This window comes from Rhinolophus ferrumequinum, chromosome 24, assembly GCF_004115265.2.
Source record: "Rhinolophus ferrumequinum isolate MPI-CBG mRhiFer1 chromosome 24, mRhiFer1_v1.p, whole genome shotgun sequence".
In the NCBI taxonomy this organism is placed as follows: domain Eukaryota; kingdom Metazoa; phylum Chordata; class Mammalia; order Chiroptera; family Rhinolophidae; genus Rhinolophus; species Rhinolophus ferrumequinum.
Window position 1 is genome coordinate 13,277,010 of NC_046307.1, and position 103,064 is coordinate 13,380,073.

Below are 103,064 nucleotides of genomic sequence, written 5' to 3' on the forward strand. Positions count from 1 at the left end.
CAGTTTAAGTATATACTCTTTTTTTTTTTTTTAATTGGGGAAGGGGAACAGGACTTATTGGGGAACAGTGTGTACTTCCAGGCCTTTTTTCCAAGTCAAGTTGTTGTCCTTTCAATCACATTCAGCTTCAAGTTGTTGTCCTTTCAGTCTTAATTGTGGAGGGCGCAGCTCAGCTCCAGGTCCAGTTGCCGTTTTTTCTAGTTGCAGGGGGCGCAGCCCACCATCCCTTGGGGGAGTCGAAACGGCAACTTTGTGGTTGAGAGGAAGAGCTCCAACCAACTGAACCATCCCGGAGCTCAGCAGCAGCTCACAGCTCAAGGTGCTGTGTTCAATTTTAGTTGCAGGGGGCGCTGCCCACCATCCCTTGCGGAAGTTGAGGAATCAAACTGCCAACCTTGTGGTTGAGAGGATGCACTACAACCAACTGAGCCATCCGGGAGCTCAGCGGCAGCTCAGCTCAAGATGCCATCCGTGTTCAATCTTAGTTGCAGGGGGCGGAGCCCACCATCCCTTGCGGGACTCGAGGAGTTGAACTGGCAACCTTGTGGTTGAGAGCCCACTGGCCCATGTGGGAATCAAACCGGCAGCCTTTGGAGTTAGGAGCATGGAGCTCTAACCGCCTTAACCACCGGGCCAGCCCAAGTATATATGCTTAATAAAAGTGCTTTACAACCTGGATTTTTTTAAAGAAAGTCAATTAAAATTTCTTTAAGAAATGATCATTTTACAACATTTTTTTTTTAACTAGTACCTCGTCACAAAAACATAATCGGGAAACACTAACCTCTGGACTATTTGGTAGAGTGACCATGTTGCTCAGGGCTGAGGGGGTTCCCGGGATACAGGATTTTCAGTGACAGAACCAGGAAAGCCCCAGGCAATCCAGGATCAGTAACTGGTCACCCTTGGAGGGCTCTTATTAAAGTTGAGGAAATAGTTATGTAAGTGGTTGATTAAAATCATAACCTGGTTCTGCCCATTTTCATTGTCAAATAATTATTTATATACTAATATATTTCAAACTAAACTGTCTGAACTGTGCATTAATTACACATCTAGACATAGGATACATGCTTGGGAAAATATCTTAACTAAAATTCCATGTCTTACTCCTCAAACTTAAAGCAAAATATCATGTGCATTCTTTGTGCAAACTTGCTGGGAGGAACACAAGAAAAAGCACCCAGCTGCTTCAATCATCTTCTCAGTTTTCCAAAAAGTTCTGAGAGATGGAAGACCATCTCTGCTAGAGAAAGGAAACTTTTAAGATACAGCAAAGCAGACAAGGCCCGTTATAAAAGAGATGAAAACTTATATTCCTCCTCAAGGGCAAACAAAAAAGAAGTTCAAGGATCCCAATGCATCCAAGAGGCCTCCTTCAGTCTTTTTATTGTTCTAAATATTGACCCCAAATCAAAGAACATCCCAGCCTATCCATTGGTGATGCTGCAAAGAAACTGGGAGAGATGTGGAATAACACTGCTGGTAAGCTGAAGGAAAAATATTAAAAAGGTATTCTTGCATAAGGATATGCGGCAAAAAAGGGAGTCATTGAGGCTGAAAAAAAGCAAGAAAAAGGAGGAAGAGAAGGAAGATGGAGAGGATGATAAGTAAGTTGGTTCTAGTTGTCTATAAAGTATTTAACCTCCGTGTATACAACTTGCTCCTTTTAAAGAAAAAAAAAGAAATATAAGGCTGTGTAAGACTTGTTTTTAAACTGTACAGTGTCTTTTTTTGTATAGTTAACATACTATCAAATGTGTTAAATGCTAGCCCTGTCCTGTTGGTATTTTCGATAGTCACTAACCTTGCCTGGTACAATATGGGAGTTGTAAATTGGCATAGAAGTTTAAACCAGACTCTTGGTACATAGGACAAATTAGTTATATATGAGGATGGTAGTTTTTTCACCTTCATTTGTCTCTGATGCATCTTATATGAATTCAGTGCTGTTCTATTAACTGAATACCACTTTGCAATCACACACAAAAAAATTGCAATTGTTCTGTTGACATTCTAAATGCCTCTAAGTAAACATAATTTTCTTATTAGAAAAAACTCATTCCCTAAACCTGCATTTTAACATAGAAAATGTTATCTACTGCACAAAACACAGTTATTCTTTTAAAACTTATTTTTAAGAAATCATTTATTTCACATGTAGTTACTTAAACCCTTAGGAATTATGGTTTGTTTGTTTGTTTAAGTAGAAGCATGCCTTTTACAATGAGATCATTCACGATTTGTTCTTTGGAGGCTTTATTTTAATTAAGTTCTTCTTCAATTGGATGGTAACAAAGTTTAGGTTTGTTAGGGTTATTTTTCAACAGCCAATCAGCTAGCCAAATCTATGGACAAAAGAAATAAACTTCAGTTAATAAATGTTAAATATTTTCTATTATACATATTACATCAATTTAAAACTTAAAACTGTTTTCAAAATCAGTTTATAAATAAAAGAAAATGACCGTTAAAAAGTTAAACAGTAAGTTTTACATTATGCAAATCAGAAAGGAAGAAGTAAGTCCATTCACAGATATGCTCCTATATATAAAAAAATCCCAAAGAATTCACAAGAAAGCTAATAGAGCTAATAAATGAATTTGGCAAAGTTGTAGGTTACAAGATCAACACATGAAAAATCAGTTGTGTTTCTATTCTATACAACAGCAATAAACAGCTAATAAATGAATTTGGCAAAGTTGTAGGTTACAAGATCAACACATAAAAATCAGTTGTGTTTCTATTCTATACAACAGCAATGAACAAATCACCCAAAAAGGAAATTAAGAAATCACTTTCATTTACAATAGCACTGAAAAAAAAGTATCTAGGAATACATTTAACTAGCTTGTATATTGAAAACTATAAAACATTGCTGAAATAAATGTAAAGATCTAAATAAATGGGAAGACATCTGTGCTAATGGATAGAAAGACCTAATATTTTTAAGAGGTTAAGATGTCAATACTACCCAAAGTGATATGCAGATTCAACACAATCCCTATGAAATTTCGAACATTTTGGCAGAAATGGGAAAGTCAATCCTCAAGTTTCTATGGAATTTCAAGGGGCTCTGAATAGACAAAACCATCATGAAAAAAAAGAACAAAGTTGGAGGATCTTCTAGGATCAAAATCTTCTACAAAGCTACAGCAATCGAAACAGTATGGTACTGGCATACAGACAGACATATAAACCAATGGAACAAAATTGAGAGTCCAGAAATAAACCCTGACACATAGAAAAATTCAAAATGGATCAACAACTGAAACATACGAGCTAAAATCATTAAAATCTTAAAAGAAAACATAGGAGTAAATCTTCATAACCTTGGATTTGACAATAGATTCTTAAATATGACACCAAAAGCATGAGTAACAAAATACAAAATAGATAAATTGGTTTTCATCAAAATTTTAAAACTTTTGTGCATCAAATGGCATTATCAAGAAAGTGAAAAAACAACCTACAGAGGGGGATAAAATATTTGCTAATCATATCTCATAAACATATAAAGAACCCCTACAACTCAACAAAAACAAATAAAACAATTAAAAAATGGGCAAAAAAACTTTAATTTGAATAGACCTTTTTCCAAGAAAATATACAAACGGCCAATAAGCATATGAAAAAATGCTCAACATCATTAGTCATTAGAGAAAAGCAAATCAAAACCACAATGACAAACTGTTTCACATCTACTATAATAATAAAAACGAAAATAGAAAAGAACAAGTGTTGGCCAGGATGTAGAGAAATTGGAACTCTCATACATTGCTAGTGGAAATGTAAAAAGCAGTCACTGTGGAAAACAGTTTGGTGGTTCCTCAGAAAGCTAAACACAGCAATTCCACTCTTAGGTATATACCCCCAAAGAACTGAAAACAGATGTTGTACACCAATTTTCATGCAACACTATGCACAATAGCCAAAAGGCAAAAACAACCCAAGTGTCCATCAACAGCTGCATCGATAAACAAAATATGATATTCATATATACATACATGGAATAATCAGCCATAAAAGGAATGAAATTCTGATGAATGCTACAACATGAATGAACTTTGAAAACATTATGCTACATGAAATAAGCCAGACACAAAAGAACAAATATTCTATAGTTCCACTTAAATAAGATATCTACAATAGGCAAATTCATAGAAACAGAAAGTAGATTAGAGGTCACTAGGGCTTGGAGGAAGGCAGTAATGGGGTGTCATTGTTTAATGGTTACAGAGTTTCTATTTGGGGTGATGAAAAAGTTTTGAAAATAAGTAGTGATGATGGTTGCACATTGTGACTACCAAGCCACTAAATCGTACACTTATAAATTGTTAAAATGGCAACATTTATCTCATATATATATTACCACAAAAAACTAAAGATTAAGTAAATACAGAAGTATCGAAAATAACATTAAAAGCAATCATTTATTGTGGTACTGTTGTTAGAACACACAGATCCATGTATTATAATACATGCTCAGATATAGAATTTAATACTGATAAACAAGGCTTCATAAATCAATATACAAGGACAACTGGTCAGAAAAAAATTTAGCTCTTCATCTTGTGTTATATACAAAAATAAGTTCCAGATGCATGGGAGAGTCAAATATAAAAAAATCTAGAAGAAAACAAAAGTGAATGTTTAGCAAAACTTTTGCTGGGACAGGACTTCCTAAACTTTGATAAATGAAAACCCACAACAAGGGGGGGAAAAAGAATCAAGGTTTGACTTATTGAATATTTAAAAGGCAAAATTAAAAATTAAACAGAAAGGAAAGTATTTTTGCAGCAAATATGATCCAAGTTTGATGTAACTATTATATAAAGAATTCTTACAAAACTCCAAAGATAAGTGGACAAAAAATAAACATAACTCACAAAAGAGGAACTATAGGCCGGCCCGGTGGCTCAGGGGGTTGGAGCTCCGTGCTCCTAACACCGAAGGCTGCCGGTTCGATTCCCACATGGGCCAGTGGGCTCTCAACCACAAGGTTGCCGGTTCAATTTCTCAACTCCCGCAAGGGATGGTGGGCAGCACCCCCTGCAACTAAGATTGAACATGGCACTGAGCTGCCGCTGAGCTCCCAAATGGCTCAGTTGGTTGGAGCCGTCCTCTCAACCACAAAGGTTGCTGGTTCGACTCCCGCAAGGGATGGTGGGCTGCGCCCTCTGCAACTAATAACAGCAAATGGACCTGGAGCTGAGCTGCACCCTCCATAACCAAGATTGAAAGGACAACAACTTGAAGCTGAACAGCACCCTCCACGACTAAGATTGAAAGAACAACAACTTGGCTTGGAAAAAGACCTGGAAGTACACACTGTTCCCCAATAAAGTCCTGTTCCCCTTCCCCAGTAAAAAAATCTTAAAAAAAAAAAAAAGAAGAGGAACTATAACTAAACATAAGGGATAAATAGTTCAACCTTGCCAGTAAATATTCACATGGAAGTTGAAACAATTAAAATAGCACCTTTCTTGTGCCTGTTTTGCCTGTTAGCAAATCAGTTCCAGTCCCACTCCAGTGTTTTTAACTTACATCTAATACTAATGTGGGTGGGTTGAAGTGGGAATTATACACATCGGTGACCCCGATGTAAATTGACATGGCCCTTTAAGAAAGAAATATGATAGTATGTATGGTGACCTGAAAATATTCACAGTAGAAATGATAATGCAAAAAGAGGCAAGAAAATTCTGAAAAAGAAAGTAATTGGAAGGTTTAGAACTACCTGATTTAAAAATATATTATAAAGCTTTAGTAATTAAAGCCATGTGGTACTTTCAGTGAACAGAGATATAGATAAAAGAAACAGAAAAAAAAATACAGAAATAAACCCAAATGCATGCAGGAACTTTAGTATATGTTAACAATAGAATCTTAAATATGTGAAGAAAGCATGGATTGTTCAATAAATGATTTTGTTTAATTAAGTAACCAAGTGGAAAACAAAATAAAATGTGGCTCCCTACCTCATTCTCTACAGCAAAATAAACTCCAGATGGTCAAAGGATAAAGGAGAGATAAAAAGTACTAGAAGGCAACATGAGAGAATGTGATTTATAATCTTAGAGCAGAAAATCTTTAAATATGACCAGAAACCTAGAAGCCATAAAAGAGCTCAATTCAACTAAATTAAAATTAAAATATATCGTGAAAATAGTCAAAAGACAAGTGATAAATTGAGAAAAACTACTAAACCACAAAAGGTTAATTTCTTAAACATAGAGTTCCGACATCATAAGGAAAAGATCTAGGAACCAACCACCAGCAAAAAAAAAAAAAAAAAAAAAAGACAAAGGGCATGAGCTGGAAATTCATAGGAAAAGAAATGCAAATGTCTTTCAGTAGCATATATGAAAAGACACTCAGACTCACTCATAACAAAAGAAATACAAATTAAATAATGAGATACCATTTCTAACCTATCAGACTGGCAAAAACCACAAAGCTTGAAAAAAACATCAGGTGCTCTCAATTATTTTTGGTTAGAGTATAAAATGGTACAACCACTACAACAGGTAATTTGGCAATATTTATCCAAACTAAAAATGCACATATCAAAAACATAAAAATAAGATTATTTTTGACTCAGTATTTCCATTTGCACAAACTTATCATAAATGAAGATATTCACTGTAGCAGTTTATAATAACAAAAGAGTAGAAACACCTTAAACAACCATCTATATGTGATTAATAAATTGTAGAACATCCATACAACAGAATGCCATGAGCTGTTTTTTTAAAATAGAGCAATTTTGTTTGTGGGGCTATCTGATAATTTATTATATATCAAGTAAATAAGGTAAAAAGTATCAGATAGTTTAGGAGCTAGCATTTGCATGTGCATGTGCTTTTAAGTACATATAGCTAGATATAGATGCTTATATATGCATAGGTTTTCTGTGAAGGATATACTAGAGGCGGGTAACAGTGACTGACTCCAAAGAGTACAACAGGGTGGCTGAGGAACAGGATGGCAAGGACAATTACTTTTCACTATATATCCTTTTGTAACTTTTGAATTATACCATATTTAATGTTACTTATTCAAAACATTATTCACAATTAAAAATAAAGCGGGGCCGGCCCGGTGTCTCAGGCGGTTGGAGCTCCATGCTCCTAACTCCGAAGGCTGCCGGTTAGATTCCCACATGGACCAGTGGGCTCTCAACCACCAGGTTGCCAGTTCAACTCCTCGAGTCCCGCAAGGGATGGTGGGCTCCGCCCCCTGCAACTAGCAACTGGCAACTGGACCTGGAGTTGAGCTGCGCCCTCCACAACTAAGACTGAAAGGACAACAACTTGAATTGGAAAAAAAATCCTGGAAGTATACACTGTTCCCCAATAAAGTCCTGTTCCCCTTCCCCAATAAAACCTTTTAAATAAATAAATAAATAAATAAGTAAATAAAGCAAGTTCTTTAAGGGTCAAATTTTTAAAAATTTTAATGTTTTGAATTATAATTGTACTTTCTGGTCTCTTTCCAAATGAAATAATCTCAATATGTGAAAAGCTTTATGCTCAAAGATGTTTATTGTTACAGTATTTATAACAGCAAAAGAAGAATGGTAAAGGTAATATAAGAAAAATAATATAACTATTAAAATAATCTCTATAAAACATATATTTAAATATAGCAACATTTATGGGATATTTGTTTATGTATAGTCATACAAAAATAAAGCCTGAGCAAAGGATTAGAAAAAAAATAACAATAGCAAGTAATATTTGAGCACTTATGCACCAGACACTTTGACTAAGAATTTTACATGCATTTATACATTTAATCCTAACAATATCCCTACTAGGTAAATAGGTATTAATATATCCACCTTTTACTAATGAGAACAGAGAGACTCAGAGACAGGTTAGGTGTCTGGAGTGAGAGTTGAATCCTGGCAAAATGTCTTCAGAGATCATGTTTAAGAAATGGAACCAAGGGTATCTTTTTCTTCTCTTTACATTTTTCAGTAGTTTCATGTTTCTTATAAATAAACATATTATTTTCACAATGAAAAAAAGTTATTAAAGAAATAACCTATCTTTTCTTTTTGGTAAGTGACAAAGCAGGAGAGATTAAATCTTTTGTCTTCCTAAGGGGATTTCCTTTGAGAATGGTGGTAACAGAGGCTAGACATATTATTTTGGTTGAGCTGGTAGTGAAATAACCTTACCTGATTATCTCTGAGTCTTCAAAAGGGTGGGAGTACCTGTAAAGAAGGGCCCAGGATAACACTGGGCCCTGGACAACCATCCTAGGTCCTCCTACCTAACCATTCTCCCCCTAACTGAGCAACGTTGAGGCATCAAGGGATGTGAATAAATGTAACTTTTCTATTTAAAAACTTTAGATATCATGGCAAACAAAAATGTTGAACAACATTTAAGTATATATGTAATTTTATTATTTGATTATATAAACTATACACAAAAACAATGCTCAGCAATTAAAGGATGAATAAATGAAAATGCATTTAGAAACAATGTTTTTTAAGAGTCAAAACACAAGAAAATAAGTAGTCAAAAGGCATACATAAAGAAGTATATTAAAAAAAAGAAGTATATAAAATGAATACGTTTTAAAACGATTCTCAAAACTTTCAGTTTCAAAGAATACGATATTTTAGATATGAAAACTATAGATAATTCATTCTTTAGTATGAATAAAAAGATTTCTTACATAAGGATCCGCTGGTTTTTGCTTACAAAGCTCTGTAAGTCCTTCAAGTAGAGTTGGTGTTACATATAAATTTAAATAGTCCTTAGCAGCTTGTCCAACTGGAATGGGCTCAACAATCACTGAAAATACAAATGTATTTCCATTAAAGCTAACATAAATGATGAAATATTACACAGTCATTCAAAAGGATAGCTTCAAAGCAATTTTAATGGCATGAGAAATGCTTGAAGCTTTTAAGGGAACAGAAGTAGATACATAGCATAATAATTTGTTCAAAAATACACCGCATACACATAAAAAATAGTAAGACTACATAAGACTGGCAAGAAACATATCAAAATACTAATAATGGTCATATGCAAGATTCTGATTATTTTCTTTTTTTCTTTTATTAAAGTTTATTGGGGTGACAATTGTTAGTAGTTACATAGATTTCAGGTGTACAATTCTGTAATACATCATCTATGCATCACACTGTGTGTTCACCACCCAGAGTCAGTTCTCTTTCCATCACCATATATTTGATCGCCGTTACGCACAGCTGCCATCCCTCTCCCCCCTTACCCTCTGGTAACCACTAAACTCTCATCTGTGCCTATGAGTTATTATTTCTTCATTTGTTTGTCTTGTTCTTTTGTTGTTTTCAGTTTTACATGCCACATATCAGTGAAATCATATGGTTCTTGGATTCTGATTGTTTTCAACTATATTATTTTCTGCATTTCCATTTCCATGTTGTTTACAGTGAATATTATAACAATGTTATAAAAAAGGAAAATATTAATGAATACGTAAAATCAGAAATTAATTTCAACAATTCCTGCCAACAAAATGGCAGGCACTTTGCAAAGTGGTACAGATACAACAGTGAATAAGACATAGTTTTTGCTCTTCTAGACTACTGAATATACACATAAAATCTATGTCTGTCTATATAACATGTAGACATGTTATATATTCCTGCTCTTATTTTTCAGGGTTTTAAACAAATTATATAACACTTTGGGAAATTTTAGTCTTTTCAGCCTTATTTGAACTCAGTGTAGGTGAACCAGATTTGCAATACAACAAAAAATATATTTTATAAATATTTTATAAGTATTAGGTCTTTTGAGGTTGATCTCCATCAGTGTGTTGCCTTTGATAAAGATGAGAAAGGGAAACTACTGGTCCCAGATACAAATCCTCAATGGCCCAAGAGAAAGAAGGGTGGGAGGATAGATTTCTGTATGACTAGTGTACAGGCTCAGTCTCAATGAGACTAGGACTAGTAAGGGGAGTCCTTTGCCAGGACATCAGGAAAAACTGGAAGAAGCTATAGGTCTTCAGTAAAAGGTTTCTTTATCATTCTCAGTATAGCACACCCTTCATATAATAATTGTTTAATTTTGATTATATAAATGCGTCATCTGTCTCTTTTACTTCGTAAGTTCCATGAAAGTTAAGACCATGTTTATCATATTCACTGTTGCCTGTGCCCACGCCCTCTATAGTATTTTAAAAATGAAAATCTGATTATGTCACTCCCATTCTTAAAATGCTTCACTGGCTCTTCATTGCATTTATAGTCAAGACAGAATGCCACACCATAGCCCATAAGACCATGTAAATTCTACTTACCTCTATAGCCTCATCTTATGTTTCTTTTACCCCTGATCTTTTAGTTTATAGAATGTGCCAGGTTCTTTCTTGCTCATGACTTGAGCACATGCTGTTCCTTCTGCAAGAATGTTCTTTCTTCTCTTTGTTCTGTTTAACCACTACTTATCCCTTGGATCTCAGCTAAAAAGTCACTTCCTCAGTCACTTAGTCTATCATGATACCGTACAAGTGCCTCTTGCAGCACTTAACATACAACAACTATTCAATGATTTGGGTCATTACTGTTTACAGGCTACCTTTCAAACACTAGACTGTAAAATCCATGGGAGCACAGACCTGATCTATTTTTCGTAATTTATTTTTTAAGTTTTGAGGTATAATTTCCATATCATAAAATTCACCCATTGAAGTATACAATTGATTTTTAATAAACGTTTAGTTGTACAATCACCGTAATCCAGTTTTAAAACACTTCAATCACTCCAAAAATGTTTCCTTGTGCCCATTTGCAATTTCCTGCTCCCATATCCACTCCCTGGCAACCAATGAGCGTTTTTCTGTTTCTAAAAATTTGCCTTTTCTGGGCATTTCATATAAATGGATATTATATGTGGTCTTTTGTCCCTGGATTTTCACTTAGCATAATGTTTTGAGGTTCATCCATGTTGTAGCATGTATCAATAGTTTGTTCCTTTTAAGCAGTATTCCATTGTATGGCTATACTAAATTTTGTTTACCCACTGATGTGCAGTTGGATTGTTTTCAGTTTTTGGCTATATTAAATAGTGCTGCTATACAGGTTCACATGTGTCATTATGTAAATGGAGGTTTTTATTTCTCTTGAGTGAGCAGATTCCGCTAAGACTAGAACTGCTAGTGGAGTTACCTGGTAAGTTTAACATTTTAAGAAATCGCCAAACTTTTCCAAAATGACTAACATTTTACAGTAATATAAGAGGATCCCAGAATTGTTATATCCTTACTATTGATTACGACCATTCTAGTGGGTATGCCATGGTATCTCACTGTGGTTTTAATTTGCATTTATCCAATGATTACATTGAATACTTTTTCATGTGCAGATTAGCCATTCATATATCTTCTTTTACAAAATGCCTACTCAAAATTTTTGCCCAGCTTTCTTTTTTTAAGTCTTTTTTTTTAAATAAATTTTATTGGGAAATATTGGGGAACAGTGTGTTTCTCCAGGGCCCATCAGCTCCAAGTTGTTCTCCTTCAATCTAGTTGTGGAGGGCGCATCTCAGCTCTAAGTCCAGTTGCTGTTTTCAATATTAGCTGCAGGGGGAGCGGCCCACCATCCCATGCTCGAACTGGCAACCTTGTTGTTCAGAGCCCACACTCGAACCAACTAAGCCATCCAGCCACCCCTCCAGAAGTTCAGCAGCAGCTCATTGTCTTCAGTCTAGTTGTGGAGGGTGCCCAGCTCACTGGCCCACGTGGGAATCGAACTGCAACGCTGTTGGTCACAGCTCATGCTCTAACCCACTGAGCCACCCAGCAGCCCTTGCCCAGCTTTTAATTGAGTTGTATCTCTTATTACTGAGTTATAAGAGTTCTTTGTACTCTGGATACAAGTGCTTTATCTGATATATGATTTGCAAATATTTTCTCCCAGTCTGTGGCTTATAGCTTCATATTGATAATAATAGGTTTTGAAGCACAAAGGCTAACTGGTTTTTTTTTGGAGTTTTCTTTGGCATTTTAATGGAAACGATTCATACTAACATAGACTTCAATAAAATCAGTGATTGTATTTCAATCAAAACCTAATGAGTCCCCCCAAAAGGAAGAGAAATATAAAGAAGGAAGAAAAAAAGAAACCCTGTAAAATAGAAAATGGGGATAATAATTGGGAAAGTCCATATTTTAAAGCCACTAGGAAGCAAACTGTATATTGTGTTTTGCTCAAAAGGCTTCTAATTTTGATGTAGTCCAATTTATCAATATTTTCTTTTATGGATCATGCTTTTGGTGTCATATGTAAGAACTCTTTATTCAACTCAAGTTCATGAAGATTTTTTCCTGTTTTCTTCCACGCTTTTAGCTTTTATGCTTAGGTCTATGATATATGTTGAGTTAAATTTTGTGTATGGTATGAAACAAAAGTCTGAGTTCTTCTTCTTCTTCTTCTTCTTCTTTTTTGCATGTAGATATCTATAATTGTCCCAGCATCATTTGTTGAAAAGACCATCCTTTCCCATCAAATTGCCTAGGCACTTTTGTCAAAAATCAATTGACCATAAATTCAAGGATTTATTTCTAGATTCTCAATTCTGCTCCGTTGATTTACATGTCTATCCTTATGTCAGTACCACACAGTCTTACTTATTGTAGCTTCACAGCAAGTTTTGAAATCAGGTTAGTGGAAGTATCCCAACTTTGTCCTTCTTTTTAAAAATCGTTTTAGCTCTTCTAGGTCTTTTGCAGTTCCACACAAATTTTAGAATCAGCTTGTCAATTTCTACATAAATGCATGAATGAACTCTGTTAGGAACTGCATTAAATTTACTGATCAATTTAGAGAGAAATGCCATCTTTACAACATTGACTCTCCTGATCCATAAACATGGGATGCCTGCTTATTTAGATACTCTTTAATTTCTCTCAGCAATGTTTTGTGTTTTTCAGTGTAGAAGAACTGCTCTTCTTTTGTTAAATTTATTCTTAAATATTTTGTTTTTGATGCTACTGTGAATGAAATTATTTCCTTAACTTCATTTTTGAATTGTCTGCTTCTACCTCATTTATTTTTGCTAACCATTTGTTATTAGTCTCAGGCACCTAGGGCTACATAAATTAATGAGAGAATAATGAGTGTTTCCACATTTCTTACATAGCTGAATTTTCACTGCACTTTATTAATGCTTTTAATGATATTTATAATTTATATATTGCATTGTACATTTATTTTTATAGACTTTTAAAATATGAGCATCTTGATAGCAGGGACATCTTCTTGTCTTTATATTTATTAAGCTGGTAAATTTGTTGAATGATGGAATATAACAAAGCTTTGAATTAGCCAAACCTACTTAAAAAGGGAAGAGCACTACCTTTTTCAAGGGTTAGGAACATGTCTTTGAGTATCTTTATAACTTGCTTTAGCTACTCATCATATAGGATTTTGCACACAGTTCTTCACTGACTGCTAAACAAGACCGAGCTCATACCACAGGCTCTGAGAACTTACTCTAAATAACTTCATATGCCCACAGCAGTAGATAATTAATAGTTTATATGTATAGAGGATTAATTAATGAGTAAAATCAAAAGCAATCTAAAATAACAGTTTAGGGATATAACCCAATGAGTAAGAAGCTTCCAAATAGATCTTCTACTTAAGATAAAGTGAGTTTGTATCCTATTTTAGTTAAAAGCTAAAGAGGAAAAGTCTAATTCACTAGAAGAACTAAACTTAAAGCGCTACCACATTTAAAAGAATCTCATGTTTGAGATGTGCTTCAAACTGATATGGAAGCAGGAGAAGTAGGAGCAGGAGTTATTGATGAAATAAGACTGATCACAATTGTTGAAATTAGTTGATTAGAGATTTATTATACTACTCAGTCTACTTTTGTGTATATTTGAAATTTTCCACAGTAAACAGTCCTGAAGAAAAAGATACCTTAATGAAATGGATATGTGACAGAAAATAAGATCAGTAAAAATAAAATAAGTAGGCAAAGCCTTTTGTATACAAGTATCTACAAAACAGTTTTTGTTTGTTTAAGAATCAGGACTTTTAAATCTCCAAGACAGTTTTCAGTTTTGAGTACATCTTCAGTAGAAAATACTGAGGAATAGGTCTAAATGAGTTAGAGAAAAGTAACATGCAAAAAAAAAAAAAAAAAAATTTTATAGAATTGCACACCTGAAATCTATGTAATTTTAATAACAATTGTCACCCCAATAAATTTAAAAAAAAAATTCAAAACTACCCAATGCTTTCCATTTTTTTCTTTATAATGAAAATCCCCAAATTTTCTTTCTGCTCTAAAATACTGAAAACAAACTAAAAATCTCAGTGTTGTCCTTATTATGCCCACTTCTAAAAGATTTCCAACCTCTATAAAAGGATGGAAACAAAAAAAAGGCCTAAGAATTATTCATTTCACAAGTACTTGAGTGTTTGTCAGGAAATAGTAAACTGTTAGAGAAAATGGTAAATCAATCATAATTTCTGAGGGAGATTCTTTTTTCATGTGTAACAAACTTCACTGATGCATTTAGGATAACCAAAAGGAATTATGTAACACAGAAGAGAAACCCTAAATACATCTCGTCCAAGAGAAAAGGAAAAAAAGTAAACTCTCCTCAAAAGATTTCCTAGAAGGCACAGTTTAGTTGTGAGGGAAATGCTGAGTTTTCCATTCTTGGTTTCCAGTTTTTAAGTAACTACAACTTGAAAATATGAAAAAAATATTAGAGAAAAACCCTGTTATCTTTCTTCCAACCTACATCCCAAAATAAAAGAAAAAGCAAATAATAAGGAGATAAAATTGACTAATTAGTCATCTGTAACTCACCGCCAGGAAACATGAATCGAATTTCTCTTTCTGCTGCAGCAAAATCATTACTCCCATGAAGTGCATTCCTTAGGTCATCTGTGCCATAAACTGCCCTTAGACTGAAAAGCAAGTTAGAGATGATGACCATCCAATCTGAAATCCTTTTTTTACGTTTTACATATGCATTCTACTTAGGTATTTTACCGAAGCATTGCCACTTCTCACATATGGAGGTATTAAGCTATTTTGATTTTAAGTTTAAATCTACCTAGATGAGGGTCAAATATATTTGAATATACAGGAGGAATACACTGGGAAAATAGAAGTTGTCTCAGTGAAAAAAAAGGTGCTGCTTTGTGAGAAGTGAAAAAGCAAGGTATTCAAAAGTGCAAGAACTTAATGTCCTCTGGTTTCCAGACGTTAATGATAATGCTGAAAATCTGGATTTCTGGTCCTGTGTTAATATTCTTTTAAAATACCATACCAATTTTCCCATGAAAAATCCTACTGCAGCAGCAGTTTAATTCCAGGATGAGAGAACAAGGTTAACCAACCACAAAGCATTCTCTGAGGCCTTTTGTTGTACTGGTATTAAGATAGACATTTAATAGTTAAAACATGAAATGGACCTCCCCACCCCCTCACCCTGCCCCACATACAAAAACAGTGGATTTAGGAAAACTTTCAAATGAAAGGAAATTCCTATTACAATGAATTCAGATTTTTTTCATTTTCATAGTTGTATTCCATTTTTCCCCTAAAAAAGTTACCTGTCTGGATGTGTCTCCTTAGCTACTAAGCTATTACTTGGTCCCAAAAGTTCTTTCCAGTAAGAGATGGCTTTATGTCTAGCTAATATCATGGCAACAAGTGGTCCAGAACTCATGTAAGCTGTTAAATTGGGGAAAAACATTTTCCCGTACTCTTCCACATAAAAGTTACTACATTGCTCAGGGCTGAGATGTAGTTTTCTTCTCTATAAGAGAAACAAAAGCATTTAAAATGACAGTTCAATAATACCTCATTAAGTCATTAAAACTTGAAATTAGTGCCAATCTGATTATACATTTAAGATTAATTTTGTATTATAAGGAAAGGGTGAGATAAGAAAATTGCAGGCTAAAAATAAAATTATAAGAATTATTTAACCTATTTAAGAAAAACTATTCCTGTTTAGCAGCTTCCTTCAACATATGGTTTGTTAACGAGAAATTCATCATATCTCCTTTTTAAAGTAAAAAAACTCCAACCATCAATATTTTTTTGATATGTACATTAAAGTAACAAAATCAGACTTTAGAATATTCCAAATTCATCTTTTCCTATCTATTTGTGGCATTTTCCTATTTATTGCGAAATTTTCCTACATTATTTTAGGGAGCTGATCTCATTGTGGTACTGAGAAATAACATGCAGTATAATAATGCAGTAAACAAGATTTTCACTTGAACATGAAAGCTGTGTATTCTTTTCTCTTTTTTGTTTAAGGAGGACACAGCTCATAGTGGCCCATGTAGGGATTGAACCAGCAACCTTGGTGCTACCAGCACCACGCGCTAACCAACTGAGCTCACCGGCAACCCCAAAAGCTGTGTATTCTTTATTCTGTTTCTGCCATAAATATGTTGATTCACTGTGATCTTAAGAAAAATTAGGGGCCGGCCAGGTGGCTCAGGTGGTTGGAGCGCCGTGCTCCTAATGCCGAGGTCGCTGGTTCAATTCCCACATGGGCCAGTGAGCTGCGACCTCTACAGCTAAGATTGTGAACAATAGCTCTCCCTGGAGCTGGCTGCCACGAGCAGTCAGAGGTTGGCATGGGGTGCTGTGTGCTGCCGTGGGCTACCGTGTGCCACCATGAGTGGCCAGTGCCAGCTTGAGTGGCCGGCAGCCAGCGAGAGCTGCCGTGAGCTGCTATGAGTTGCCGACCGATAACCGACTGCCTCAGCTGGGGGAGCGCAAGGCTCATAATACCAGCATGGGCCAGGGAGCTGTGTCCCACACAACTGGACTGAGAAACAACAGCTTGAACCAGAGTGGAGTGGGGAGACGGAAGGGGGTAAAAAAAAAGAAAAAGAAAAATTAGTTGGCATTAAGTTTCTCAATTTGAAAGATTATGAAATGTTTTGGACAAATGTTATTTTCTTCACAAATGAGAGACTGTGAATGAATCATTAAATTTTAAAAATCATAGAAGCTAAGTCAGTCATTCTTCCAACTGGAAAGCATCATACTTTCCCTAAAAGCAGTTAAGTGAATGCTTTTTAAAAAATCATACATTACTACTGTTTTTTAATGCCACTAAAGATGGATCATGAGGATAAAGGCTCAAAATAGAATAGAGGGGTTCAAAGTACAAGGAGACATCAAGGAAGACTTTTGGTTTGGAATAAGGATGATGAGACATGGAGATAATAAGCCTCAAGATGAAGGCTAAATTTAATAGGCAGAAATTCATCTTTCTAAAATGGATTAGAATTGACCTCCCTCTTAATTAAAGTCCTTTCCGAAACTATCATTGTGTCCTCAGGTTTCAGAAACGGTAAAATTGCTTGGTTTGTAGCAAGCAATATAAATTGCCCAGAGCAAGAAGCTTGGAAAGATGCTTCCTTACCCAGGTGGGTCTGTCAAGAGCATTGCATGAACATTTCTATTGGACAAGCATAACACTCTCGCCAGTCAAGAACCAGTTACTATTAAAAAAAAAAACAACAGTTCCAACATCTGTTTTCATACTGAAATTCATATAGTCAAGAAATAGAACAAATTTGAGAAGTTACAATAGCACTGGGTTTAATATAATCGTTGATTTTATTATTTAAAATTAAGACATGCCAGTATTTGTGATTCTTAAGCATATTGGTGTGGGTTTTGTTGTTGTTGTTGTTGTTGTTGTTGCTGGGTTAAAAACTAAAAATCTCTTCTGTTGCAATATAAACCCTTATCTGACACATGCCTCTCCACAAACGGGAAGCTTCCTTCTCAGGTATGCTAGCTAATGCAGCACAATTATAAAAATTAAGGGCTCATATTAAACTAAAGTTAATACTGAATCAAGGATTTCCTTGGTTACTTTAAAATTAGATCAGGTAAAATTTCTTGGAATTTGGATGAAGAGTTTCACAAAGAGAAGCAATAACAGAAAGGAACAATTAGCTTGTAACAAAGTAAAGACTGCCACCTACTGAAAGGATATATCATTTTTCAGAAGGTTTTCCCTAGATGGGACAAGAAAGCCTCAAGTTCAATGGACTCCCAACTAAAATAAAGTCTACTTTAAAAGCATACTATACAAAGGACAAATATTATATGTTTCCACTTACATGAGATATCTGGAATACTCAAAATCATAGTGATAGAAAGAATACTGGTTACCAGGGGCTGGGAAGAGGGATAAACAGAGAGATAGTGTTTAATGGGTACAGAGTTTCAATCTGAGATGATGTAAAAGTTCTAGAAATGGATGGTGGTGATGGTTTCACAACTATGGGAATGTACTTAGTTCCACTGAACTCTACAACTAAAAATGGTTCAAATGGTTAAGCTGCATGTATTTTGCCACAATTAAAACCAAAAAAAAGCACACAATACAGCAAGGGCTTCTTGGTCTGAAATTCATTGCTCACTAGGTAAAATGCAAAATATTAGCATTTATATTAATTTTTCATTTATGATTAACACTACCACTTAATTAAGTTTGTTTGTCACTAATTCTTTTTAAAATATGGACTTTTAAAAAACATAAATAGTATATCTTTATCTTATTCATATACTTCATTTAATTTTTTTCTAAAATTAAGGAATAATACACTTATAGGGTTAAAAAGTTCAAAGCAATATAAAAAGATATGTGCTGAAAAATCTCATTCCCCTCCCTGTCCTAATGTACTGTTCTTGCTCTCAATAGGCAACCATTTTTTAATGCTTATTTATCCTAGTGTTTCATTTTGCAAATATTAGCAAACATGAATATATATTACTTTTTTTCTTTCTATCACAAAAGATTGCTACACATTACATTTGTTTTTCCATAACAGGGCACCAAAAGGTTCCTTATTCTTTTTACAGTTAGTTGCATAGTATTCAACTTGGTGTCTTTGCCAGAGTTGATTTAACCATTCTGCTAATACTGGACTGTTTTCAATCTTTTGCTGGTAAATAAACAATGCTGCAAAAAGTAACCTGTATATATGTCACTTGATATTAATACACAGATTATGGGTGGAATTCCCAGAAGTAGGACTGCTGGGTCTAAGGGTAAATAAATACATCTGTAATATTGATAAATAATTGTCAGGTTCCCTTCTATGGGGGTTGTGCCATTCACTTTTACATTTTTGCCATATACTGTAGTAGCTCAGTGTCACTTTAATTTGTTTTTTCCCCCACTTATTGAGAATCTTTTCATATTTTCAAGAAGCATCTGTTTTCTTTTTCTCTGATCCTCCGTATGTTCTGCCCATTTTCAACTGAATTTTTATCTTTTTCGAGTTCTTTATATATTAGGGAGATTAGCCCTCTGTCTGCAATATGAATTGCAAATCTTTTTTCTAAGTTTGTCATTTGTATTTTGACTTTGCTTATAGTTTTTATTTGGCCATGCAGAACTTTTTTAAATTTATAATCTTATTAATCTTTTCTTTCATATTTCCTAGACTAAGTCATAATAAAAAATGGCTGTCCATTCCAAGAGTAAAGAAACTCATCCATCTTTTCTTCTAGAATTTGTATGGTTTAATTTTTTAATATTTAAAATTCCAATCCATTTGAAGTTTATCCCGGTGTATACAGTATCATACTTGAATACAACTTTTTTTTTAATGGCTACCTAGTTTTCCTAACAACATTCATTAAAAAGTTCATTTTTACCTGGGTCTTTTAATTACTATATTAAATATTTTCTTATAATTTCCTGTACATCTTTCCTTACATTTTCTTGTACCATCCTTACCCTCAGCCTCCACCTATCCTAAATTCAACTAAAATCCCATCTTTCCTAAAGATTGAAGTTTTCTCTTTTTTATTTTTTAAAACACTGATTAAATAAGTAATATTACATAAGAGACTAAAAACTGAAATTTCAAATAAGGATGGTACAAAAAAGGAAGATTAAATATACTCAATTCTATTTGATAATCTTTATTCTTTTTACATTCATTTTCAAACCTCTAACAACTGCAGAGCAAGTGTAAGGCTTAAAACATTAAATGTTTGTAATAAAGGAAAAAAATCCAAAAGTCTTAAAGTCCATCCATAGAGGACCAAATAAACAAATTGTGATTCATCCACACAGGGGTATATGAAACAAAACTTAGGAAGAATGAGTTACATTCAGATGTAATAATCTGAAATTGCTATCTGAGGGACTTTGTAAACAGGATCAAAGGTGGGGCACTGTCCTATTTTATGGGGGAAAATGTCTGGGAATACATAGAAAAATCCTGGAAGAACAGAAAGTATTAAGTCGTTGCCTCTCTCTGGAGACTGGGATGTGGCGTGGGTGAGGACAGGTGGAGGGAAAAGGAATTTTACTTTGCATTTTATATACTTTTGAAGTGTGACAAAACTTAAATACTATCACATGTAACTTTTATAGTTAGAATAAACCTAAATTTAATGCTAAATTAATGCTAATACATAAACATTAAAAAAAAGGATCAATGAGAGAAAAGAACACAATGATCATGCCCAGAAGTTACCTGAACAATGGTGAATCCAGATCTGAGAATAATATCTTGTATCTCCTCCTCTTTGTCAACAATATCTGGTTTGATAATGGCCAGAGATTTTTCTACGTATATCTGAGGTGGGGGCATCGACAGCTCCATTGTGGGTTTTCAGGATATAATTTAAGAGTCTTGACAGGTATCAACTGCAATGATATGCAATCCCAACCTCAAATTTAATGTAATTATGATTAAGAACAGCATTGTTAGGCGCCTGATTTTATTAATTTATATAAACTTAGAAACTGCAATCTTTTTCTATAAGCAGTGTCTGAACACAGGCATACCTCGAAGACATTGCAGGTTGTCTTCGATCGCAGTAAAGCGAGTCGTTCTCTATTTGATGGTGGAGAGTCTTGCCTTCAGTTTGTAAAACACCCAATACCTGTGAATCGCCTAAAGCGCAATAAAATGAGGTATGACTGTAATACGATTTCTACTCTGCAGTTAAGCCGTGCCTTAGGCTTTCCTAAACATTTTCATCAAGGTGGAGAGGCCACAGGGCAATCCAAAGGCCTGGGACTCGCGCAGACTAAGGCAGCAGCTGGAGACCGGTTGGCAACTCTCCGCGATTCTCCAGCTGCAGGTTGAGCAGCCTCGCCCCACCCCGCCCCGCCTCGCCGGGACGGCTATGCATAGGGTCAGGTCTGGTTGGAAAGTAGCATCCCTAAGTCCCCGGACTTCTCCCGGCTGCACCCGCAGATTCCGAGTCCGACCTTCCGTCGTGTACTCACCTCAGCACTCACTCCTCAGGTGCGACCACAACTTATTGCTAGGAGACCCGAAGCCCAGCTGAGGGACGGTGGCTGCAGAGGGCCAATCCGAGCAGCGTCACTTCACAGCCTCTTACCGGTTCAATCATGAAAGGGAGCCAGCCACAGGTAGTTTTATCCCCCTTAAGAATCTTAGAGCACTAGGCGTTTTCTTACATTTTCCTCATAATTCATCCTATTTCACCCTCCTACTCATTTTAAGGCTGCTTCAATTATCTCCATTTTATAAACGATGAGACAAATCATAATCACCCCCTCCTCACCCCACCCCATCACTTTCCAGACAATGTAAGAAAACCCACGTCAAATAGCTTCATTTCACCAGATGATGCTATCCCCTCTATTCCCAGCTTCTGTAATCATTAAAAAGCAGTCTTCAACTTGTGGTATAACATTTATTTATAGAGCAGTAATAAGCGGTTTAAACTAGTTACCTCTAAATTAAGCCTATGGAACAAGATACGGGCAACATTTATGGTATAACCCCAAATCACAGCTTGCCCCTTTTCCCTTATATTTTGTCCACAGGTACCTTTGGTTGTGAGTTAAGGCCTTATTATTAGAAAAGACAACAGGGAAATGATAGACAAGTGCTGGGACCTTCTCTGGGTCAGAGTCTCAATGAGAGGTCCAAATTTCAGAAAGGGTCAGGGTAGCAGCTCCAGGTTAACCAAACAGGTTTTCCATCACGCACTGGGTTGGCTGATTCTCATTCTGGACTATTTAAGTCTCTTCTTTTGACTAACCAAGTACTCAGCACCTATAGGGTCAAGGCAGAAGCAAACTATGAGGCTTAAAAGCTACAGAGGTTTGAATGCAATTTTATTTTTCTGCAATGAGATCTGACTACGTTTTTTCCTTAAAAATATGATGCTACCCAGAAAAGAAACCTTCAGATGTTTTCTGATTACTGTGTCTTATCCCCGTATCGATGGGACAGTGTGAACATACATTAATATCAACAGGTGTAGCAACCAAAAAATGGACAGTGACTCCAGCCTCTGGTTTGCATGTTTAGCACTCTGGCTTGAGGCTCTGGAAGCAGGAGCTCCCATTACCATTACAGCCCTCTTCAGAGCTCTTCAGCTGCCTGCCTTCCTAGACTACTTTGCTTCACTATTAAGGCTGGTCCTACTGAGGCTCCAGGTTTTCCAAACCAGTACGTACAAGGTCAGTCCTTCAGGGCCTTGAATCACCTCTAAATATAAAATCTGGAAACACTTCAACATCACCCTTATTCTCACTTTCTAAATCAGGTTCCAGAGATTACACTCCTTTTTCAGGCAACTCTCTACATACAGTACCTGAATCTGCTCCAAGACTTCTCGCTGCATCTCCACAGCCATATGGTACACATGATGATCAGAGTCATTGTACATCACAGCATTTTGGAACATCAGCATCAGGTCCCGCTGGAACTGTGCCATGGTGCGAATCCGTCCCTTAGACAGATTCCTTTTCAGGGTCGTTAAGTCCATGGGTCTACAGGTGGCCAAGAGAAACCAGAGGAAATCAAACCTTCATGTAGAACATGTGGTAACCTAATATGCTGTCTTGGAGAACTAGCTCTTAATGAAAACAATCCCCAACAGTTAATATAAAAAGCAACAGCTTTTTTAAAAAAATATCATTGGACTGCTACTACTTACAATAGGCCAAGCACTATGTTAGGTAACTTTCTATATTAACTCCCATAAACCTCCCAATTAACCCATAAAACAGGTACCATTATTATCACCAATTGGCAGTGAGGGAACCGAGATCTAAAGAGGGTAAGTACTTGCTCAAGGTCACACAGCTTGGATTCCAATTCAAAGGCAGCCTGACTCCAAAATCCACAGGCCCAGCCATTGCATTCTACTACTGCAGGAGTAGTGGTGACCCCAGGTACTAAATTTGTAAAGAACTCCAACGATCAGTTTGTCATATGGTAGTTAACAACTGTTTACAATGTATAGCCATATACTAGGCATTAACATACTTCTCTTATTGCATAATCAAAAGCTAATAAGTTTTTTCTCCTTTCATGGAGATGAAGAGTGAGAATCAAGCAAATATTAAGACAATTTTTTTTTTTAAGATTTTATTGGGGAAGGGGAACAGGACTTTATTGGGGAACAGTGTGTACTTCCAGGACTTTTTTCCAAATCCAGTTGTTGTCCTTTCAATCTTAGTTGTGGAGGGTGCCGTTCAGCTTCAAGTTGTTGTCCTTTCAGACTTAGTTGTGGAGGGCGCAGCTCAGCCCCAGGTCCAGTTGCCGTTTCTAGTTGCAGGGGGCACAGCCCACCATCCCTTGGGGGAGTCGAACCGGCAACTTTGTGGTTGAGAGGAAGAGCTCCAACCAACTGAGCCATCTGGGAGCTCAGCAGCAGCTCACAGCTCAAGGTGCTGTGTTCAATTTTAGTTGCAGGGGGCGCTGACCACCATTCCTTGCGGAAGTTGAGGAATCAAACTGCCAACCTTGTGGTTGAGAGGATGCGCTCCAACTGAGCCATCCGGGAGGCAGCTCAGCTCAAGGTGCCATGTTCAATCTTAGTTGCAGGGGGCGCTGCCCACCATCCCTTGCGGGAATCGAGGAATTGAACTGGCAACCTTGTGGTTGAGAGCCCACTGGCCCATGTGGGAATCGAACCGGCAGCCTTCGGCGTTAGGAGCATGGAGCTCTAACCGCCTGAGCCACCGGGCCAGCCCTTAGTTTTTTCCTAAGTAGCAGGCAATTTCTTTTATTTTTTTTCAAGGAGGGCACAACTCACAGTGACCCATGCAGGGATCGAACCAGCAACCTCGGTGCAACCAGCACCACGCTCTAACTAACTGAGCTACCTAGCCACTCCAAGACAAATTATTAATGAGACCCAGACAGTGGGTATATAAGGGAAGGCACAGCAGTGTAGAAAGAGAACTGAATGGGGAGGTAAGAATCTGGGGGTCAGTTCCAGCTCTGCTAGGCACTGTTATCACAGACAAGTCATCATCACCTCTGAGCTTTAGTTTCCTCGTCTATAGAACAAGTCTGTCTCCAAACGTCTTTTCCTGACCTTTTATACAGTAACACACTGGTTTGTGACAGTATTTTAGATGAAATATGCTATAAAAATAAAAAATACTGCAATCAACCAATGTTGGTCACATCATTTGGATTATCATCTTTGCCTTAGCATATGAGTACCTATAACGACCAGAATGAATACAGCGTTCCTTTTAAAGTTTTGCTCCAAAAAACAGTGTCAAAAACTACCAAAGGCTAAGATTATAATGGATCACATTACTTAAAAATCAACACTGGGAAAAAAAGAGCCTGCATTATCCTTGTGTTCCCTGCATTCCTTCTCAAAAGCAGACTGAACACACCATAACTTTGCAAACTTGTTCAGCTGTAAAATACATCTTGAGTTTGTAAGTAATGTAAATGAAATAAGAAATAATCTAATATATGGGAAATAAAGTACAAAAAGACAGATATAAAAGCAAGAAGCCTTTCTTGACCCCTTTTCCACTGACCTTTTCACCACATCCTTGTATCCTGGGGCCTGCCTTTCTGACACAGGCTTCAGAAATGGACCACTGAACCTGTTAGGGGACAAACCCAGAATGTAAGAAGAAACCCTGGAAAGTCACTCTGAATAAGAAGAGTGGCTGTGAACACGAAGAATGGCTTGGAGACCTACCTGTGACTGGCAATCATCTTCCAGACTGACAGGACAGTCTTCTTAAATAGCAAGTGATCCTGAACAGGATCGCTCTGGCTTAAATCAGACCTATGGGATAACACGACAGAAAAGAAACAGTAACTTCGCAAAGGGCATTCTGCCTCCCCCAGGTGGACATGAGGCTTTCTCAAGACACACTGCTCCTAATTAACATCTGAAGGAAATGTAATACCGTAAGAATATGAAGATATTTAATGCTTCCATAAGGGACCCCAAACTCTATAAGTGTTCTCTTACTGATCACTATAACCCAATGAAGTGGTTACCTTTTATAAAATGTATTACAAATCTACAATTGCCTGGGCCTTTTGATCTCTTGCTGATTTTGCTCTTCAGCACCTGTGACTCTAAAGAACTGGTCTATGAAAGTAGTCTTTGTTCACTGATGTTTCCCAACTGCCTGGCACATAGTAGAAGCTCAATTAAGTTTTTGATAAATGAATCTGGTCCTGTTTTATGCAGAAATATGCCACATTAATAAGTATCTCTCTCACCCATATTTCCAGAGAAGGAAATATTTGATTACAGATTCCAAGGAATTCTCTTACGTTTCATCTGAATGCCACACAATTAAATATTTTTCCTTTTCGTTCTCCTCTGTATAGTAATCTTTAAAACACCTAAGTCATTTATCTTCATGGCACTTCCTTCTCTGGGCTAAACTGTCGAATTTAGTTCGTTTTTCTTCAGACATGCAATTGTTCAATATTTTATTTCATTTTGTAATTTTCCCAGTTGGCAAGTTTTCTATTTACTTCAAAGTTAAACATGAGGTTACACTTCCCACTTTATCCACTGTACTATTTTTTCTAAATGAGTTCTCTTCACACCTAAGGTTTCACATCCTCATTTTGCTTTATGTACCATATTGTGCATATCGATCTGAGCATAACTCACATATCATTTTATCTTTCTGCAATTTGAGCAGCTCCACATAACTATTCATTTTCACCATGCAATATCTCACCTGCATCTAAATTATATACCACAAAGATCAACTTTTCCTTCAACACAGAACCCTATCAGAACAAGAAACTTAAAGCGCCCCCCAAAACCTCTTCATTTCTGATTAGTCAACCAGAATGAACAATAACTCCTTGGTACTGGTGCAATTTAATTCACACATCCACGCAACAGATATTTAATAAGTTTCCATTTAAGAAAGAATCCCTTGCTTACCTTCATTTCCACCCACGTGGAAATGCATGCCAAGCAACTACAAGTAAAAGTGTGGGAGTGGAAAGGACCTGCAGAGTGGGAGTGATACTCCAAAGGCTCTACTTCCCTTTAGTGCTAAAGAATCAGTACAAACTAAGGGGAGCCAGAAAAGAGGGGCCTGGACAAAGTCTATGTTCCAAAGTAGTTTTAAGCTTCCCTGAGGATAACACAGGAACAAAGCTTTCTACCTTCCCTTAAACAATCTGGCCACGCAGACTCAATTACTAATATCGATTGCTTTATTTATAAAGATTTCATGTTTAAACTAAATTCTGAGATAAGAGTGTGGAGTATACCATTCAAGATACTGAAATGTCATGAGATAAAATGTCCCAGATTAGAGATTTCCTGTTTTATAGTCATCATATGCCATCTGCTCATACTTACACAGCGAGTTACAGAAATGCAAAGGAAGCAATTCTTCAACAACCGATGGTTTAAGCTGTTATTTCATTTGTGTAACAACAATTTGAAATCTGCTATTAAAAATATATATGTATTCATGGTTCAGTTGTAAACCTTGAACCAAAAAAGGCTAGAATAATTCTTGGTTTGCCTTCCCACAGATATGTGGGTGGACCTAGGATGTAAGGAAAGGAAAAAAACCAGTTCATGTTATCTTCTCTAGTAGATATAAGACCAGGCCCAGAAAAGGAACTATTTATCAAAACAAAAATAACTTTGTTTTCTGACTTATTAAAAAGAAATTCACTTTAAAAAAAAAAAAAATTAAGATTCTAAAATGTGCCCTTTAGCCTCATAATTACTTATAAAAAGATGAGACACCTACATAAACAATTTCCCAAGATCTGTGAAAAAGAAACAAGGGAGATCGTAACTTCAAAATAATTTTTAATTTCAAGTTAATTGGAGCTGTTTTATTATTTTTAAAATGAAGTATAGTTTGTATAATATTGGACATGAGGAACAATCTGACTCAGCAACATTTCCTAAGTAAATAAAGATAGTAATTAGAGAGAAGGATTATTTATGAAAGAGATTCTTATGTTGATGAAACAGACTTGTTTTATAAGAGGAAATCACATAGACTTCTATTTATACAATAAAATTCTATTTAGTTCTATTTCTAGTGTTTTCCAACTTTAATTTCCTCTTTCAATTTATAGAAGTAATTCACGGTAACAAATTTAAATAGGCATAAACAGATGTGCAAGTACAAATCGTAACACCCTTGGATAAATATCTGTACTTACGGCTTTGAGGGGGCATGGCTGTAAAGCATATCCACCAGAGGAGCAGCCTGGACGCTGAAGCCAGCGGCACACTCACCTGTGGAGGGCCGGTCTTCCATCTCTGACACATACCCTTCACCCTGGTCCTCCCCTTTGGATTCTTGCTGAACCTCTCCCTGGAGATACCAGGAAACAGAGGGAACTTTAGAAAGAGATTTACTATCGGTAAGGTTACTTTACTTGCATGGGGTAAATGAAGGCTGACCTTAAGGTAAGAAGAGGCCAATTGTATAAAGCTATAAAAGAAGTTAGAGAAAGGTGATTTAACTAGACATAAGTCAATGAATTCTTGCCAACAATCTTGCTGGAGAACTCTTAACATGGTACCCCCCACCAAAAATGAGAAAGCAATATACTCAATTCTACATGGATGCTGTATTCTTTTAAAACTGTTAAGTATCATTTGTGGCCCTGGAGCTAACTGGTCTAGCTGGTCAGGTAATATTAATGAAAATGGCATTCTAAATTTTACTGATTGCTTACTATGAGCTAGGGACTACACTAAGTGCTTTACATGAATTGTCTCATTTAAACCTCAAACCTTTAAGGTAGGGGCACTATTATTCCACTTCAGAGAAAACTGAGATTCTACAATGTTCACTAACATGCCTAAGGTCACACAACTAATTGGTGCTAAAACCAGGATTTGGATCCCAGTAGTTGAACTCTCTGGAGTCAGCCTACGTGCTTTAACCACTCTGCTCTGCCTCCCTGTGCAGAGGACCAATCAGACAGCTGGTTTGTTATTCACTAACCTCTTCATTCTCTGTGGGTTGTGCCTGAACTGCACAAGTATCTGAGGGAGTTGGGGCCACCTGTAGCCTTCCATTTTCTCCCAGTGACTTCTTCTCAGCTACCAAGGGGTCTGCCTTGGCTGAAAGTTCTTCAGGATCTCTGCAGGGCTCCCCTTCTCCTTCAATAGCTTCAATTTCCCTTCTTTCTTGTTGTCTGGTACCAGATGAAGGGCAGCAGCCTTCATGTGATTCTTTGCTGCTAATGCATAATGGCTCCATTAAATAAGCTACCTGCAACCATAGTCTATTGTTAGACACATAGGAACACCAAGGGAAATCATCATCTACGTATCAATAACGTCACGATTACAATGCCATTGTGACTAAGTCTGAGATGGCAAATAGGTTAATTCATTCCATCACTTAAATTTTATTAAATATCTTATACACACAGACTAGTTGCTAGGGACCTAACAATAAATAAGATAGGTATAGTTCTTGCCTCTTCCAGGAGCTTACGTTCTAATTTTTCATCTCAAGTGTCAACTCTGATCAATTGGGAGTGACTAGCAAACTGCTGAAAATTTTGTCTGTTACAATGCTGATAGAAGTGGCAACATTTGAACCGGATTCTTGCCGATCTTGGCCTAGGTTCTCCCAAATGTGTGCAGTTGCTTCATAAATATAAACCCTCTATCCTATTGTTTATTTCTGATACTCAGCCCTTAACCAGGGTAATAAGGACACTGTAAAATATTGCCTTGAAGTCATAAAATAATCTTCAAAGAGAGTTTGGGCAACCATCACCTCCCGTGACTCTGAAAGAATGAATTGCAAGACTACTCTTATAAGGCAGTTCTGAATACAGAAATTTCACTTCCTAATTTTAGAATATTTAGTCAAAAAGTACATATTTTGTGTTAGCACCAACTGCTGAAGACACAGCAGTGAACTCAGTCCCTGCCAGTGTGGAGCTTCTATTTCAGTCAATAGTATTAAGAATGGGAGAAATATGCACAGGTAAGCATTCTCTTCGAGCTTGAGACTCTCCCCACTTTGGAAATAATGGCTCCCATTACCTCAGAGAGAAAGTGGAGGAGATTCTGACTGCTGACTTGCTCTGCCTCTTCCTGAGACTCCTCACTGCCTCCGTCCCCCACAAGCAGCTCACTAGATGCTCTCCCTGGGCTGCTTTCCTCTAGTTTCTCAGCCCCTGGCTCCTCAGTTTCCCTCCAGCTGCCCATATCAAGATCCAGACTGGAGTCCCATGAGCTGAAGAGGGACCTGCAGTCGTTGCTCAACTCAGAGTCATTGGGATAGTCTTGTTCAGAATCCAACCATACCCATTCACGCCCCATCTGTAAATACACAGAAAAAAATGCATTAAATTCACTCGAATCAATATTTCTAAGGCATTTGCTTCTCACAGGCTCAGTAGAAAGACAAGGGGCCAGAAATTTCTTTCTACTCATCAAGAGTAAAAGCTAGCTGAAGGGAGACATCAAGAGACGAAATGATCTCGTCATTAGGAATAAAGAAAAAGCCTATGTCAAACAGTGTAATAAAGACATTACCCAGTATTTTTTTGATTTCTTCATACTCTAAAAGAAGGGAAAGAACTGGAGCATAAACAGAATCCTCCATCTCAAATCACCTTTAAACCCAACTGCAAAGCAATAAATTTGAGGGACAAGGGATATTTTCCTCAGCGTAGACAATCTTAACCTATCAACCATTAAATCTTCAAAACATACTTTAAGATTACGTGGTATCCTTCTGGTCATACTCAGCTCTCCCTTCTCAGAATGAGAACAACATCATCAAGTTTTGTAAATATCTTCAATGCCTTAATTATACTACACTATCCTGGTTTTCTTACCCCCTTGCCCTCTCCCTTTACACCTTTCAGTAAATCCATCATCTGTTTTTGCTTGGTCCTCTGCTTCATTAATACTTCCTTTAAAAAAATATATACTTTGTGGTTTCAAATTTAATTTCTATTCAGGTGGCACCCACATCTCTCCACCTTTACTTCTTATGTGCATTCTGGTCGCATTTCTCCATGTACCCAAAAGTCAATGCCCTTTTGGTGCCCTACCACCTGCTTCAACTCAACATTTCAAAAACTAAAATCACTTATCTCCAAAATAATTTGCTGTCCCCAATTTCCTTATCACCATCAACACTATTTTCTTGATCCTGTTTTGACTCCTTTTCTTGTATTCAGTAAGCAAGTCCACTTCTCAATTTTCTTCCACAATTTTTCTCAATGCCCATCCTTTGTTCCTGAATAAATACCATAGCCTCCTGTTCAGTTTCTCTCTTTAATTCAATCTACTCTCAACAAATAGTCTCCCTATTCAAGGCTTTATAATAGCGATCATCTCAATACAAATTTGTCTGCAAGTCCTCCATACTCAGCCCATTTCGTCCTCTTGGCCTGATATCTGTATTTCACAATTCCTCAATACGACCCCTATTCTAGTATTTGTCTCCTTATAGCCCCCACCATAGATGCCTACTTCAACTTCGCTTGCTAAGCTCCTTCAAATCACCTTCTCTACCAACCCCAAATCTGTCTTTTAATGGACCTCCTCTTCCATATGCTTCTCAAACTTTTAGGGCTTCATTGCTTATATCACATGCATGTTTATATATTGCCTGGAGAATATACTGTACTTAATTTTCTAACTCCTGGACTGAACCTTAATTTTCTAAATCCTGGACTGAACTCTTTTCTATCACCTCACAAAGACCATTTTCTAGTTCCTTAGCATCCTAACAAGCTTTTAAAGTTTTATCTAAATCAAAAAGATCTGACTTCTATTTATCTTTCTTAAACACATCTTTCTCAGGAAGATTCAAAGTATTAGACAATACCCTACTACAGTAATCTCCATCTCTTTATATTAAAAGGCTCGTAAGTAGTTCATTTCACTCAGTTAATTTTTATTTAGTAAGAGCAATTAGAACACAGGTGATAAATTTGGTAACTCTTAAACTGAGTTTAGCCTTCAAGTAACAATGTTATGAATTCTAAAATACACAAGAACCCTAATCATAGAAATAGGTAAGAAGGAAATAGTAATATACTGTGCTACAAATACCATCTGCAAAAACAGTATTAAGGACAAAAGTCCTAGATAAAGGCCAGTGCTACCTATGTCCATACTTTGATCTTCTTTAAGCAATGCCATGAACAGAGAACTCTGAAAACCTTTAAGTTTTCCCAAATATCCAAGAAAAGCTTAATAAGATAGTCTTTATTGCATAAGACATTACCAATTCAATCTTGGTTTACTTACCTTCTCTGAGCTGTAGTAGAACAGCTCATGTTTTAAGACCACTTTCCCTAACTGTATTTGCACAAATGATGAAAGTTATGCAGAAGAAGTCCCAAGTTACACACACACACACACACACACACACACACACACACACAGAACACACCAAAGGCCAGAGTTTTCTTTCCAAGTTTATTGTATACACACACACTTCACAGGTTTTTTAAAAAAGTCTGTACACTTCACAAGACAATACAAATTAGCTACAATCTGCTAGCTACACATTAGGACATTAACATAGCCCATGACTTGTGCCCTAAAACAGGCAATTGTGTTATTTCAACTCTCCGAGAGAGATTTTTCCAGCTCATGTTGCATGGCCCAGGTGCCTCTTCTTCTGTAACTTCCACGTCTGGAACTGGGCCCACAAGCCCAAGCTCTATCTTGTTTACTTCTTTTCCAGGTTCAGCTCAATGAGGGTACTCTGAGACTTCACTTTTTCATCTTCATATCTGCTTCAATGGCACAGCGGCGCCCTCTGGTACCCCCATCCTAAATGACAGGCAGACAAAGAAAGGACGTATGAGTGAATTGTTTTAAAAAGTGAGAGAAGGTATGGGGATTTGGTTTTTTGGGAGAGGGGAATCAGCAGAAAAATCCAGGAAATGAGGGATATGTATCTGTCTTCCCATACAGTGGGCTAAAAATCACCTGGTAGTAGTTTGTGAGAGGATACGTAGTACACAGTACCTTGCTCCTGCCCACCACAGAGGTCACTGGAGTTCACCTGGGGTCCCACAAAATGACTATTAGTCATCCCACCCAGCCCCCAAATTATATGCAAAGGAACAGGAAGAGTAGAAGGAAGGTGGGAGAGTCAGAAAGGGCAGTGGATAGTGAGATTCTTGGCTAACATACCTGTCCAGCTGTCGGTCCCTATAAGAAAGGCCTTTCCTGCAGACTGACCCTGGCACTAGTTCCCTAGCACCTCCTGACAGTTGTTTTCCATGAGATCTGGACAATCAGAAGGCTTCTTTCCATCTGCTGCTCTCTCCCTGTAGCCCAGCTCCTTCCTCTTGGGCAACACTTTGCTGTCTTCAATAGATAAAAGGTCCTATTAACCAGCTTTGCAACAGCCAGCCAGTAGCTTGGGAATCCAGAGTCACTGTTGCAGGCCAGTAAGAACGGAGATTATACTGTTCTGTCTGTGGTACAGGCTGAGGCCTGTAGGCAAGAGGAACTAGTGAACATTTTTGCTGGGCCAGGCCATTTTTACATTTCTAACATGCAAGGACTCTAGAATTTTTAGAGCTTACAAACACAAGTTGCCTTTGAGGCAACAGGAAGGACAAAGATACCACCTTACATTTGTAGAACACTTTAATGATTTTTCAAGCCAGTTCCATACCAATTATCTCATTTTATCCTCACAACATCCCTGTGAGGTAGGCTGGACAGGTACCTCATTGTATTAGTTCCATCACAAAGATGAAGAAAGCAAGGCTCCATGAAATAATCCAGTCAGTTTAAGGTCATGTGGTTTTCTAGCCTGAAGCCCTTTCCATTTGATCATGCCTCAGTGCCCCATAATGAACAACACAGAGTCAGAGGGTCGTTCAATTCATGAAGGAAAGAATAAGTGTCTTTAGTTAGCTTTACTAAGCTTATCTCTAACTCCATCAGCCACTACTGTATGCAGTGCTCATTTTTATGGACATCTTTATCTTACATTTTACTGAGTGCTTGTGCATCAGGAATCAGTCTTGCAGCTTCATGTTAGGGGAAAAGAAAAAAACTATGTGCTGTATCTGCCAGTACGATGAACACTTTTTGAAAGCCAGCTAGCTGCTGCTGCTCTGAACAATTTTCTATTTGTAAGAAAAGAATTGGCAAAAGGTGGAGTCAAGAAACGAGGAGCAGGTACATCCTACGTCCTTATCAATACCTCATTTCAGCCCAGTGAACTCGTAAAAAGTCCCTACCCAGCCCACACACACACACATGCAGAAAGACAGGAATGCAGAAGAGATAGTTTCTTACTCAATGACCTGAATAAACAGAAGTTCATTGCCATAGTCTGCATGTTGGATTTCCCTCTGCCACCCACCCCCAGCAGGAGCTGAGAATCTCTGTGGCAACACCACCGCTTGCAGCCATTCAATACTTACAAAGAGAGAGAGAAGGAAGGCGGGAGAGCCCATGGGGACACTGTCCTGTCAGAGGACAAACAAACACTGATCAGGTTCCACGGAAACTCTCAGCCGCAAGCACCCCAAACCTCAGGACAGAGACACAAGCACCACACACACCAAGACAAAATTTTAAAACTCAAGAATAAGAGGAAAGAGATTCAAAAGCAATCTGGCCATTATGCCTCTAGAACGGGAACTGATGGTCCCCAACTGCTGCAAGCTAAGACGTTTCCCCCACCTTGAGAGCACTCTCCCAGAGAAATTAGTAATTCGCTCACTCAGCTCACAATTTCTCCCATGTGACTAGGCCTTCCAGTCACAGCAGGTTTCTTCTGTTTGTATGGGAGCAAACAACCACCATTCTAAGATCTATATGTACACCATTGGAATATAGAAGCCTGGCAGTAACGTAAGGTTCTTTGGATGCTTCAGACTTCTAGCACTGGCACACAGGCCTTTCTTGGGCTCCTCACCTTCTCTGAAGCATCCTGTTTGCGGGTAGAATCTCTCCCTCGAAGACTTTTAGCACTGATCCCAGACTCAGATGTTTGCATAATCAACTGTGTGGCCAGGAATTGCTGCAGGGAGAAGAAACACAGTTGGCCCTAGACCTGATCCAGTGGGGAAGAATTAAAGACACCTTAGGTTTTGTAAACAGGACTTCATATAGTATCCTTCTGCAATTAGCATTTCAAATACTTCTTGACTGATTAGAAGTTTAGCATACTAAGCTTTAATTCTTGTTGTATATGCTCAAGAATTGGAAAATGCCTAATAGCTCAACTTTTTTTCCCCCCTTTTTTGCTATAATATAGGATCAAAATCTCTATGCTCTGAGAAAGAGAATAAAACTAGATGAATCGGGGGTGGACGGTTAGCTCAGTTGGTTAGAACGTAGTGCTAATAACACCAAGGTTGCTGGTTCGATCCCCACATGGGCCACTGTGAGCTGCGCCCTCAAGAAAAAAAAACAACTAGATGAATCAAAGATCATCAAGTAATTTAAGTAACTTGGCAAACTCTGCAGAGATAGACCACATCCCTTCAAATTCAATATCCCAAAGGGTACCTGGTAATGCAACTACATAACAGAAGCAGGTTATCTGTGATGAAAACGGAGAGGATATTTGTTGATTGTCTAATATGTACATACTTAACGTAATCAAAAATATACACTCACCATTTTATAAGAATTTTATTTAAAAAACTTCAGGAAACTTGCCCAAGAAAGGTAGACTATTCTCACAACTCTTTTACCAAACAAACCAACATGAGAAAACTAACATAAATCCAGCAAGAACAAAATTTATGTTCCTAACTATTCCAAGTAAAAGCCATAGCACCCCTTCCTGACAGCAATATGAATCTTTCCCTCGAGTATTTTCATTTCATCCTTGCTAAAACACTAAAGGTCCTCAAAGTACCTGGATCTGCTCCAGGACATCTCGCTGCATCTCTACGGCCATGTGATAGACATCATGGTCTGAGCTATTATACATTACAGCATTCTGGAACATCAGCATAATGTCACGCTGAAATTCAGCTGTGCTGCGTATCAGTCCATTTTCAATGTTTTTCTTAATAGTTGACAAATCCATAGGCCTGAAAAAAAAAGGATTGGTAAATGGCAGCGGAGAAAGGAAGAGGACTCAACTGGATCCCTGAATATGTTATTACCATATATAGGCCTTCTAATATATCCCTTCAGTCCCAACTGCCAGGATTCAAATACCAACCCCTCACCCTGAAACATGCACTTAACCCAAAAATCAAAGTCAGTCTGTATAATAAGCACTGAGAACGGTAATAAAAGAGGTTAATTCTTTTAGACTATTATTGGTCATCCAGCCACTGAAATGGTCAGTTTAGTACTTGGTCACCTTCACTAAACTGATCTTCAAATCAAAAACATTTGCTTTAAACTTACTGTCTAAAGCAAAATCCACTAAGACTGGACAATTTACAATCCAGAGACGTCAGCATGCTGAATGGATTATGGCTTACCTCTGCACAATGCTGTGGTAGCCAGGTGCTATGTCATCTGTAACTGGCTGCAGGAAGACATTGGCATACCTGTCCAAAGAGAATAAGGTGCTATTACTGGCTTATCCTTCAAAAGCACAGGTGAGGGAACTTGACCTAAATAGCTAAAGGTTGTAAGAGCCACTGCCACCAGTCCAATATAAGCCTACTCAGACTTTTTTCTAGTTACCAACAATGAGGAGGAGCAGGAGAAAATGTTCCTACTAACTGGTAAAGCCCCCACTCACCTGTGATTAGCTGCAGCTCTCCATACAAGCATGATGGCTTTCTTCCAGATTTTCTGTGCCTGAATAGCCTCCTGGTCCTCACTACAGACAGAACTGAAATAAAAGAAATACGTAAGTATTTCTACCTGTTTGACTAGGCATAAGTCAAAAACAAAAAGAAAAAGCCCTAAATATTTCTTGTCAGCTACAGGCATATCTTGTTTTATTGAGCTTCACTTCACTGTGCTTCATAGATATTTCGTTTTTTACAAATTGAGGGCAAGACCCTCCTCCACCAGCAAAAAGATCATGACTCGCTTTATTGCAATACTCAGTTTATTGCAGTGGCCTGGAACTAAACCCGCAATATCTCCGAGGTATGCCTGCATTTGTTCCAAGCCAAGAAAGGGAAAATGAAAAAGTAAGATTTAAAAAAAAGATCCTCTCCTACTTCTCACCTTCACTGCCTTGACCTCAAAAAATTTCAGATACTCACAACTGTGAAGAAGCAGGGCTGCTGGGGATGGAGTCTGCCAGTGTGTGGGACTGCAGCGTAGCATTGTGTATGCTAAAGCCATCATCACTCTCGCTCACAGGGGGTTCATTATCCATCTCTGACAAATAGCCTTCTCCTTGATCTTCTTCCTTAGGCTCCTCTAGGCTGGCCGCTTCACTGACTCCATCTTCCTCCTCATCCTCACCTGGGGCATCCTTAGACACAGTGTGCTCCAGTTAACAAATGTAAGCAAAGCTATCCAGCAAAGCGTCATTATAACATGATCTGGCTCTTGGGTCAGATCAGTTCTAGAAAATGGCCTCACACTGCTTCCTGACTGAGCCCTCTATCACTTATACTACCATCTACTTACAGACACTGATCAATGAAGTAATTGAGAACCTGGACAAAGAAAAGACCAGGATCCTTTCAAAAGGAAGGGAAAAAAAAAGCTACTTAAGACTAAGCTAAGAGGCGTTCCTTCTTTCCCCTGCTCTTGAGAGGAACTCTGACCCTGAGTACAAAGTTATCAAAAATAGTTTTTATTTGGTGTCTTATCTGATGGAGCAAGCTCACATCGCATTGTTTTAAATCTGTTTGTTACTACTGCTTTAGTAATTCTAAAAAGAAAATTTTGGATGATTTTCTCTGGATAGTATAATTAATAACCTGATTTCTTATGTTTCCCTGGCTCTGATATCCCTATTCATTTCAAATCACTCTGAATGTATCAAAGCTTTTTTGTGCAGTATATGCAAAGAAAGGTCTGTGATGTTCACAAACTCTTTCAGACGGGAAGCACATGTTGCCATCGATTGTTCTCCCACTGTGCCTGACTATCCACTGCAGCTTTTCCCCATGCAACTCCTTAACCAGTCTCATCTCAGAGAATAAAGATGCCAATTTACTGAAATTCATTAAAAAGGTCGTGCTATAGGGAAATCTAGTCACACAGCAAGAGGAATAAAGAAAAGTCTGAAATACCTTTATCTGGCTTCCAAAAATAGTCCCTGATTCTTCTTTCAATGAGTCTGCAGAGGAGAGAAAGACTACCTGAAGATTTTTCCACCTTAGCCTTCCCCTTCCTATGGACATTAATTCCCTGCAGCTCTCCTTTCCATGCTGACCTATTCTACCTCTTCTACTTGCCCACAACCCACAATCCCTCAGCAGCCAAAGCAAATGATTTCAACTTAGTTACAGAATACAGATTTCCTGGCCTTACTATTTACCTGACATTTCAAATTTGTGCTGAGACTCTCCCTCCAAAGGATCTTCAATGGGATTTGAGCCTTGTGATGGAGACAGCATGCTTTCCGGGGATGCCTGAAGACCAAAAAGAACAAATAAATACCTTAAGTACTGGTAAATCACCACATCTTACACAATTTTATTCTTCAATGATAATAAGGCTATAGAAGAAATTCTACGTCCTACCCATGTAATATTCTAACATATACCGTAACAGAAAGGGGATATGTATATACCTATGCTAAGAATCGGGTCTTATATTAATTTTTGCTACAAAAGACGCATTAGAGCTGATCGTCCAGCTAGGTCTTATTTTCGGGGAAACACGGTACGTATAGCACTGATCACACCAATGGGCTTTAGATACATTAAACATGTTAGAACTCAGGAATGCAACAAACAAAACCAAAGGCCTAAACTGCCACTTCTTTCCTAAAGTATAACCCTCCATCCTCCCAGCCCTGATCTTAAATACCTCGGTCTTCACAGTTGTAAGTGGAGTCTCATCGCCTTTCCCACTGGAAACTTCTGCTTCAGCAATCTCTCCATTTACAGAACTTCTGGGTTCCTCGTCTAAGTCCTGACTCCTGAGTTCTGGTGGCTCCATACTTGTGCCTGGAACAACTCCAGCTACTATTTCAGCCCCTGAAATGCCTTGTTCTGGTTCTGTAGGTTCCATTTTGATCTCAACACTGGGTTCCCTGATGTCCACCAGTTCATGGATTCCTTTGTTTTCTGATTCCTCAAAGTCCAGCCTCTCTTGCTTGACCGTCAACTCTGGTGCAGGGAGAGCTACTGGCTTGTCCCGCTCCTGCTGAATAGGGTGTTCCCAGGGGCCAGGCAGAGACTGGGGATCATCATTCTCTTCACAGAAAGACAGTGCCGCTTCCACTGCTGCCACATCCAGCACTTCAGGATGATCATCTACCTGTCCCATAATACACACACTGCTGAAGTCACAGAAAGAAGCCAAGAAGCCCAAGTCCCTCAATTTTGTTAGTACCAAATGAGATGGCCTGAACCTGCAGCTTCGCTATGTAGTAGAAGCAACCAATGGACAGGCCCCTGTGCTATGCGAACCAGTAACAGGAATGGTTGGGGAGAGGACTAGTATGTCAGTACCAAAGGGTTTTGGGACTATAGAGAAGCAAGTTGGCAGAAGCAGGAGAACTGTTTATGTAATTGTTACTACGAGAAGCAAGGGGAGGCTGAGGAGAGAAGCCTATATAGGACCCATGAGAGATTCTTTTGGGCTGTGCTGAACACTTACCTTGTCCTCAATGATGGCAATGATGTCTCCAACAGTTTCAAAGTCCAGCTCTTCACCTGTGTAAGACACGGCAATATCCATCTTCTCAGCCAAATCTAAATCTTCCTTCCCATCTATGCTGGGAGGCTTTGATCCTCCAGAAGCCTCTGCCACTCCTGATCGGAAACATTCTTCTTTGATAGAATTGATGATCATGGAGATTTCACTGCTATCCATGGAAACAGTCACAGTATGTGGATCCCCCACAGCCTCCATGGGAACACAAGTGTCAGGCTGACTCACTGAATAACAGGAAGAAAAAATCATCTCAGAAGCTTACTTAGTACCATGTGACCACCTGGAGATTACACCAAGGCTGCAGATAGATGTCAAGTACTCATACACTAAAGCTCTGAAAAAGTTCTTACATCTACCTATGTTTTCTTCTCATTTTTATTTAGAAAGTAAGGTAGGAACACATGTTCAAGCCCACTTCTATGTGTACACTTAGCTATTTCCCCCAGCACGTAAATGCCCACCCACTTCTTCTCACATCTTGTTTTTTCCTAAGGCTAAAGATGGCAAATGTCCATGGAGAACAGAACAGAAGCGTCTGAATTGGAGCTGATGCTCCTGGTCACGTCTCTAACTGAAGCTCAAGATGAAATTTTGGACCTAGAGGCTGCTCAGGGCGTGGGTAAGGGACGCACCTGGAGCTACACTCTCAGGAGTGGAGACAGCCGGAGCAGAGGATGGTGCTGGCAGCGCAGGCATCATGACAATGGTAGCCTGGGACACAGACTCTACAGGGGGTGGCACAAGTTTAACTGGAGGTTCACTGGCAACAGTAGTGAAGGAAGCAAGAGGTGTGGTGAACTGTGTAGGACCAGCTTCTAAAAGCCGGGAAAGAGTGGGAGCACCTAACAGACAAAGGTACACAAAATGCGGTAAGAAGGAAGCACGTGAACAAGAAGCAATAGCCACTTTAAGACAACCAAGAAAATTTTTAGTCTCGAAGGATGAAAGCAACTCCTCTGTTGAGTAAGTTCATTATCTTTATCCTTACTTTCTCCAACCTTACTTAAGATCTTCTGCCAAGTTAGGAATGACCCAAAATACTGGAACACACAACGTATATGAAAAATGGGTGGCAATTTTTCCTCAGAAAATTAAACGTACAAAAAACTGGTATGAATAAATCTGTCACTTCTACTGGTTAAACGTGTCCACACAAATTCAATACGCCAACATTTAATGTTTGTTTGGTATTTTGTCAAGTTTATTTTTTGGCTTTACATTTTATACTTAATTCTCACTACAGCCTTATAAAGTATATATATTGCAATTAATAAAAGAGGAAACTGAGGCTCAAAAGTTACCTATCCACGGTCACAAAAACAGTGTGTGGTGGGCCTGAGATGCAACTCCAGTTCTCCTGCTCCACACCTTAACCCCCATTCCATAACACCCCTTCCATGATTTTGCAAACCCCAGAAAAGCAGCCTCACTCTTCACTATGCCTCTCATCAATATCTATGCTGGGTCATCCAGGGCTATCAATATTTCAAAGGTGGAATGGATTTAAAACCTGGGACACAATGTGGTTTAACATTAATGTAGCTCCAGGGTTGGGCTTTAAATGCAGGATTGACAGTTGCTTAGTAACAAAGGCTAGAAACCACAAGGGCCATCCATGCCAAGCTCAGTATCTCTGAAGTAAAGTAAAGTAGATAATGGAAAAGTGGTGACTTACCTGAGGCAGCAGGGGAGGCTGCAACAGTGCTGGGGGTTTGCTGCATCTCCCCACCATGTATCATGGGAAGGACCCCGCCTACCTCCAGGAGGACACCTGTACTGTTCAGGTGGCCAGAAGCCATTTCACTCTCATTTACCTACCAGGGAAGAATAGAGGTGAAGGCTACACTCAAGCTTTCCTTTACTACCACTTCCCAAAAAAAGCTCCAGCAGTTGACCAAACTTCACAAAACTAAAGTTAATATCCAAAGAGAGTAATTTTAGACCCAAGGGAAACTAATTTTCAAAACTTTTTAACAGGAGTTCTCTGGAGAAGAGAACCAAAACAACAATGGTTTCAGATACCTCAGGACCCAAGGATACTATCAACTTACTGTGTTGGGTTTTGTTTTTTTTGGTTTTTTTTTTTCCTTAATTAATGTTTAATTAGGAAATCTATTCCTGTTTTGAACTTTTTTTCCATGTCATATTTTAGGTCCCAGGCACTCCCTTCCAAAGTACTAAATCACCACAGCTCTCAAACACCCACAGAAGTCTCCATACCAGTCTGGGGCTAGTAGGCAGGAGGCTGCCCTTCTTCAAGAGCTCTGACAGCAGAGGGGAGGGGGGTGGAGTTGCTTTCTGTCCAAGCATCTTTTTCTGGGGTGAATCATCTGTTACTGGGGTCATGGGGGCTTCTAAGGGTGCAGAGCCTGGAGGAAGGGTGTCAGGAATCCCAGGAAACGAGGTGACTGGGGTACTCGGCAAAGTCCCAGGGGTTACCTAAGAGACAACAGAGAACCTTTATCTGACTTCTCAAACTCTGGAAGGTTCCCTACGAATCTGGATGGATTAGTGTGTCTAACTATTACTTTATTAGTCCTGAGAGGAATTGCCCAGAAACCCTCTACCCCTCCTGCTCTCAGCCACACCTTTCTTCCCCACAATTGTTTCTCTTACACTCTAACCCACAATGATCCAACCATTCTGCCCCACCTTCCGTTTACAATCTCCTTACCCACTACCAATATTATATTTACAAGGTCACAGTCCCTTATTTTAGCAGGAATTTCATAAGACTAGCACACTTAACACAATTCCTTGACATAGTCTTTTACCTATCTCTCAAAAGGTCAAAAGCTCTATGTTTTCAGGTCCATCCTTATCTTAGAGCACAAAACAAGGTAAATTAAGTCTTTAGCATTCAGACCAAGAGAGGAAGTTGCCTCTAGGCCAAAAGTGGTTTCCTGATCACTCAGCTCTCTGCTGGCTTATTGCCCTTTGCTGATTAATTCCTGCAGATGGAAATATACTCACCCAGAAGTAGCCTCTTCCATAGTGGTTGCAGTCAAATCCCAAGTGGGATAATCACTTCCTGGGGAGGCCGAATCTATAGGAGAGCGGACCATCACAGTAGGTAACCTCCGAGGAGGTGTTTTTACTGCTTGACGAGCTAGAACATGTAAGAGAACAATTTCTAAGTCTTCAAGATTAAATAAATGAAACCAGACACTCCTTGACTATTATATAATAAAGGACAAATAGGGATGTTGCATTACTGAAACAGCATCATGAGTTGGACTAGAAAGCTTTAAACACTTCTACCAGTAAGATAGGAAAAGTCACCTAAGACAAATTCTCACCCTAAGCAAACCCATTTAACTATTCAACTACCCCAAATGTCCTTAGAGTAGGAAAGTGGCTTAAACACCTCTCAATATCCTCTTCAGCAACTTATTACGATTCTGCTTTTAACAAGAGGGAAAGACCTCATTAGCTCACAGCATATATTCCTAGTTACAAAAGCTTAAGTCCCTCCCCTTATCTAGTGACTGAGCTAGTGTAACTTTTGACACACCTTTGACTTCTAAAATCTTAATTATGTTCACTGTCTTATCAACCCTTTATGTCCTAAAAGATCTAGTGAGATCTGAGCAGAGCTCATTTTCTAAGTTTCTTCCTGGACATAAAAGGATGTTTTCATTCTGGTAAGAGATGATGAAAGAGAAAAGTGTGCAAATAAATTGGAATTAGTAAATTCTCTGTTACAAAATATTTTCAACTGTCATTAGCCTGTAGTACTGTAGAGTCAGTTGCTAAACAGTCACTAGGTTCAGCTTACCTTGATATGCAGCATCTGTAGCCTTCCTCTTTACTTCAGCTTCTTCTTCTTCCAATTTCTTTTTCCTAAAGGGGGAATTAAGGGTTAGATCCTAGCCAGCTCTAGCTCCTCCACAGTTCTCAATGCCCTCAAAAGGAAATTTTTTGCCAGGCTAGCACTTTCTGGAGGAAAGATCTAAAAAAGAAATCCTTATCAGCAAAATGGAATTTCGAGTGTACTGCTAACTACCAGTTCTTCACCCACACAAACTAGAGCCACTTGTAAGTTAGAACAAAGTCATGTTCTCACATTGAAATGTCCACCACATTATATTCTAGGAATATTGCCCCCTCCCAGCTACCAGGCCACTCTTGCAGTTTTCCCCTTCCAGAATCTGTCAAGTCTAAAGGAATGACAGATGGAGGAAGTAAGCCAGATAACTCAAGGAGAGAAGGGGGTAAAAAGAGAGAAAGGTGTATAGACAGAAGAACAATATAATATAACCCACATCGCAATGTCATTGCAAAGCTCATCCAGTCTGCTGTCCATGTGCCCAGCTTGAATTAGTTCTGCATCTCTTTTCAGCCGTCTGTAGGAAGAAAAAATAGTAGGTAGACTGGGTTTTTTAATCTGCTATTTAAAAAATTCTGAGCAGTATTAGAAGTCAGCCTCCTTTGTCTCTCCCAACCAATTGGCATCTCTCTGATAAGTACCTATATTTTTCTTGGGTTTCCTTTATCACTTTCTTTAGTTCCTCAACTCGTTCAGCAGTCAGTTTCCGAACAATGACATCTTCAACAGTTTCTACCACTTCTCCCTTTTCACCCCGTTTCCGTCTGTGGAAAATTAAAATAAACACATACATACTTGAGTAAGAAAACATGTTTCCACTCCCACGTGCTTTCTTTGAGCTTTCTCTACCACCTAACTACAGGTAACTTCTCTTATAATTTTTTTTTTTTTTGCATAAACCCTGTTGTTTATTGTGTACAAGTATATACCACAGTATGGCCTCCCCCCAGCACAACCAGAAATCAACATAAAGAAACAAACATACAGTGAAAAACTTTTGTATTTAGAATTAGCCAATTGGACTCCGTGTAGGTGATCCCAATGTTGTTGGCAACATCCAACGCATCATAGTCAGGAGCTAGGGGAACATATGCCTTCTCTCCATCAGGCCTGATCCGGGTGTTGACCTTGGCCACGTCAATGTCATAAAGCTTCTTCACAGCCTCTTGGAACTGGTGCTTGTTGGCCTTGCCATCCACAATGAACACAGTGTATTGCTGTCTTCTATCTTCTTCATGGCTGACTCGGTAGTTAGGGGGAATGTGATGATGGCACCGTGGTCAAGCTTGTTTCTCCTGGGGGCGCTCTTCCGAGGATATTTAGGCTGCCTTTGGGGCCGCAGTGTCTCGGGCCTTCGGAAGGTGGATGACATCTGGATCTTTTTTTGTGGCTGTGGATGCCTTTTAGGACTGCTTTCTTTGCCTTCAAAGCCTTTGCTTTGGCTTTGGCTTTGAGAGGGGCAGGGGCTTCCTTCTTCGCTTTTGGAGCCATCTTCATGAAAAGGTCTCATACTTTTATCACCCAGTAATATGAATTGATAGAAAACTAGACTTCCTCAGTAAACACTCTCCACTAAAAAGACTTAAATACCCGGCTTTGTACTCACTTTGGGGTCTCAGTGGTCTCTAGAAGTTCGGAGTACTGGGAAGCACAATGCTATGTGGAAAAGAGTGAAAATAGGATGAGCAAACCTGGAAAGGAATGACCTTTCAAAGTTTCCACATACTAGAAAGGTTCAGAGAGGGGAGCTATATGTAACACGAGTGCTTTCTAGAAGAGCAAATTATTTTACAATGAAATCAGAATAATGGCAAATATTTACAGCTAATATCTACAGAGTAATTACCACATGGCAAGGCACTGTGCTAAATACTTTACAAGTATTACCTCAAGTGAATCTCTAAAACAATCGGGAAGCAACTTTATCTCTACTTTACAAATGAGAAAACTGAGGATCATGGTCCAAAGTTTTTAAATGGAGTCATCATACAACCTAGATCTGTCTAAATCCCAAGCTTGAGCTGTTAACTGTTACGCTACATTGACAACAATAGTTTGTAATACAAGCATATATTGATTGATGGATTGGCAAACAGGGGAAAAGGAAAAGTATTCTTAAGTTTTCCTCTTCACGGTATTAAAAAAAGCCTTGTGATTAAAGGGCAAGGCCTGGAAGAGAACCCACTTCACATCTCAAAGAGCACTTGCTTGGGAACTTACTTTTTGAGAGAACCAGTCTGGAGGGCGGCCAGGTTCTGCAAAGGGTTTGATTGCTCTGCTAACTGATACCCTACAAAATGAGAAAAGCCTTATGACACACCAAACAGGAAAAAATAAAGAGGAAAAGTACCAAGAGTTCAAGGTTTGGAGTGAAAACCTACCACTGAGAAGTATACTGGAATATGTGACTATGGAAAATGACACAAGGACTTGAAAATTTAGAGGGAAAGAGTCATCACTAAAGTTTTCCTAAGTGATATATTTCCTGGGTAAAGCGAAGGTATTAGAACCTAATAAACTATCATTTCTGTTCATTTGGGAAAATATTTTTATATTGATTTTGTTTTTTTTAGAAAAGATATGCCTTTTGAAAAGCAATTTGTGATATACTACAGATCCAAAAAAGTACTTTTGATCCACTAATACAGCTCCTAGGAATGTAATGTAGGAAATAATTTAACGAAAGAAGCAAGCACCAAGAAGAATGCACCATGTAGACTCGATCAGATTGATGAAGTTAGGTTTTTTCCTAAATGGCTGCAAGAGGTTGTTTAACTTAAGGCACTTCAACTCTATGAAAGAGTCCATAAAAATAACTGTGAAATATATATGATGACATGGGACATGTTTATAACATAATATTAACTAATAAAAGGTGACATAATTTTCTGCTATGATGCATCATGCAACCTTTTTAGAAGTTGTAGGTATAAAGACTAAGAAACAGGCAAAAATGAAAATAGTTCCACTGGAATGGGATCAATGAAGAGTGGACAAAGGCTTCAACTGTATCTGTTTAAGAAAATCTGAAGGAAACATGACAAAATATTAAGATTTATATTCAGGTTATATCCAGGTACCGGGTACATGGCAATCTATGTTATTCTCCATACTTCTCAATGTGGTTGAAATATTTCTTAACTTTAAAAAGTTTTAAAATTTTCTGTTGGGATAATGGTATCACAGAGCTCCTTTCCTTTACAAAAAAGTTTACTTAACATTGTTATATGGGTAGCTATAAGCAAAAAATAAAGTTTGATCCATAATTTACATCTTATACCAAGAAAAGCCCCAAAGGGATCACAGATTTAAATGTTTAAAAAAATTTAACCATGAAAGTACTAGAAGAAATCATAGAAAAATTATTTTATAATCTCAGACCAGGTAAGAACTTTCTATTTATGACACAAAATCCAGGGGCTATAAAAGAAAATTATTAATAAACTACACTTTAAAAGTCTTAGTGTAAAAATATAAGCCATAGCCAAATGGCACATTAGTTTCAAAAGAATGCATCAGGGGCCGGCCCGGTGGCTCAGGCGGTTAGAGCTCCATGCTCCTAACTCCAAAGGCTGCCGGTTTGATTCCTACATGGGCCAGTGGGCTCTCAACCACAAGGCTGCCAGTTTAATTCCTCGAGTCCCTCAAGGGATGGTGGGCTCTGCCCCCTGCAACTAAGATTGAACATGGCACCTTGAGCTGAGCTGCCTCCCGGATGGCCCAGTTGGTTGGAGCGTGTCCTCTCAACCACAAGGTTGCCGGTTCAACTCCCGCAAGGGATGGTAGGCTGCGCCCCCTGCAACTAACAGCAGCAACTGGACCTGGAGCTGAACTGCACCCTCCACAACTAAGATTGAAAGAACAATAACTTGACTTGGAAAAAAGTCCTGGAAGTATACACTGTTCCCCAATAAAGTCCTGTTCCCCTTCCCCAATAAAATCTTTAAAAGGAAAAAAGAATGCATCAGACGGTTCAAATGGCTAATTTCCCCAACATATAAAGAGCCCCGCCAAATTAAAGAAGACTAATACAACACATGGAAAAATGGGGAAAAAATCAGTTTACAGAAAAGAAGATATAAGTGGCTCTTTAACACAAGAAGGTAGTTAACCTCATTCATCATAGGATAAATGCAAATGAAAAATATGAGAAATATTTCTCACCTTTTATAACATTGCCAAAGATTAGTATTGCCAAAGATAAAAAACACCTAACACATTCTATGAACCAGGGCACAAAAAACAGATACTCTGATATGTCACCAACAAGAGTATAAATTCAAACAATCTGAATATTTATCAAATTTTATAAACTCATGTATTCTTTGATGCAATAATTCTTTCAGTTTATCTTTATATCCATAAAATACCATGCATGTTAAAAAAAAAAAGGAATGATAGATTTTCATATAGAGATATAAAACAACCTATAAAACATAGTACTAATTTAGAGAGAGGAGAAAAGCAGCAGCAAGGTAAAAAACAGTACATAACCATTTGTGTTTAAAAAGGAGGGGGAGAAAGAAAATGTATGCACATATTTGCTCATATATACAAAAGTAATGCTGGAGAAACACAAGAAACTGCTAACACTGGGAGAGAGGGGGGTACAGCAATGGGAGGAAGACAACGGTAGGGGTGAAGTTTGAACCGTAGGACTTAGTACTTCCGCAAAAAAGAAAGACAAGTGAAAAATCAAAGGGTTTTATGACGAGGGTCCGAAGAAAAAGGGACAAAGACAAAAATACATTGTACTTCAAACCAACTTAACCTGGTTGGTTTGTTTAAAAGAGTTCAGTTTATAATGGGGGGGTGCCCAAAAAACGTATACACATGACTTGTATTCATCTTTTATCAGTATATATTGAATATTACAATTTTAACAAATTTCTTTCTTTCCTAAAATGTGTATACATTTTTTTTAATATCCTCTGTATTTGAGTTGATATATTTAAGTACAATCTGAGATTTATCAAATTAGTGTGATTCATTTTTTCTTGGGGTTTACCATTTATTTTGACTCAAGAACAGCTGCTATCTAGAATATCCTGGTTTCATCTTTGAAAAGTTATTTCGTACATATGTAAAGTCGCAGAAATGCTAACTGTGACCAGTAATGGTGATTTGGAAACTCATCTGAATGGTTAAAGAAGTAGAGATACACCATATAAAAGCAATGTGTACATTAAGTAATTATAAGGCTTAAAACAATTAAAAAGTGTCCTTAGATCCTTAGAAGAGGGGTGGGGGGGAGAGAAAAATGTTAAAAATGAAAAAGAATATATGTCCTGATAGCAAAAAAGATTGGAAACTTACTATCTGGTACTTAAAAAGAAATATCTGGTACTTAAAAAGAAATATTGGGGGGCAGCCGGTTAGCTCAGCTGGGTAGAGCGCGATCCTCGTAACACCAGGGTTGCTAGTTCGATCCCCGCATGGGCCACTGTGAGCTGCACCCTCCACAACTAGATTGAAACGACTACTTGACTTGGAAGTGATGGGTCCTGGAAAACCACACTTAAATAAATAAAAGTTAAAAAAAATAAATATTGGAGTGTCAAGACAATTCAATAGGCAAAGAATAGTCTTTTCAACAAATACTGGGTACTGGGACAGTGGATATCTACACGCAAAAGAGACCCCTGCTTTGGAATATACACAAAATTACCTCAAAATGGATCAAAGATCTAAATGTGTAGAGCTCAAACTATAAAGCTCTTAGAAAACATAAAAATAAATTGTTTCTTAGCTATGACACCAAAGCACAAGCAAAAAGAAAAAATTGGACAAGTCAAAATTAAAAACTTCTGTGCTCTCAACGATACCAATCAAGAATGTGAAAAGACACACAAAACAGGAGAAATATTTTCAAATTATCTGACAAGGGATGTATGTCAGATAATATATAAAGAATTCTGAAAACTAAGTAATAAAAATAAGTAATCCAAAGGATCTGAGCAGACCTTTCTCCAAAGTAGATACACAAATGACTAAAAAATACATGAAAAGATGCTCAACAACATTAGTCGTGAGGAAAATGCACATCAAAACCACAATGATATATTTCATATCCACTAGTATGGCTATAATCAAAAAGACAATCATGTTGTTTAACATACAGAGAAATTGGGCCCTCATTCATTGCTGGTGGGATTGTAAAATTGTGGGGCCACTTTTTGCAGTTCCTCAAAAAGTTAAACACAGACTTACCATATGACCCAGCAATTCCACTCTTTTAATTCAGAGACTAGAAAACATGTCAGCACAAAACCTCATACATAAATGTTCATAGCAGGATTAATTATAATAGTCAACAAAGTGGAAACAACCCAAATGTTCATCAACTGATGAATGGATAAACAAAACGCAGCACACCCATACAGTTATGTACTTATCAAGATTTCATTTATATAAAATGTCCAGAATAGGCAATCTAGAAAGAGAAAGTAGATGAGTGATTAAGCAAGGTGGAGAGGAGATTGTAGAGTGACTGATGGTTGCACAACTCTGTGAATATACTAAATTCTGCGAATCTACTGGGCTAATTTTATAGTCTGTGAATTATATCTCAATAAAGCTGTTAAAAGTAGTAGTGCCTAAAGGTAGTATGATTAACCATAAGCTTCCACTATTATAAAAAAACCCCAACAGTTTCAAAGACCCAAGAAATCAGGCATCCTAGATACATTACCAATTTTGATCTCCACTCCTCATGACAGAAGACGCTAAACACAGCTTCTCTCGGATGGACCATGGTTCTGTGGGGCCAGTACTCAGCAGCTTGTGTTCTGAAAGGAGAGAGGGCTTAAAGGCAACCACTGAGACACTAGTTCTAAGCCCCAAAGGGAGACCTAAACACCTAATACAAAACATCCCAATTCGTACGGACAAAGTGAGCTACTATCATCAAATCTTGATTTTTCACCTCAGATGTCAGATTTAAAATAAAGCTGTACTTCCCAATGGTCCAGTTTTAAGAATACGCACATACTTTATCCCCATTTGAACGCAAGGGTTTTTTCCCCATGATTCCCAGCGGCCACTGCCCTACTGCCCCGCCTCCTTCTTAGCATAAACTTGTTTACTTGTTTCAGCAATTCACCACCCCCCACCCCCACTTTAGTCGTCGGGCCTAAAAGACATTTTCAATCCATGAAACCGAGGAAAATGGCTGAGATGCAAGAAACGCAATTTCCCCAGTGGCAGAAAGGGCTCTTGGTTAAAATATCCCATTTCTGTGGGAGACAGGGTACAGGCCTCACAAACGTTGGTCAGAATATGAATGGCTCTCGGATATGTGGGCCGCTCCGTACGGCTCACAACACGTCTTCGTCTGCACGCCCGAGTCTTCCAGAGCACCTTTGTCGCTCACCCCATACCGCTCCCAAACATACAAGGATTCGCTGAGCTGCTTCTCTCAAATCTCCGCGGCCTCCCTGAGAAACAAAACCCTACAGTTCCGGACGCCCCCAAACATTGGCCTTCACAACGCCGACGAGCGCAGGTCGCTGAAGACCATGGGCTCTCTGGCAAATCATTTCTCCTACTCCCTAAGCGTGTGACAGAAATCTAATGCCTGGCCTCGGCTCTACAAAGGCCTTCCACGCAAAAGCAGCGCAGATACTTACTGCCCGTTCCTGCCGCCATCTTGGCCTCGAAGTCTCCAACCCTCGAGGAAAGACGGCCTGGTAAGGCGGAAACCCGGAGGACTCTGGGCAATAGAGTCCGGGCGTTTGCTTGCGCTGCTTCCTGGGAAATGTAGTCCCCACCCTCCACCCCAAGTAAAACAAGCCCCGTAAACCAATTCTCTTTTGCGCTCCTGGGAAGGAATGTGCTAAAGAAGGACAGAGGATGGCGGCTGAAGCCTCAGGACTTCCTTTAGGGTTTTTAGCAAAGAAATGCCTACGGTTCAAGAAAAAGTGTTAAGCGGGAATTCCAAGTGCCCCAACCCCAAACTCCAACAGTTGGTAACCCGGACCCACTTTAGAGTTGAGAGGTCAAACCGGAATAAAGTTTCTTCCAGTCTCGCCTGCCCCCTTTCCTTGTGCTGATTGGTAACTGCAGTCTTCGCTGTCTGATTGGCGGAACGAACGCAGCGCGTAATTTAAAACATTGTATCAGTAACAAAGGTACACTTCGTGGGGGAAGTTGTGCTCTCCTACCGCCAAAACCCGGGTTCCGCGTCGGTGTGTGAGTGGGCTGGTACCAAAGGAGGAATAAGTGTCTCGTCTTCAGGTGAGTGTGCGACTGTGCTGGAGCCCAGCTGGGGTATTAATTCTTGCCCTCATTGAATAGGCTTTCAGAAAGCCGAGCTGCCGCCATTCCTTTTTTCTTAATACCTCTGTCCTCACTGTGGGCCTGGGGCGAGGCTGGAGAAGGAGCCTAGGGCTACTGACACCACCTCCACAACACGGGTAGGCGAGGCAACCCTACTTGGAACATGACCTGCTTTTAGAGCCGTATCTGTTCATTCCTGTTAGAGGTCGAAATGCCACCTCAGACTGGATTAAATGACTAACTCCTTCTCTTATCCCCTTCCCCTCTGGTAGTTGAAGGGAGAGGAAGTAGGGATTCAGGCAGAAACCAAAGTGTTCTGGGGCAAGGGAATTGTTTCTTACCTAGAATTTTCAGCCTCTCTGTCCCTTAAGGTCCTCCTCCCTACCCACTCTTGTCTCTTTTTAGACCTAAGCTCCCCCTGCTGTCATGTCGCAAGGGATCCTTTCTCCGCCAGCGGGCTTGCTGTCGGATGAGGAGGTCGTAGTCTCCCCCATGTTTGAGTCTACAGCTGCAGATTTGGGATCTGTGGTACGCAAGAACCTGCTGTCAGACTGCTCTGTCATCTCCACCTCCCTGGAGGACAAGCAGCAGGTAAAGGAGTTGGAGAGTGGCTTGGGGGCAAAAAGTGATATCCTCAGCCTACTAGTTGTCTATACTGAAAGTAGTATAAGGTCACTAGCTACTAAAGGGTCTAAGAGATCAATTCAAAATTAAGAGCATGACAAGTAAAAAATGTAGAATTGTTGTCTATAAGAACTGTTGTTTGCATTGCATTAATGAAATCACTCAAGTGCATATTATCAGTTAATCCTACGAGGGAAGGATGATGGTTATTTCTCCTTCACCACGAGGCCCAGACACCAGATCATACTTCCATTAAGTAGGTGGAATGTACAGTCAGGCTTTAGTATCAACTGTAGCTTCTATTTGTGGAGTCTTTCTGCTAGGCTGGGGTTTCTCATTATTGACACTTGGGACCAGATAATTATTTGTTATAGGGATCTGTCCTGTGCATTGTAAGATGTTTAGCAGCACTCCTGGCCTCTACCCCTAAATGTCAGCACCTTCCCTTTTGTAACAACCAAGAAACCTGTCCTGACATTGCTAAATATTCCTTGGGAGGGAAATGGCCTTGATTTGAGAACAACTCTACTTCGGAAAGCTCCTCTTTTATAGAGAAAGTTTCATGAGAGCAGAAGCCTTGATAGTGTCCCTCACTGTGGACTACCAGAGCCTCTTAGAGTTCCTGGGCCATAGTAGGCAGATCTCTAAGTATCTGTTGAAAGAATGAGGTGGGTGCTGTTATTAAGCCCATCTACAGATGAGGAAAGTAAGGCAAAGAATTCAAAGAACTTGTTCAAGTTTCTCATAGTTACTAAATGATGGGATTTGGACTCAATTCAAGTGTGTCCTGCCTCCATGGTGCTTAACTACTGGAATATCATATGCTGATTTTCATCCCAGTCAACCATTTCTAACTCAGATGATGTGGCAAGCCAAGGTTTTGCAGGATACTGAAGAGACAGGAAGGTGATAAAGTAGTGAAAAAGTCCATGTGAGTTGGAATGATTATGGAACAAAAGTGTAGCTGCTGCGGAGACATTTGAGGTGGAATGAGGGTAGCGTTAGCATGATTCTTAGGAACTGCTTATGCTTGCCCATCTGCTCAGAGATAACTGCTGAGATTAATCTAGTAGTTCCGCCCTGGAATTCTGCATAGGTTCCATCTGAGGATACGGAGAAGGTGAAAGTATACCTGAGGGTCAGGCCCTTGTTACCTTCAGAATTAGAACGGCAAGAGGATCAGGTGAGTGTCTGAGGAGGAGGATTCAAGCTGAATGATGCAGTACAGAAGGTTTCCAGGAATGTTTCCTTCTGTGTCAACTGTTTTCTCCCCCTTCTCAGGGTTGTGTCCGTATTGAGAATGTGGAGACCCTTGTTCTACAGGCACCCAAAGACTCCTTTGCCCAGAAGAGCAATGAGCGGGAATTGGCCAAGCCACCCACAAGTTCACCTTCTCCCAGGTATGGAGGTACTGGTTGTGGACAAGGGACCAACATGTAGGGCAGCTTTATTCCCTTTAGAAGGGAAGTTTTTATTTGATTGTTAACTCCTTATATGTGCATGTCTATATATTGGGGGACCCTTGTTATAAGCTAGTCAGTGTGACAAGTACTTTATGTGCATTAAGTCACAACTCTATTATTTTCATTATTGTCCCGATTTTCCTAACAAGGATACTGTGGCTCAGTGAAGGTAATGTTGCTAAAGCCATGTAGCTAGTCAGTAGTAAAGACTTGACTCTATTAGGTTGGTGCAAAAGTAATTGCAGTTTTTGCAATTATTTTTAACCTTTTAAACCGCAATTACTTTTGCACCAACCTAATAGATCCATCTATCTCCAAATCCCATGCTTGTGACTATTATGTTGCCCATTTTTTGTGTAGCATTGGACTTAGTTGAGAGCACTTCTTAAGTATTTGTTAATTTAGATGAAAATGGACTGGTTGAGTCCTCAGTGCTTAGGGAGCAGCTGGCAGCTCTGCAGGATGAAGCTGCTTGAGTATTGTCCAGAGCCAACCACCTAGGAAGAGATGCATCTGCTAGCTCTGCACAGGAGGCAAGTGGGAGATGAAGGATGGGCCTCTGAGAAATTGGGTCTGTCTCTAGATCTTTGGGCCAGAAGTCGGACAATCATCCTTCTTCAACATGACTGTGAAGGAGATGGTAAAGGACGTACTCAAAGGGCAGAACTGGCTTATCTACACATACGGAGTCACCAACTCAGGGAAAACCCACACTATTCAAGGTGAGTAATAGGTCCTCCAGGATTGCTGATTGACCTGTAATGATACAGTGGTACCTCGGTTCGAACGTCTCCATTGACGAACATTTCGGTTTACGAACGCCGTAAATTTTATGCACTTATGGTATCATTAGATAGTAAAATTCATGCTTAATTTGCAGTTTTAGGGGTTGATTTTAAAGGTCTGGAATGGATTAATCCATTTTGCATTATTTTCTATGGGGAACCCATGCCTTGGTTTTCGAACGTTTCAGAACTCGAATAGTCTTTGAAATGGATTATGTTCGAAAACCGAGGTACCACTGTATTGTCTTTGCTTTCTGGTGCTGCCAGCTGAGGGAGAAAGGCACTTACCTCAGCTATCCATCTTTCACATGCTTCCAGGTACTGCCAAGGATGGAGGGATCCTGCCCCGGTCCCTGGCTCTGATCTTCAATAGTGTCCAAGGCCAACTTCATCCAATACCTGATCTGAAGCCCTTGCTCTCCAACGAGGTAATCTGGCTTGACAGCAAGCAGATCCGGCAAGAGGAAATAAAGAAACTGGCCCTACTAAATGGAAGCCTCCAAGAGGTAAAGTATTAGTGTCCACAAATGAGGGGATGGGGGATAAGTCTCTGGAAAGTTTTGTACTTATTTTCTCCCTCGGCCCCTCAGGAGGAGCTGTCTACCTCCTTGAAGAGGAGTGTCTACATTGAAAGTCGGGCGGGTACTAGCACCAGCTTTGACAGTGGCATTGCTGGGCTCTCCTCCTCCAGTCAGTTTACCAGCAGTAGCCAGCTAGATGGTACGTACCATGACTGGGCTCTATGCCAAGTAATAATAGAAACCCACTCCCTGCTCGCAACAGCTGCCAGGGGTACAGGTCAGAGGTTGCAACCTGAGCTCTGCCTGCGGAGGCCCCTGCAGGCCAAAGGGAAGGTGGACTACTCTATCCTGTACATTTGCTTCTTCCCCAGAAACAAGTCACCGATGGGCACAGCCAGACACTGCCCCATAAGTGTCCCTGCAGACATTCGCTTCTTCCATCTGGATTTCCTTCTTTGAGATCTACAATGAAACTGCTTTATGACCTGTTAGAACCACCTAGCCAGCAGCGCAAGAGGCAACTCTGCGGCTATGTGAGGATCAGAATGGCAATCCCTACGTGAAAGGTATGGGAAAGCAGGGAGGCTGGCCATGAACCCTGGAAGGGATTTTGGGAGACCAGGAAAGGTTAGGTGCTCCCATCTTATGTATGTTCTTCTCTCCTTGGTCTCAGATCTCAATTGGATTCATGTTCAGAATGCTGAGGAGGCCTGGAAACTCCTGAAAGTGGGTCGTAAAAACCAGAGCTTTGCCAGCACCCACCTGAACCAGAACTCTAGCCGTAGGTGAGTAGGTTGTGAGTCAACCCTTCACTGTATTCCATGAAATACTAGTCCTCTGCCTGGGTATGGAAGATGTGCAATGACTTTTCTCTTTTAACTTTTAGTCACAGCATCTTCTCCATTCGGATCCTGCATCTTCAAGGGGAAGGGGATTTAATCCCCAAGATCAGTGAGTAAGTTTTTCCATTTAGAAATTTGGTCAAATCTATGGTGATGGAAGAACTGACTCCGGGTGGTGAACACACAATGGGATTTATAGATGATGTAATGCAGAATTGTACACCTGAAATTTATGTAATTTTACTAACAATTGTCACCCCAATAAATTAAAAAAAAAAAAAATTGGGCTTCTTGGCTATAAATGGTAGTAGGGGGAAGGAGGTCGTCAGAGGAATCACTTCTGTTAGATTCTTGCTCCCCTTCCTTGGGTAGAGATTCTTGGTGGGTTCTCCCTCTCCAGAACTATGAGGGGCTGGGGGGGCCTTATGTCAGATCCTGTCTGTCATTTAAGGTTGTCACTCTGTGATCTGGCTGGCTCAGAGCGCTGCAAAGATCAGAAGAGTGGTGAGCGGCTGAAAGAAGCAGGAAACATTAACACTTCTCTGCACACCCTGGGCCGCTGTATTGCTGCCCTGCGCCAAAACCAGCAGAACCGGTGAGCTTGACTGAAAGCCTTGGGCTGGGATGGCCTGGAGCTCTGTGATTTACTAAGAAACTTCCTGGTCACTGGGGATGATGCTAGGATACCCAAGGGCTGGAATTCTGCTCACAGCTCTATTGTCTCTGATTCCGTGCCAGGTCAAAACAGAACCTGGTTCCCTTCCGTGACAGCAAGCTGACTCGAGTGTTCCAAGGCTTTTTCACAGGCCGAGGCCGCTCCTGCATGATTGTCAATGTGAATCCCTGTGCATCCACCTATGATGAGACCCTTCATGTGGCCAAGTTCTCAGCCATCGCCAGCCAGGTAAGAAGCTGTAGTATAGGTACAATGGTTGTACTCATTTTGGACTGGTACCTTTATTTAAGAAAGCTAGTAGGGGCTAGTTATGGATTCAGTTAAGATTTTTTTTCTCCTGCTAGCTTGTGCATATTCCACTGGTGCAAATGGGATTCCCATCACTACATTCATTCATCAAAGAACACACTCTGCGGTCATCTCCCAGCTCAGAGACAGGAACTAAGACAGACCTAGGCCTTGATGACGACATTGAAAATGAAGCCGACATCTCTATGTATGGCAAGGAGGTGAGAATGCAAGAAAGCTTTGGTGCGGAAACTTGATGGCTACATTTTCCATGCTGCCCTTCAAATGGGCCTGTGCCTTTTGGGGAGCCATCTGATGAACTCTGACCTATGTGTCCCTCCTAGGAGCTCCTACAGGTAGTGGAAGCCATGAAAGCACTGCTTTTGAAAGAACGGCAGGAAAAGTTGCAGCTGGAGATGCACCTCCGTGATGAAATTTGCAATGAGATGGTGGAACAGATGCAGCAACGCGAACAGTGGTGCAGGTACCAGCTGATTGACCCCTCTGGTTTGTCACTGGACCAGAGAGTGGGAAGTAGACACTAGGATGGAGTTGTGCCTCCAGATCTGTCCTCCAAGCTCAGTCACAGAATCATCACTCACTTTTCTTTTCTCCTCTTTCTGACAGTGAACATTTGGACACCCAAAAGGAATTATTAGAAGAAACATATGAAGAGAAACTAAAGATCCTCAAGGAGTCACTGACGAGTTTTTACCAAGAAGAGCTTCAGGTGAGTTCCCCTGAACCAGCCCCAACTGGCTACTCAGTTTCCTGCTGCCTGCAGTAAACAGATTTTATAAACTGGTAGGGGCAGGAATGTGTAACTCACTTTTATCTAGTACCCTTAGTGCTCTGTATGTGTTAGTCTGTGTTTGGTGAATTTTTTAAGGGTCTGGTTGGCCAGGAAATGATATAAGTGCTAACAAACAGGCTTTCAGGATGTATCAGGGAAGGTTTTTGTCCCATTTTTCAGTCACCTGCTCCTGCAGTGTTTGTCTGACTATGGATGCCTTCTGCTTCCCTCTTAGGAGCGGGATGAGAAGATCAAAGAGCTAGAAGCTGTAGTCCAGGAAGCCAGGCAACAGCCAATGGCCCATCAACAATTAGGGTCTGAATTGTCCCTGCGGCGCTCACAAAGATTGGCAGCTTCTGCCTCCACGCAGCAGCTCCAGGAGGTTAAAGCTAAACTGGAACAGTGCAGAGCAGAGCTAAACTCCACCACTGAAGGTGAAGGAGAGTGGACAGGAAGCATAACAGTGGCTCAGGAAGATCTGTTCTCCAAACTTGGGCCTTTTGACACCAATTCCAACATAACTTCCTTAACTCTGAGCTACATTCCCCCTCACCTTTCACTCCAGGATGCACGTGCCCTCACTTTTTATATTTGTTGCAAGCTACTATTAACTCAGTTAAAGAGTTAAGTCCAAGGTTAGAAAGCCTACATATTGAAGTTTCTTGTTTCCTTCCCTCAGAGCTACAGAAATATCAGAAAATGTTAGAACCACCACCATCTGCCAAGCCCTTCACCACTGATGTGGACAGGAAGTTAGAAGAGGGCCAGAAGGTAATCACCTTTCTCTATTACCAAAGCTCTTACTACCTCAGGCTGTTTTCCAACACTGTATCCCTGCCCTGGTTCGTGTGAGGCTAAGATGTTTTTATGCACAGTCCTGGAGAGTGGTGACCTCACTTGGCTGCCTAGTCTCTAGTTTTACTTCTCTATGAATGGCTGGCTGACTCCTCCAGATCATGATGCTGGTTGATCCTGGCCAGCTTAGTTACTACTCCTCCTTTTTTTCAGAATATAAGGCTGCTGCGGACAGAGCTTCAGAAACTTGGCGAGTCTCTCCAATCAGCAGAAAGAGCCTGTTGCCACAGCACTGGGGCAGGAAAACTTCGCCAGGCCTTGACCACTTGTGATGACATCTTAATCAAACAGGTTAGGGCAGCCTATATATCCCCCTTCCATCAGCCCACTCCACAGTATATATGAGAAGGAATGAGGAGCCGAAGAGAAAGGTAAAGATTTTCAGGCTAATCTTATAGTGAGGGGAATTCCTCTTCCTTACAAAATAAAATTAACTAGTCACTGTGCTAATTTATAGGCATTTTCTCTGTTACAACAATCCTAAGGTAGATAGTATCACATTTCACCCAAGATGCTTAGATTGTAAGAAACTATTATTTTATGTACCACTAAGACAAAACACTAACAATTAAGCTATGACATTTGTCATCAGTAAATACATCCTGATTCTAGAGATATTAAGATGTAAAAGAAAAAATACATCGTAGACTAAATATAGAAACAGGAGGTTAACTTATTCAAGCTCATATCACCTTGTTAGAAAATGTCTTTTTATCCAATGCTGTTTGAGTCTTATACTCCCTATTCAATTATAAGCTCTAACCTTAAAGAGTTAATCTTTATAAATATAGTTTAACTAGTACTGGATGACATGTATTACCTTGCCTTCTTATTTCTCTAATATATCAGACATAAATGTTTCCTATAACTCTATTGATCTTCCTTAGGATCAGACCCTGGCTGAGCTGCAGAACAACATGATGCTAGTAAAACTGGACCTTCGGAAGAAAGCAGCATGCATCGCGGAGCAGTATCATACCGTGCTAAAACTCCAAGGCCAGACTTCTACCAAAAAGCGCCTTGGTGCCAACCAGGAAAACCAGCAACCAAACCAACAGCCTCCAGGAAAAAAACCATTTCTTCGAAACTTACTTCCCCGAACACCCACTTGCCAAAGCTCAACAGACTGCAGCCCTTATGCTCGGCTCCTGCGCACACGGCGCTCCCCTTTACTCAAATCTGGGCCTTTTGGCAAAAAATACTAAGGCTGTGGGGAAGGAGAGAGCAGTCATTGCCCTGAGGTGGGTCAGCTGCTCAAGCTTAAGAAATAGGTCTCTTTTAAGCTTCACCATATATACCTGGAACTCTATCCAGCATGCGATATTCAGACACTAGTTGTCCCCCCTCCTGTAATATAATCACCTGTGTAATCTCACACTTTTTTACTTATATGGTTTCTATGCACACAAAAGTTATATTAAATAAAGATATTGTTCACATTTTTATTTGAATTCCAAATTTAGCAAAATCATTAAAACAAATATAAAAAGGCAGAAAAGTTGAAAATCAAACACCATTCAGGCCCATGGGAACCTTGCACAGGAATGGCAATAGAAAGCAGTAACTAGTGTACTGCAACCTAAGAAAGCTTGGAAAGAAACGAATTCAAGGGACATTAGATATTCTAAACCTTCCTTAATATAAAATGAAGTGAGTGGGTAACTTGTTCTAGAAATAAGAACAAAGAAAGGCTGGGCCTAGAGCTCAGACTAATCCATAGCATCTACTGTACAAATTCATTACAGCAGACATAGTATAGTCATAGCATATTATCTCCTACTGAATATACATGCACAGGCCTGAAACCCTCCAAGAGCACATCCAAGAAATGATTCCCTTTACCTTGTCTCATCAGATAAAGGCTGAAAAGAAATTCTGTTGGGAGAGAAGGAAAATAAACAATCGCATCAAAAATACCTATTGAAACAGACCAGCTTGAAGTGAGTTTATTCTTATCTGTACAGTCACCAGATATTCCCAAATGTCCATGAAATTATCTGTAATCCTGTCTCCTTGCTTTGCTTTAGTAGGGGTATAGATAACTGTAGACATCTCATGCCCTCGGTGGGGCCCTTCAGTTCTGTGCTCACTGAGACTCTTGCCCCTTTTTTTATCCCACTCTAGTAAGTTACTTCCAATTTGAAAGCTTCCAGGAGACTTTTCAAAACCATGTTTTGGAAGAATGTCTCCCTAGAGTAAGAACAAATGTATAGCTTCACTCCATTTAATCCCAGTCTCTGACATCAGAATAGTCACACTCAGCAAATCCAAGAAGGACGAGGTCATGTCTATCCAGTGCTCTGACCTTCCCAGGGTATCCAATGCCCCTACTGTCAACAGAGGGTAGAATGGCAGACTTTTCTCCCTTGCTCACCTCTCTAAAGAACTCTTCCACTCCCAGCATCATTAAAACTTTGTTCTGTAGCCTTGCCTGTGCTAAAGTGCTATTAAAGGGACATTTTGCGGCGGGTTGGGCGTCTGGGAAGAAGTCCAAGATCTGTAGCCACTCTGAACAGAAGAAAGACAGAAGTGCTTCTAACTGGCAAAAGACAATGTCTCTTCCTGCCAGGATTCTTCTGTCTACTCTGAAGGTGATTCTATAAACTCCCCAAGGAGCTGTTTCCATCTGATAAGAAGCTAAGGGCCTTGGAAGAAGACATGGCCATTTTTTTATATGGAGGTAAGGCTCTGGCAATGTGCTAGCTTGAAAGCAGTTACTATGGTGTGACTGAAGACAGGTTGAGTGGAGAGACTCTGCGTGTGGGAGTGTTGTTAGCAGACAGTGAAGCCGGGAGGAAAAAGGGAGCAGGCATCTCGGTGGAAGGAATCTCGCCTTGGTTCCGAAGCTGCAGGATTTGCCGGAGCAAGGCCTTACCTTCTTCCCGGGTCTGAAACAAAGGCAACTGTTTCAAAATATGGTCAAGGCTGGTCTAAAAAACAGGTTCTAAAATACTGATATGTAAGTTCCACAGATCAAGGTAGCCTTTCCACTTACTTTCTTAACCACTTTCTCAGATCTTTACCTCAGATCACGGTAAAGATCTTATTTCGAGCCTAAAATCCAAACCGTTTATTAAAGAATTTATACTCACATCATTGAATGCACAACACTTTTGGGCACAAGTTGAAGCTTCATCCCACAGCTTGCACTTAAAATAGTACTGTGCCAGATAGCGGAAAGCAGTGCTCTCCTCCAAGTGTTCCACTATTTCCTAGAGAGGGAAAGCAGGAATGACTGAGGTGGTAAGAATAAGATTGGCAACCCAGTTCTCCTACTCATACCCCACACACATACCCCACAGGAATAGATATCTTGGATATATTTGATGTAACATTGGGCAGCCTGTTCTGACTCAGTCAACTGTTCATGAAGCCTACAAAAGAAATTGGTCTTTAAGCACAAATCAGAACTCAAAGCAAGCTAGTGATAAAAAGTAAAAGCACACAAGACCAAAAAAAGACAAAACTTAGACAAGTACAAATTTTGACATAAATGCCACACTGGGATCCAGAATTAGTGCCCAGATGTGATGGTTATTTTATCAAAGCTTAGAATAATTAACTGTTACTGGTGATGGAGGGAGAGTTAGTAAATACTTAACGATAACACACCTTTGCAGAAATTCTCTGGTAATACCAAGTGAGATTAAAAAAACATACCAAGCAATTTAGATTTGTTTCTAAGAATTCAGAAAAGAACTGGCAGGAATGAAATCACATTTAAGAACTTCTTTGTCGACTATTTCTGAGTTATTCCTTATTTTCCTGGTCCTTATTAGGAGGAGATCAATACTTAAAGTAGTTTTCCTAGACTGCTCTGACATGAAAATTTCATTTCATTTCGTTCAATTCATTCTTGGCCCCTTGCCTAATAGGAAAGCAATTCTCCCTTCAAGAGAAATGGCATTCTCTAGAGTCAAGACGGCTAAATTTCCGGACCAGCATACATACACCCTGCTACATCCCCACACTCATATAGACTTTAGAGCATGCAGGACCCACCATACCAGAGAAGCCAAAAGAAATATCAGTAGCATTTCACTCCTTTCACTCACTTTGCCAGTTTCACCAGAGCCATTTTCTCCACATCGCCCACAGCGTAAGCTCTCCAATAACACTGTCAAAAAAATAAACTGGTCACTCTTTGACCAATGCCCCATGTGCCATGATTAATCACATAAAGGCTCAGGTCCTACAAGCCTCCTGGAACTCCATATCTGCAGGATGCAAGGCATTTTCACTAAATCTGATAGGTCCAGGCTGTGTACTGACATTCCCACTGATGATGTCACCCCCACTTTGTTTTTTAGCCTATGCACCCCTAAATATTCAGATTTCCCTATATAGATACACCAGAATGAAGGAAAGTTAGAGCACAGATAGCCCAATCCTTCATCCGAACAGCAGATTTCCACTCAAATTCTCCAGGACCCAATTTGAGGTACCTTTTTGGCTTCCACTAGCTGATTGAGTTTTTCATAACATTCTCCTAAAGCAACCAGCATACGAGAATCATTGGGCCTGAAAGAGAATAGGAACAGGCAGTTTGAGCAAGGACTTTATAGAGAACTAGAGTCCTCCCGTGACAAACCACCGCCACCATCACTACAGTCGTCCCCACTTGTCCGCAGTTTCACTTTCCAGTTTCAGTCACCGCAGTCAACCACGGTCCAAAAATATTATTAGGTGGGTGCAAAAGTAATTGCGGTTTTTGCAATTGTTTTTAACCTTTTAAACCGCAATTACTTTTGCACCAATCTAATAAATGAAAAATTCCAGAAATAAACAATTCTAAGTCTTACATTGCACACCATCCTGAGTAATGTGATGAAATCCATCCAGGACATGAATCATGAATCCACACTGTGTATACTATCTGCCAGTTTAGTCACTTAGTAGCCGTCAAAAGAAAAAGTATCAGCCCTTCCCACAACAAACACTGTCAAGTGGCCAGACTTACCGAAGCTGGTGGGCTCGCCTGTAATAATAAAGGCAATAAAATGGCATCTTAAGGATTTCATAGGTCTGCCCAAGGCCATACCAGGCTCTGTAGTCCCGCTTATTGACCTCAATGGCATGTCTAAGAAATGGAAAAGAGACTGGTAAGAGGGCGGAATCAAGGTTAGTGACTTGCAGGCTCAATAAAGGCTCCTAACATCACAGCCACCTGCTCCACCTCACCCCCCAACTAGCTCACCTATAAGCCTGAATAGCGGCAGATGTGTTCTTCATTTCCATGTACTCATGTCCCATCAGTGTCCAGGCCCCAAGATACCGAGGATTCAATTTCAAGGCTCTCTGGAAATATAAGGCTGCTTTCTCATGCTGAGAACGCAAACTATAATAATTGCCTGATTGAAAAACAAAGCAAACAAACAAAATATATATATGCACTTACACGGTGGGAAGTTCACAAACTTAACTGTCTCATCTGTGTATTTGTGTGTGTGTGTGTGTGTGTGTATAAAACTAGAAAGGTAAAAATAAAAGTCTACTAAAATAGATGGCACTCCTCAGAGTGGGCATGAAACCATAACCCATTCCCCCAAAGTCCTTGCAGAATAGCCAAATTGTACACAAGGGGCATATCATCATTCCTTTGAGAAATATGTATCATCTATCACACAGTCTGGTTTTTTTTAAAAAGTATTCCCTAACACTGCAAGTTTTTCTTCATTTTATTTCATCTGGATATAGTATTTATACACATATTTTCTTAACAAAGGGTAGGAAATTCCTAGTTAGCTCTAGATTGGTGGTTTTCCAACAATATTCTTAGGGTTCTGAGGACGTACCTCAAGGGTGAAATAGGTAGAGTTTTGAACTCCCTTCTCCCATGGAAATCAAAGCAGTTTTATTATCATTGGTCTTAAAAAGAGCCAGTGAAATATTTTAGGATTCTGTGAAAGATTTTATTTGAAGAAATGGTTTAATGATTGACATCTGTCTTATGTCAATCGGTAAATGGATAAACAAAATGTGGTATATAGCCAAACAATGGAATACTAGTCAGCAATAAAAACAAAAGAACTATTAATACATGCTACAATATGTATGAACGTCAAAAACCGCTAAGTGAAAGAAGCCTTACAATAAGGCTAAACACTCCAAGATTCCATTTGTATGAAATTTCTGGAAAAGGCAAAACTATAGAGATAGAAGACAGATCTGTGGCTGCGAGGGGATGGGAGTGGGACTGACTGTAAACAGACCCAAGGAAACTTTTTGGGGTGATGTGATGTTCTAAACTGGATTGTGGCTATGATTACACAACTGTATACATTTACAAAAACTCAGGAACTATAAATTTAAAGCAGGTGAATTTTATGGTGTGTAAATTATACCCCCAAAAAGCTATTTTTTTAAAAAAAAAAGAATAAATTAGAGCTATACCAAGACTTGAAGGGATTTTTTTACACGATGTTGTTGAAGGACAAATGTAAAATGTGGAGAAATGTATATAACACAATCCTATTTTTGTAAAGCAAACATCCCATTAAACCCCACATATGTGTATATACATTTTTATGTGATATGGAACATACTAACATAAGTATCTTGAAGGAAGGAAGCAGCAAGCCAAAAAAAAACCCTGCACTTCAAAATATCTCCTTTATGTATAAACTGCATGTGCATAAAAAAAAATAAAAAGATAAGTTTAGATGTATGTATACTAACTTGCAGAGATCATGATATACTGTCAAGTGGAAAAAGCAAACTGCAAAGAAATTATATAGTATGATTCCATTTTCATAAAAACCAAGTAACAAAACCTCCTTATGTTTTTTTTTCTTTAATCGGTCTAGATTCAGCTGTTAGTTTGATTCGGGAGAAATCATTTATGGCAATTGTCTGTATCCTATACCTGATCATTTAAGTTCAAGTTCATGTTCACTATACTGGGCAACTTACATTATTATAAGGACTTTGTACATATTAATTTATTTAACCTTTGCAATAAGAGAAGCTTCTACTATTATTATCACTTTATGAATGAAGAATTACAGCACAGAGAGCTTAGGTCCAAGGTCACTCAGCTAGTTAGTAGCAGAACCAAGACCTAAACTTGGGCAGTCTGGTTCCAGAATCCAAATCTTAACTATGCTCTATGCTGATACATACATACATATATACATATCTGCATCTCAGAGATTGGAACTCCAGAAAAGACAAAGAAGGAAGCAATCAATTCACATTAAGCCATAAAGGCAGAAGAAACAACTAAACAAGTATGAGATTCTTGTCATCACTCTTTTCTTAAGTTGTTTCATTCTCTCTTAGGTCTTCAGTTTCTTTTTTTCTGGGGAGAAAGTGAAAGTTCCTTTCACGTCCTCTGAACTGGCTCTAATGTGAAAGCTGAAGTGTATTTTGTGTCATATCTAATGTTTCTTAATTTTTAGGGCAGGTGGGCTGAATTCAATAGACATTTATTGATCATCTGTCAGGAACTTTGCTGGGTATTACAAATATACTGAGAAAAAAACAAACACAGTTCACTAAGGAGTTCACCCGAAATGATTATTAAACGAACAAGAAATTCCTAAATCATTACTCTTAATGTGTATGTCTCCTTTGATTTTAACTGGTTTTAAGTCAATAGGTTAAAAAAAAGAACTGCTCATTATCTCCCCTACCTCTATTTCCTTTCTTCATGTAAAGGGCATTTTTATCAATCTGGTTACCCAGTCACCAATTCCTGTTTCTTCTACTTCCTAAATATCTTCTAAATCCAATCGCTTCTCTCCATTCCTCCCACCAATACCTCCTCATCTTAGGCTCTCACCAGCCCTAGACTGGATTATTTCAAAAGCCCCTAGTCTTCCCCTTTTTCGAATCCTCCCAGCACATTGTCTCCAGTCACCATTTAAAAATGAAAATCTGAAAACTGTCATCCCTCTCTGATTTCAAATCCTTCAGAATATTCCTACTGCCTTAAGAATAAAATCCAAACTTTCAGCAAGACATAAAAGGCTCTTCAAGCTCTGGCCCCTTTTTGTACATTCCCACCTCCCACTCCATGCTTCAGGATGCTGAACAATTTCCAGTACAATGTCTGTTTCCCACTTCAATGCCTCTGCATTACAATGCCCTTCCCAAGTCAATCTTCTTCCTTATTGAACTGTTTCACTACTGCCCATCCTTCAAGCATCACCTTCCCTAATGTCAGACTGGACTACATACCTTTCCTACGGACTCTCTTAGCATTCTACGTTTACTTCAATCTCAACAATCAATCCACTGTATTGCAGTTGTTTCCTTATTGGCCTTCCTCAACAGGCAATTAGGATATGTACTGCAATACAAAGCACAGTGCCTGGCACGCAGAAGATGCTTGAAGGTGTTTTCTGAATAAATTGGAGTTCCACCCTCACCTTAATGGACTTTATACTTTATTCATAATGCCCTGATACTGAAAAGGTCAGTTGTTCCTACTCTTACCTATGTTCCCATGGGACTTATTACGTTTTTTTTTAATGCTTATTTCCCATACTAGACTACAACTTCCTCAGGGGCTTGAAATATTTATTGAATGATTAGTAAACTGAAATTCTATCAGTTTATTAACAACATCCTGACCTAGGGAGGTACGAATGTACGATCTTGATGCAGTGTCACCAAACACCCAGAAACGGATATCTCCCTTTCATCTCCAGGGAACCTAGGCTTTCAATAACAACCAACCAAGCTTACATTTACCCAGCAGTGGCCACTCATCTGTTTATGTCAACTGATTATCGATCACACTGGTGTGGCCAAATACATAGGACCATGGTTCTCAATGAGGGATGATTCTGACCCCAAGAGTTACTTAGCAGTATCTGCAAACATTTTGGATTGTCACAACTGGAGGAAGGGAGCTAATGGCATCTATAGGTAGAGGCTACGGATACTGCTAATATCCTACAATGCATAGGACAGCCCCTCACAAAAAAACTGCTGTCCAAGCTGTCATTAGTGCCAACACTGACTAAGACACCCTGATACAGAGAAACATTTCATAGGACTGGGAATTCTTACAAACATTTTAGTAATACTAAAGTTTAAAATATACACACTTTTGATACTCACTTTTCCACTGTTTATTACAGAGGAATAGTTGCACAAACATGCAAAAATAAATGTACACATACTCAGATGTTTCCTGAAGCAGTTTTTATATTTACAAAACATTGGCCACAACTTATAGAATACAAAATAATAAAATAAAAATGACGGCACATCTACATAATAAAATACTCAATAGCCATCAAAAATACAAATCTAATCAAATATATGGTGATGGAAGGAGAACTGACTCTGGGTGGTGAACACACAATGTGATATATAGATGATGTATTACAGAATGGGACATCTGAAACCTATGTAACTTCACTAAGAATCATCACCCCAATAAACTTTAATTAGAAAAATAAATTAAATAAAATGTAATATTTAAAATGAAAAAAAAGAAACAAATCTAAATGTATTAACATGAAAACATGGAGAAGATATACTGTAAAGTTAGAAAAAAAGGAAGTTACAAAGCAATAGGTATAATGATATTGTTTTTCCAAGAAAACTGTATACACACACCCACCCACACACACACATTTTAGTATTCACACAGAAAAATATTCTGGAGTCATGTTCACTAAACAATCTTGGGAGTAGGATTACAGTGAGCTTTCACATTCTATGGTATATAATTTTGTTACCTTTGACTTTTATATTGTTGGTATTTTTACATTTATATTACTTACAATAAAGATAAATTTTAAAAGAAAAATATAATGACTCTTACCAATTACACAGCATGTTTCTACACGGTATTTATCAATCTCACAGAGGTTGTGAGCCAGATAACTCAACTCAGATTTCATGCTCTAGAAGAAAAGAGAAAGACAATCTAAGCATGAAAAAGGAAACGCCTAAATTACTTTTCTTGTAGCTAATGCAACTGGATGACAATCCAACCCAGATGAAAGCACAAAAGAACTTAATCAAGTCCAAGTAAAGGAAGCAGCTCACCCTGACATAAAGAAGATTGGAGAATGTGTCCATATTTTCAATCCTGTAAGGGTCTTGTTTCCTTAGCTCATTAAAAATAGAGAGGGCTTTGTCGATATCTGCAGAAAGAAGATAGTTCAGGAAACACAGTGCTATTTCAGGGTTGATGGTATTTTATTTTGTCCTTATTCACTCACCTCTGATATTGTGATAGGCAACTGCAATTTGGGAAACAATATATGAGCTCTTAGAGAAGCCCACATCAATGAGATTCTGATACTTTTGCAGGGCCTCCTCTATCAACTGCAACTCTGTGTATATATGAGCCAGAAAAAACTCTTTCATCCAGGTGTCTGGCAAAGACAGGAACTTCAGCTGGCAGCAGGAAAGAGAGGAACACATTTAATATACTTTGACCTCTCTCCCAAATGAACACGAAGGAACTATTTTTATTGTCTAAAGGTCTTTATCACCAAAATTTTATTAGAGCACTTAACAATGACCACAAGGCAGTTCAGTTATTAGGCCTTACAAGCACAATAGGGAGGAATGCCTACTGGAGGAAGGCTTCAAAGAAAAGATAGGATTTGAGGTGAGTCTTGGAGGACAGGTAGACTTGAATAGAAAAAAAGGGAGAGGAAGAGTAAAAAGACATTCTAGGTAAGGACAAGGACATAAATAAAGGAAAAGGAGTCATGATGAGTGTGAGTAGAGGATAAAGAAACTAGCTTAGTTTGAGGGGAACCTTTATGTTGGGAAGTAGTGGGAAAATAAGACTGAACTGGTAGGGTGGGTCCTATGGTGCAACAGTAAATGGGATGCAACAGGAAACCACCACATTTTTTTCCAAGAGAATGACATGATGACATGGGTGATTTAAGAATAAACTTGGACATAAGGCATAGAGTCACTGGAACTGTAACAGCCATATACGATGTCAGAGGGGTAGTAGATTGGGGGAGGGCAGGTTATCACTTTGTGAGGGGTATAAATGTCTAACTATTATATTGTTTTGTACACCTAAAACTAATAATAATAAAAAAAATAAGCTCTTATTTCCAAGGATACCTTGGAAATAAGAGTATAAAAATGGGAAAGCTAGAAAGAAAGTATTACTTAGAAGGAATCCAAATTGGAAATGAAAACCAAGATGGCAAAGGAAACCAAGAGAAAGACATGCAAGAAGAAACCATAGCAATGTCTAGTGACTGAGTAAAGGGAGATAAGAGACAAATATGACTCTAAGGCATTCAGACTGGGTGTCCTGAGAAATAGTGATGCTAACGAGAGTCTATCAAGTTGGGAGGAAGAACGAGAATCTGGTAGGTAAGGTGAGAAATTTGGTTTTGTGTATTTTGAGTTCAGACATAAAACAAACTTTCAGTGAAAATCTAGTAGGCAAATAGAGATAGGTGAATACAAGTAAACCAAGATAAGATTTCAGACATGGATTTAGTAGCATATATCATTATTGGGGGGAAATTAATCAGCCTTTGGCTCTTTAGAGCAAACAAAAGGAAAAGTGCTATCACTTTCATTAACTACTGAAGAACAGCAAAGTAAACACTATAGACAATGTCCTCTAATAATGACTAATAAAATATTACAGTTTATAAAGCAACGTCATATACGTTATTTCATTAATTAACAAATCTCTAAATCTTTAGAGTCCTATGAGAGCTCAGCAGACTTTAAAAATGTTTTTACGGGGTGGTTGGTTAGCTCAGTTGGTTAGAGCATGGTGTTGATAACACCAAGGTTGCTGGTTCGACCCCCACATAGGCCACTGTGAGCTGCGCTCTCCTTAAAAAAATAAAATAAAATAAAATAAAAACGTTTTTAATACAGTCTTTGCTATCAGAGAAACCTTTACTATAGCAACTTTGGAATTAGGAAATTATCATAGCATTTGGTCTATAAAACAATTCACAGTAAAACTTAAATGTGAAAACATGAATATGAAAAGATACCCAAGTACAAGTGGATGCAAATCCAACAGCAACTACCGAACAAGAGCTAGACATGTATCTTTCAATTGAAGACCTGAATCCCAACAGTGAGAGAGACGAGAGAAGGAGCAAAGAGCTAGCTGTAATCAAAGGCTTAGCAAACCTCTCTCCCCCCACCCCATTATTACAGAATTACAAAGACTTGGAGCACAGGGTTTTTCACATAGCTTATCTCAATTTACCATCTCTTTGTCTGTAATCAAGTTACAGAGTTCTAGCCAGGCTCCCCAATGCAAAGGCAAAACATGAGTAGCCTCCACAAACACATCAATGGCCTCTTTCACCAAGTCCAGTTTTCGAAGCACAACACCATACCTAGGAAAGAAGGATTAATCACAGAAGTTAATGCTCTATAACATCTCTCTTTTACTCAGGAGAATATGTTATAGAAAGTTCCAAATTACTCTAACACTTACAGATAAAGGCCAAATCCATCAAGTTCCCGAGCCTGGTGTTTTTTGCTGAGCTCCACTCTCAATTCTCTAAGAGCCTCATTTTTTACTTGTCCTTTTTCCAGAGGGCCTACAAAAGAAACAAAGTCTCTGATCTAAGAGAAGACTGCTGGTCTTCATTTCATAGACCTAGATAATCCCTTTGGCATCAACCAGTTACACCTGAAACTTCTAGCAAACACTCACAAGTTCTCAATGATATCTTACACAATTCATTTACTTTATTCCAAATATCACAACTGGTAACTGGTCTGCAATTATATTTTGTTAGGCTCACACAGGTTTTTTAAATTTTGAATTAGTTACCAATGTTTAAAAATCAGAAGCCTCAACTAAAAATCTGAATTTCCAGCTTCAGGATGCAGAGAATGGGGTAGAGCCAAAGAAAGAAAGCCCTGACCACACTAGGCCACAAGGCAGCCCTCACTGGAGCTGGGTGACAACCAGCCAATTGTGCTCTCCAATTTGCAACAGTCCTCTTCAGACCACTTCACACATTTATATTACTTGTCTGGCTCCTGTAGGCATTTGTGTGTGCAACCCCTGCTTTAATCCAAAAAGTAAGAGAAAGAAATTCATACCTAGGCTATCAACTGTTTCATCGTCCTTCTTCTTTTCTCCAGACTGTAAAAGAAAATCATCAAATAGGTATTTTTTCAGTTTATTCTGAACTTGTTCTAAAACTAGCAGCTTGATTCTACCTAAAGGGCCCAAGTACAACGAAAACGGCACCTCCCATTGGTCACTAATTTTAAACAACTATTCAGGGGCTCCCACTGGTCAAATCTGGAATAATTTGGGCACAAAAATAATTAAGTACAATAATGAATTACAAACCATTACAAATATAGGAATCCTTATCTGATACCACATAAATAGAAAAGTAAATGGAGAAGGGGAGGGAAGGCTCTTGGTTAGAGTAGAATGCCAAGTGGTGAATAGTAAATGTGGAAAGAGTGCTGGAGAGGAAAATCATCATTTTGCAAGATATGAAGAACACTTTAGGGCCAGCCAAATGGCTCAGGTGGTTGGAGATCCATGCTCCTAATGCAGAGGTCACCAGTCTGATACCCACATGGGCCAATGAGCTGCGCCCTCTACAGCTAAGACTGTGAACAACAGCTCTCCCTGGAGTTGGGCTGCGGTGAGCAGCCAGAGGTTGGCATGAACTGCCACAGGCTACTGTGTGCTGCCATGACTGGCAGGCTGCCATGGCGCTCCTAATACCAGCATGGGCCAGGGAGCTGTGTCCTACACAACTAGACTGAGAAACAACAGCTTGAACCGGAGTAGGCTTGGGAGGTAGAAGAGGGGGGTTGGGGGGTGGAGGGGGTAGGGGGGCTGGGGGTTTGGGGGGTTGGGAGGTTGGGGGGGTGGGGGGAGAGAACTCCAAATCAGGAATGAAAAAAAAAAAGAATACTTCAGGTAAGAATTAACAATGGATTTCCTGACTAATGCGTATTTAGGTTGTTGACTTTTTTTTTTGTCTATTACAAATAATACTTCAATGAAAAGCCCTGTATATATATCCCTGTGCACATATTGAACTATTTTCATTGAACAAGTTTTTTAAAGTAGAACTGTTTGGTCATAGCATTCCAAATTGACCTACTCTGCCAAAATTGACTTCCAAAATGGCTGTACGAACTTTTACTCCTAAAGTCGGGTCTACGGCCCCACACCTTTGTCAATAATGAATATTATCAATATTTTTAACATTTTTTTATATTATCATTCTTTTTATTTTACTTATGACATCTTCTTTATTATTGTAAAGTATTAAGTACATTTACCAAATAGATTATTGTTAAGCTATTTAAAAGATTTAACTTTTTCCACCTGGCTCTAAATGTGGATGCTTCCCTGAAGGTAAATGGCCCTCACCAGATATCTAGAATACATGTACAGGAAATAGGCTTTCTTGCTATTGCATCCATGCAGGAAATGTGCTGCCCGATCATACTCTTTAACATCAAAGTAAGCTTTGGCCAGTGTGTAAGCATCCATATCCTGGGCATCCTCCTGAAAAAGAGACAAATTTATGTAAGTGGTTGGGAACAGGACACCAAAGTTCTAGTCAAAGAGGCATATTCATTAATACCAAGATGTAAGAAAAAATAATTATGTTTCTCCTCCCGAAAACCTGATAGATTTATTTATCTACTTATTAATGAAGTAAGGTTATAGAACCTTTTTTTTTCCAAAATAAAAAGTTGGGGAAAATGAAACTTTAAAAAACTAAACCAACACACTCAGAAACTTGTATTGTTTCTGCAAATGTAGTGAGAAGTTGCACAGGCTTTAGCATTAGGGACCTGGATTCAAATTCTGACTCCTTGATTTACTGGTTTCATGACCTTAGCAGGGAAGTTAACTTAGCTTCCTTGAATATTCAAGTCTCCATCTGTAAATTGGAGCCAGTAACACAGATTCGATATGAGGAAAAAGTGAAAAAGTCATGGAAAATGTCTGGCATATTTGATATTCCCTTCCTTCTTTAGGCTTTTAGATTCCTACATAAATGCAATATATTGTGCAATTATTTATACTTTTTGTATTTCAAGAAAGTTTTGGTATGTTAGTATTGCAAAAAGCATAGAACACAGCTATTAGCCTCTATGTAAAAAAATGCATATTTAGGGGCCGGCCGGGTGGCTCAGGCGGTTAGAGCAATATGTTCCTAACTCCAAAGGCTGCCGGTTCGATTCCCACATGGGCCAGTGGGCTCTCAACCACAAGGTTGCCAGTTCAATTCCCCGAGTCCTGCAAGGGATGGTGGGCTCCAGCCCCTGCAACTAAGATTGAACACGGCACCTTGAGCTGAGCTGCCGCTGTGCTCCCAGATGGCTCAGTTGGTTGGAGTGCGTCCTCTCAACCTCAAGGTTGCTGGTTCAACTCCCACAAGGGATGGTGGGCTGTGACCCTACAACTAAGACTGAAAGGACAACAACTTGACTTGGAAAAAAAGTCCTGGAAGTACACACTGTTCCCCAATAAAGTCCTGTTCCCCTTCCCCAATAAAATCTTAAAGAAAAAAAAGCGCATATTTAAGTTAAAAACATACAATCCCCCCAAATTCTAGAGATAAATTGATTAAAACTTTAATAATTTAATTCTCCTCATCCTTCTTGCACCAAATATTACCAGCACAAAACTAGAACCAAAACATATTCAGCGTTTTTTTCATTGGATAAACATGTCTTAACAGTGCCCATTCAGCTTAGGATTCAGGTGGCCCTTTTCACATCCACTCACTATTTATTTCTTCCCCTGCCCTCTCTCACCTGCATTATACCTTTTGGAGTAGGAAATAGTCATTATTTTTAAGTGGGGGTAAAAAAAAAATCAAGAAATGGCATCTTTGGGAATAACAAAATGAGTTATGACGAAAAGGATTCAGACTGCACAGATTGTGCAAACATATGTACTACGGATCATACATAAAACATATTCATGTCATTTAAGTCTCTCAATAGCCCCATACAGTATATACTATTAACCACATTTCACAGATGAGGAAACTATGGCTCAGGAGGTTAAGTAAGTGGCCAGTGTGGCTGAGATTTGAACACAGAGCTGTCTGAATCCAAAGCCAGTTTCGCTCTTCTGTAAAAACCTTTGCTTCTTCTTATCGTTAGGAATATTGTCTACGATGGGTTACAAAATCAAAAGGCTGAACTCTTAATGACTGTTTACCAATTCTCTCCAGCTTAAGAGCACCACCAAATCCTTCGAAGCTCAACAGAACCACTCATATAAAATCGCTTAAAACACCCAGGTCTTTAAATGCTTGAATTCCCTCTACAAACATTCCTGCTAAGCATTCTGCTGCTCCCCTCCAGTGACAGGTCACTCAGTACCTCTTGGGTTGATGGGAAGCGTTTGCTGTGAAGAACTCCTTACCTCTGTAATAGGAGGAGGCGGCTGCAGCTCGGCCAGAGGCAACGCCGGAAGGGAGAAGGCCAACTCCGCGGACCTGGAACACCCCCGCAAACTGAATCAGCTCCAGAAGACCCCCAAGAGCAAGGATCCAAGCCCGGTCCCTTCCGACCCCAACATCTCACCATTTGCTACTGTGCAGTAGGCCTCGCTCCCGGGTAAGGCCGGCGATGAGTAGCAGCTGCTTTTTAATTTCTCGCAAATTTGAGAAATCGCCACTCGCTGACAAAACCTGTACCACCGGAGCCGTCAGGGCCACCGGGACTACAGTGGGGTTCGCAGCCATTTCCCTGTCTCGGCCACTCCAGCCAATCACCAGCGACAATACTAGCTGTGCGTCTGCTCCCAAAACGTCGGGCTGTTATTGGTGGGCTCTTGCTCCAGAAAAACCAATCAGAGACCTCACTTCTCTGTACGTCACTAAGAGGCCGGGAAAGAAGAGACAACTACATTCCCGATTGGCCAAGAGCTACTGGGGCGGGAAAGTTAGAAGCAGGAAAGGGAGGGGAAAAAGACACGATTTCTCGGCGGGACAGAGAAGAATATGTGACTGGGAAAGGTGGACTGGGAAGGTGGCGTGGGAGTAAGGGGCAAGAAAAAGTGCAGAAGGTGGAGTGCCCTGTACCTTAAGGGTGATGTGATTGGATGAAAGAGTGTAGTTATGAGCAGATCCTCTGCCACTGGATAACCAAGTGATGCATGTATCTAGCAAAGATGACCCGTATAGTACTCTGGATTTTTTCTTAAAGTAGGGAGATCTACGGCCACAGGTGGAAAATTCTTCCTCTTTAGCCACCTTTTCTTTCTTACTCCAGGGTGGAAAAGATAGCTAACATTAACTGAAGGTTTGTCCTGTGACAGGTTGTGTACTTTTACAAGTATAATGTAGTTTGACCCTTAAAACACCTAGTATAGGATATTCGTATCATCCCAATTTTACAGATTAAAAAAATGGAAGCTCAGCGAGTTTCTATCACTTCCAAGAAGAGTCTAGATTATAACCTAGCTCTAACTCCAAAGTCCAGTGTTCTTAAACATTACGTGAACATTTTCAATTTTTTTGTTTTTAGCCCTTTTGTAATATATGATTTTACCAATTAGTTTGGGAGTTTTTTGAACTTTTTGTTATATGGAAGTGATTTTAGGTGAAGCATGTGTTTTAGATGAATATATATTATTAAAGATCGTATTACAAAGTCAACTATTGCACCGTAAGACATATTAAGGCAAAATTCTTTTTTCTTGTTTCACAAGTAATGCACACTTTATATTTGTTTTAAATTTAGAACTTAAAAAAAGCATGATCTATTAGCAAATACAAAAATTACCTTATATCATACATCTACTCGTGTATATTCTGAATATAAACTGAATAAATACACGTAGAATGAAATGTAACTGTTTATGGTGACAAGGGGAGAATTCTGAGATGTCCAAAATTAAATTACAGTAGGCCAGATGGTGGAAGAAAGACAAAAAAGGGGTTAATCAGTTAACAACTGCAATGCAAAATCAACATAAGACTGCTTGCACTCCTTAGCGTATTTTGGAATTATTAAATTAACTTCCAGGTGACTATTTCTGAAATTATCTAAAAAGAAAGACTAGCCAGGCACTGTGGAATCCCAGGAGCCTCTGCTTCTTGTTTACACATGAGCTTTAGGGACTTTGGTGCAGAGCCTATCCCAGAACTAACCCCATTCACCTTCTCCCATCCCCTTTGTCTATAGCTAATGTGAATCCTTTCAGAAGTTTACATCTTCCCCCACTACTTAATGTTATAAAAACCCTTGCAAAACTCCGACATGACATGTTGTCTTTCCTACCTAGCCATGCTGCTTGTGGTTTAGACTCCAGGCCCCAAGACTGGTCTTTTTTTGCTAGCCATGGCCTAATAAAGCCTTTCTTTTAAAAATACTTGAAGCTGTGGAAGGTACATTTTTTTGTTTAACAATGGCATTATAATAGTCAAATAATGCTTTTATGACTTGTTTAGAATTCTTCCTTTTCTCCTTTAAAATATAAAATTGTTTGTTTTTATAATTGTATATAATTTTATTATTTTTAGTTTTTAAATAACAAAAAAATACAGGGTATTTCAAGATGCTTTTGGCAAGCAATACTCTACAAATGACACATTTTGGGTGTAGCCAGTCTTTTCTCCCAAAGAATGAAAAGCTAAATTGGATATAATTTTCACAATTTTTTTTTCACAATTTTTAAAATCATAGTTGTTCTGATAGTATCATTACTTTGTGTTATGTTTTTCTTTATGTAATGTTATATAATATTTATTCCTCTACCACCCTTCCCCCTCACTCCCTGCTATTACATGGACTTTGTAGCTTTCTGTTTTATTACACATTTTTTCTATTACAAAATAATGTATGATCAATACAGAAAGCTTGAAGAATACAGTAACCATAAAGAAAAAATATATACCACTACATACCTATTAGAATGGCCAAAATCCAGAACACTGACAACGCCAAATGCTAGCGAGGATGTGGAGCAAAAAGAACTCTCATTCATTGTTGCTGGGAATGCAAAATGTACACTTTGGAAAACAGTTTAGCAGTTTCTTACAAAACTAAAACTCCTCTTATATATGATCCAGCAACTGCACTCCTTGGTGTTTACCAAGGGAGTTGAAAACATATCCACACAAAAAGCTGAGTACAGATGTTTATAGCAGCTTTATTCATAGTTGTCAAAATTTGGAAATAATCAAGATATCCTTCGGTAGATGAATGGATAAATAAACTGGTCCAACCAGACAACAGAATATTATTCACTACTAAAAAGAAATGAGCTATCAAGCCATGAAAAGATGGAGAAAACTTCAATGCATTTACTAAGTGAAAGAAGCCAATATCAAAAGTCTACATATTATATGATTCCAACTATATGAACATTCTGGAAAAGACAAAACTATGGAGACAGTAAAAAGGTCAGTGCTTGCCAGGGGGCAGGGTGAGATGAATAGGCAGAGCACAGAGGATTTTTGGACGGTAAAATGACTCTATGAGACTATAATGGTAGATACTCGTACATGTCATTATAGACTTATCCAAACCCATGTACAACACCAACAGTGAATCCTAATGTAATTAGATCCTAATATAAACTAGACTTTGACACTTAGGTTCACCAATTATAACAAATGCACCACTCTGGTGGGAAATGTTGACAATAGGGAAGCTCTCTGCATGTGTGGGGAAGGGAATATAGGGAAATCCCTGTACTATCTGCTCAAGTTTGCTGTGAACCTAAAACGCACTAAAAATATAAATCCTATTAAATACTTGTAAATAAATACACATTATCGTATAACTCTCACCCGAATGAAATCACTGGTTTCTGTGTTTTTTTTTAATCTATCTGTGTACATAGCTTCATACTGCCTTGTTGCCCACATTTGTCACCTGGTAACTCACTAGGAGCATTTCCCCAGGATAATAAATAATCTTCTACATCATATCCTTAATGGTTTCATGGTAATCCATTATATGGATGTACCATAAATATACACAACCAGCCCCTTGTTTTGGACTTATATCTTATAATCATGATTTTTGAAGCTATATAATACTCAACTGAGTAAAAATAACATCATTTATTTTTTAATTTTTCTCCTTGTCACATATTTACATAACTACTGACTTATTTTAAATCACAGTACATTGAGCATCTTTGTGCACAAAACATTTTTTTTCTTTAGTATTTAGGATTATTTCCACAGGATAGATTCATTGAAATAATGGTGTAGTTTTCTCATTCTGAAGTGTCCATTTTATTGAATGATTTGGAGGACAAGTACTTATATATAAACATTAATGATTAGAATTAAAAATTCAAATGACTTTTTAAAATAACAATTTTATTGAGAGGTAATTCATATACCGTAAAGTTTACATTTTGTGGGTTTTTTTTTAATTTATATTGGGGAACAATGTGTTTTTCCAGGACCTATCAGCCCCAAGTCAAGTCGTTGTTTTCAACTAGTTGTGGAGGGCACAGCTCACATGGCCCATGAGGGAATCGAACTGGCAACCCTGTTGTTAAGAGCTCGCATTCTAACCAACTGAGCCATCTGGCCGCCCCAAAGTTTACCTTTTTAATGTGTACAATTCAGTGGTTCACCACTATCTAATTCCAGAACGTTTTTATCATTCCAAAAAAGAACCCCATGCCCATTAGCAGTCACTTCCCATTCTCCTTTGCCCCAGAACCTGGCTATAGTTTCTCTTTGTAGCGTTACTTTCTGAAGCCCAAGAGATTTCTTTTCTTTTTATTTTATTTTTCCAAAGATTTTATTGGGGAAGGGGAACAGGACTTTATTGGGGAACAGTGTGTACTTCCAGGACTTTTTTCCAAGTCAAGTTGTTGTCCTTTCGATCTTAGTTGTGGAGGGTGCCGTTCAGCTTCAAGTTGTCCTTTCAGTCTTAGTTGTGGAGGGCGCAGCTCAGTTCCAGGTCCAGTTGCCGTTGCTAGTTGCAGGGGGCGCAGCCCACCATCCCTTGCGGGACTTGAGGAATCGAACCAGCAACCTTGTGGTTGAGAGCCCATGGCCCATGTGGGAATCTAACCGGCAGCCTTCAGAGTTAGGAGCACGGAGCTCCAACCGCCTGAGCCACGGGGCCGGCCCCAAGAGATTTCTTGATGTGCTAGATAAGATTTTTTGATTAGATGAATGCAATTCATATATATGTTCAATAAAATTTGCAGAATTATCATTTGTAAACTCCTCATTAACTTTCAACATCAGGTTCCTTATGCTTGGAGTCTTTAACCATTATCCATTGTGGATAAATTTTTAATGTATATATAACTCACAATAAAACACTACAACAGTGAAAAAACCACCATGGAGGCTTCCAGTGTCCAGCTGAGTAATAAACAGTTTCATGCTTGTCTGATCACCAGGAACCACCTCACATTTGTTCTTTCAATCACTCAAGACTCACACTATTCCTCTTTTCAGAAGAAAAATACTTAAATAATTTTTATTTGTTAAATGTTTAAAAAATGAAAGTCATAATTACCAACTTGAATGATGTGGACCCTCCAACACCTTTGTGAACCCCTGAACTCCACTTTTTTGCCCCCCAACACCACCAATTTCAACCCAATTCAAAGGTGTCTCATTTCAAGCTAACATTAAGTATCTTTTTACCTTTCTTCTCCCCTTCCAGAGGTAGAATGGTGGCAATGGTAAGGGTTCTGTATTAGGAGGCAATGGAGTATAGAGCTCGAGAATGTGGGCTCTAAGCCATACAAAGGTTCATACCCAAACTCAGCCATTAATTACTACCTCATGATCATGGGAATATCATTTATTCTATGTCCTTTAGATCGTTCATTGATAAAATAAGGATCATAAGAATTCCTGCTATTCAGCTGGGGTGAGAACTCAATGACATAATCCATGCAATATATGAATAACAATTTTTACCGTATAATGAGCACTGGATCATGAAAGCTATTCTTGAAAACTTACTGTCTGCTGAGATTTTTACATATGTTATCGCTAATTCTCGTGATAACACTGTAAAGCAGGTATCATTATCCCTATTTTACAGAGTAGCAAATAGACTCACATAGGCAACTTATCTGAAGTGACCTCAAATTCTGTCTAACTAAACCCCATATTCTTCCACTACATTTTCATAATGATAAAAAATTAATAATTCATCTTATTTGTGTGTTTTGCCATTATAAAGAATTTTCAAATGTTCTTTTACTGAATCCTGTGAAGAAGACATCATTTCCATTTTTGGACAGATAATAAGACATATTTTATAGAGTTGTTATGAAGATTAGAGATATGAGCACTTAGTGGCCACTGCTATTTCTACAAGGAGACAGACAGCATGGTTTAGGGATTACCCAGCTCTTGAGTGGTAAAGAAACCAGGACATTGTGTTTCGAATTCAAGCCTCTTCCCCCATATATAGCTGCCATCTAGAAGCAGCCTAGGTATCCAGAAGAGCTGAAAAACATCATGATCTGAACACATCTGTGCAAATCTCCCCCGCCCCCATTCTTCTACCCACTGGGCCTCAGTTTTCTCCCTTGTAAAATGATACCGCTAGGCAAGATGACTTCCAGGATTCCTTCTGCCTCTGATAATGTCTAATTGGAGATTGGGACTCCGATTGCCTCTGTGAATGATATCCTCAGTTTGGGTTTATTAACAGTAGATAAGTAAAAAGGTGGTGATGCATGAGGAATTAAGAAGTCATAGTTAAGGCTGGGATGCACATCTCCTCTCCCAGGGGAAGCCTGTGCACCCCTTCCAGAAACCGGCTCCGTTTAAAGTCAGAAACCTCAGTCTCGCATTACCTCATCTACTTTACAACCAGGACCCTCCCCTCTGCATGATATTAGACAGATTCCTTGAAGGGGAGGAGAGGTGAGAGGAAACCAGAGTTCTAGCCCCCTGTCCCTCGGCAGATCTTTACACTTTAGTCATAGATTGTATTTTCACTTGTTTATGTCTTGTCACTGGTCAAAATGCTCCCTCTTAAGTGTGTGTGCATAAGGACACACAGCCAAGCTAGCCCAGCAAACAGCCTCCAAGCTCAGGGGATAGTTCTCTGAGAGCAGACATTCACCCATACCCTGCTGCCCTGTGGCCCCATCCAGTGACCCAGACCCAGGAAGGGAGATGACACTAGAACTTCATTTCCCCAAGAGGTTTAGTGTCCTTGGCTTAACAGCACACCAGCCAGGGATACGCTTGTAGTGAGTGTTTGATAAACACTTGCTGAACTAAATCTAGAGTTCAGGAGAAACTGCACAGGGAAGAAAATGTACTCTATCAGAGAAACAAGAAGAAAAGAAGAGAGGAAAGGAAATGTTTAACATTTACGTTAACTGATTTACATTAACTGAGTACCTGGTGTGTTATTTCTTCTGATCCTCACAATAGTCCTGTGTGGTCAACTACTGACCATCACTGTCATCACCCGTTTTACAGCTGGAGAGCTTCAGTGACTTGCATAAAGCCACTGCTCCTATAGAATAAAACCACAATTTGAACCCACCTCTCTCTGATTCCAAAGATCATGCCTATTTCTATTATACCACAGAGTTCTTCTATTGGAAAAGAAATTATTTTATTTGTAAAGATATATGTACTCTGATGTTCATTGCAGCATTATTTATGGTGGCAAAGACATGGAAACAACCAAAGTGTCCTTTGATAGATGAATGGATAAAGAAGATGTGGTACATATACACAATGGAATACTGTTCGGCCATAAGAAAAGATGAAATACTGCCATTTGTGACAACATGGATAGACCTTGAGATTATTATGCTAAGCTAAATAAATCAGACAGAAAAAGTCGAGAACCATATCATTTCATTCATATGTGGAATATAAAACTGAAAGCAGGGGCCGGCCCTGTGGCTCAGGCGGTGAGAGCTCCATGCTCCTAACTCCGAAGGCTGCCAGTTCAATTCCCACATGGGCCAGTGGGCTCTCAACCACAAGGTTGCCGGTTCGACTCCCGCGGGGGATGGTGGGCTGTGCCCCCTGCAACTAGAAAAACGGCGACTGGACCTGGAGCTGAGCTGGGCCCTCCGCGACTAGTATTGAAATGACAACAACTTGAAGCTGAACGGCACCCTCCACAACTAGGATTGAAGGGACAACTTGACTAGGAAAAAGGGCCTGGAAGTACACACTGTCCCCAGTAAAAGTCCTGTTCCCCTTCCCCAATAAAAAAAATCCTTAAAAAAAATAGAATTGTTAAAAAAAAATACTGAAAGCAACAAAGGAAAAAGATAAGCAAATAAAGAAACAAAAACTCATAGACACAAATGACAGGTTAGTGGTTACCAGAGGGTAAGGGGGTAGGGAGGGTAGATGAGAGTAAAAGGGGTCAAATATATGCTGATCGAAGGAGAACTGACTCTGGGTGCTGAGCACACAATGTGATATATAGATGATGTATTATGGAATTATACACTTGAAACCGATGTAAGTTTACTAACCATTGTTACCTCAATAAATTTAATTTAAAATTAAAAAAAAGGAAATACTGGAGCTGAATGACTCAATAAAAGAGATGAATAATGAAATAGGAAGCTTAGGAAATAGAGCTGACCGGATGGAGGAAAAAATTAGTGATATTGAAGATAGAAATCTGGAAATGCTACATATGGAAGAAGAGAGAGACTTGAGAGTTAGAAGAAATGAAAGAACTCTACAAGAACTATCTGACTCTATCAGAAAGAGCAATATAAGAATAATGGATATACTAGAAGTAGAAGAAAGAAGTAGAGAGCCTATTCAAACAAGTAGTTGACCAGAACTTCTTCCCAAACCTAGTAGCTATAAAATGGCATAGTGCAAAAAGAATTAAAAAAGAAGGAATTATTTAAAAGGAACAGAATGGAAGAGAGAATGTAAAAAAGGAGAGGAAGGGAAAGGAGAAAAGGAAAGGGAAAGGAGGAAGGAAGAAGGAAACAGATTGACAGTGTGTGTCACTTGGGGGGGGCTTTTAAAAAACTGATAATGTTCTATTTCTTAATCTGAGTAGTGGGTCATTAGTGTTTCTTTTAATATTTTTTAAAGTGTACGTATATACTGTATGCTACGTATAAGCACACCTATGTACTGTATATGATACAATGTATCTTATTTCACAATTTAAAAAAAACAGAAAACAAGAAGAATAAAAAGTAAAATATTCCAAGAAGAATTAGAAGTTGCTAAATACAACTCTAACCACAAGCTTGTCACATACACAACTTCAGTCACGTGCTGTCCCACCTAACATTCTCCAGCTGTTCTTGGAGTGTGTGGTAAGATAACTATTGACATACCTGAGGCCTTCCTTGGGATGCCTTTCTTGGGAAAAATTCGGTTGCCTTCTCCTGCTGTGATTGCTGCTCTGGCCAACAGATGGAGCCATTCCCTCCCTCCCTATTCTTCAAACTGCTTAAGCAGAAAAGCTGTTGCTTAAAAGCTTTGTAGTCCAGGGATGGGAGGACTCTGGCCATTTGACACTAGAGGCCAAAGAAGGGTGAGGGCTGACTACTACCAGGAAGAATTTATTACATATAAACCCAGTGAGGACTGAAAGAACAGTCAGTTCCCAGCAGGGTTTCAGCATTATTAATATTTTGGGCTGGTTAATTCTTTGTTGGGGCTGGAGGAGGGCTGTCACGCGCATTGTGAGACGCTTAACATTCCTGGACTTTACCCACTAGATAACAGTAGCATGCCCCTCTCCTAAGCTGTGCCAACAAAAAAAAATGTCTCAGACATTGCCAAATGTCCCCTGGGGTGGGCAGAATCACCCTTAGTGGAGAACCACTGGTTCACAGATATCAATGGTGTTGGGTTCGAGTTTATATAGAATGGAGGATGTACTCTGAGGGCCACCTGCCCCCAAAGCCCAATTACCAATGCTTGGGAGTTGGGGGAAGGCCCTTAACACAAGGAAACCAGCAGCCCTCACCTGATGAGTAGGTGAGAGGGTCACAAGAAAAAGGGAGAGAGCACATGTGGAGTTGAAACCCTCATAGTTAGGATTGCTCTGTAAGGTGGAAATTATTTTTATCCACACTTTAAAGATAAAGAAACTGAGGCTCATAGAAATTAAGCAACTTGCCTGAGGTCAAACAGCTAGGAAGTGATAGAATTGGGATTCCAACCCAGGACTATCTCCAAAGCCTTATGCTGCAACGTTGAGACTCCTGGAAGCTTATCTTTCATTTATTTATTTATTTATTTATTTACTCACTCACTCACTCATTCATTCATTCATTTATCCATTCATCTGCTTATTTAACAACTACTTACTTAGCTCCCACTATGTGCAAAGCTCTGTGAATAGAGCGACAAATGAGATAGTCAATCCCTACATTCACGGACCTTGTTGTCTGTCTAGTGGAGGATAAAAACAATAAACGATCATACAGGAATTATTCAATAACAGTTATGGTAAGAGCAGCGAGCAAAAAGCTTAGGGAGCTATGTGTGCTAGGATGTGGGCAAAATTAAAAAGTTGAAAATATAGATGGACATTAACCTGCCTCCCTCCCTGAAGCTTGGGAAAGGTCCTCTGGGGACGAAAGATATGAAGATGACAAGCCAGCCTGAGCACAGGGGAAAAATGTAATTTTAATAGCCATGATGATCATCTAAGCTATTATGGCCCCATCTTCACTGATCTAAGCTCATACTTAAATGGAAATTTACTTGAAAAGCCCTTTCTTTGCATAATGGAAAGGCAGACTTGTCCAATTCCATCTCCCCAAGGTAATGGCCCCGAGATATAATGGGAGGCCTCCTACCAGCCCTGCTCATCCCGGGCTCACAGCCTGGGTATCCCCCTTCTCAGTGTCCTTCATCTCTGTTACTCAATAAGGTCCCCCTAAGGATGCATCACCTCCAAGGTCACTGCTGAGAACTGTTAGGAAGAGGGAGAATTGTCAGGCTGACATCACTGTGTTGCTCAACCTCTTTATCTCAGGAAGCTGATCCAGAAAGACTCCCTCTGCAGGGGCAACAGGCTAAGCCTGATGGCAGCAGGCTTCCCACCCGGCAGGCCAGAGAGGTGGCTTCTCCTGGACACCACAGGACTCCACACCCAGGCCACCCAAGGTTCCAAGCTGGGTGTGGCTCTGTCCTTATCCAATCTGACAACTTCTGCTTTCTCTCCCGAGGGGGTGGGGCGGGGAATTTACATTTTTTAACTACAAAAGTGAATATTTACTTAGAATAATAAAAGAACTCATAACAAATGACACATTTAACAAAATTAACAATACCACAAACATTACAAAATCCAGAGAAGAATCATATGTTTGTATTAATTAATGGCCTGATATACCTCAATAATCCATTTTTTTCCGTATGAGTTAGGCTGCAAACTTTTTTTTTTTAATTTGAACCTTCGCTTGATCAACCCTGACTCACAAGAACTTCCTTTTGTTTTTTTGTTCTTGTTTTTTGGTTAAAGTACAAGATGTATACAATAAAATGTAAAAAGTGTACTGATTTTAAGTGTACAGTTCAATGATTTTGTTACATCTGCACAGACTCATATAATCACCACCAAGATCAAGATACAGGTATTTTCAATCCACAGTTGGGAATCTGTGTATGCAGCCGACCTAAGTTTTATGTAGATTTTTTTACTTCATGGTGGGTCGGCCCCTCATCACCCATTGTTCAATGATCACTGTAGAACATTTCTCACAGGTGTTCACTCTTATTACAGCTTTATTCCTGATAATACCATTATTAATATTACCTGAGGTCCAGGTCTTGGGCTAAGTGCTTTATATACATACCGTCATTTGATCCTCGCAACAAAGTACTACTATCATCTCCATTTTAAAGAGAAAGAAACTGAAGATTTGAGAATTTTAATGCCTTGTCAAAAGTCACCCAAAGAAGCAGGTGCCACCCTGGCCCTTGAACCCAGGTCTGTCAGACTCCAAGGCCCACATGTCTAAACACTGCTTTACCAGGGGACACCTACTGGCACCACTTCAAAGTAACCTACTGTTTCCTCCATTTTTGTTTTATTTTGTTCATGTTCTCCAGAAACCTCTGGGCTCCCCTTTAAAACTTGGATGGCATAATCTCCACTCTCAGCATACCCCTTCCTGCGAGCTCAGGGCCTGATTCTTGGCCCCTGAGGAAGACATCAGAGGACCCTGTATGAGTCCACGTTTCTGAAGGCCACAGTCGCCACTCTGGTGGGCTTGTGGGACCTCCCTGAGAAAATAGCACACTTCCCCAGAGTCCACAAGTGTAGAAAGTCCCACTCAGAGCCCAGCTCTTTATCTGGAGTCAGAGTGGAAAAGTTATGGGCTTTGGAGTCAGACAGTCTTTGGTTCAAGTCCTGCTTCGGCCACTTCCTAGAAGTGACGACGTGCAGTTTATCTCTTAGAGAGTTCCCTCGACTGAACTAGGAGAATATTAAGAAAATCTTGCTCATAGGGTTGTTCTGCGAATGAGATGAGATTGTGCTGTGCATACGGTAGGTACACAAAGGTTGTTACGTTGCCAACAGGCACAAGGCCAGGCATCCGTCCACACTTGCCAGATTACCAGCTGGGTCCAGGTCAGAAAAGAATCAACCACAATACATTTAGTAGAGGTGGTAAATGAAAACAAGGGTAAGGCAGAGGAAGGGAGCCAGGAAGATGAAAGATCTGGGCAGAGAGAGACTGAAGTCCAAGTTGGGAGTCCTGAGCCAGCACCGCAGACTCGGGTTTGAGTCTTTGCTGAGGCGTCCTGGCTACGGAGTGCTTAGGTCTCCCAGGCAGCTCACCGCTTGCTCCTACCTACTCGGACATCCTCCTGGTTGTTGGAGCCTAATGCTCCTAATGTTGGAGCCCTTATCTGCTTTCCCCTGGCTCTGTCCTTGAAGTTGAAGCTGGTCCCAAGCTTCCAGTAAACACATTTCCACATGAGTGGCCTTATGCTGAGGTGGCATCTAGCTCAGTCCAGATTCCTTCTGCAAGGTTCCTTCTGCCAGGGGACACACAGAGACAGGCAATACTCCCTCCCCCACAACCCCACCAGGCTTCAGCAAGAGAAGCGAATCTTCTCTCTCCTGCTTCTCTAACTTGGAGAGGCTGACAAGAGGCTAAATCCACTCCCATCCACACTGACCTAAGAAGAAGAAAAATCATGAGTGCCCATTTATTGATCCACGCTGGCGGTGGGGGTGTACGCGGTTGCCCAGTTGCCCAAGTGAGTAAGTGCTAATTGCTATGCCTAGTTTTCTCTAACCCTCGCGACAACCATGGGAGGGCAGTGTTATTTCCTCCATTTCATGTGTGAGGAAACTAAGGCTTTGAGAAGTTAACAGCCATGGCACAAAGCCAGTGGGTGGCCAAGGCAGGATCCAAACCCGGGTTTATCTCTAAAAAACTTTTTATCTCTAAAAACCCTGTTATCTCTAAAAACCTAGTACATTTCCATTTGAATTAACCTTTTGTAGTAAATGCTAATGTTCCAGACTCAGAAATGAAGAAACCAAGTCTCAGAGAAATTTAGCAATGTATCTGCAATCACACAATTTTTCCTTTGCCTCATTAACTCTGCTAATCTCCCACATCCCTGTTGACTGCCCTCAAGAAGACTTTCATTTGTTGCCTCAGATTGGAGCTGATTGAGTAAGTGTCCCATCTCCCTGTTTGCTCCCACATGGTGCCTAATATGCGCCTGGCTGTGGTCTCCAAGCTTAGTCAGTGCATGATGATTGAAACTAATCCCAAGTGACTGCCAGAGTACCTCCTCAGTCCCTGCCTCTGAGGGTCCCTTGGGCCCAAAGAAGGGTGATGACCTCAGATTGGGCCAAAGGCAATAACCAGAGTCTGCCGCATCTAGCCTAGGGGAGCAGCCAGAAGGCCCCAGAGCAAGTCTGATTTAATCCCATAATGGAATGTGATTCAGATAAGGCTTTTATCAATCCTTCCTGGGCTGTGGGGAAAAAACGACTGTCCCAGAGTCACGGAGGGATGTTTGGTGTCCTGGGGCCGTCAAAGGGTCCCTGAAGGCCTGGCTCCAGTGGAAGGCCTAGGGGAAAGCAGAGGTGTCAAGGGACACTCAGGGTTTATCTGACTCAAATTTTCAAGACTGAGGGAACAGGAGGGAGAAGAGGAGGATGGGGAATCCCTATGTTCAGGTACAGAGGCCATCAAACTCTAATAACACTTAAAATTATAACAATAACAGCTATTATTTATTAGGCACTGTACTAAGCATTTAAATGCATTCCCATCAAGTCCTCACAATATGCTTGTACAGTAAGTACTATTATCATCCTTACTACAGAAGAGGAAATGAGACTCAGTCAGGTAAGTTTCCTGCCCAAAGTCTCACGGTTGCTAAAAGAGGGAGAGCTGGGATTTACAACTCGTCCAGTGCCCTCCATCCTCACCTCAGTGCCCATTGCCCAGACACAGTCACTCTCTGCCACACACTGCTTCGCTCCCAGCATCTTTGTTTGCCAGCACCTCATTTGCTTCCTTCCCCTCTTCCTGGAAGAATTCCAGGAAGCTTTATGTAACCACAAGCCGCAGCCTTCCCATCACGCCAAAAGGGAAGAAATAAAGGATAAAGCAAGGGGAACTGACCAATCAGGAGCAGAGGGGCTACATACCCCCACCTCCCAAGCCCCAGGGGCAGCCGCACCAAAAGCAAAGTGAAGACTGGCCTTCTGCCAACCACTTTCTCTGTCCCTCGCCCCCTCCCCTAGCCCCAGCCTTCCCACCCTCACTTCTCATTTTCTCTAGATCAACTTTACTTTCCGGGCCCTTATTCCACTGGTCTGGTTCCTCTAAGAACCCTTCTAAGTACCCACTGTTAGCAATAGACTAGGAATTCACCTCCCTTGCCAGAGAAGAACATGTACAATGCAATATTAATAGTCATAACAGCTAACACTGAGCACTTACTATATGCCAGTCACTTTTCTTTCATTTTGAGCTTGAAAATGCAGGCAGAAAAAGCAGTAGCTTTTATGTCAATTACAACGAGACTAAGTCAGACAAGGCAAAGGATTCAGAAAGAGCCGAGATCGAGTTTCAAGATGTGCCTCAGTGGTATGTGAATTATTTTGAACTAAAGGCAACCAAGACCCTGCAGGCTCTACAGAAACTATTACTGCCCCCGCTTAACTGTCTAGAAGAATTTAAATTAGGAGCCTAGCCCCGCAATGAGTGAAAACCAGAAATGACTTTTTACCTATCTTTATGGCAGGACAAACTAACAATTACTGAACACTTGCTCACCCTGCAATTATCTTCTGAAGCCCCGAAGCGCGTTACCTCATCCCTAACTCAGAATGTCTTATATACCCATTTTCCTTTTTCGTCTCTGAACCTCTCATGTATGTGAGGTCTTTTTGTCTCTCAGGTATGTGGGGTTCCCATACATATATATGTATCAAATTTGGCTATTTTCTCTGTTAATACATCTCATGTCTGTTTGATTATTAGGCCACCAGAAAGAACCTTGAGGGTAAAGAAGTTTCTTCCTCCCTCACATAATATTCTATAAGCTTTCTCTATGTACTAGGCCCGGTACCCTCTCAGGAGACAGAGGAGTATGGGAACAAAGAACGTGGACTCGGGGCTCAGGCCAATTCGATTCTGAGGTCAGCCACATCACTGACTAGCTATGCATTTAGAGACAAGCTATTTCTGAGTCTCAGTCTCTTTATCTATAAAATGTATATAATAACACTTCTTATCTCCTAGGCTTTTTGAGAAGGTTAAAGAAATGATGTGTGTAAAATGCTTAGCAAATTCCCTGGCCCCTAGCAATCAATCAATATATAGCAAATATGATTACTTGTTAAAATAACGCTCAGGTGAAATAGCTAAATAATGACAAACTTTTTTTTTTAAGCTCTTCAGACCTAAGCAGAAATTTTTTTGTTTCTCAATTACATAGTTGTAGCTGATTGGACTTAAAACTATCGTACGCATTGGGACCAATAGGTCAAGGGCTTCTACGTCGCTCTGCCTACTGCTTGGAAGAGTCTCTGGCAGGAGCTGTTATAATAGAAATGGAATGGAGATGAGCACATATAGATCTAAATACCTGGACTTAGACATGAATTACCACTGGAAGAGCCAGAGGGGAAGCATTTCTGCATTTGTTTGCTTCATCTGTTTTCTAGGGCTGCTGTAACAAAGTACCACAAACCAGGTGGCTTAAACAGGAATTTATTGTCTCCAGTTCTGGAGGCTGGGAGTTCAAAATCAAGGTGTCAGCAGGGCAGGTTCCTTCGGAGGGCTGTGAGAGAAAATCTGTTCCAGGCCTCTCCCCTAGCTGGTGGTTTGCTGGCAATCTTTGGCATTCCTTGCCTTGTGGAAGCATCACCTTGATCTCTGCCTTCATCTTTACATGACATTCTCCCTGTGTGCTCCTCTATATCCAATTATCCCCTTTATATAAAGGACACCAGATGTACTGGATTAGAGACCACCCTATTCCAGTATGACCTCGTCTTAACTAATTACATCTGCAGTAACCCTATTAACAAATGCGGTACCTCACATTCTGAGGTACTGGGGGTTAGGACATCAATGTATGAGTTTGGGAGGACACAATTCATGTCAGCATTCCTTAATTAAATTCATGGCCTCAAACTTTTGTAAATCGAAGAAGTTGTCAGTGTTTCTTCCTGTGGCCATGTTGAGCTTCTAAGTCCATGGACCCGTACTCTCCACTCTTCTCATCTATTTTCTTTTCAATACTTCTCCACCATTAGAATCCTTTTAAAATCACCATTTTACTTTCTAAAGCTTTCAAACTATTTTTCAGTCCTGTGATGACAATACTGAGGGCTCAATGTTAATTCAAAAAATTGAATAGACAAGCCAGCCCGGTGGCTCAGGTGGTTAGAGCTCCATGCTCCTAACTCCAAAGGCTGCCGGTTCGATTTCCACATGGGCCAGTAGTCTCTCAACCACAAGGTTGCCAGTTCGATTCCTCAATTCCCGCAAGGGATGGTGGGCAGCGCCCCCCGCAACTAAAATTGAACGTGGCTCCTTGAGCTGAGCTGCCGCTGAGCTCCCGGATGGCTCAGTTAGTTGGAGTAAGTCCTCTCAACCACAAGGTTGCCAGTTTGATTCCTTGACTCCCGCAAGGGATGGTGGGCTGCGCCCCCTACAACTAGCAACAGCAACAGAACCTGGAGCTGAGCTGCGCCCTCCACAACGAAGACTGAAAGGACAACAACTTGAAGCTGAATGGCACCCTCCACAACTAAGATTTAAAGGAAAACAACTGGACTTGGAAAAAAGTCCTGGAAGTACACACTGTTCCCCAATAAAGTCCTGTTCCCCTTCCCCAATAAAATCTTTATAAAACGAAAAAACAGCAACAAAAAATTGAATAGACATGAAGCTCTGAAAAAACCACAGTGACCATGACCCAGCCCCTACCCTCGTAAAGCTACTACTAGGTCAAGTGAATACCAGAGGATTTACTTTAATTTTAGAGTACTTTGCTTTAAAATCTGGCTCCAGCAGCAAGCCTTGTCATATCTTCACGATCATACTAGCTAATAAAACATTTATGGATATTTGCCTATATGTCAGGCACCAGGAAATGAATTTTACATGCATTATTCCATTTAATACTCAGGTCTACAACATGAAGTGGGTACATTATTAACCCCATTTTACTGATAGGGATAATAGATGTTTAGAATTGTACATTTTCAGATAGCCTTTCCCCCTTTCCCTGTTTCTTTATCTCAATGTAAGTGCTCTTAACTCCACCGATCCTTAGTCTCTCAACATCCTTTTAGAAACTACATGATCATGTAATGCAATTTTTTGGAGAACTTCCAGGTGCTGTTGCAAATCAAACATTTTGGAACTTTGAGTATAGTTACAAAATTTCCAAGAAAACATGGGGGAAAAAAAGGTTTGTGATTGACACTCTGCTTCATAACTGATCTCACTGATTTGTGCTTACTAGTTTACTGAGGTAAAGGTGTGTATGGAGTATATAAGGTCATTTCTAAGATGACCACTAAAGTTTTTTTAAGAAGCATTTTTATCTCATAAAGGGACAGGTTGTTGCCCTTATCCTAGGGTAGTCTCTTTTGATTGCAAGGAATAGAGATGCACTTATGCTAGTACAAGAAAAGTTGAGGGGCGGCTGGTTAGCTCAGCTGATTAGAGCGTGGTGCTCTTAACAACAAGGTTGTCAGTTTGATCCCCACATGGGCCACTGTGAGCTGTGCCCTCCACAACTAGATTGAAACAACTACTTGATTTAGGGCTGATGGGTCCTGGAAAAACACACTTAAAACAAATAAAAGTTTGAAGAAAAAAAAGAAAAGAAAAGTTGAGCATTAGTGGTTGGGTGCAGACTGCATAGACTCCAAACACAGGAAATCAGCACAGCTAGGCCTCATGGAACTGAAACATCGTCAGAAACAGGGCCATTTTCATCATTTTCACACAGAATAAAGCTAAATCGTCTTTGTATTTCTCTCCGTGCCTCTCCATATCAGTTTCTTCAGCTCATCCATAAATTGTATACACTTCAAAATGGCAGTCCTAGTTTTGGAGTCTACATGATTTCCCACAATTGATTGGTTCACTTCCCAGGAGAGGAATCTGATTTGTCCAGCTTAGGTTAAGTGTTCACCCCTGGTCCAATCAATAGTGGTTAGGGGAGAGGATCCATGGTGCACACTTGGCTGTCCAGGTCTAGCTTTTCGGCAGGGACTATGAGTGAGAATAATTCCTAGAGAAGTGGACCATGGGATGACAAAGCAAAACATGTATACCAGCGAGTTCTGGAGACTATAATGACCTGGTTCCGCAAACTCCCTATTTTGTTCCAAAATATTAGCTGGAAGATGAGTTTTTGAATAATTTTAATAATGGCTACCATTTCTTAAACTCTCGCCCCAGTATTTAATTTAATCTTCACAATAACCCTTCCTGATAGGCATTGTCTTTCCTATGTTACTGATGAAGAGCCTGGGGCTCAGAAAGGTTAAGTGAGAAATAGTCGAGTCGCTAGAATTAGAACCCGGATCTGTTTGACTCCAAATCCTGTGCTTTTAACTTCTAGGAGCAGGAGGCTTATGCTATTGTGGGAAAAAGCAGTTTTCAGCTGCTGACCGAGCTTTAACATCATAACCTCAAATATATTTGTAAGATCTACAAACTTCCTCAAATGGTATTTACATCAATGACTCATGTGAACCCCCAGCAACCTGTGCAGTAGACAGGGCACTCAAATGAAGTGCCATGTCCAAGGACACAGGTGGGATTCCCAGCCCCAGGTTCTAGGCTGTGGGGGCTGAAGACCTGATCTGCTCTCTGCAGTTGTTCAGTCATCAGGGACAGTTTCTGGCCTCCTGGTTCTTCCGAATCATTGGAGATTGTGTAGGTTAAGAAGCTCCTCTTCCCAAATCCCATCCCCACCCTGAAGCACCCACCCCCGGCAAACTTCGGCCTCTGTAGCCCCTTTGCAGGTCATAGGAGATGGTACCCCCCTTCCCCGCCTCCCCACCAAGTTCAGAAAGGAAAGCACAACAAGGATTTCTGGTTCAGGGAGAAAACTACCTCCTTTACACTTGGCTTCTTTTCCATTAAGATTGAAAGCTGCAAATCAATCAGGAGAAAATTGCCCTCGGGAGTGTTGAGCAGACATCTTTGCTCAAATCAGACTCTGGATGCGTGTGTCAAAAGTACCTCACACTCTCATTCATTGCCAGCCAAGTCTCTGGGGCAGTGCAATTGATTTAGGAGCATTCACTCAGATCTAACATTCACTGCACACATCTTCTGTATATTGTAGCTGTGATCCAGCCATATGATTACTACTTCTCACTCACTGGTCCAATGGGTAAGGTGAATCTACAATGTGATAAGGAGAATGTAGGGAGAGAACTGCTGTCCTCCACACTCCAGGATTACGGAGCTAAGAAAGCTGAAGATACTAAAAATTCTCCAGATTTTAAGGGAGTGGGGGAAAGCGCTATCATTGCACTTCCACCACATGCCAGATGTTTGGCATACATTAGTTGATTCAGTCTTTACAACAACTCTAGTAGGTAGATGTTCTTAATACCTTCATTTACAGGTATAAACAACCTTTTAAGTATGGAAAATAAAAATTGTTAAACAGAATAATAAATTATGAATAGATTTTATGAGGGGATCATTATCTTTAAAACTAATTCCTCTCACAGAAAGGACCCGGGAAGAGCTCTCTGGGCATGGTGGTTAAATGGTTATCACTCTCTTACTGCTTGCCCCACTGTCATCTTCTGTAAGAAACTTTAAGCGCACTTTTGTGGTCAGACAGATCTGGATTCCAATCGTGGCTCTTACGGTAATCAGGAAAATGAATTCACTGTAAGAGGGAATACGGAGAACTCAACACTGTGGCCACTCAGGTGATAGAAGAACTTAGAAGCCAGACAGGGGAACATGAGGTTACCCAGAGATTAGCAAGAGCAGGAAACCACTACCACTCCTGGTCTGGAAGCCAAAGGAAGGAGATGGAGCCCTGAAGCTGCTGTAGGGATTCAGAATGAGGCAGCCCATGGTGTGCCTCTGTGGTATGCAGATTATTTTGAACTAAAGGTAACCAAGACCCTGCGGGCTCAAGAGAAACTTACCCACCCCTTAACGATCTAGAAGAATTTAAATTAGGGGCCTGGCCTGCGATAAGAGTTATCACCAGAAATAACTTTTTATGACCTTTCTCTATGGCAGGGCAAACTGCTAATTACTGAACATGTGCTCTCTCTGCTATTACCTTCTGAAGCCCCAAAAGGCCTTACCTGATCCCTAGTGCAGAATGTCTTATCTACCTCTCTTTCCCTTTCTGTCTCTGAACCTCTCATGTATATGGGGTCTCTGACTCGCTCCTGCATGTGGGGTTCCCACATATGTATGTAATTAAATTTGCTCATTTTCTCTTGCTAATCTGTCTCATGTCTATTTGATTATTATGCTAGCAAAAGAACCTTGAGGGTAGAGGAAAGTTCTTCCTCACCCACACTGCCAAAGCTGGGGGTATCCTGGCTCCTCCTGTCCTCAGCCCTTCAAATCTTCTGCCAGTGGCTCCCACCGGTCAAACCCAGACAAAACCCAGCTGACAAGGAAGCCTGAAATGCAGCCGGATGGAAGAGGGAATGGGGGTCGTGGGAGTGGTCCACTGTGACAGAGCATCAGAAGGGGAGCAGTGGATCTGAGGCCAAACAGCCAGTGATGGGCCCAGCTCTTACTAGTTTCAAATTCCTCCTTTATAAACTATTTCTGTTTCACACAGGGTTGTTGTGAGAATTAAAGGGGCAAACCTAAATAAATGTTAGCACAGTCCTTGGCATGCCCTGTGGAGGCAGCTGTTAATTTTTCCCTAGATGGGAAAACCAAGATTCAGACAGATTAGGTGATTTGCTCAAGGAAACAGTTCCGAGGCTGGGAGCCTAGGGTGATCTTGGGCAGGTCACTGCATTTCGTTGAGGCTCAGTTTCCCCAACTCCCTGAGTTGCCGAGGGGCTTCATTCTTCCTGCAACTATTTACTAAGCACCTGCCATATTCAGGGCTCTGTGGGTCCAAAGCAGGCCCCCACAATTCTTGCTCTCTTGCAGATTACAAGCTGGTTGCGAGAAAGACATTGACCAGAAAGCTGTACGAGTGATGCTGAGATAAAGGCCATGAAAAAGAAGAGAGTATTGGGAGGGTGGGTTACACGGTGGCCCAGCCCCGTCCGGGGTGGTCAGGGCTGCTTCCCTGTGCTAAATTCGCTGGACCTGAAGGATGAGTGGAAGCGGGCTTGGTGAGGAGCCAGTGCAGAGTGCGCTGGGGAACAGCTCAAGGAGCACTTTGAAACGTTTAAACGGGTGACCGATCCATCGTGTCTCCAGTCTCCCCAGGATCAGGTTGCGTTATTCTCCCGGTAGGACCTCCTGAATTCCACGCTCCGCATCCCGCCCGTCACAAGGACTCCGGAGGGCACAGGCGGGGGTGCCCTTCGTCGGTACCGGCCCTGCCTGGCAGAGTACCGAGTCCTGCCCCGGCCACGGGATCCAGGCACAGCTCCCGCGTTAGGCGGCCCTACGTCCCGAGCGGCCGCTGATAGTCCGCTAATGCGTATCGAATTTTTGTGGAATTCGGCCCATCGCCCGCGCAAAAAGCGCGGCGGCGGCGCTGCCAGATCCTCTTAATTCCCTTTGCATCGATCCCGCCGTTAATGACATAACGTTCTCCCCTAATTAACTGACAACTGCATTTGGCGGCGCGCCTCCCCCGCACGCCGCCTGCAGCTTGCCCACCGAGATTCCGCAGGCGCCCAGGAGCCCGCGCAGTTGCAGGGCGTGAGTCGCTGCAGTTAAGCCCTAACTAAACCCAGGGTGTTGCGACTGGGGTGGGAGGCGGAGGGAATAGCCTTTCAGGTTTTGGATGCCCCTGCCATCCTTACCAGTCAAAACACGTTTGCTGTTATGTTGTTGCTTACTGTGTGTCAACACTGGGCAAAAAGCACTTAACATATTTTAGCTTATTCATTACCACGACTCAAGAAGCAGAGAGGAAATTGGAGCTCGCAGGTGGAGGAACAGACGCGGTAACCAAGGATATGCAGCAAGATACTGAGGGAGGTGGGACTCTCATCCGTCATACCCAACTTTGTGCCTTTAACTCCAAGGCTACCTACTCTCCAACATGTAACTGATACTACACTAAATACGGTTTGAACGACCGTGTTTTGGGGAAAATAAGACCTAGCCGGACCATTAGCTCTAATGCGTCTTTTGGAGCAAAAATTGCCTTATATTAATTTTTGCTCCAAAAGACGCATTAGAGCTAATGGTCCGGCTAGGTCTTATTTTCTGGAAAACGGTACCTGCAAGCATGATATACTAAGGGTTTTGTGGTATGGTTATAATCTGGGCAAGACCTTTTCATATGGATAACTGAAATGATTTGGCTGTCACTCACTGTTTTACTCTGATTCACTCTTCATCCTGGTTTTCCTGCCTTTATTTTCATTTTGTTGTATTATGTATTCTGTTTTATGAGCCACCTCAAATCTCTTCTTGGATAAGGCAGAATAAGAAAAATATATACTTAAAAATTAAACAGATGAAATAGCATTTCAAGTGTCTGGCCAATAGTCATTAAGTTGAATTGGCATTTGAAGGTGAGGAAACTGAGGCTGGGAGAGGTTCACGGAATTGTTCCAGCACAGCAATGACACTTCAGGACTGAAAACTCTCTGCCTGTGCTTTGTCTGCCATCTCCTCTTTTCTTCCACTTGCTGGGAGTCACCTTCCCACCCAAGTTCCTGAGATCTCATACTGTCCACTTCCAGCAGGAGAAATCCAGATTTGACCAGCAATGAAGTAAATATTTGGTCAATAAATCCCCCAGCCAACCATTTCCTCTTCCTGTGTGACAAACCTATTAGGTGCCACTTTTGAGGAATAGGGCCCATCTTTTTCTAGATCAAGAGACTGAAGTGTGGCAAGATTAAGCAATTTGCTTGAATTCCCCCAGCTAGTAAGTACATTTGACCTTTGAACAACACAGGTTTGAACAGTGTGGGTCCACTTAGACATGTATTGTTTTCAATAAATACCTGTTGGAGTCACGGATGTGGAGGCCCAACTGCATGCATTGATCTATGCCATTTCCTATGGGGAACTTGAGCATCCTTGGATTTCGATATGGGGGGGTTCCTGGAACCAATCCTCTTCGGATACCAAAGGACAACTTAAGTTTATGGGGAGTCAAAAGCTATATCCAGATTTTTTGCGCGGGGGAGGGAGCAGGGATGTTAGCATCCCTAACCCCCACATGAACCAAGGGTCGACTGCGGTTTTGCTGAGAGTCAAATCCAGATCACGCTGGATCCACTTTCCAGTGTGCTCTTTTCACCACAACATGCTTTCATTGAACCAGAGAGCTGCATTCCCTAAGACGTGACATGTAATTCCTGAGGAATTAAGTATATTTGATTTGGCCTAGGAGGGAGTTCATTTCTGGGCTCCCTCACCACAGATCTTCCCGTATGGAGAAGGGGAGGGGGTTGGGATGCCAGCCTGAATCTGATGGTCTCTTTCAGAAGACACAAGGAGGCTTTGTGATGGAGACTGTTAAAAGGGCACAGGCAGAATCTGCCTGGGGCAGTTGGGAAATGAAGCAAATTTCCTAAATGTCATGCCCACCACCACTGAGAGGGAGGAATGAGATGACCTCCCTTCTGACATCCTACTATGTGATACTGCCCATCTCTTTCTGTTGAGCTTCTCTTTATCCTTTGAGATCTTACAAAAATGTTGCCTCCTCCATGAAGCCCCCCACGATGAATTAACTACACCTCCCTCAGGAGTCCAATAGACCCTGGATCACATGTGCTTTCACAGTGTGCACACGGCCTGCTTCAAATCCACTTGTCAGTGATTAACTGTGTGAACTTAGACAAGATTTAACTTCTAGACATCTGTTTCTCCATCTGTAAAATGGGAACAATAGTGCCTGCTCTCAGAGGGCCATTAAAAAGTTTAAATTGAATTATGCATGTGACATGAAAAAATATTACCTATGTGTATTCATGGCCAAAATCTCTCCTCTGAGAAGCATGGAGAGAGACAAAACAGAGTCTGTAGGGGTGGTTGCTTGTGTATACAATACAGAGAGACAAATGGGGAAAGAGAATGTTAAGTTTTGCTGTGTATTTTTTTAGACTGTGCCAAAATTATTTAAACTTTTTTCAAATATTATGGATGCCAGGTTGATACCATGCGGAGATGAGACCATGAGGCAGCTCAGCTTTAAAAAGGATACACATGTAAAGCTCTTACTGCAGTGTTTGAGTCATATCAAGGGCTCAAATAATGATGTCTCTCACTATTATTTGTCTCCACCACAAAACTGGTCTTCACCTTTGTGCCAACTTACTGCCTGCCCTTCCCAGCCCATAAGTGCTCAACAGAAAGAAGCCTTCATGGGAAACCAAAAGCCAACCCAAGTCTGGGAAGACCAGACTGTCGGAACAAATGCCCTGACACTTCAGCTGACCACAGCAATTGGTAGTGGGGGTGGGGTGGGGACAGCTCTGCTGGTGTCCCTCTGTGGGGGATAGGCTCTCTCTTCCTGTTTGTCACTGTTCCCAGCCCAGATACAGGCTCACTTCATCCTCTCACCTACATACACTGATCTCTGTGCTCTGGGATGTCACCAAGGGGTCGAGGGGCCATGGAGCTCCCCATGGCCAGAGATGCCAAGCATGCCAGGCCAGAATCCTGCATACCAGTTTTTCAGGACCCTGCCTGCTCCAAAGGGCGGGCTTTCACAGCAGCAGCTCTGCAGCTGGGTGTGCAGAGGAGACCTCTCCCTCAGGACTGTGGGATGCGGAGATGAGTGACAGGAAGACCAGGGAGCACCTTCCTTCACAGAACGTCACTCACAGCAGACCACTTGTCCCCTCATCCCCAACACTCCCTGTCTTTTTCAGTCTTTGCATTTCCTCACTCTGATCTCTGAGGTGCCCTCCCCCATTTCTGCCTAATACTGTAAACCCTACTCACTCTAACAGGCCCATCCCAAATACCTTCTCTTCCCGGAAACCATCTCTGCAGCCTAAAAGAGCTTCCTCTGACCCCATACCCCTCATTGTGGCCTCTACTGTAATTTAGGAAGTGGGGGTCTCACCCCAACACTGGATAAATATGATGTGGGTCAAAGAGTGTTCCTAAGAGTCAGGAAGATTGAGGTTTGATTTCTGGATCAGCCACTTGTTAGACCTGTAAGCTTGGACAAGTTGCTTGGCCTCTGGTTGCTTAAGCTCCCTGGTAAAATGGGAGAAATAAAATAGGATAGTTCTGAAAAGTAAATGAGATGATGCTCATTAAGCTATTAGCAGGGTGCTTTGCACACATTCAGCTCTTAATAAATGTTAGTAATTATTGTCTCTGTCTCTCTTCCACCCTCACACCCACCCACAGTATGTCAGATAAGGCCATGACCAGCTCAATATCTAAAGGTAGAATTTTATTGTAACAAGTCTCTCAGGTTCCAGATGTGAATAGGCTTCCACCTGAGAGAAGCAGAGATGCTGAAAAGAGGCTGGGATTTCTGAGCACCCAGAGGTCCCAAGAGAGGATTGAGGGTGAGAGTCTATGGTTGTTGGTCAGATGAGTTATGTACAGAGACAAAGATGGAACGTTATCAGACAAGGATATAGCAATGCTTTTGTCAGGGAGGAAACACCTTTCCCTCTAACCTCTTAGAACTGGGGGCCTATGAATTAAGCTAACAAAAGACAGATTGATGGGATAAAAGGCACCATTTTTATTAATATTTACCTACAAAAAAGAAGTAAAATTCCACTAAGACTCAGGGTTAGACTCGGAGTCTTACATACCCTTTTAACGAAGGAAAGAGGGTTTCGGCTCCAAGGGAAAATAAATTGTGGGGAAGTGACTAGGAAATACATGGGGGAAACTAATGGAAGGTAAGGGCTATTTAAGTAATGTCTGTTTATGCACATTCATCTTGGAGTTGACTTCCCATCTTCAGTTATGCCCTGCTTTCTGGCAGATAAGGGGAGGGCAGAGAACTCTTCCCGTCCCTATTGATTCTCAATTGCCTTCAAATCAAAATAACCCTTATGCCCATGTGGCATGTTTTGAAACCTTACTCTTCAACTGCAAGGACCAAAAATCTAGCAAGCCCCACAGAAGTAAAGCCTCCATCTGCAGCCATAAGGAACCTCCACTCAGATCTGGCTCCCAAGGTGGTTCTCAGAACCAAAGGAACCACAGCACCTAGCCTGTGTTCATTCCTACATTCCCACCCCTTCAGGGCATCCAAGAAGGAAGCTCAGAGATGACACTCTGAGGCCAGGGAGGAAGCCACAAAAGAAGCAAAACTGGATCTCAGGTGATTAAGATCCACCCCTGACAAGAGCCTATGCCTTTTGGGTTTTGGTGAGCCACACAGTTTTCTCTGAGAACTGCCCTCCACTAATAGGCCTGGGGTCCTGTAGTTATGTTAGTATCACGTGGATCCGTTTCCTTTACCCAGCTAACAGACCTGGGATGGACCCTCAATCCAGAAAAGCCAATCTAGAACCTGTGCATAGATAATCAGATTTTCTGTGAATCTTGAGTGGGGATGAGAGCTCATTTACCTGGAAGGTCATACAGAGGAAGTAGGTCTGCAGAGAGAATGAAGTAGATGGTCCATGATGTCTAGACCTTCAACAGATGGGGCTCACAATTGGTTCATGATTCACCAGTTCCCGCTCCCCCAAGGTCTGGCTGAACTTCCTGGATTGGGTTGTGTGACATTCCCCTTTTATTAAGTAATTCCAATGTTTCTGTTACTAACAGCCAAAAGACCTTTGACTCCATGACTTGTTCACGGTTCCTGGCTTCCATCCTGGAGTTCAGATCTTGAATAGTGAGTCTCCCAGGGGCAGCCCTACGTAGAATTCAGCCCACGGTTAGAGGCAGAGCACCACTGTTCCAGGGCGGGGAGCGGAATACAGAGTACCCACAGATCCCCTCCCAGAAGTGATAATAATACTTTTTACTGAATCTTCATCCACTATCAGGCACTATGCGTGTTATAATTATTTCCAGTCCTCAAAAACAATTCTGAGTGTTTTAAAATATGTTTACTATTATCTAACTTAAATATACATGGAGCTCAAAACAAGCATAAATTCCTCATGCTTATAAACTTTTATAGAAATAGGAAGCCAAAAGATTGCCAACCACAACCATTTAAATTGATATAAACATTAGTTGATATTGCCAATTAGTTTTTCAGTTAAATAGTTGATATTGTAGTTATTAAAAACAGAGCAAACAGAAACTGTAACCCTTTAAGTTAGGTACTCCTGTTGGCATCCCCACTGTAGCAATGGTAGTTCAGAGAGGTAAAGAATATTTCTCAAGGTCACACAGCTGAGCTTTATAGTCAACCAGGATAACTGAAGCGTCCCAGCTGCCCAAACTTTGGGCCCAGCTGCCAGAGTCCCGGGGCTGCCCCTTCACTGAAATGACAGGTCATGAGTGGGCAGGAACAGATCTTGAAAAATACTCACAGCTTGGCACAGAGCAAGTGCTTGTCCAAGGTTCACTGACTGAATGAATGAGTAAATTTGAAGATAGTTGTTTAAAAGACTGCTATAATTCAGCACTCTCCACTTACCAGTGCTGCCAGCAGCCCTTCCCACCTTGTTACCCAGAAGCTAGTCTAATGGCATTAACCATCCCAGCCAGCCAGGATACCATTAAAAGTTTCAGTCCAGCCACTGAGCCCCCACCCCGGGTCTTGGCTCTGGGCCCTGGTCTGGTTGTTTACCAGGAAATTTGGACCTTCTTCAGAGAAAAGCACAGATGACCTATTAGTCTAATTCAAGCACTTAGCAAGGAATGACTGTACCATTCACACCCTCAGCCCTAAGCTAATGGAACCAAAGCAAATGGAGAGGGCTGGATAGCTCAGAGATTTTCCTGGGAGGGGAAGCAGGGAAGGTGCAGCCGATGCCCCACTGGAGTTTGCAGGGACACAGGTTGTCTGGGCATTTCCCAGGACAGGGTGAGCTATGGGGATACAAGAATGTAAGGGAGAGGCTTCCCTATTCCACCCACCACTGTGGCAGCTCCTCTGCACATTCTACCCCTGGTCACTTCCTCACTGCGTTAAAACTTGCCTGGGAGAGAAATGGAAAGACAACGAAATATCCATCAATGCAAAACTGGTTAAATAAACTATGTATGTAGAAATACACATTCATACAAGGCCATCTTACGCAGCTAATGAAAAGGATGATGTAGCTCAAACTCTACTCATGGGCACTGAAAGACGTCCGTGACTTAACATTTTGCTATGCAGTGTCTGCCTCCACTTACGTAAAAGTTATACACACCCACAGATTCTCATATGTGCAAGGCGCAGGTCTGGAAATTTGAGAGTGAGATTTTAAAGACTTTCACTTTCTTCTTGATAATTATTTGTATCATCCAAATTCTCTACAAATCCTTATACTATAATTGCTAACTTTTTTGAGTTCTTACTGTGTGTCAGTCACAATGCTTTCATATGGATTATCTCATTTCTTGGGAGGTGGGTTCTATGCTTTTTCTGTGTTACAAATGTGGAAAATGAGGTCCAGAGAGGTTAAGCCCAAGGTCACGTAG

General features: G+C 40.2%; 5 protein-coding genes and 1 pseudogene across 10 annotated transcripts; 1 reads left to right on the forward strand and 5 right to left on the reverse strand.

The window, feature by feature from the left end:
- Positions 1-2,134: 2,134 nt before the first annotated feature.
- Positions 2,135-21,339, reverse strand: NME5 (NME/NM23 family member 5). Of its 3 annotated transcripts, none has more exons than XM_033096534.1 (7): positions 21,283-21,339; positions 20,522-20,694; positions 18,146-18,154; positions 15,596-15,801; positions 14,844-14,944; positions 8,695-8,813; positions 2,183-2,348 (listed from the first exon to the last, which is right to left on the reverse strand). In XM_033096534.1, the coding sequence occupies exons 2-7, from the start codon at positions 20,648-20,650 to the stop codon at positions 2,265-2,267; spliced, it is 648 nt and encodes a 215-aa protein (XP_032952425.1). In that variant the 5' UTR covers positions 20,651-20,694; positions 21,283-21,339; the 3' UTR covers positions 2,183-2,264. The 3 variants fall into 3 exon arrangements, with proteins under 3 accessions (XP_032952426.1, XP_032952425.1, XP_032952423.1); XM_033096532.1 differs by lacking the exon at positions 21,283-21,339 and adding an exon at positions 20,836-21,275; XM_033096535.1 differs by lacking the exons at positions 18,146-18,154; positions 21,283-21,339 and adding an exon at positions 20,836-21,275 and having other exon boundaries at positions 2,135-2,348.
- Positions 21,340-21,715: 376 nt separating this feature from the next.
- LOC117016725 (bromodomain-containing protein 8-like) lies at positions 21,716-29,594 on the reverse strand. Its single transcript, XM_033096327.1, has 8 exons — positions 29,316-29,594; positions 28,258-28,527; positions 27,464-27,618; positions 27,268-27,270; positions 24,990-25,079; positions 24,823-24,891; positions 22,626-22,803; positions 21,716-22,081 (listed from the first exon to the last, which is right to left on the reverse strand). The coding sequence occupies exons 1-8, from the start codon at positions 29,592-29,594 to the stop codon at positions 22,031-22,033; spliced, it is 1,095 nt and encodes a 364-aa protein (XP_032952218.1). The 3' UTR covers positions 21,716-22,030.
- Positions 29,595-31,698: 2,104 nt separating this feature from the next.
- Positions 31,699-50,641, reverse strand: LOC117016724 (bromodomain-containing protein 8). Of its 3 annotated transcripts, XM_033096324.1 has the most exons (22): positions 50,493-50,641; positions 49,556-49,652; positions 45,085-45,154; positions 44,471-44,520; positions 43,506-43,628; positions 43,301-43,381; positions 42,814-42,878; positions 42,008-42,144; positions 41,256-41,474; positions 40,711-40,849; positions 39,668-39,877; positions 38,979-39,259; positions 38,184-38,636; positions 37,690-37,783; positions 37,442-37,488; positions 36,458-36,672; positions 35,983-36,075; positions 35,717-35,785; positions 35,137-35,314; positions 34,186-34,290; positions 33,689-33,733; positions 31,699-32,072 (listed from the first exon to the last, which is right to left on the reverse strand). In XM_033096324.1, exons 1-22 carry the CDS (start codon positions 50,509-50,511, stop codon positions 32,013-32,015), a joined length of 2,850 nt encoding a protein of 949 aa, XP_032952215.1. In that variant the 5' UTR covers positions 50,512-50,641; the 3' UTR covers positions 31,699-32,012. The 3 variants fall into 3 exon arrangements, with proteins under 3 accessions (XP_032952215.1, XP_032952216.1, XP_032952217.1); XM_033096325.1 differs by lacking the exon at positions 41,256-41,474 and having other exon boundaries at positions 40,711-40,850; positions 42,009-42,144; XM_033096326.1 differs by lacking the exons at positions 33,689-33,733; positions 39,668-39,877.
- Positions 43,639-44,463, reverse strand: LOC117016726 (60S ribosomal protein L23a-like; annotated as a pseudogene).
- Positions 50,642-50,979: 338 nt separating the features above from the next.
- On the forward strand, positions 50,980-59,479 carry KIF20A (kinesin family member 20A). Its single transcript, XM_033096610.1, is given in 22 exon segments — positions 50,980-51,099; positions 51,547-51,732; positions 52,862-52,948; positions 53,047-53,122; positions 53,125-53,165; positions 53,812-53,950; positions 54,332-54,519; positions 54,604-54,733; positions 54,906-55,006; positions 55,008-55,050; positions 55,053-55,100; positions 55,208-55,319; positions 55,421-55,489; positions 55,828-55,971; positions 56,115-56,280; positions 56,397-56,561; positions 56,685-56,824; positions 56,968-57,070; positions 57,369-57,567; positions 57,813-57,904; positions 58,142-58,279; positions 58,876-59,479. Coding segments are annotated over 21 exon segments (2,664 nt in total). The 5' UTR covers positions 50,980-51,099; positions 51,547-51,567; the 3' UTR covers positions 59,194-59,479.
- CDC23 (cell division cycle 23) lies at positions 59,417-74,677 on the reverse strand. Of its 2 annotated transcripts, XM_033096611.1 has the most exons (16): positions 74,501-74,677; positions 74,340-74,412; positions 72,321-72,458; positions 71,018-71,060; positions 70,401-70,506; positions 70,167-70,299; positions 68,173-68,350; positions 67,997-68,094; positions 67,770-67,851; positions 63,186-63,339; positions 62,949-63,068; positions 62,434-62,509; positions 62,044-62,105; positions 61,284-61,362; positions 61,081-61,200; positions 59,417-60,876 (listed from the first exon to the last, which is right to left on the reverse strand). In XM_033096611.1, the coding sequence occupies exons 1-16, from the start codon at positions 74,659-74,661 to the stop codon at positions 60,706-60,708; spliced, it is 1,794 nt and encodes a 597-aa protein (XP_032952502.1). In that variant the 5' UTR covers positions 74,662-74,677; the 3' UTR covers positions 59,417-60,705. The 2 variants fall into 2 exon arrangements, with proteins under 2 accessions (XP_032952502.1, XP_032952504.1); XM_033096613.1 differs by lacking the exon at positions 74,340-74,412 and having other exon boundaries at positions 59,627-60,876; positions 74,501-74,632.
- Positions 74,678-103,064: the final 28,387 nt, after the last annotated feature.

Excerpts from the sequence above, each read along its gene's own strand:
- LOC117016724 (XM_033096324.1), bottom strand. Across the intron at positions 43,382-43,505 it reads GAAACCCAAGAAAAATATAG|ACGGCTGAAAAGAGATGCAG; the intron begins GTACTTATCAGA and ends TTCTTCCTACAG. Across the intron at positions 35,786-35,982 it reads AGAGCTGCAGCTAATCACAG|GTATGCCAATGTCTTCCTGC; the intron begins GTGAGTGGGGGC and ends CTCTTTGGACAG.
- NME5 (XM_033096534.1), bottom strand. The coding sequence starts at position 20,650 with ATGGAGCTGTCGATGCCCCCACCTCAGATATACGTAGAAAAATCTCTG. Across the intron at positions 14,945-15,595 it reads AAGGAGACACATCCAGACAG|TCTAAGGGCAGTTTATGGCA; the intron begins GTAACTTTTTTA and ends CTTGCTTTTCAG. Across the intron at positions 8,814-14,843 it reads TCGATTCATGTTTCCTGGCG|TGATTGTTGAGCCCATTCCA; the intron begins GTGAGTTACAGA and ends TTGTATTTTCAG.
- LOC117016725 (XM_033096327.1), bottom strand. The coding sequence starts at position 29,594 with ATGGGGCGTGAATGGGTATGGTTGGATTCTGAACAAGACTATCCCAAT. Across the intron at positions 27,619-28,257 it reads AACCCACAGAGAATGAAGAG|GGAGAGGTTCAGCAAGAATC; the intron begins GTTAGTGAATAA and ends TGGTATCTCCAG. Across the intron at positions 22,082-22,625 it reads AAGTCTTGGAGCAGATTCAG|GTGCTGAGTACTTGGTTAGT; the intron begins GTACTGTATGTA and ends TTGACCCTATAG.
- CDC23 (XM_033096611.1), bottom strand. The coding sequence starts at position 74,661 with ATGGCTGCGAACCCCACTGTAGTCCCGGTGGCCCTGACGGCTCCGGTG. Across the intron at positions 63,069-63,185 it reads GCCGCTATTCAGGCTTATAG|ACATGCCATTGAGGTCAATA; the intron begins GTGAGCTAGTTG and ends TCCATTTCTTAG. Across the intron at positions 61,201-61,283 it reads AAGATATCTATTCCTGTGGG|GAAATAGTGGAACACTTGGA; the intron begins GTATGTGTGTGG and ends TTCCCTCTCTAG.